Here is a 139,897-nt window from a genome sequence, read left to right on the forward strand (position 1 = left end):
GCTGGACTGTCTGGCTCCGGGACAGATGCTTCCCCGGAGACAGGGAAGTGGAAGCAGGGGCAGGTGCTACCAAGACAAAAAGGCTGGCAGACAGGCCAGCTGCCAGAGGGTGGAGGGGGCCCTGTGGGTGGGACCTGAGGTGGGGCGGGGGGAGGGGGCACATGACGAGCATCTGGGCCGCCACACCCTGCTCACGGCTGGCCTCCCAAAGCTAATGGCCCAGGCAGACCATGCTGAACGCACCCTTTATTCTCGAGGCCGGACTCCCTCACTCCTCCTCAAAAGTGGGCTTAACCCAGGCTGGTGAGCAGGTGGCCAACAGCTGCTCCCTCGACAGGGCAAGACTGTCTCCGTGGCTACAAAACAGGCCCAGATGCCACCCCTCTGCGTGAGAATGTTTCCTCCTGGCTGAGACAAATCCCTCGGCAGAGCTGCCTGAAAAGGGCCATTTGCCAGGGGGGAGGGGCTGAGTCCCACAGCTCCCCTTGGCTGCCCACAGGCACTATCTCCCCTCCTCTCCCGCAAGACCCCTTTCTCTTAGCAACTGCCAGCCCTGAGTCAGGAAAGCAAACCAATATATTCTCACGGGTAATTGCTGTCTATTCATCTCCCCAAGACTCAACTCCATGCAGGGAGAGGAAGTTTGCCCTATCAGCAGGTTACCGTCTGGGGGATTCTGTGATTTGAAGGTGATTATGATGCAGAAGGTCCTAGAAGCTCCCTTCCTAGCTCCTCACCCCTTCCTTGCCATTTCCCATGAGATGCTGCCAATCTAGGTCATGAACAGTTAGGGACTTAAATCATCCTCCGTATTGGTTACAACTGACCGGAGAAAGCACCTCCTGGAAAACCCTGACCATTTCATTTTTAAAACACAGGATCAAAATAATTCCCCTTGACATCCCAGCAGACACACACACCGCCTTTCTGTATTCGAGGCGGGCTCCATTCGATCTACTCCAGCACCACCTACTACCCCGCACCTTGACTGAGAACGTCCAACATCAGTTACATTTCACGTGTTTCTCCAAAGGCTACAAGTCAAAAGTCTAATCCTGGCTCCAGCATAAACTAGGTCAGAGCATACCAAAAGGGCCAAGCAGTTGATTTGGTTTTGCACGGCATGGGATTTTGTTTTTAGACTCTTCCAACTCAAAGTTCAGTTAATTTGTTTGCATTTTGTGTGTCTCATTGGAAAGCCTGCATGACAAGTGAGAGTGATCCGTATTCTATTTAGGTCATAGGGCATGTAAGGAGGGGTCCTAGTACCCTGGCTGGGGCAAGCCCCCTGTTGAATGAAAGGCACTTTGTTTTCTTTCTAGGGACAGAGGTCCTGTTTTTCAAATACAGCTTACATTCGACCTAATGTGATAAACTTGCCAACCGCCCCAGGACAGGCTCTGGGATGACTGCAAACCAAAGTTTGGATCTCCAATAGTTGTGGCTACTATTCTGGGGACACCTACACAGACCAGCTCCTGACCAGGTGCTCTGCCCATCTCATCTCCAAACCTCACATTGCCTGGAAACGTGGGTACTATTATCCCCTTTTTGCTAACAGGAAAACAGACTAGGAGAGGCCAAATTCCTTCCCCAGGGTCACACACCCAGAATAAGTAACAGTTTTAGGATTCAATCTCAGGCATCCAAATCCCCATATTCTTTCCTGCCACGTGTATTAAGAGGAGAGCCCCTGCCCATTTGGATGCCTGCAAGACGGGTCTTAATGTCTGGGGGGACGGGGCTCTTTGTCCCTTGGGGGGAAGACCTGGGAGCCCGAACCCCAAGAACATGCTCTCCCGCCCCTTCCTCCCGCAGCTGTGAGAGACAAAGACCATGCTTGTCTGGGGGTTGGGGGTGGGGCTGTGACTCAGCCTCCCCCTGGAAGAAGGTGCCCTGTGAGATGGCAGTGAACTGATCGCCCTCCTAATGGAGAGAGATTACAAAGAGCAGGGCAGAAACAAAACAAACTAGCCCAGCTGCACCTGAACGTGCAGCTCGGGAACAGCTCGGGCAGATAATTGGCTAATCCAATTTCCAGCTGGCTTGGCGGTGCATGTCAGCCACCATCACTTTCCACCAGGCCTTCAGCTCCTCCAGGAGCCCAGATTTTTGAACAAGCAAAAGATAAGGAACTGACCCTCGTTTTCACGTCTCCCCGCACCTCTCCCTCGGCCTGCGCTGACATTGACATGCATCCTTCCCACCCCGGGGGGAAACTCAGCTCCGGCACCTGTTCCTCTCCCCTGCACCTGTGCACCCCACCCCGGCCCTGCATTCCCCTCTACAAAGCAGGACCTGTCCTGGATTCGAGGGAGCTGGGATTCTAACTCCGATTCTGACACCTGCAGGTCGCATGACCTTGCCTTTGGCACTTGAGCTCTCCTGCTTCAGTTTCTGCATCTGTATATGGGGATAATAACCCCCAAGAGTATCTACCTGTTATGGGCTGAACTGTGTCTCCCCTGATTCGTATGTTGATGCCATAACCTCCCCCCAATATTTCAGAATATGACTCAATTTGGAGATGGGCCTTCAGAGAGATGATTAAATGAAAATGAGGCTGTTGGGGTCAGCCCGAATCCAACCTGACAGGTGTTTTTACAAGAAGAAGAGACCAAGGGGTAAGGTCTCCAGGGAAAGGCCATGTGAGGCACAGCAAGAAGGTGGCCTTCTACAAGCAAAGGAGAGAGGCCTCAGAAGAACTTAATCTTGCCTGCACCTTGATCTTGGACTGCAGAATGGGGAGGGAACACCTTTCTGTTGTTTAAGCTGCTCAGTCTGTGGTATTGTGTGATAGGAAGCCTAGCAAATCCACACCCTACCTCAAAGCACTGTTGTGGGCTTCTGACTAGATGGAGCATCTAAATTGCTCTGCAAAGTTCCTGGCTCCTAAGGGTCTTCTATTAGTATGGCCACTTCTGTTAGTACTGCCTCGCTTTCTGTAGCCCCCATTTGGTAAGCCTTATGCCTATGTTGTGAAGGGGTAAGTTCCTGGGAGAGCTAAGGAAGTTCTCTGAGGGTCCTGGGGGTACATTTCTGGTCTCTGCCTCCAGCCTACCCAAGGGCCTAATTTATAAGGGCAGCTCAAAAACATTTGTAGATATAATATTCTAGAAATATTGTAGATATGTAGATATGTAAATGTAGATATGTAAATGTAGATATGTAGATATAATATTCTAGAAATAGCTAGGGACTGGAGTAAGGAACAAGGCAGACCATCTTCAGGACATTGATGATTTAGCAGGGAAGGAGGAGACACTGGTCGTATACCATCACTTGCTTTGAGTAGTATCCTTTTGCTTCCACCAAAAAGCAGGTGAGCTCTGAATGAAGGTGCTGGCTTGAGTCCCTGTGAGCCCGGGGAGAGAGAAGACAGCAGCTAGCACCTGCCAAGTGCCTACTACGTACATTGTCTGCACAACAGCCCCAACTGGTTGACTCTGTTCTTAGTTTAGTTTTTCAGATGAGGAAGTGGAGGCACAGGGAAATAACTTTCCTAGGCTCCAACCACGTGTAAGAGTTAACAGCTGGGATTCCAACTCAAGCAGTCTAGCGTCAGAGCCCAAATGAGCAGGAAGAGTGTGCTGATGGAACGCCGGTCAAAGATAATTCTCGCAGGCTTGTGGTTTTCTGTTTCCATGGCCGGACACGCAGCCACTGTGATGTGGGATGGGGACTTGGGCCTCCGCTCTGTGCTCTAGAATCAGTCATGGACAGGGGAGGCAGCACCCATGACGGGTCCCCACACTTTTCTTCTAGCCTTTGGAATGGCTTTGTCCCATAACAACTGGACAGGAGACAAGGACAGACCTCAACAAAGAAATGCAACCACAGGAGGGAGTTACATCAATGAGTACTCTTTTGTTTTCCTCTGGCCACTTTGTTGATGTGGACAATAGGACCAGAAGGGATTGGGCTTGTTTTCCCCACATTTACTGCGCTTAATGAGATGCTCAGCATAGTGTTAAGTGTTTTCCTCTGAAAAAGGCTCTGTCAAGGCCTCGAGACAGATCTCAGATCCAAAGGGTTCCAGACCAAGCAAACACTGCAGGGAGGGAGTAGAAAACCAGCGAGGGGCCTATAAAACCTGTCCCACAGAGGAAAAGGTCAGGGGCTAGAGAGAATTTGTGAAGGTTTTTGGAAAGAGCTTTTAGCACAGGGTGAGTCTAGCTCCCCCTCCCATGGGGCTAATGGCCTGCCTCTCACCTAACCCCCAGGGAGAGTGGTACAGTGGGTCCCTCAGAGAGGGAGGCTTGGAAACCTGATCCCAGCTTGAAAAATCAAAAACATGAGCTATATGGGCTGGCTGGGGGGCCCTGACTGCAGAGGAAAAACAGAGCAGCTGTGGCCTTGTAATTCTGGGGACAAGGAGGCCCCAGATGCTTCCAATGGACCAGCTGTGGCGCTCTGAGAGGAGACTGGCATGGGGTCATCTGAGGAGCTCTCCAAAACAGACGGCAGCAGAGAGAAGGTAGGGCACTTCCCAGGATGGGCGGGGCAAGCCACCAGCCAGAGTAGGAAAGAGTTCAGCCTGTTTGGGGGAGCTGGGGACAAGAGGGGAAGGACTCCTCAGAGACAGGGTCTCCAGTGAACCCAGGAAGGACCCAACAGAGTTCTCTTAGGCCCGGAGAGCCTGAGGCCTATTCCAAAAGGCACATGCATCAGGGAGGGCCCCCTTGCTCCCTTCCCTCTCCTTCTTCCCTGCTCTTCTCAGTCCTGGAGGAGTCAGAAACCCAAGTGGCAATAGGGGTGGGGGGCACCAAAGGGGAACGCTGGAAAGAGAGGAACCAGTCCCACGCCCACCCCACCGGCAGCCTCCTGTCTGCACCAGCCCGGGCTGCTACCATTCATGCATAGCCCAGTCCACCAAACTGGAATCTGGAAGCCAACATTTGAGTTGCAAGGGGCTTTATCATTTAACCCAAAGCATTCACCTTTGAAGAAACATCACAGGGGCGCCTGGGTGACTCAGTGGGTTAAGTCTTTGCCTTTGGCTCGGGTCATGGTCTCAGGGTCCTGGGATCGAGCCCAGCATTGGGCTCTCTGCTCAGCGGGGAGCCTACTTCCCCCTCTCTCTCTGCCTACTTGTGATCTCTCTCTGTCAAATAAATAAATGCTTTGAAAAAAACAAAAACAAAAAAGAATCATCGGCTTTCCTTTATAGATAGACCTTCTCTGGTGCATTTTACTTATTTGGATCACTAAGATTTGATGCATGTCCACGTTATCCCCACACCTGACAGATGAGTCTGACAAGCAGACACTACACCTCATTCTCCTCCAGTCCTCTCCACGGGACCCGATCACCAGAGACACGCAAAGGCTTGATGACTAAAGCACACTCCTCGGGGACACGCTGATGTAGAAAGCCAAGTGCCGTTAGAAGCAAGAGCAGCCCACTCCGCTTTCAGACGGCTCCAGATGAACAAACACATAAACCATCCCTCCGCCTTTTCTCTCCCTGCATGTCAAGCAGTAGGTGGTGCTAATAAAAACACCATCTCGTGTTTGCACGGCACTTTACCGTTCCAGGGCCCGCCTCGTGGGCCCCAAGTCACCCTCCACCCCCCCACGACCCCAAACCATTGCCACCCTAGTTCCACCCAGGCGGCTGCTTTCCCCGCCGGGCAGCCCCATGCCGGCCGCCACCCCCACCCCCCAACCCCGGCGGGGAGTCCACGTGTCAGGTGGATTGTCTCGTCACAAAGAACCAGCGGGCCAGAAGTGTGGGCAGAGAGCGGAGGGCCGCGTGTTCAGGCTCTCTGTTTATTATGTTCTCACAGCCTGGTGTATAGTCAAGGTGAATGACAGGATTCCACTTTGCACAGGAATGAAACAACTCAATGAGGACTCCATCAGCCAAGCGGTTCATACGGCAGGCGAGCTGCCACGCATCTCCCGTGCACGCCGTGTGACCCGGCCACGCGGCCGCCTCTCCCTGCACGCGGCAGAGGGACGGCAGCAGAAGGGTCCAAAGGGAGGAACCACCAACAAGGGCACGGTGCACTGAGTCGGCCTGGACCTCACGCCCGGGAAGGCTGGCGGCCCCGTCCTGCAGTCTCCCATCCCGGCCCGCAGCATCCTGTGGGGTCCCGAGAGGCCAGGGGGACCGGAAGACATGGCTGCTCTCGGCTGCTTCCTCCACAATCTCATGCCAAGTGGCACAGGTTCTCAGAGGCAGGGGTGGCTCTCTGCCTCCCTTGCTTCTAACCCGGAGAGACACCTACTTAAAGAGAGTGACCCTCGGCCAACTGCAGGACAGCGTCAGATGGAACGTGGAATTCCTCTGCTTGGCTTGGGAGTAGGCACACACAGGGTCAGGAGAGCTCTGGGCACTCATGTCGATGGGGGCCGTCTTGCCCTTGAACGTGCCGCTTTTCACTGTCCCTTCTGCTTCGTGGAGAAGCGGACGCCACGTCAGCTGCTTGTCTTTCCCATCCTGTTCCTTCCTCTTCAGTCTTCCCCACTCCTACCCTCTTGACACAATGGGTTCATGTCTTTCCCTCACAGTCCAGGGCCCCGGGGGATGGGGCCACCCTGGCCCTGCCAAGGAAAAGAACCCAGGCCCTCTCCCTACCCAGAGGCTGGGCCAGCTGCCTGGGCAGAACACCATTTCACAGCTTTGGTTTGCTCAGAGCAGCAAGTTCTGGGGCGAGCACCAAAGAAGAAAATCCACTGGGAACCTTCCAGCTGCCCATCCAGCCTGAGACCGAAGAGGGAATCGTGAGGGCTTAGAGCACGTGGCCTTGGAAAAGAAAGCCCCAAAGGGCATGACAGTCCCAGGATGGGACACACCCTTCGCCCACTGCCTGAGTTCCAACTACCCTGTCGCATGGCCTTGGACACAGAGGCACAACCTAAGGCTAGTGACCAGAGGGCATGAACACTCACGAAGGATGGAGAGGCCCAGGAGGCGAGCTTGGAGGAAGCACTACGAATGAGAGACTCGGCTGGCTGCGTGGCAAAACCTCTCTGAATCAGACACCCTCCAGACACCCTCCAGAGCTCCCTGTCATCAGCCGACCGGCTCGCTGCCTCACGCCCCATGCAGCTGGGGCAGAAACATTTTTATCTCAAAGGAGCACGTCGGACTGAGACAGCACAGGGTGCAGCCCCCCAGAGTCTGACTCAAGGCTGGCAGGTTCCCCGTTATTGTGCCTGTTTGCCTCTGCGTGCGCTCTACCCTCTAGGCCTAGCCCCCCGTTAATCTCAGCCATGCTCCTCCTCACTCCCCAGGCCAGTGCTTCCTGACCTCATCCACACGGAATCACCCGAGTCGCTTTAAACAAACAACTGTTGCCTTGGGTCCCATCCCCAAGCTGTTCTGGGGTGGGACCTGGACATTTAGGTCTGAAAAGTCGCCAGGGGATTCCAAGGAGCAGCCAGGGCTGTGAGCCACTGTCTTAGACCATCTTTTTCCCAAGCCTACTGCGTGGGAACTTACTAAAACTGCAGTTTTCTGGGTGCCCCCCCGAGTCTTTCGGATCAGCATCTCTGGGTGTGTGTCCTGAGAATTAGCACTTGTAACAGGCTTTCCCAGTAAGCCCTGGGCACACTCCGAGGATGCTGGGCGTCCTTACCCCACAGGCACCCTGGGACTACGAAGGGGTCATAGATTAGGTTCTATTTGGTTTGCCCAAGGCAACAGGTAATCTCACACTAGCTTAAAAACAGGCTGACACTCAAGTGGGGCCGAAAAGCCACTTGTGGGGTGGAGAGCAGTCCTAAAATCCACCACTCTGCCTGGCCTCCTGCCCTGGCTTGCCCTGGGTCTTCAAAGTGCCCAGGCCCAGAGCACACCTTGAGCCCAGAAGGTAGTCCACAGCATGAGCCCGGCATGAGGACCAAAGGAAGACCTTACACAGAAGGGGCCCCTGCAAATGCCCACCTAGTGGGGCAGACGAGGGCCCATGGAAGAGGAACTAGGAGAGAGGGCAGGACGGGGAGACATGGAAGGTCAGGGATGAGGTATGCTTTGATATTGCTCTAGATGTTGTAAACATTTTTCTTTGTTTCATCACAGACCAAAATCTGGGTTGGCATGACCTAAGTGCCTGAACTTAGACATCGGAGCAGAGAGCTCCGTGCCTTTTGTGGAAAGCAGGACAGAAAGGGTGTGAGGACAGCTCCACCGCATGGGAAGACCATCTCTGGGGGTACTGGACTCACGCTCACAGTGGTCACATAAGCACGCACGCACGCAGACACTCCACGGGAGTACCATAAATAGAGCTATCGCGTTCCTCTACACACAGACACACGCCCACATACCCTCCCATAGCGGCAAAATCAGGACACCCTAGCTTGGTCCTTCACGCCTCCCCATCGTTGGGGGGGAGTCACCGGGCGCCATGACATCACCATCTGCAGCCTTCATTCCATTGGCCAGAACTCCAGGCCTCAGGGGAGGCCACGGCCCAACACTCTTGTGCAGACTTCTGGGGACAGTGGAAGCGGTAAAAAGGCCCCTCTTAGACATTCCATTTTTCGGGAACTCTGTGCTGTTCTGACTTACGTGCAGCTCATATTCAACAGTAGAGTTGGCAGAAGTTGCACATTTCATGTGTAAACAATGTTTAAAATACCCTGTTCAAGAATTCGATCATTAAATTAATTCTGGCAGCTTTAGCTAAGAATGTTTTTTTACCAGTGGGGGCAGGGGGACACTACCTGACCTAACTAGGAACACCCGTTCGAGGCTTCAGAGTTCTGGAACATGAGATTTCACAGGATGCTTCAGTGTGAGGGCCAGGTGGCATGTGTTCTTGCTCTCCTTGGTGGTTCAGACAGACTCGCCAACCCTCGCTTACAGATATAATGTGTCATGGCAGGGCAATGGACCCTAAAACCAGGGCAACTCAAGAGCCTCCTTGGCCTTGTCTAGCTGCAGCCAAAGAAGAAAGAGTTTCACAGAGTGTCTGGAAAGGAATGCAAATGCTGGAATCTGCTGCATCTAAAGAGGCCCATGCCCCACACGGAGAGAATGCTTCAGCCCAGTTCTCAGTCACTGGAACTCCAGAGCTTGTGCCTAATCATAGTTCTTTCATTTAGTCAAGCTGAAAGTTTTGGAGATCTGCAATGAATCCAAATCCATTGGCTGTGAATTATCCCAATAGTACCTCCACCATATTCTCCGTGATTTGGTCCAGCTGGAGACTGACCTCTTCTAGACTCCTCTTCTACTTTCTGGTCTCTCTGCTAAGGAGTCACATCTTGGGCGTTACAGACTTGTGCCAAAGTCCACTTTTTCTCAGTCAGCTAGAGCTTTATGCTCATCCTCCAAGGAAGAGTTTCCTGACACAGTTCCAAAAGAAGCCTCAGGGTACCGTGAAAGCATTTTAGGAAGATTCTCCACAGCCAGATGTTCACAGTGATCTTAACCTCACCTCCTGTTCCATGTTCAATCCCAAAAGGTCAGAGATCAAGAAGGAAGTTGCTGATTAGCCAAGGTGGCCCTCATGAGAGAGACCTTTCTAAGAAAGCATGCTCCCAGGAAGCAAGCTGGAGAGTTACAGCCTAAATTCCCATTCTCCCCCATCATAATTACATGACCTGCATGGAAGGGGGGACAGGGAGAGACAAGGAAAGTATTAGGCACCATGAGAGCTGTCCATGCTATGGGAATTCACCTCCCTTTGTCAAGCTGTCAGTCTAAGAGATCATGATGTGTGATGCTTCAGGGAGGTGAGGGCAGAGAATACAGTAAGCAACGGAAAGGATATATGGTGCCCCATTGCACAAAAGTCTACTGGTGCTATGTTCCCTGGTCATTTGACTTCTGGAATACTTCTTGGTAGAATTGAAGAAGATTTGCAAGCTGTATCCTTCTTAAAAGCAGCTCCACACCAGAACTCATGAAAAACATCTCCCAAGACCCTCCCTGGAATTACGAGGGTGAAAAAGTCTTGTGAATTTCCTAGGCTAAGATGGGCAGTGATCACAGCTTCTCATACTGGTCCAATGGAAATGGAAGAAATAGCCATGGAGTTTGCCTCTTCTCCCAAGGCCACCTGTTAATGACAGTGCTAGAAACCTGGGATTCCCCAGAGACCTCTCTCCATTGTGAGGTCCCAGCACCCAGGACTGGCCATTACATTGTGACAACAAATCACAAACATGAGCCAGAGTCTTTAAGCTCTTCCTCACAGGGGTATGGTATAAGTTAGAGTCAGGAATCCTAACTGAGGAGGGTGTGGAAGTGGTGAAAATTGCATTTGCATTATTTACACATAGCCCAGCATAGCAAATCTGCCTTCTCAGCGGCAATGACCCAAGGCATTATGGAGGGCAATTTGCTGACCCAATAAAAAGGTAACAGCAGCAAGGTGCTACCACTAACCGAAACACAAACATGGGTAAATGGAATAGAGTCCAAGCTCTGGTGACTGGATCTTACTTTGGAATGGCCTTTCATCCATTTCTCATCCCCAGGCTCCCAACCTAAGTGCCATTGCTTTTTGAACACCTATGACATTTCATGTTAGAATATGGTCTTGGCAGCAAAGGGAGGGGAAAAGCCAGTGATCTCCAAGAGTCCCCATCTGAGGTCTAACTGAGCCTCCTCTGGCTTTGGGACAGCAAATCTAAGTACATTTTGGACCTCAGGAACCTGGGATAAGAGTCTTTCTCCATGAGGCTGTGTACTTTTCCCTGGGCTTGATCAAAGCAAGTCAGGGATGGCTCTTGCATGTTCTTCCTCGTGGCTTCTCGGGTCTGGAAGTCTATGTTTACCTGGAGACACAAACAGAAAGCATGGTCACAGGCCCTCAAGGGCCAAGATGCCTGGCAGCTGCTCCTAGCTGTGCAATAATTATTAATGACAGTGTCTTACACATGTAAGCTTATTCATTCTTTTCAAACTCTTTTCTTAGAGGTCATCCCCTTCGATCCCAGCAAGAATCCTGAGAGGTCTGAAGACCCAATATTCCTCATCCCAATTTACAGATAAGGACACTGAAGAAAGGAGATACTGAAAAGCTGGTTAAAGTACTATAGAGAGTTGGTAACAGAGTCAAGGCAAAACCCCAAATCACTTAATTCCTAAGCCAGGAGTCTTCACCATGCCAGGCAAAGGGTAACACTGAAGGTAAGTATTAATGTGGATTCCCTAAAGTAAGCTTGCCCTCTTGTTCTTTCTTAACTACTAAGGAAACAATGCCCCGAGAGGAGAGACTATGGTTATAATGGACATCTCTGTTCCAAGCAGTATTATAAGGAGCCTACAATGTCCTGGCCACTGGCCAAAGTCCTCCTACATCTCAAGTCAAAGGATAATTGAAGAGTTTCAGGGATATAATGCACCGAAACTCATAGATAGCAAATATTTTTCTTCTATAAAACCTTCCCAAGTAAAATTCTGTTTTATAACTCAGCGCAGCCATACATAGAAATTCATTTTATTATTATAATAAGTTATCATAAGATAATAGAAATGACTGTAATTACTCATTAAGGAGCAGTGACAAATGTTGACTAGGTGCTTTATCCCTAATACTCAGAGTAGTCTTGAATGATACGGGGTATTATACACTTCTACACTGGGGAAAATGTGATTCAGACAGACTAGCTAACTTGGCCAAGATCACACAGCTGGGAACAAGTGGTGCTCCTCCCACTAAGGCTTGCTGCCTTCCACTAGGAAACTAACATGGATTCAACGGCATCTATCCTTGCAGAATCCCTATAGAAACACAGGTCCTACAGGGGCGTGCTTGACAGCTGAAACACTCCCTTGCAGAACTATTTTTTAGAAGTCCCAGGCTTTGCACCTTTAAAGTGATCCTTTTTTTTCCCCTCCATTAAGAGCCATCAGAGAGGTAAGGCTCAGTTTAGAAGACAGTACTCATCAAGACTGGCTCAAACCCACACAAGGAGCACAATGGATGGCCAGGAGCCATGGATAGAAGACTCTTGCCACCACCAACACACCTCCCTCGGAGCCTGCACATCCACAAACTCCTCAAAGATCCTATGGGCCTTGGAGACCAGCTTTGCAGTTGACCTGGTCTTCTTGAACTCCTCACAGGCCAGCCAGAATTCCAGGTTCTCCTCGCTGAACTCTGTCTTCAAGAAGGCGCGGAACGCAGCCACCCCATCTGTGGATGTGGAGGGAGGGGGAAAGGAAGACAGATAGGAAGGGGCTTAAGCTCATGAACTGCAGAAGCAAGAGAGAAAGGCAGCCATAATGTGAGACCAGCCCTGACTGTCCAAGCCCCACTGCCCCACATCTGCTTGAAGACCCTACCTCTTAAACACACAGCTACCCTTGGAGACAAGCTCTACTTGGGGCTCAAGGATTGCAGTGATAGGAGGGAGAAATGTTGAGGAAGCCATAGTAATAATGACTATAGGAGGCCCCGGTCACTCTTCATCAACCTTTGGTGGTCACGGCCTGTCCTTTAATGCAGAGTCCTCTGTCCCCTGAGTCCACTGGTGAACCTGTGTTTCTAATTAGGCCAAAGTAATATTTGTAATGCATTCCCTACCCTAATCCACGTTAACCACCCTGAAAAAAAACAACCTGTTATAAGACAAACTACAGGAGGGGGTGAATGCCTCAGGACAAATCCTTCACTACTACCAGAAGAAGGCCTGAAAGTACACACTGAAATTCAGTCACTAAAGCCATTCTGTTACCTTCACAGGGTTTGTAGCCTCTTCTAAAAAACTTTTGAGGTGCTGTGTTTTAATGGTTTAGCCTCTGGATACTTTGTTTTAAAAGATCTTGCTTATCAAATTACATGTTTTAATTTAGATTAATTATAATTTTCCTCCCAAATGATTTAACAATGAACACATCTTTTTCATTTTTTTTTTAAATCCATGTCTTGCATATTGCCAAGAGAGTTTCCAATCAGAATAAGGTGAGCAGGGTTACCACGTAGATTTGGAAAACAACATCCATTGATAGCCTATAACTTCAGCTAATGTTTTTAATATTAAAATATAGGTTTTAAATTGTCTTAACCCTCAACACATTCTCCTCTACTCAAATAAGAGCTATTTCTTTCTACAGACTGTCCTCAGGGGATGGGCAGACACAGCCTAGAAGGAAGTTACTGCATTGGTTAAAAATGACTCTGTCGGGGCGCCTGGGTGGCTCAGTGGGTTAAGCCGCTGCCTTCGGCTCAGGTCATGATCTCAGGGTCCTGGGATCGAGCCCCGCATCGGGCTCTCTGCTCAGCAGGGAGCCTGCTTCCTCCTCTCTCTCTGCCTGCCTCTCTGCCTGCTTGTGATCTCTGTCAAATAAATAAATAAAATCTTAAAAAAAAAATGACTCTGTCAAGAATGTTGTTGTTTTGTTTTGTTTTTTCTTTTCTGAAACTTGTTAAGAGGACACTATGTCAACAGTTCTAAATTCTGAGTGAGGGGATCACCTGGGCATCCGAGGCCCACAGGTGTGACCCAGGACAACGAGCTGCCCAGGATCGACCCAGGGATTCGTGGTGCCTCCCGCTATCAACATATTTAAATGTTTGTCTTTACCTTTGTGAACCAGTTTCATTTCTCATTAGAAAGTCATGGGGAGGGGGGCACCTGGGTGGCTCAGTCATTAAGTGTCTGCCTTCAGCTCAGGTCATGATCCCAGAGTCCTGGGATCGAGCCCCCCATTAAGCCCCTCATTGCATCGGGCTCCCTGCTGGGCAGGAAGCCTGCTTCCCCCCCTCCCACTCTCTCCTGCTTGTGTTCCCTCTCTCGCTGTGTCTCTCTCTGTCAAATAAATAAGTAAAATCTTAAAAAAAAAAAAAAAAGTCATTGGGTATCTTTGTCTTTCAAAATGGATGTGGTAGTACCCTACTCTGGAACAATCGTCACAAAAAACCAAGACTCTTAGTTGCAAGAGCCAGGAACTTGAGAGAAAAGGGTTTTGATGGAATTCCCAAAGTTAAACTTTAAATTGAAAAGAAATCTCAGTTTGGAGGCCTGAGTTTAAAGTCTTTAACATAAGTAGGGTAGCCATGATGTTTACCCTCCAAGCCAGTACATTGTTGAGAGTGAAGGGGGGCATGCCTATTAATTACACAGAGACAAGGAGCATAAACCATGCTCACCACAGACAAAAACAAGGACATATGATCACTTTGAGACAAGACATATAGTTCTCTAAGATAAGGAGTATGGAGAAAGCAGAACATGATGTGAGGTTGTTTCCCATCAGGCAGGATGGAAATAAAATCTCTCCTGTGCCAGGGAAGGAAGAGGAGAGTAGCACAGGTCGGACCCATAGGAGAGGTTGGCTCAGGACCCCACGTACCCTCATTCCAACCTTGGGTTTAAAACCCTGAGAGGAGGGAGTAGAAACCCAAGATAAAATGGGAATCGAAGAGAGCGTGAGACACTAACATGGCAATGATTAGGCAGAGAGACGACCGGAGAATCATTCACTCAGTTTTAACAATTTCTTTTTTTTTTAACTGCTAATATACAAATACATCAGAAAACAGGTCATAAAAATCTGCCCATAAAAATGCCCTGTGGGGGACGCCTGGGTGGCTCAGTTGGTTGGACGACTGCCTTCGGCTCAGGTCATGATCCTGGAGTCCTGGGATCGAGTCCCACATCGGGCTCCCAGCTCCATGGGGAGTCTGCTTCTCTCTCTGACCTTCTCCTCGCTCATGCTCTCTCTCACTGTCTCTCTCTCAAATAAATAAATAAAATCTTAAAAAAGAAAATGCCCTGTGGATGCTCTTTTTTGCCACACCTCTCTCCTCCAAGTTCTTATAGATGGACTCCAGAAGTTTCCACAGGCTCTGAGGAACTCAGATCTGAGAGCTCGCCTGCCCGCCAGGAGGTTGCCATTGCCTGCAGAAGGGGCCCCTGCAGCAGAGGCCACAGGGCAGAGGCTGGACGGAACACCACCCAAAGCTGTGCAAGCTCCAAGGAGACTCGTGCCACGAGAACCAATGCGGAGCTGGTCCAGCAAGGCAGTCTCTGAGCAGTGACCGGTTCACACATGACAAGAGCCGGGGATACGATCAGTGAATGCAGGGAGGACATGAGGACCACAGGCCAAGTGCCTTCTCCTGTGGGAAGGGCAGGGGGAGAACCCGAAAACACTCTGCATTTATCGAAAAGAGTAAATTCAAAGTGGCTTGGAAGAGTAACTTGGCAGGACGTCCTCTCTCCCGAAGAAAGCAAATACTCCGAATGGCAAAGCTGAAGTTTGTTGCTTGTGTCAGATTTTTGTGTTGTTTTCATCGAGCAGAAACAGGCACTTTGTGAGCAACCTGACTCCAGTTACAGATCAAGAAAACTACCTTTCTGCCTCCCCTGGTGGTGCTGGTGACGATAACACCGCTAGGGCAACTCTCCAACCCCACGTAAAACAAGAGACAGACATGATCTCCCATCATCGAAGTCTCCGCTTTGTTGGGCCTTTGTGAGGATTGAAAAAGAGAGAACACCTGCTAGCACTCTCAGGAATGTCGCTGTACTTCTCCCAGTCTTGCAGGGGAAGAAGCGGATGCTTGGAGAACAGGCTTGACAGAGTTCGCACAGGTAAGACTGTGTAGCATTAAAAATACAACGTACACAAACTCCCAACCCAACATAGCCATGACGCCACCTCCGTTCATTCATTCACTCATTCACACACCCATTAGGGGACCCAGGCATTCTGGGAGATGTGCTAGAAACAGGCACAATGAAGCCCTCAGAACTTGCAGTGAAAGGGCCATTTGAGCCAAGAAAATATAATTTGGTAGTTATGGTGTACGTGATAAGTGGGACGGCAGGGGAAGCACCGGTTGCTGTGAAAGCACCCAGCGGGGAAGCCTGAGCCAGATCTAAGGATGGGAGGGAAGACTTGCAGGAGGGAGAGAAGCTTCTCAGCTGGGAGGTAAAGTGGAGCAGCAGGAAGGTTTGTGAAAGAAGGGACGGGGGGCGGGGGGGGGGGGACGGGACAGAGAAGAGAATCACGGGAAGGGAGAGCCACACCGGGAAGGCCGGTCATTAAGAATGTCTGAGTCGTTAGGAAGACTTCAGGAAGACTAGTGTAAACAATGATCGAGCCTACTTACAAGACACATTAAGAGGTCCGTGAAAGAGCCAGAGAGACAGAAGGATAACACAGGACTGCAAAAGGCCAGGGAAGCGAAGGTTTCAGGAAGGAGGAAACAGCCGTGTGTCCAGTGCTGCCCAGAGGTCAAGCGAGCTATGGTCTGAGACACAGTTGTTGGATTTGGTGATAAGGTTCAGCAACCATGGGCAGCTGAGGCTCTAGTGGTGTGATGGGGGCCCTGGGCACGGGGGTGCACGTGGGGGTGAACAAGAGGAAAGGAAGCAGAAACAGTCCATTTAGATGTTTCTGGCAACATGGGGAGGAGACAGATCAGACAGCATAACTGGAAGGAAACAGGAAGTCAGGAAAGAAGGTTTTGGGGTTTTCTGGTTTTGTTGTTGTTGTTGTTGTTGTGTGTGTTTGTGTTTTGTTTTGTTCTTTTGTAAGATGATCTTGAGTGTGTTTGAAAGCTGATCTAATCAGGAAAGACTGGTCGACTAGAAGGAGTTGAAATTAAAGGAAAGAAAGAGTTTAATTGATCAAATGTTGCCCCTCAGAAAGTCCAGAAATAAGTCTGAGAAGAGAATTATGACGGAGAGGAAGAGAAAGGGCTACATGTTGATACAGGGAAGTTTCTAGTTTGGGTGCAGGAAAATGAAGGAGTTCCTGCTTGGTTTTAGCTGGAGAAGGTGGTGGGACCTAGGAATGGAGGGTTTTACTTTTATGTATTTATTTAGGATTTGGGGCAGGAAATTTTATTTATTTACTATATGCCATACTTTTTGCTGGGGATTTTGCAAACACCAGCTCAATTTATCTTCACAAGAATGCTGATCCATAGATAGTAGCACTCTGGTTTTCCAAATGAAGACATTAAGTCTTACCTACAGAAGTTGAAGACGTGTCCCAGTTCCACAGCTGGCAAGAGGAGCCAAGTTTTACTACCAGGTCCATATGACGCCAAAGCAAGATCTTTTCAGACGTATTTGCAGGCAGAAGGAAAAGAGCAAGGGAAGAGAAAGATGAAGGAATCAAAAGAATATATCTGAGGAGGGCAAATCCTAGACAAGGAGGGGACCAAGAAGAGGGAGGAGAACTTGTCTTCTTTAAAGTCAAAAGTAGAAAAAAAGAAAGTGGGGTGGATGAAGATAGAAAGAACTGTTCAGGGAAGGGGCATCTCTGAGATGTATAAAGCTGAACAGCCTCGACCTTCATTAATTTGGGGTGAAGTCCCTGTGAAGACAGTCTACCTCCATGCGCTAGGCTTGAGGATATGGCATGAGTAAATCAGATGACGTCACCACCTCATAGAACTCAAAAGCTAGTCTACTGTCACAGACATTGAGCAACAATTTAAAAATATTTAGTTGGCTATTTTAAGTCCAGAGTGTGCCAGAGAGGTTTGGGAAGGGTGCAGAACAGCTACTCTGGAAGAACGAGCAGGAATAGGGTGAGAAACAGGCAAAGACTGGTGAAGTCTTAGGTTCCAGCTCCTGGACAAGGCTACGATGCACCAGGAAGGGAGCAAGACATTTTACTCTGGGGATGTGCCCAATGTTCAAAGAAAGGACCATCAGCTTCAGGCTGGCAAATGAAGCTTGAACCCAGAGACAGCAGGGATTTAGGATCTAAAAGTTGGAACATGGGAAAAGGGGAGAAGGATAACAGGAGGCTGGAAAAAAAAAAACAAACGGTTGACATTAGAGAAGGAATTTTGGAAACAACCACTGCGGGCCTTGACTGCATACTTTGGGCCACACATCACACTAAATGCTCTGTGAGCCACAGGCATCTGCTCCAGATAGCAAAGTTATACAATAGGCCCTGAATTATTGCCATTTTGAAGAAGATAAAGGAAGCTTAGAGAAGTGAGATCAGTTGCTCGAGGTCACATGGTTAGTAAGTGGCGTGGATACCAAACTACAAAGCCAACGTTCTTACAGAAGTCGGTGGTCCAGTCCTTGGCTGGGCCTGATGGCAGGGCCTAAAGGATGCTTACACCAGCAACGGCTGGAGGCGGAGGGCAGGGGGTGCTATCTCAGCCCAAGACCAGGGGGCCATGAGTAACTCCACGGATGGAGATGTTTCCAGGAATGATGACAACAGATGAGGTGGGGAGAAATCGAAAGTCACTATGGAAGGCAGAGGAGTATCTTGAGGTAGCAGAACAATCTAGAGACAAAGATGGACATGGGCAACAGAATTCAACTGAATGACCGTGGAGGCAGTGGAGACTGACTCAGGCGGGGGTGGGGCTTTGAAGTAAAATGTGTGGCAAACTCATACCCAGCTCATGATCACCTGTTGGCTTCACTGAGGCAACCTATGGAACCCTGCTGGTCCACCTGGTACAGAAGCACCACTGTCCCAGTTAGGAGCATCCGTTCTGATCAGAGTCAGACCCACAATTAGCTCAATGACCTTGGACAACACATTCAACTTCCCTGGGTCTCAGCCTCCTCAACTGCAAAGTGAGGGGGGTGGATCTGATTAAGTCTCCCTGAGGACATTAGTGCTCTGCTCTGCACTCCCTTTGCAACTCATGCCTGCGTCAGACACAGCTCTCAGCCAACTGCTTCCCACCCTCCCCACCAGCTGCATCATCACCGCCACACATGGAGGACTTACCCCGGGCCAAGTTCTCTATTGTCCAATCTACGTTTATCAACTCCTTCCATCCTCACACCCACCTAATGTCAAGGCAGAGGTCCTGGCGTCAGACAGCCTGGGTCTGAATATGCGTGACCTCAGAAAAGGGTCCTAATGTCTTGAAGCCTGCCTCATCTCATCTGGAAAATGGGAATTATACTGGGACTTACTCCCCCAGATTGTTATGAGGACGAAATGAAGTGGTCCACATTTAAGTGCCCTGTGGCTCACTATGAGAAGTCAACGCATGTTAGCTCTCACAGAAATTTGCTTCACTACGAGGGAAAGTGACTTGGAGAGCTCAAGTTCAATGTGTGGGGTCACTCAGCCAGTAAGAGGTGGACAGTGGATTTGCACACACATCCGGATGACTTCAGAGCCCACTGCCTGTGTCTCCCCTCGTGATCACTGGAGAGCCCCACCTTAGCTCTCCCTCCAAAGGAAGGATGGACGAAAACCCCAAATCAAGCAATCACACTGAAAACCCATCACAGTAGGGCAAATGTGACGTCTGGCTTACAGAGCTGGAGATTCTCCTGCAAGAGGACACTTGCCATCACCTCATCTGCGGTGACAACTGAGGCCACTAGGTGCTACCAACAACCTGGATTCTGCCGAAAACTCTCCTCTCTCCCACGGCAGGGCCACCTCCCTGAGGCACAGGGGTGTTACACAAAGCAGACTGGCACATTCCCCAATGGTGGCCTGGGGACATTCTAATCAAGCATGGCTGAGTGACCCTGTAAAGACCTTGAGCTCTCTCAGGCGCCTCAACTCAAGATGTGGTCACCTGCATTTCCACGGCTGGCCTAAGAAAATGTGTCCGGGATTTCAAAAGAAGGGCTTGAGGAGAGATGGGGAAGTGGGTGGGAGAAGGCCTGGGAAGGTCCTGACCTGAAAAGCCGCAGCATCTCGAGGGTAGATTGTAGCAAAGAAAAAGCTCACAAAAGCCCCACACAGACCGTGCCCGTCCACAGCCCTCTCCTCTGTTCACCCCGCCCTCTAGTCCCCCTGGCTCCCCCCCATTCCCAGGCCTGCAGCGGAACAGGGTCGGGAGGGCCACCCTGCAAAGAAAAACTTCACCTGAGAACGTGGAAGTGAGAAGCGGGTGGAGCCCCCTGCCCCCAGGCTGCAGGAGCCCCTCCCTTCCCAGAGCAGGTGGCGGCAGCTGCCTTTGTAGGCAGACCACCTGGCCCAGACCCAGCCCCCCCTTTCCTGCTTAGGGGACCCAGCAAAGGAATCGCAGGGGACCAGAACCACAGGCATTTCTTCTCGGCTAGATCCTTTCCTCCTCCTCCTAACCCCTCCCACCTCTTCCCAGGGAACTTTCTGTCTGGTTCTCTCTGACTGTCAGCATCTCTCTCAGCCTTCATCCTTGTCTTCGGTCCTCCGTCCCTTTTGGCCCCTGCTTCCCTCTTCCCCCTTCCTTCTCTCCACCAGGACCCTCTCTTTCCCTTCTGCTTGTCCATAAACTGAGGCTGGTTAAAAATGAAGGATGCTCATTTATTTCTGAAAGGCTCGTGAGCACTCGCTGGCCTCTCTCCCTGTGACCTGCTTCGCTCTTCTGCCTGTGTAAGGGCCTATTCAGCCAGAGCAGCCCCAACCCGGTTGAACTGCCATTTTGTTGTAAAACTTAAATTGACCCTGCCCACCCACCCAGGGGAACTTACTTAAAAACAAGTCCGGGAAACCAGCCCCAGGTAACAAAGCCCAGACACAAGGGTGGGTCAGGCCAGGTGGAGACATCCGATCAGTGGGGGGGGTTGCATACTGTCTCCTAGCTACCAAGGAGTATGGGCCCTGCCCTTTGGGAGCCTTTTGGGTGCCAATTCTAACCAAGGTGTGATAGGCTGGGTCAAATGTCTACTATAGGGTAAATTGTAATTCAATTGGTCACCTAGCATCACTGTGCAGCTTTCTCTGTGTGTTACAATCTCATTGGTCACCTGTGCGTGGCCAGGCCCGACCGCATGGCCTTTGCCCTTAAAAGCTAGTCTATGAAACAGAGAAGGGTCACTCTCTCTTGTAAGAGGCGCAGCCCTGAACCTTCGGTTAGATTCTTGATGTTTGGTGCGAAATAAAGCTTTGCTTGACCTTCGCTTTGCACCAGTCTCGCTCCTTTAATCAAGGACCCATTTTGGGGGGCTTAACACCTGGGCCCCTGGGTGCCCCAGAACCTGCTCCTTCCCAGATACCTAGGGGACTAGAGGCCCCCCTTAGCACCTCCACAGATTCCAAGAAGCTGGGAAGAGTCACCTGTCTCTGATCCCTGATGCTATTCTGCCTGGGGTTCTGTCCTGAAGCTCTTCTGTCCTGGCTTGGACCCATAACTAGCTCGGTGTCACCTTGGGCACCATGCTTAACCTCTCCATGCCTCAGTTCTGTCATCTGTGAAATGCAAATCCCAGCAGCTCCGGGGGTGGGGGGGGCTTTGGGGGTGAGATGAGTTAATACATGCAGGGCCCAACCCTCAGGGAGCGCTCTGTGCATGTTTGGGACTTCGGTGGCTTACGGAGTCATCGTTCAGAGTAAACATGCCTAATTCCCTGAAACAACCCTGGTCACTTAAAGGTAGTAGGTGAAGGGTTCTTGGGAGATGGGAGAGACAGAAGGATCTGCCTTTTTTTTCTTTTTCTTTTTTTTTTTTTAGTTTCATTCTTTCAGTTCACTTTGGTTTTCTTTGTACGGCATGCTAAGAAGTCAAGGCTCTATGAACATTACATATTTTTTTAAATTAGTGTCGATCTAGTCACGGGAAGGGAAAGGCTTGTGTCCAGAATTCCTGAAACACTCGGCAGAATCCTGGCATCCCCCTGAGCGTGCACACAATCTCCAAGAACATCCCCGTGGCCACACATGCTGCCTGCCGCCGGCATTCTCCCTCTCGGTTCTGGGATGCAGGGTGCTTACATAAGAGAAGAAACTGGGTCACTATGAATGAGCAGTGCAGCTGGTGCAGCAGGGAGGGTGGCTTAGGTAAACAGTTCAAGGTCCGGGAGCCCTGATTCAGCTGGCATGGGAGTGGGCTTGAGTCTCACTCAATTCCCAGACTTGGAAAAATACCAGATCCCAGGAAAGATTTGGGTGGGGGGTAAACCTCTCTGTTTACTAAAGTGCTACCCAAAAGACCAGAGTCCTCTTGCATCCCTGATCGATAGGAAAAAAATAAACTGGTTCCAAGGTCAGACAGAGGATAGGAAAGGAAAATATATTTATGAAACCCAGGTTACATATACTGATGGTGAAGCCAAAAATCTCTTTCATTCAGAACTGAGTTCACCACTTTGAAATTTGTGATGAGAACAGCATTAGGATCAAAGTCTTTTTTTGTGTGTGTTATCAATAAAATAAAGGTTTTTAAACACATCACAGGGGCTTAGCAAGGTTTAGGTAAGGAGGTTATTTAGAGAATAAACTATTTGCAGTTAAAAGCAACTGCCATGCTAATTATACTTCAGTCTTATGATTAACATAATTTTCTTCAATGATCTTCACTTTGCTAGCGTACATACAGCAAGATGGTATGTTACAATAGTTGTAGGACCTGACAGCTGTTAGGCTCTTTGAGCTGGAAGGGACATGAGAGACCCTAGGATCAAGCCCTACACGGGACACAAGGCTCTAAGTTTGGGTGACTTCTTATTCCTAGGACATGGTAGCAGCAGACAGGGGACAGCGTGGGTCTTACAACCCCTCTTCCAATGTTCATTTCTATTTTGTCAAGCAGAAGATGTTATCATACTACAACCACAAAAAGTCAAACTAGAATCTGTATCTGCAGCTATCGTGAGAAATTAGCAAGGAGTTTTCTATTGAAGGGGAGACAAAAGAGAAGGGGTCCCTAGCAGGGTAAAAGCATTCACAAATGACTCCTTCAATACAAGAGAAGTATTATAAAACTCCAGGTGCACTAGTCCATCACCTAAAAGATTCTAAAAAGTCCAGGAATATTTGTTGAATTGGTCTGACACAGGAACATGGCAGGGAGGTTCAAAGAGGGATCATACCAGATTTGCCTGCAGGGCTTTTGAAAACCGAATCCCCAGAGGGAGTCTCTCACATAGCCTGAGGGGCAATGGGAAAGGGATGAGGGAGGGAGGACAAAAGCTCCTGAGGCAAAGTGGGGTGAGGTATTATGGAATTTGAATAAGCCCCCCTGTGATTCTGACACAGTCCCCACAACATCCAGCTGCCTGGGGAAAAGAAGCTGATGCCCTCTCCAGCAAACAGGAATCCATGTTTTCTCAGTGAATTTAATGTTGGATTATAACCAGAATCATCAAAACCGGTCTCCTTTATGGAGCGCCCCCCCCCCCCCCCCGTTACGTTATCATGCTTCGCATTTCACAACCACAATCACATTTAATCCTCAAAACAACTGTGCAAGGCAAGTCTTATCATGCCCCTTTTACAGAGGAGGAAAGCAAGGTTTAGAGAGGCGATGTTGTTGGCTGGAGGTCACATGGCTGGTAAGCGACAGAATGGGTGCTGGAGGCCCATCCAGTTGCTTTCCATTCAATTTTGCAGCAGGCTTGGAAGAGTTACTGTCATCAATTCCAGGCATTCTTCTAAAAGGCTAGATGCACCCACATTCCTGGGGGCAAGTAAAAATTCTAGCACTGCAGACAGGTTGGCAAGGAGGAAGAGAAGCTTCTTCCGACCTGGGTAGACCTCCCATCTCTCTAACCCTTAGCCTCCATTTATCCAGAAAACACACTTGCTCTATTTGTTTCTTTACTGTGACCCCCGTCCACCATACCTGCTACGTAGCCGGCATTGGCGATACACGGACGACATGCCATCGAAGGGACGTGCCGCCTCAGGACTTTGGAACGCTGTAATCCAGAGCTCAGTGGGTTTCTTGGAAAGCACAGGCCACCTGCCTCACCAAGATGTTCCAGATTCATTGCGTTACTCCCTTAGGTTTTAGAGCAGTGCTTCTCAAGCTTCAGTGGGCATTAATATTACTGGAGGGCTTGAGAAAAATTTACTGTGCCCCTAGGCCACGGAGATGCTGACCCAGCAGGTCTGAGAGAGAACTCCAGAATTTTCATCTCTTACAAGCTCCCAGCAGCTGCTGCCTTCTTTGGATCACATTTGCACTAACACTGTTCTAGGATTTGGGGGGCTTGGCGAAGGATGTGGGGAGGGCTATGCAGTGAGTGGGAACTAGATAGTTAAACTCTACATTTTAAAGCTAACGACCATTTGGATGAATAATTAAGGAATTTCATTTGCTCGTAACTTGCATGTTTTTGCTTGCTTGAGGTCTTCTGCTTGGTTGCTGTGTGACCAGATCAAGCTATTATATTTTTCTATATCTCAATCATTATCCCAAAGGGGCTAATTTTAAAAAACTAAAAGCTTCCTTATTGGACTCCTTTTCGCAGAGATGGATACTAGTTCTGTGAATGCAAAAGAGCTTTCAGTTGTACTAGTCCACTAATCTGGAGTCCCTGGGCCTGGTGGGGACAGGTGAGCATAGACCCTCCATGCTCTGTGCAAACAATGAAACAAAGCCAAGGACCAAATGGAGGCCCAGGGGAAAGTGCTCTGTCACCCAGGTGTGGGATCAGGCTGAAAGAAGGGAGAGGAAGGGGAAGGAACCCTGTCTACAGCTTCCTCTTCAAACTGGAATAATCTAACTTTTATGTTAAAAAAAAAAAAATCCCACAAAGGAAGGAGGGAGGAAGGACAGAAGGAGGGAGATTCAGAGTTTGAACTGGATCAGAGTTCAGGACTGAATGTCCCACTAAAAGCAGGACAAATAACAAGCATATGCCTGAGCCTCATGAGGAAATCGAAGCAGAAGACAGACAATTTTGTGCCCACTCACCCGCAACCCGTCAGAAAACACATCTCCCGTAAGCTGGAGCCTTCCTTCTCCTGGGTATAAACTACAGACACAGGAAGGCCTCTCGGTGAGTGCGCACGCGCGCACACACACGCGCGCGCACACACACACGCACGCACGCACCCACCCGGGAGCGGCCTAAGTGCACAGCTCAGACACCAAGTCTAACTGTCCCTGGGTGAGCAGGAGAAAGATGCCAACTTAACCCACATTAGAAATCCTCTGCTAGCTAATAAAGTCATCAGCAATTTCAATTTTATTTTTCATTTCTGAGTTTAAAAAGAAAAAAAAAAAAAAGCCCTCAGCAAGTGGCTATCCCCCAGACCTCCATGCATGCCTCTTCAGCTTTATAAGCAAATGTGACTGGAAACCAAACTGCTCTGAATATTTGCTTTCCAGATTTCTTTTCACTCTCAAGTTTAAAAAACAAGGTTGTTTTCTTCTTTTCCTGAGGCTGGAGCCTGAGAAGTGTTCCCCACACAGCAGGACCCTGTCAAGGAGAGAAAGCTTCCCAACACAGGTGCTTTCGCCCCTCATTTGGTTGCTTGAACCATCTCAGCTTTGAAGGGGTTTTACATAACCCGGCTGGCAGCGCTGACTCAAACCACCTGCCTGGGTGTCTGCTAATGGCCCCGCCTCAGCATCCTAGAACAGGAGGGTAGGACTGGATCCAGTGCCTGAGACATCCTCTTCCAGATCCTTCATTGCATAGATGAAGAACCAGATTTTCCAGAAGACTGAGGGATTCCGTCAAGGCGACCCAGCTATCTGGGAACAGAGACGGGTTAGCATCGCTCGTGCGCGCAGGTCTGACAACCAGCTAATGTTCGTAACTTAATTGTACAGAAGCATCTCCTCCAATTAAGTAGAAACCAGGCTCTACACCGAAAGCAACCCTGCTGCTGTCAGGTCGGTGAGGACTTCTAATACCCACAGAACGGGACCGAAGAGGAGCACCGAATGTCGGGCTTCTATTTGAAATCCTGAAGCTCCCTCGTCTGTAGGCAACACACTGGGTTATTTTTTATGTTATTTGTATGCATGTCCGCGTCTCCGAAGGCTGCATTCTCCACCAGGGAGGTGCTGTCCTGTTCCTCTCCGTGCCCCGCCCCCAGCCAGCTGCTTCGCACAGACCTCGGACATAATAAACACTTAATACACCTTTCTTTAAATAAATGGGGGCCCAAAATAGCCAGGCAGTGCAGGGAGGGTAAAAATGCTCTATAAATTGAGAATGGGAACAAAAATAATGATCTGAATTATCTGAAATGGAAAACTCAGAGAGGACAGTTGCCTAGGTATAAAGGATTACCAGGGGGTTGGTTTCTAGACTAATGCACGTTTTTGTGTTTTTTTTTTTTTTTTTCCTCTGAAAGCTCATTCAGTGATTCTCCTTTTTTTACTTTTTAGGACATTTTGCTATCTTAATTGAAAGCCTTGCACACCTCTGACAACCACTGTCCCTCCTAAGGGACCAGCACACATGCAATCCCTTTGGAAAAGCTTAATCAGCCCTAATTGAGTCACAATATTAGCCCAAATTAATTAGACTTTAAGTTGTCAACACCCTTCAAGGTAACCTGGCTCTGACTCCTCCCTTAGCCTTCACAGGGAGAGAGCGGTCAAGCTCTAAAACCTTGAAATTCTGCCAGTGACCCATGAATACAGGTCTCTTTCTTCTCAAACACATGCACTCCATTGGCTTTTTATTTCCGTACGAAACAGAAATCAAAACAGAACATCAGACTCCAAGACGGATCACAGAACCTCACAGTTCAAAAAACCTATTTCTGCAGCGGTCTGGGACAAAGAAGCAATCTGGCGTCAGCTTGTAACCCCTTAGTGGAATCCCCGTCTCAGAAGAGGTCCTGGAAACCGAAGCCATCCCCCACAGAAGCAGAAGCAGGCCTCTTCAGGTCACAAGTCACTGAATCACATAACATGGAAGCCCTTAGATCTCCAGGTCTTGCCAAAGCAGCACTCCAAATATACCCCAAGATTGCATCTGTTGATTGACCCACCGTAAACTCTGTCTATAATGGCTCAGCATTAATAATTGGCGAAATTTGCAAACCTATTCTTTTTTTTTTTTAAAGACTTTATTTATTTGTCAGAGAGAGAGAGTGAGCACAGGCAGACAGAGTGGCAAGCAGAGGCAGAGGGAGAAGCAGGCTCTCTGCTAAGCAAGGAGCCCGATGTGGGACTCGATCCCAGGATGCTGGGATCACGACCTGAGCCGAAGGCAAAACGCTTAACCAACTGAGCCACCCAGGCGTCCCCGCAAACCTATTCCTCAGGCATGTTTATTTTGCATTTTATAAATAAAACCATCATTTAAATACCGCCATATTCTTATAAAACACCTTTAAGTGGAGAACCCCAAATCATCTGAAGGTGACCTCTTATGAAGATTCCCTGACCCCGGTGACAGGTAGCACACAGGTATTTCTATCACCATTTCAGAATGAGGAAACAGCCTCGGGGACTTGAACTAAGTGAGTCAGTCACGAGGTTGAAATAAAAACAAACTCCAAGATGACCTTGAAGCAAATGCAGCCAGAAAAGAAGGCTTAAGTTAATAGCGACACTTGTTTAGCCTACCGGGACTCCAGAAAAGAAGTCAAAAATGGCCCCATAAAGAACAAGCCTTACTGGGAAACCCTAACTATCATTGTACATATGCCATTACCTTGGCAAAGTCACCACATAAGCTTGCTGTTTGTGACATAAGCCATATGTCACACGCGCTGTATTTCTGCTGCCTTGTTTTCCTTCCTAAGCGTAATCCGCAGAACACTAAAAGGACTATTTGTCTCGCAAAACTACATGCTGCAAATATATGCTTATTCTTAGATCTTGTATTGCATTTTAAAATGTATTCAAGAGCATTTGGTAACCGGTATTAGGATCAGGGGCCTAGCCAGAGGGAAATGCTGATCCAGCGGAAAGCAAAATCACTTCTGAGGACATCTGAAGATTGGGAGTCTCCATCAAGGCCACTCAATTATCTAGTAGCCAAGCTGGGTCCAAATCAAGAACATAGGTCTGACTACCAGCCAATGCCCTTAACCTCATTGTACAGAATCATGTCCCCAGTTAAGGAGAAATGAGACTCCAAGCTAAAAGCAACCCTTCAGCTCCCAGATCAATCAGGATTTCTAGTATTGACAGGGAGAATTTAAAAGGAGGACTGAAGGTCTGCGTGAAAACTTTACTCTGCAAAAGACCCTCTCTCTTCCTTGCCCCAGCTCTCCCTCTCCCATGTATTTCATGGCACTAGGATTTTAAAGCCCGATGAATTCGGACTTGCTTGTTATGAGAAAAAAGAACTAAAAAGTTTGGCCAGTGTCAAAGTGTCCTTCCCACAGGAAAATACACATGATTATTTCTGCAATTTGGCGGGGGAGGGTATTGGGAAAACAGAAGAGGAGAGACAGCAGAAATGCATTCTAGTAAAACCCATAGCCAGCCCAGAAACAGAGGAGTGAGCTACAGCCAGGGTAGTAAACGCCCAAAGTAAGAAGCAACAAACAAACACAAAACTATACCAACTCAAGTGACTAACAAAATGCACAGAATATTATTCATTTGATGGATGAGTAAACCAAGACTTTCCAGAGACATGTGGTGGTGGTGGGGGGGAGTCATTTAATTTTATAAACAAGATCTAGGATGGGCACTGGACCATCATTTCCACTGAGCCCATCACTCCAACTCCCCAAACTAAATTCTTTCCTGCTGAAACTGATGAAAACATGAAGGCTTCTTGGGACCATCCTTTCAACCCAGAACACAGAAAAGAAGGCCCTCTTCCCACTACATTTAAATTACGTCTTGTTACCTATATACTGCCCTAAGCAGGAAGCTCTGTGAGCGCAGACACTGGAGCTGTCTGGGGACCCAGACATGAACCTGGATAGAACCTGGATCATGGTGGGTATTTGGTGCCTCTTTGGCTAAACGGATGATTTGCTGTGGCACGACAAAGCCTAAATTCTACTTACACTTATGGGACAGAAGCACATCAAAGGAATCTGCCCACCTCGTGGCTTCTTCTGTGGATAGTCTCCTAGGAAAGAAGAAACATCTCTCTTAAATATTTCTGAAATGCCCCTCCCTCTCCATCAGCAGACCCCTGGGATTTGCTCCGGAAAACAAATCTCAACCATGATGGGCGGGGGGCAGGGTGCCAATGAAAACCACCCGCATTCCTGCAAGTCTGTTGCCGGAAACGTGTACACTCAAGGAAATGATGGCAGACCTCAGCACTGGAGCTCTGGGTATTTGTGTATTGGCTTTCAGTCTAAAACACCAAGCTGAAAAACCACAGGCTATAGACACGTCAGGGTAACAACGGAAAGAAGCTGGCCTTAGGGTCAGAAAAGGTGGGCTGAGCTCCCGACTCCGAATCCTACCGTGACCTTAATCTCTTCACCTTTGCAATGGGGATCGAGGTGCCCCCATCCCCCAACCCTGTGAGGGTTAAATAAGGTGCATCTATGACATCATCGAACCCAGTCCTCGCCCAGTATAGGCACTGAACCCAGATTCTCTGAACCTAAGCAGAGTTGTAGAATGTATTTGAGTGTTTGTTTCCAAACAGAGAGCTCAGACTGACAACTAAGCAGAACCAAGAAGCGTCGTTCACCACAGCTTTGTAAGAGTGGTGGATAATACGGTTTTCTTAAAAGGAAAAAAGAGGGTTCCTGTTCTGAAAAGGAAAATTCTCATCCATGCAATTGGGGATATAAAAGGAGCCGCAGAGGGGCAGGGGGTTACTGTCACTCGGCGCATCTGGCCAACATCTCACTAGAGAAGAACAGGTCCTCAGCCCAGCGGTGGGCGCCCCACGGGGAGCGCCCTGGCAGTGCCGTGTGGCCAAACTACTCACTTTAGAGCACGGTTGGGTTTGTCAGGAAGAATAGCTGTGAAATCGCTACAGGAGTCTGACTTGTGAGACAGGCATCCCAGGCGGGTCCTCATCCCTTTGTTCCTGCAACAAGCACAGGGGCAGAAGGACGGGGAACTGTCATGATCGTGGCTGTCAGCTCTATAAAGGGCCCCAGGAGCTGCTGCTGCAGGGGCCTGCGCCGCCTCCCCTGACCCGCCCCCCATCCTTCCCCAGGGGGGTCCCTAAAGGTTTCATGAACAAGAGGAGAAATACCTAGAAGATCAAGGGATGTATCCTCACTCCCTAACTCGACTCCTGGAATAGTAATAGGTACCCTGCCCCTAGAGGCCTCATGCTCTTTCAAAGCTCACATTCAAGTTGATAGTAAGTCAATGAAGGTCGTTAGCTTGGAAGAATTTCTAAATTAGGATTCTCTGTAGGGAAAGGAAATACAGTGAAGACAAAATAACAATCCACATTTCGCTCTCCCATCAGGAGGGCAGAGTAGCAGCAGCAGCTCCTAATTGCAAAGCCCCAGAAGTGGCGCCCGCACGGAGAGTAGAGGGTTGCCTGCGTAATACAGGGGTGCGTATCACAGAACCTCTCTCAGCACAAATGAAGTTTTCAGGCAAACTGATTGTGGCTCAGGTGCTCCCTACTCATCCCCCAAACCTGGGGATAAAGATGCATGAACGGCTACAGAGCACCTGTAGGTGAGGACCCGAGCAGCTGATACAATCAGCAGTTAAGAACTGGGCCCCTTGGGGCACCTGGGTGGCTCAGTGGGTTAAAGCCTCTGCATTCAGCTCAGGTCATGATCCTAGGGTCCTGGGATCTAGCCCCACATCGGGCTCTCTGCTCCACAGGGAGCCTGCTTCCTCCTCTCTCTTTCTCTGCCTGCCTCTCTGCCTACTTGTGATCTCTGTCAAATAAATAAATAAAATCTTTAAAAAAAAAAAAAAGAACTGGGCCCCTTTCTCCATTCTTTTATTTACTTAACGAAGCTCTCATATTCCTATTTCTATTTTGGCTTCTCTCAATCAGCATGTTTAAAACTCTAACATATATGTTTATAAAATTCTCATATTTTCTTATTTTCCTAAAGACCAGACATTTACATGTTACCTCTTACGGAAGGTCCGATGAGGAATTACACTGTCTCTTTCTGACTTCCAACATTAGCCCCTTTTTGCCTTTAACCAGAGATCAGCAAACTATGGCCATGCGAGATGCCCGTTTGTGTAAATAAAGTTTTACTGGAACACAACAACACCCATTTATTTACATACTGTCTAAAGCTGCTTTCCAGCATGAGGGTAGAGTTGGGTGGTTGCAACACAGACTGTATGGCCCATAGAACTCAAAATATTTACTCTCTGGCCCCTGTTAGAGTAAGTTTACTGACCCCCGACCTTTAACCATGGCAGCTCCTCGCATGGAGAGCAAAGGTAAGTGGGAAGAGTTGGGTGTAATCAAACCAGGACTGAAGTGTGACTTATAAAAGGGCACTGCCACGTGCACACTGGGAACAATGTGCCACGGAAATAGTCCCAGAGATGTTATTCTCCGTGTGGAAAGGAAGTCCTTCCAGCCTGACTTTCCCCTCCCCTGGTTTGTGAATCCTGGGCCTGGGCAGAGACGCTAGAGGCCGCCCAATTAAATATCTTCCTCTCACTCCAAGTGGGTTTTCATCCCCGACCCAAGCTAGTTATTTACAGAAATCTTATCCAAGAAATGTCTACTGGGATGGTATTATATTTGGCAAGGATGGACAACATTTGTATTCCACAGCCCATCTCTGAGCGCCTTTTAAAGCTGGAACATCCAAGTTCCCAGAAATATCCGCTCTCCTGCAGAAAACCGGGCCTGCACGTCCTGTGCTCCCACCTCTTATCTCAGCCAGGCGCATGATGAAGCCATCGATTTTGTGACATTTCCAAACATTGGTGATAGCCATTCTCTCTCCTGCGATGGTGAGCATCCTGGCCACTCACTCTTATAAATCACAGGGTGCTCGCTCCGCCACCAGGCCTTGTGAGCAACTGATTAAGGGCCCTTGAGTCACCACATTCCGTGAATTCAAGTCAAGGTCTTGCTTGGGCTGTACCAAGGCCAAAACCCAACTTCCAGTAAGCCAGTTCACTCCTTGGTGCCCCAGGATCATCAATAACATAATAGTCAGGTTGAGGCCCCCAAGAACAATTAAGAGGACTTCAAAAAAACAGCAAATCCACACACGCCATCTAACAACATTCAGCGGGGGCCAGTGTAAAGGGTATACTCGTTACCGAGACAACGGTGGTTCTCCCCAGTAGTTTGAAAAAACCTTCCACAAAATATTCTTTGGGGCCCAATGGTTTTGATTTTCCATCTTGTGTAGCTGAGATCTGAATTATAACCTTGTTAGTTAGGTTTGAAATAACGGGAGCAGAAGTTGAGAGTCAAAGGTTAAGGTTACTTCAAAAGGAGGGAAGGAAGGAAGGAAGGAGGGAGGGAGGGAGGGAGGAAGGGAAAGCAAAAAGAAGTAAGCTTGCCCTCATCTTTCTTCCCTGTTCCAGGACCCTACAGCCATCCCTAAATGGTTCAATGCAAGCTCACACACAGGGCCACCCCCTGAGTCCCGCGGTCAATGGGAGGGTTTGGCCCTGACATAGGTTCTGCTTGCAAGGCCACAACCTTGCAAGAAGGGCACCAGGAAGGAGAGCACCGGCCACACCGGTGGCCTGGGGGGACGGACTACCCAAGGGAGTGGAAGGCTGGGGCAGGCTCACACAGCAAGGGGGTGGGAAGGGGCGGGGAGGGGGAAGGGCAGGGGCGGGGAGACAGGTGAGCATCATTACCTGCGTGGCATCAGTAAAGCGGCCATACAGGCACGCGCTTACGGTTAACCCTCTGGCCGATGTGCAGGGACGTCAGGGCGGGAGATAGGACTGCGGGGCAGGGATTTACCCTTTCGCGGCCTCTCACCTAAAATCAAAGAATCTGCTGTAAGAGGCGGGGCGGCCCTCTCTGGCCTGACTGTGCTACAGATCCTCTCAGACGGCTGGCTGCTGGCAGAATGCCTCCCCCGACACAGCCCCTCCCCACACGGGCCTGCTTGTCCTAAGGGAGGGTGACTGGCTAAGGGTGAGCCCGGAGGACCTGCTGGCTGGACTCTCATTGCCGCCTGTGGGGCAGGAGCATCTAGTTCCCCAAGAACTGGCCATGGACAGTGAAATGGAGCATGTGCCCCAGGAGAGGAAGGTTGGGGCCCGGCAAGCCAAAAATTACTGTTCTCTTTGTCTCATTCCATCGGGGCCCAAGTGACCAGCCAGCCACAGATGGGGGAGGGGGGTTAGCACTTGCTCCAGAATTACGTGATTGGCTGCTCTTCTGATTCTCACCTCCCTCTCAGGGAACCCATCCTGGAGCGTTGGGAGGGTGTGAGTAGGGGGGAAGGGTAGAGTAACTCCTAAGGAGACTTGTCAGGCCCCCTGGCCACTGCACAGGCCTGCTCCTTTGCAGGATCCCAGGCCCAGGCTGGAAAAATGAATATGCAAGCTACTCTCTCCTGCCCAGATGGAGGCCACCGACCTTCCTTCCGCAGCTTGGGGACTAGCCCATTCCTGATCTGAAGCGAGGAGAACAGCAGGAAAGGGGATACTGAGGTTGAGGGCTTGGTGACTGATCATCTGTCTCTCCTGAGGGTCCCCTTTCTCAGTGCTTCAAACCTTTTGTTCCACAGAAATGATAGGAAGAAACACATGAAGAGAGCAGCCTATCCGTAAAGGGCTCCCCCGGGGAACCCTGACACCAAACATAGAATCCATTTTAAAAGAAACCTAATTTAGATAGATAAGGCCCCTACTCGATCTACTCTGTTTAAATTATTTTGCTATTACACATTTTTGTTTCACAAAAACTTTTTTTTAAAATACCTTCTCTAATAATACCAAAATTCATAAAATTAAAAGATTGCTTTGTTAAAACTAAAATCAATAAACAAATACATAAAAATAGTTAGACTTTGTGTCAAAGCTCATCCTCAAGGAGACTGAGCTCAGACTGACATTCCCTTAACCTTTGTCCTAACGGGGCATCCACCTGCCTGCCCAGGAGTCAGGAAATCGAAGCTTTTCCCAGCTTTAAGGTTCTCTTCCAGCTACAAGAAATCACTGTTTGGGTCACCTATGCCTCATTTTCTCTTGCTTGTGGTCTATCACCCGAAGGAGGGGAAGCCCGTGCCAGGGACCTTTGTCACCCTGGTGCTGAACAGAACCACGGATGACTCCCCACAGACACAGCAGGCAAGGTCATTTGGGGCAGGCATTACCAGGCCTGCAGTCACTGCCTTGTCGCTCTTCCCGTTCCCACTGCTAGCTCATCCTGGCTTGCCGGGACTGCTTGCACGCCCGCCTCTCTCCCTCCCAAATCCCGTGCTGCCCACCACCGCCCCCCAGACCGTTCCCCATCCCTTCACTTAGCTCAGCCTTGACTTCAATTCAATCAGAATCTGCAGGAGACTGTGGCCCCAGCTTCCTCATTCATCCCAGCACCTTGGGGCTCTAATTCCATCTGGCCCTTGACTTTTGGTGGGGATGGAGTTTGGGGGTCCCCAGAACCCGGGAAGGCCCATGGCAATGTGCCCTGTTAGGTGGACATCAAGTGACAGGTGACTCTGGGGCAGACAGGATGGGACATAAATGGAAAGCGGGTACTCAAGGAAAAAAACAAAAACAAAAAACAAAGGTTAAAAGCAAAGAGCAAAGATTTTTAAAGAGGGGAAGAGAAACTAAGAGTCTCAGCGGGGAGAAAGCAATCAATATGCATGGAGAGGCAGGTTAATTAAATATGGATAATGCAATCAGCCCACATGGGCACCTTGAAGAGCAAAGAGAAAAACAAATGCAGTACTCACTGTCTTTGACCAGTCCTCATGGCCTGCGGGTCTTTGCCAACTGGGTGGTCAGAGAGGCTGCGGGTTAAGGAGTTCTGGGGAAAGAGTAGATCTATCTTTTAGCAGTCAGATCCTTGCTGGGTGAAGAACACGCGTGCACGAATGCACGGGCACACTCGTGCGTGCACACACACATACACACACGCATGCATGCACAACACACCTCCCACCACTTGAGCTGGGCAGCAAGCGGCCCCGCGGAAAGCTCTTCTCTCTGCTTGTCACATCCAGTAAATACTGAGGCAGCCTACAGCCAGCGGGCGGCGGCTCAGCTCCCGGGCACAGTCTGCACGCCCGTGCTCATTGGCAGGATGCAGGAGGTGCCCCCGAGCAGAGCTCGCCTGGCACTCCTCCCGTACCTTCCTCTTCACTAACCTGCTTCCTTGCTCTCGGGCTGCAGCTCAGGGAGAAGTCTCCACAGCCCAAAGCTGCCTCTCTCTGCACCCAGAGGCTATGCAGGGGGCTGCGAAGCCGTAGGTATTAACTCTTTCCGGCCACCGATGAGCTGAAAATCAAGTGTCCAGGGGGCCCTCTTCTAATGAGCTCTGCTGCTGGCTGAAGGCTGGTTGCTGCTCAGGGAGCAGGGAGCATAAAGATCTTGCCCCAGACAGCTGCTGACAGCAGGAGCCAAGCCGAATCAAATCTCCTAATGAGCCAGGAGGAGGGGGGCTGTCTTGCTGGGTGTGATGTGATGTGATAAATGCAGAGAGCAAGAAAGCTACGGGGCAGGTCACACATCTAAATTCCACCCCCTTTCTCCCAATTTCTATTGTGCTTCACTACCAAGCCAAACCACACAGCCCTGCGATTACCCCCTCTGCCACATCTCAGCTGTCCCCCTGACTCCACCGAGGCATTTCTCCCCCAGTCTGTCTATACTCCCACCCCCCAGCACCAAACACACCACTCCTCACTTCTTAATGAGAAATTTCCACCTCCTCTGCCTCCTCAAAGCATGTATATTTCCAACTCTGTGCTCCTGGCTTTTCCTCCAGTGGAAATTCACCTCTCTCCCTCATCCATCACCTAGCAACTTCCCCCTTCTTGCATTCGTGATGGAGTGAGACTTTTCCCTTTGTTCTGCCCAATCGGCACATTATCCCTAATTTTTCTGTCTTCTGCAATTTTTTCTTCCAAACCACCTTACCCACATGGATCTTGACACTGCCTGTTTCAGTTCCAGAAGGAGGACTGTCTCTTCCTGCTTGCCCTAGTATGGTAGTTCTCTGAGTATGGTCCCTGGACCAGCAGCGTCAGCATCACCTGGGAATGTGTTAGAAATGCAAATTCTCGGGCCCCACCCCCAGACCTAGAGAATCTGAAACTCAGGGGACATAGCTCAGCCTCCCAGGTGATTCTGATGCGTCTGAAGTTTGCAAATCCCTGCCCTGGGACAAAGCTTCCCTTCTCCCCATTCCACTCCAGTCTCCTGCTCCCACTCAGGAACTAGCTCCAAATGCATCTAATCTTTACCACAAGTCATTTTGGATACCCAGAAGGTGGCATTTTCTGGAGGCATCAGAAATCTCCAGGGAAAGGGATGGCTTGATACTAAAAATATTAGATTGCATTTGTTTAACCTCCTATAACGTAGAAAGCATATTTGTGTATTGTTATCAACTACTCTATTCCAGAGCCAGAGAGGTTACTATTATCCCTGAGTTACAGATGAGAAAATTGAGGCAACTCAAGGACCAGACTTGTTTTCTCAGAACTCTTACAGCGGAGCTCTTCCCACCACGTCATGCCGGGACCCAGAATTCCTGGCAGATCTACTGGTGGCATAACCTGTATTCCCGCAGTGACATGAGTCTGCCGCAACCCCACATTGCGTGATGAGGGGATGAAATAAAAAGTCTGATGCTGCCTCCTCAGTGACTCATTGTCTCTCTTGCAAAGTGTCCACAATGTGCCTCTGTTAGGTAAAGGGAACTTAGCATTATGAAATGAGACGCCAAAGAAATGTTTCCCATTCTTCGGAACCCCTGCTTTGCATGCTGATGTTAGCGAATCCTTTGCTTCTGGATATTTTATTCATACACTGCGCTGTACAAAACGGGTTCAGAGTTAAACGGGGAATAAAAGCCCACTGACAAGCACTTCCCTAATCCAAGATTAGGTTCTACGGTAAGGTGGAGCCTCTCCAATTCATGCACAGAGCCACTGTCCAACAAGCCCTCGTTATGTGCCAGGCACTGGGCTAAACGTTGCACTGCTGTTTACTTAACTCTCACAACAAACTTCCAAGACTGACATCTTTATCAACCCCATTTTACAGATGGAGAAACAGAGGCAAGCCAGTTACAGTGGCAGAGCGGGTGCCTGCTACCAAGCTTCCTGTTCCCAACGCTTGCTCTGCCCTTTGCTTTAACACAAAGGTGGTACCCTCACGGGACTTCTTGTCCGGTGCTGAAATGGTGAGATAAAGGGCCCCTCCGAGTCTCATGCTGGCCCATCTGACAACCAGGATTGAAAGGCGCTGAGGAGATAGGGCAGGGCTGCAGAGGGACCCAAGTCTCAGGTGGAGGCTGACTAATATTAAGGTATTGGAATCTTCGATTAGCTTTTGGAGAAATAATATGGTCATAGGAAGTCAATAAACCAACCCGAATGTTTAAGGAAAGATAAAATCATTAACAAAGTTTTAAGAAAGAGCAGGAATATGAAGAGCAGAGGGACAAGAGTATGTGGACGTGCGTCCGGCACGAGTAGAAAGAAAAAATTAAGACTTTTTTTAAACCAAAATGTTCCTGAGCACCAAAGCGTAACCACACAGCACCCTAGTTTGAGAAGCACAGACCTAGGACTGGCCCCCTCTCAGGGGAGGCCTCTAAGTTAAATCTTCCTTTCCATAGAGGCAGGTGCATAAGGAATTCGAGGGGCTGGGCAGGGGCGGGGTGGGGAGGCTGGGATGAAGCAGAACGGAGAGGGTAAGCATTCTGGCATGGTCTCCTTTCCCGAAGGAGAGAGATACGCAAAGGCAAGCAGGCTGGAATGCTAGTGAGAAACACACTCGTCTCCTTGGATTCTGTGTCCCCAGGCTTCTAGCCCTGGCCCAGGAATACAGAGCTCTAGATTCTTTTCTCATTACTACTCCTGAGTTTCTGGCTGGAGACTAGGCACGGGACATCTCCACCAGAGGTGATACATGGTTTTTCCCAGCCAAACAGGCATTAAGAGCCCTGCTCTGGCTTCCCAGGCTGCCCCACACACCTCAGCCCTTCCCGTTCTTGGTTTGCTCCTCCTGGGAAACCCACCCTTCCCAGGCCTGGGCTGCTGCATCTCTCTGGCACTGATGCTCACTCCTGCCTCTCATGAGCTCCGGACTGGCTTTTCCAGAGGACAGCTAGACAATTCCATCCTTCTCAGACTCTGCAGATGCAACTATGTCGGAAACACCCACTTTTCCCTCCAAGTCCTCCCTTCCTGCCAGGCTCCCTCTGCTTGCTCATGAAATGACTGTCCTAGTCCCTCGGGGTAATGAGTATAGGTATTTCTGGTTTCTTTTTCTCTATTGCCCTGTTGAATTGATTTTTAAAACTTTTCATTATATTTCTTAAACACTTCTCAATTTTATCCACCCCCCTCCAATCCATTGACAAGGCCCCTCAGAGGTTACCGGGCACCTCCCATGGTGTATGTCTCGTCCACCCCCTCCTAAGTAGCTGATTTTCCTGCCCCTATGTCATCGCCTCCCCATCCCCATTAACCTCCTGGCACACTACACTACTACCAGAGTTACCCACCGATCAGGTACCATAAATGGTCCATAGAGTAATTTTTGATGGACTTCTTGGTAACGATTTGTCCTGCCTGACATTCTAACAATTTGGTCCCATTTAGCTATCCAGTCTTGTATCCCATTATGCATACATACATGCACACACACACCTGATTCTCCATTGCCCCCCCTGCCCAAAATGTTCCCCCTGCCCCCCGATCTGCCTCTTAACTCCCAATTCCTTCTCTAAACCTAATACCTTCGAGATAAAAATTCTCCTTTCCAAAGCTTTTCAGAACGGTCTCAATCAGAAGGAATCCCTCCATCCTAATACCACCACGTTGCTGCGTGACTCTCTGACAGCCCGTGACATAGTGTGTAGGTTATCCTTATGATTTATGTTTTCTGATCCTCCCAAATGACTACGTGTTCCACAAAGACTCTATGACTTACTCCCTTGCTATCAATTCTCATTGCCTTGTATGAAGCAGGTGTTTAATAAATGTCAGCGGCATTTGATTTTGAGTTCATGAAAAAAATCTGAAAAATCACTGAGGATTTCTTATGGAACAAACATGTTAGACTTCCGCGGTCTCTGGGTCAAGTCTGAAATCAGTCTAATGCTAATGACTCTCAGGAGCAGCAGCATGGGTACCTAAGGCATTTGGAAACTATTGTTCCCCACAGCCCGGTCAGGGCAGGCTAGAATTAATCAAGAGCAAAAGGAGCACCTGGCATTGTCACACAGGCCACAAAAATGTAATTAAATTGAAGATAAAGGGAATTAAAGTCTGCAATATAATATTTTTAAAAGCCATGTTAGTAGAGGTGGAGGTTTATTGCCAAACGCCCCCTGTGTGTTTATTTAATCAACACACCACCTAGGACAGTACCATATTAAAAGCTTTTAATAAAACAGTCATTCAGATATTAGATTTGAATTCTGGTCAGCATGCTAAAGCTCTTCCACAAATCTTTTAAAAGCAATTTCCACTTTGTAGCTTCCTAGTGACAGCAGAAACATGAATCAACATATGCTGCATTGATTTGGGGTTTCCATGGAGACTGGAAGGACACAGGGAAAGGAAGGACAGAAAGAGGCCACTTGGCCCAAAATTCTACTAAAAAAAAAAAAAAGTCTCGATTTCATTCCTCTGAGTATTAACAGCCTCATTTCCTGCTCATCAGTTCGAGCATCCGGATATTTAATTTGTAATAAGTCTGCTCAACTTCTCACAAGGAACATCAGAGAGGTAGTGGAAAGAAGTCAGCAGTCAAAGGTGTCGGCCCATGAGGTTTGCAAAGAGAACTGAACAAGCACAGGAACTGGAATGGGAAGAAAGGGCCTCTGGTCCTAACTCCGCCATTATCTAGCTCTGTGATGCTAACTACCTTAACTAGCTCTGTGACACTAACTACCTTAACTAGCTCTGTGACACTAATTACCTTAACTAGCTCTGTGACACTACCTTAACTAGATAGCTATGCAATCACTAACATAATGAAGAGCTTTGAATTTCAATTTCCTCTTCTGTAAAACCTACAATTACCTGCCTATTTCTCAGAATGGTTATAAGAAAGTAATGAAAGTGTCTCTGGGAAGGAAAATGCCTTGCAAATTCTAGTCCACTCTGTACCCTACCACGGTCGGTCCACCTATCAGGGTTCCCTTATGACTGTCTGACTTTACCATGGTGAGAAAGTGATACACATTAAGTGGAAACTACACTCTGAATTTCGCCTTTTGCTCTTTTTCCCAGGCTGGTGATATGTGGCGATCTCAGGACGCTCTCTTGTGATACTGCTCCGTGGCAGCGAGCCCCAGCTCCAATCAGCCACCTGATCACCAGAGTCAACAACTGATACCCTTACAACCACCCTGTACACTTACAACCCTGCTGTTTCCCACTTTCAGTGCAATACTCAATAAATTACAGGAGATATGCAACACTTTATTTTAAAATGGCCTTTTCTGTTAGCTGATTTTACCCATTGATAGCTAATGTAAGTTTTCTGAGCAAGTTTCAGGTAGGCTAGGCTGAGCTATGATGTTTGGTAGGTTAGGTGCATTAAACACATTTTCAACTTATGATATTTCAACTTAGGATATTCAACTTATGATGAGTTCTTCGGGACATAACCCCATTCTAAATGGAGGAATATCTGTGTTACGTTTTGTGATGCTCTGAGCTTCTCTTTAAAGGGAATTTTGCCGACAAGCAAGTATATGCAAAAAAAATTTTAAAAAGAGAAAGAGAGAGATTGCTGAGTTAGTGGTAAGTAGACTGACCTGGAAAAAAGAAGAGTGAGTGACTAGGCTGAGTTTCAATCCCCACTCTGTAATCTTCCAGATCTGTGACTATGGCATGTTACTCTGCTTGAGTCATTTTCATCACAGGTAAGAGGAAGATTATAGTACCACTGCCGTAGGCTTGTTAAAGGATTGTTATACAGCTTAACTGAGGGATTCAAGCAATGCTTGGCAAATGGCAAATGAGTGTTTAGTGTGAGCTTTAGTGTGAGTTTAGCTATCTCATCAGCTTCATCATCTGTAAATTGGGAATTAGAATTCCTGCTCCTTCCCTACTTCCCATAGAAGATTATTTGGATGACACCTGCTCAACTAGTTGATAAACTGCTTTGGAAAATGTACTAAATAAATACAATGTTATTATTTAAAGATTCATGTTTACTGTCTGCTAGCGGAGGTGAAACAAAAGTGAAACACGTTTGGGAGGATTTTCAAATGTCTAGGCATCTAGGCGTAGAGGGGGTGACATGTGTCTCTGATACCTTCTTCATTGTCTTTTGTTCCTTTCAATCCATCATTTATCTCCTTACTACTCACTGCAGCCTTTTCTTTTTTCTCCCTCTTTTCTCTCTTTACTATCTTTATGCTTCTCCTTTTAAGTGTGTCTAGAAGGAATTTTAAAATTAAACTTCAGAGACTTTGGATTCTAAACTGAAATTGTTCCTTAGGCCTCCTAAATTAAATGGCACACGAAGATGGGGCAAAACGACACAAAATCAGGAGACATTATAGGATTATAGGAATTACAGGACTGTCTCTCCGACAGTGGTCAGCAGTGTTAGATATATATCTATGTATTTAAAGAAACACATCAACCAAATGTAGTATGTGGAATATATTTTGGATCCTGATTCGAATTTAAAACCATAAAAAATATCATGAGATAATTTGGGGAAATTTGAGCACTGATTAGATATTGCTATTAGTAGGATATTGACATTGAGGTTATTTTTTTTCTTAAGCAACTTTTTACTTAGAGATACATTCTGAAATATTTAGAGTTGAAATGCTATGCTGTCTGCAAATTGCTTCAAAATCATCTAGGCTGGGAAGCAGGAGGTAGTACACAGATGCTCATTGTTCTATTTTCTTGACTTGTGTATTTTGAAATTATGCATAAAAATGTTATAAATAGTGTGACCACTGACAATATGTGCTTCAGTAAAATGAGCCTACAAAGTGTAAACTTTTAGTGTAAGGAAACTGAAATATAGAAAGAGGCAATTTGAATGGGTATTTATTTCCTGTATTGTAAGTTTTCTTCCCCATGAATATATCCATTTTCAGAAAAGCCTTTTATTTGACTTCTAGGAAGCAGGTGCCAAAATCCGTAGAGGCTTAGAATGGGTATGACTCTTAGATATCACCTACAGAAATTAAATTTTAAAGAATTTGCCCAAGATCACATTTCTTAAGGCATGGCCAGGACTCCAGCCCAGAGCTCCAGGGATGGAATCCCACTACATCCTTTCTTCCCACTCCTGAGTTGCCCACCCGCACATCTGGAATCTAGGTCAGTAAGTCAACCCCAGACGAGGCTGCAAATGATGATCTGTTTGTTTACCTCCCCAAAACTTTTCCATTCCTGTTGTAATCGAGCCTTAAACAGCAAACTTGGTTTTTATGAACTAGCTGAAGGGCAGGAAGCCACAGTACAGGGAAAGAGAGGGCAACAAGCACAATCCTTCACACACCCCCAGCCGGATCTGTTTCACCAAGATAATCAAGCCCTCAAGTATGAAATATTTCAACCTCTCTCCCTGTCTCCTCTCCTGCGAGTCTATCCAAATTTACACACAAGCTTACTTTCTACCCACCACTCACAGATGTGTCTACTCCAGGTAGATCCTTTCTCCTCTGGACTTGAGCCCCTCTTCCCACCTGCCTGGCTTCACCAACCCTTTATCTTTACTCTGTCCTTCCCCCATGTTATTCTACACTTAGAAATAAAAATACTTTCATTTAAAAAAAATTCTCCCTGGGTGTAGGGGAGGGGTCCTCATATTGTCAGCAAAACTACCGAAAAACATTTCCTGTTTCCCTACTTCCTACCCTTTCATCAGACCTTTACACTTTGATTTCCATCCCTACCATTTTGCTGAAAGAGTGACCTCTATATTGTGAGGCTCAGTGGTCCAATGGTCCTTACCCTTATGGACCTCTTAGCTTCATTTGTCATGGTGACCGTTCAGTCCAGGCACCTCCATCCCCTTGACCTCCTTAGCCTTACACTCTCCTAACTGGTCTTCCCGTTGGTCTCTTTTGCTGGTCCCTCCTCTGCTCCCCCATAATGCTGATATTCTCCTGCCCTCCAGCCTTGGTTTCCTGCACTTTTCTCCTTAAATGCTCCTGGGCAATCTCATCCTTGCTCAGAGTCCCAACTGTATCAGGTATACTGATCATTTCTGAATATTTTCCACTAATTCCAGACCGTCTTCTAATTATATAAATTGTTATGGCCTGTGGATTGCTGAACATACCCCCTCAGGTATCCTACAGACACAACAAATACACATTCATCTAAAAATAGAGAACACAATCGTCCCTTCTTTTCCTGACCCATTATATCCCCCAGCCCCATGTCACCTCACACACACATACAAATCTTCTTCCTCTGGAATTCCTGGTCTCAGTTTCTGACACCACCATCCACTGAGTAACTCAAGCCAGAAATAGGGAAGTAATTAGACAGGACTCCTTTTCTCTCATCTCCTAGAGTCAGCCAATTAACCAAATCAGACTGATTAAATCTCCCTGGAAGTTCTCACATCTGTCCCCTCCTCTCCATCCTTACTAGTACTGCTCTGCTCCATGTTCTGCTCCAAGGTCCCTGGTTCCTACTTTCATTGTCTTTGGTCTCTGTGATCCAGACATGCTTCTCTACATCAGAACATGCCATGATTAGGTGCCCACAACTCTCTTCTCCTAACTGGACTCTTAACCCCACCAAGGGCAAGAAAGTGGATTCATTCATTCATTCGCTCATGCATTCATTCATTCAAACATTTATTCAGCTAACATTTAGGTATCTCCTAAGTGCCAAGCAGCATACCAGGCATAGTACATTATCTATGCACACTGCATACATGAAAGCTGTATTTTTTATCTCTGCATCTCCAACATCTAGCACAGTGCCTGGCACCAAGAAGATGCTCCATAAATGTTTGCTGAACATAACTGAGCCGGCCAGTGGACAGGTGAGTGAGACCAGGTTTACAGCAGGATGCTGGCAGGGAGAGGCAGCCAGTGGACAGGTGAGTGAGATCATGTTTACAGCAGGATGCTGGCAGGAAGAGGCAACTTAAAGTCATAGACACGGCATAGGCTCCAGTGTCTGGTGACAAGGGTTCAAGTTCCAACTCTGCCCATTCAGGGCTGGGTCATCTTGGCTGAAGACCTTGCTTTCTTATCTATGAAATCAGAATTCCTAAGGCCATGCCAACCTCCTGTTGCATAAGCAAACATGGATTGTGCATTATTCAGCGTCACGAAAACATGAAGTCATATTGACAGCATCGAAGTCATAGAAAGCAGGGGCCCAACACCAAATGGGGGCGGGGCTGGAGGCTGCAGAGGAAGGGGCAGTAGGCCCGACAATCAGAAGCAGCAGGACCTAGTTCTCAAAGCCCTGGGGCTGCGATGTCAGTACGAGGGGTCGCCATAATTGCAATGTGGCTCTTTCCTATCTCACAGTGCCAGGGCACTGGCTATCAATCTCTTCCCCTCCTGAGGCAGGGACAAAAGCTTTACCACTTGCCATCAGGGTCTATAGCTGTGGGCAGAAAGCAGCTCCAGCCCTCTCCCCTCCTCTGAATATAAAACAAGCTCTTGCTAATCCTCCATTTTCAACGACTTTAGCCTTCCTCCCAGCTCCATTCTGGCCAGCCACTTAGAGTCACACAAAAAAGGAAACTCTGCAGCCATCAGACCAGGGATGGGCTCCGGCCCTGGAGCAGCAGGATAGTGGTGGGAAATAGTGGAGTGGAGTCTGGGCCACCTTCAAGGACAGATCTCGCTCTGGGATCTGCTCCTCCCTGCACAGAGCCCTCAGGGAGAGGAGGTGACTCGCTTTGGTGCCTGTGTGGGGTGCACATTAATGTCTGCACTGGGGGCAGGGGGAGGGGCCGGGGCTGTGTGGGTGCGCTCTGATGCACACAGATGCTGAGCAAATTCTGACATGTTTCCTTGGGAGACAAGGCCTAGTAGAAAGGTAGGAATCTACCTTAAGCCATTCAGCTTTTCTGAGGCCTTCTTCCTTCTAGGACCTTTTGTTGAAAACCTCAAAAGCCTTTTGGAAATTCCATACACAGCACACTAATAAAGGCCCTGATGGGAAGGCTGATGCTGCCAGACAGTGAAAAATTTCCTGATCCCTGAGGCAGAGACAGAAGCAAGGAGCATTTCTAGCATTTCTGGAGATGGAGGTGTTTGGACAAAGAGGAAATTAAAAAGCACAAAACAGAGAGCTTGGGATCAGAAGGGCAGCACAAAAACGCTAAGCCGTAAAGTTATTACGCACAACAAAACTCAGGTTCACACGGCGCAGTCACAACCTACAAATAGCTTTCACTTCTCTGGCTGAATTTGACCAAGTTTCTTAGCCTCCACGAGCCTCAGTTTGCTCTGGGAAGTTGAGAAGATGAAACAGCATAGTGCAGGGAAAATACCTAGCTCTGGTAATGGAGCTACCACTATTCCTTTTAGTTTATCTCACAAACACCTTTGGAGGTAAGCTGAGTGCTTATACCTGTGCCCATTTTACAAACCACAAAAGCAAAGCTGTCCAATAGCCCTGAGTGAAGGTAATAGCCCTAGGGAGACTTGAAACCAGGACCCCCAGGGTTTTCCCTATTTTACACACATTTCAGCAGACTCAGTATGCTGCTGCATACCCATCACTGAAATCCGCATTTCGAGGATTTTTTTTTTTTTTAATGGAAATATGATGGGTTTCGGTCAGCCATCCATCCACATTCTTACTCAATCCCCTGGGAGTACCTCGCGTTTGGGAAATGGTTATCATTAACCAAGCAACCATGATCTATAGGTCAGAGTTAACCGACCCATGAAAGAAAGATGTTGACCTCAGTAACAGATTTAATTCAGTTAGACAACGATTATGAGAAAGTTTTCAGGGGCATCTGGGTGGCTCAGTCGGTTAAGTGTCTGCCTTCAGCTCAGGTCATGATCCCAGGGTCCTGGGACTGAACAGTGCATCGGGCTCCCTGCTCACCTCAGGCAGGGGTGGAGGGGGCCTTCTCCCTCTCCCTCTGCCCGCCCCTCCCCCTGTTTGTACTCTCTCACTCTTTGTCAAATAAACAACATTTTAAAAAGGGGGGGTGGGAGGAAGAAAAGAAAGTTTTCAGATTCTTTGTGTGTTTGGCACTGGGTGAAATTAAAGAAAAAAAGTGCCTGTCAGACCAGGTTCCTTGGGGCAGCTTACCAATGCCTGGCCACGGTGGGCTACAGGGCTCTCTACAGACTCCAATCCCTGCTTACCCCAGACCTATCAACCTTCTCCAGGAAACCTACTCTGAAGATTGAGCAGAGAGCAAATGGTTAATAAAAGCTAGTTTACTGGATTGATTGGGTGCTCATGGGGCTATCATTCCCAAAATAATAAGAGCCATCAATAGCATCATAAATATCACATTGTGCGTTCACAGTGTTGAGATTTCCCCAAACATGTATAGGCCGTCAGGATAACAGCTGTCTCGCTGCCCCACTTTCTAGCACCCCCCCCCATCTTCCAAGAAAACCCTCAAGGTTTCCAAATCTGTAGGAACAAATAATCCAAAAACAGCCCCGGTTGCAGGCTGGGGTAGGCCTTCCTTACTTCACTAGGTTGAAAGCACTCCAAGATCAAGACTTACAAGAACCTGAAAGCCCATGTGTGTGAAACAATGCATTGAGAGTGAGTGGCTCTATCACAGAAAGAGAAAAGCCGCTGTTCTCCTCCACGCCTCCCAAAAGTCACTACCAACACAGCCCTCAGAAGGACCCATTTAGCTGATGCCAGGGACTTGTCACCTCCTGTAAGTGGCAAATGTGCCCTCAACTCACGGCTTAGCAATTGGTGACCTGCCCCCCCCCCCAAATAAATAAATGGTAGCTACATATGGGGATGGATGTTAACCACATTTGTTGCAGTGATCACTTTGCAATACATACGTACATCAAATCATTATGTCATACATCTGAAACTAATATAATGTTACATATCAATTATATTTATATTAAAAAAAAACACTTGCCCCAGAAAGTCTAGTGTTAAGAATATGTCTAAGAAAACAATCCAGAAGGTAAGCTAAATTTTAACTATGATGTTATTTCAGCATTGTATATAATAATAGAAAAAATCTTTTTAGTTAAAATAAAAGAAATCAGTGACCTGCCGATGGTTGTTAGTTAACTTGATGGTGGGGAGCCTTTCACAATGTCTCTGTGTATCAGATCGTCACATGGTACCCTTGAAACATCTCCCAATTTTGTCAATTATACTTCCATAAAGCTGGGAGCTGGGGAGACACAGAAGAAACTGGTGACCTCAGATGTACTTTAAATCTCCCTCCACTCATTGGCATGGTGAGTCCTTCTGCATCGGCATTTGTCACCAGGGTTAGTCACCAGCAACGCTGGAGACCTGCACGCTGAAAAAACGAAACAGATGCCGTGGGCAGCCAGACTGCTGTGCAGGCGATCCACTGAAAACAGCAGCAGAAAAGACATGAATGGAACGAAAAGAGACAGTGTCACAGTCCAGATAGCAAACTACAATATTCTCAGAGCCTGCAGGGATGTGAGGGAAGAAACCGCATCTCTCCAGGGCCAGAAAACAGGTTTCAGGGGACCTGGGGAGTTAGGACTGAGGAGAAGGGAGAACAAAAAAAGAGAACCTTTGCAGCTTGGCACCCACTGAGTGGGAAGAATGGCAAAGTCCTGCACTCATGCTCTTGGCAGGGGTGACAGGCTTGCCCCCCTCTGCAGAGCTCTGTTAGAGAATGAACGAGGAGGACTGATGGGAGGACAGTGCCTTTTCTGGCCCGAGGTGCCCTGTCCGTCTCACAAGACTGTGGCTGGGGATGGCCAGTCCGGGGAGCCCTCCAGGCCCTGCTGGAAGGAGCAGCTCTCTCTTACCTGTCTGGCAGTGGGCAGTGCAGCAGGGAAGGTGTGGCTGGCCCCGGCCCCAGCCGGGCATGGCTCGGTGAGGCCCTGAGTGATGGAGTCAGCCACCTCCCTGTACAGGGGAGAAGGTGGCAGAGGGCAGCCCCCCTCACCTCAGCGCCCCTAGGAGAGCTGCCGCACCATGCCGCTCGCTAGGCTCCCGGCTCCTGCTGGCTCTGCTCGCCTGGGGCTTTGCATCTCATGAACAGGGAAAGAGCGAGCAGAGCAGCGAGGGAAGGGGGTGGGGAAGCGGGGGGAGGGAGAGGGGCACTCTGACAGATGATGCGCAGAGTCGGGGGAGGACCGAAGCCTCGAGCAGGATGGCACTGCCTTGTGTGGCTCTCCCGCTGACAGCTCGTCACTGAGGGGCCGGCTGCTCTGGAAAATTCAGGGAGAGGCAGAGAGCAGAGGGGGCGGCAGAGCCGGCAGGTGGGGAGGGAGGAGGTCCCCATATTGTGCAGGGGGGAAGGAGGTGACGTGGGGTAACTGGCACAGGAGAGAGAGGATGACCTGCTTTGGCTCAAAAACAGACCAGTTTGGAAACATCACTTCATGAGGCAGTGTGGGGGAGATACCGGAGCACCATATTCCTGGCCTGCCTTCAAGGTGGTCTCTATCCCCTTCCAGAGCCAACCAGCAAGGCCACTCTGCCTTGGGAATTTGGAATGGCTAGACACTTTAGATCAAGCACAGCTCCAACTTTCTCAAAGAGAAGAAAAAAGAATTGGCATGAAAGAGTGTAATGCGTGAAATATTTGGTGTCATATGTCACTCTACCCTGCAGGCAAGTCTAAGTGCCCCCTCTGTCATCTGTCCAACTTCTGACCAGGAGGTTGCAGTGTTAAGAACAGGAGAAAGAGGCAGCACCCCCCACCCCAGGAGGGTATGGAGTGTGTCATGGGATGCTTCTGTCTGTGAAGTTCTATTTGGATGGTCAGGAGCAAAATCTGCTGGGCAGCTTGGGCCAGTGCCTGGGGAAGCTTCTGAGCCTGAGGGATACCCCATAGCATCTGATGCTAGTCTACTTGACCTGTCACGGATGCGTAGCGGGGTTCACTGCTCAGGCCCCAGAGCTGACAGTCATCTGCTCTATTTACAACCACAGCAGAGGAAGAGGCTGACAGGGAAGAAAATAAACAAACAGTGGAAGCCAGAGAAGACCAAAGGAAGCTGCAGCTGGGATAACACACAAGCTTGGCTAATGAGGGGAAGAGAAATCTCAGAGAAGGGCTTCTCTGGAGGGAGCGGACAGGAGGCAGAGGGGGTAGAGAACCGGTGTGCTGTGACTTTCTAGGGAGCTGTCCACCCCTGGTGCTCTTCTTCTGGCCTGTCTCCAGAGTCCTGACAAGCGCTGCCCCAGATGACCCCTCGGGGGTGCTGGACCTTGCCTCTGCAGATGGTCACAGTCACCAGCTCACTGATGCATTAAGCATCACAGCAGTTCAACAAAATCAGGTCAATGCAGCAGGCCATCGTCGGAGCCTACTGCGTGTTGCGGGGGAAGCAAAGGTAATGAAGAGAACTGACTTAGGTCTCCCATGATCCAGAGAGAGAGAGACTTACCTAAGTGACTCTAACGCATGGATAAGTAAGCGGAAGACTCAGTGCCACCACCACACCAGGGGGAAATAGAGACAGCCACCTGAGCCATCACATTTGTCCTCCCAGAGGTCTCATCTGACCTGCACCTTGAAGGTGACCTGTGGATTTTGACAAGTCTGAGTTTAATGGGGGGAAGTCAAGACAGAGGAACAGCCTGGGCAAAGGGATGGAGTCTAGAGGTGCCTGGTATGGTGTGAAGAGTAGTGAATGTTCTTTCTAGAGAGGCTGGAGCAGGACGTGAAGTGGGATAGGAGGAGGCCACGGTGGAAGATGTGATTGAAGGGGCACGTTGTGACCAGGTAGGAAAAAACTTCAAATAAAAAAATGATGGTCAAGTCATTTTCATGATCAGACCTGTGCTTTGACAAGACACTGAGTGGAGAAGGACTGGGGCGGGGGGTAGGAATCCAGTCAAAGTTATGTTGTAAATCCCCAAGTGAGTAGACAAGCACCAACATGAAACAGTATACCCAAGAGGAAAAAACAAGGTACAGAGATTTGGGGCAGCTAGATCAGCTAGACTTGATCTGATGTGAGGGATGGGGGAGAGTCCAGAACAGGGAAGGGTAGGAAGGAATTGAGAATGGCCCTACAATCTCTCATTTGAAAACCGGCTTCAAAGGCCAGGGGACCTCAGTCCTGCCCTGCAAGGAACCTGATGAGTCTAAAGAACCCAAGTAAGCAAGGAAACACACCCTTCCCTAGAGCCTCCAGAAGGAACAGAGCCCTGTGAACACCTTGCTTTTATCCCAGTGAGACTCGTGTCAGACTTCCAGCCTACAGAACGGTTGGCATGGGACCATTTGTTACAGCAGCTGTAGAAAATAATATAGAGGAGCTGTCCTTGGTCAGAGTTAGGACATGTCTTGCTCAGTGTAGACATACAGAAACCACGGAAGAACCAACATCAGAAATTAGATAACCTCCTCATTTTAGTGAGGTGCAAAGTCTAAATATCTCCCTTAGAGTATGTCATTCTCACACACATGCGCAAATGTAAGCACACGTGTGCATGCACACACATACATGTGCGCACACACACACACACACACACCCCACAAGTGAATGCCTGAGCTCAGTCTTAAGTGATTCATTAGGCTCCCTCCCCTTCCCAGGCATATTCTACTTCTGGCAAAAGTGGCTACCTCTCTCTAATTAGCCATTGTTGAGGAAGGCTTTCTTTGCTCTCCCATATAGTATCACCTGTCAAAGGAAACACAGTTAATGCTTAAGGCTTAAGAGAAGAAAAGTAGAGAGGGGGGTACCTCCTTTAGCAGAAGAGAGCCTCTGACAATGAGAAAGCAGAGACTGCCAACTTGAAAAAAGAAAGTAAACAAACAGAAACAAAATCAAAATAACTCTGTCCCAGGGTAGGAGAAGTAGATTCTGAATAGGAAGGAAACAGAATAGAAGAATGGATAGATACGGTTAGTCAAAGGGGCCAAGAGAGCTGCTGAACCTCACCCTGTGGGCCAATCTATATATAGGTCTGCTAGAGTTCAACCCTCCTTATACTTGGATGCATAAGGGCACAGGCCTGCACATATTCACGTGCAAACACACACATGCGCATCACTCACAGAGTTTGAAATGTGCACGTATCTGGAGGTTATTTATAGAGAATAGGATTTATATCTATCCAGGAATTCTGTTCTTGACCAGATCATTCTGTAGGAGGTCTGAATGATCCTTCAACCATACACACTTCTCCCCTATCCCCATTTCCACAGGCAGCAGATAGAAATGATAAAGAACATGGATTCTGGTACATCAAGAGCAGGTACTCTGTATACAAATTCCACTTCTGCCACTTACCAGTTTTGTGACCTCGAGCACTTCACTTAACCTTTCTGTGCTACAATTTCTTTTCCTTTAAATTGGGATATTCATAGCACCTGCCTCATAGGGATGTTATGAAAACTGATGGGTTTATATGTAAGCAGTTTATTTTTTTTTAAGATTTTATTTATTTATTTGACAGACAGAGATCACAAGTAGGCAGAGAGAGAGGAGGAAGCAGGTTCCCTGCCGAAGAGAGAGCCTGATGCAGGGCTCAATCCCAGGACCCTGGGATCATGACCTGAGCCTAAGGCAGAGGCTTTAACCCAGTGAGCCACCCGGGCGTCCCCCTATATGTAAGCAGTTTAGACTATGGATAATGGACATCCCATCTGCTCCCTCAGGATTCACGATCCCCCTTGATTGCTCATAACATCCTATACTTATCCAAATGTGTACGTGTGTGTGTACAATTTTAATTATCTGGTTTCTTGTCTGCGTATTCCCACTAGACTAAAAGCCCCACAAAAGCAGAAACTATACCTTGTTTCACTTTGCTTTTTTCACTTCATCTCATGTGTTCAAAAAATCAAAGATGAAATAGAGTTTTCTTTCTTACCCAAGATTTAATTCCCAGAGTATAGGCATAGATGGTCTAAAACTTTTATCTGTACTAGCTCTCTGTGGGCAAGCCATCCAACTTCTTTGAGTCTCTATTTCCTCTTCTATTATATGACAGTGCTAAGCTAGGTTATCTATACATTTTCTTCAATTTCCATAATTCTACAATCCTGTACTATATTTCTCTTGCTCATCTGGAATAAATCCTTGGAAGACTTTGGACAAAGGATGCTTAGTAATTTGATAAGACCACTACTCAGTTATTATCTATCACCAGGAGTGTAGACTGTGGAAGCGATGGCCCTTGGTTTGTTCACAGCTCTCTGCACCCATGCCCTTGGATACTCTCTCCTGCGCTGATTCTAGATGCGGCCATGTACCTTGCTTTAACCAATCAGACAAGAGCAAATATGATACAAGTAGAGGTTTGAGAAGCACTTGTGAACTGGAGTTTTCTGTCTCTTGCTACCTTGGAATCCCGTAGCCACCATGTAAAGAAATCCACACTAGATTACTGGATGAATAGAAACATGTGATCTAGTCACCACTGTCCTACCAACCAATAGCCAGGCAACTGCTAGACATGTGAAGTCATAGATAATCCAGTCACCAGCCAATATACCAGCTGACTGTGGACACATGAACAAGATCAGCTAAGCCAGCCCAACCAAGATTGCCCAAATGACCTACATCATTATGACCTCAATAAATGATTGTTGTTTTTTTTTTTTTAAAGATTTTATTTATTTATTTGACAGAGATCACAAGTAGACAGAGAGGCAGGCAGAGAGAGAGAGAGGGAAGCAGGCTCCCTGCTGAGCAGAGAGCCCGATGCGGGACTCGATCCCAGGACCCTGAGATCATGACCCGAGCCGAAGGCAGCGGCTCAACCCACTGAGCCACCCAGGCGCCCAATGATTGTTGTTTTAAGCCAAGAAGTTTTTAGGATGTTTTGTTACACAGCAAAAGCTCACTGATACATCATAGAGTAGCCCATATTTCGAAGCCCATTCTGGGTACTTCTAGCTCCATTCCCTGAACATCAGTCTTTTTTATTGTACCCCCCCAACTTTATTAAAAAGCAAAAAGTGACATAGGCAACTAAATGAAATCCAGGCTTTATGAGAGATTCAATTTGTGTTTGTTTCTTCTGAAACCTTGGAAAATCTTTCTATGCCTCAGGGTGATTATATAATATATTAATAGATATACAAATTTATTCACCTATCAGGGCAGAAGCCACTTATCAAACACAGCTTTGGAAGTAAACTTTGTGCAGGTGATTTTGCCAAAGTGTCTAATTTTTCCACCAGAATTGCTTACTCTTAGAGAGCAAACAGTCATCCTTCTTGCCCATCACAGTCCCTAGGGTAGCTTTTTGGTGATTTCCAGACCTATAAATCATGGCCCAGTTACATTTATAAAATTCCCAAATGGCAACTGCAAGGCCATTATTTTTCCAAATAAGAACATTAAATATTTATCTACCATTGCCATCATTTTATAAAACAAAGATAATTTTGATGCCAACACATACAGGACATAATCTCTGAATGAAAGATAATTCTTCCCATGAAAGTACAATTGGCAACCCAGCACCCACATTTAGGTACATAAATATTAATATAAGGAAATATTTAAACACAGACACATGCATATGCCCATGTACACACATGCAAACAAAGACACACACAGTACACTGTGCTATTTTTTTTTCTTTCATTTTTCTCTGACCACTGATTTGCCTTTGGCACCTATGGATGGACTTGACTTGTGAACCACTAGCCTACTACACTGCATATACAAAACAATTGCGTGGTAGAACACCTAGGGGATATTTTAACATTCATAACCTCTACTAAAGGGGTTAGTTTGTTTCCGGACTGACCTGGAAGCCTACACTAGAGCAGATTCTGACCCTTCCCCCCACTGCAGCTGATACAAGTGAGATAAATTTGTGGCACCATAAAAGTGGACACGTTATAACAGACAGCTGTTCTGTTCCCAGAACACAGTTGAGGGAAAATGATCTTCCTTTATTCCAGCACACTCAGAAGGGTACAGCTAATGGAGATCAGGAATCTTACCGAGGGGACTCTGTGGATCAAGTCTGAATTTTGAGAAACTGCAACACGGCTTACAATCACTCTTAAATAGGCATTTAGGAAAGCATTCCCTCTGAGACTAATATCGAACATGAATGGCCCAGTACACAGAAGTGGTCACTAGACAATGCAGAAGCAAATGAAAGAATAAGAGAGTTACTACCTGAACACAAGAGAGATTTCCCAGCCTGCACCCTGCCCTTAGATATAAGACCTTGGACACAAAGAGCAAAACACACTCCAGTTCAGGGTACGTGTTGTGCACATGCTTAAGATACATGTTTAGGGGGCACCTGGGTGGCTCAGTGGGCTAAGCCTCTGCCTTCGGCTCAGATCATGATCCCGGGGTCCTGGGACCAAGCCCCGCATCAGGCTCTCTGCTCAGCGGGGAGCCTGCTTCCCTTCCTCTCTCTCTGCCTGCCTCTCTGCCTGCTTGTGATTCTCTCTCTGTCAAATAAATAAATAAAAATCTTAAAAAAAAAAAAAGATACATGTTTAGTAAACCACTTATATACATCCTGTGTTTGGTAGATGTGGAATTTCAAAACTTCCATAGGATCAGGCACCTTTATCTACCCACTTATGAGCATCTATACCATATATACTCAATATAAAATGTGTTGAATGGATGAATGAATGAACAAATGAACCTCTACATGAGATATGGGTTATTTATTAATTCAATCAACATATGTTTATTTAGCACACTGTACTATGGGTCAGGCACTGTGACAAGGATGCCATTGCTAGGAATACCCCCATGAACAAAATAATCTTGATTTCTTCTCTAGTTTTTATTTTCCCCTACTCTGCCTTCATCCCTTCATCCCTTTGTCAAAACCCACCTAATTTCAGAATCCACCAGCTAGTCCTGAAGATAATTCATAGATATCCCAAGGTCTTTCTCAAAGATGACCTAATAAGCCTATCTTTTGTTTTTCAATGGTTGTTTCTCTAAACCTAGTCTCTTATTCTAAACCCTTAGGTCTGAATTTATTTCTAGAGTTCGAATTTCTCTACTTGCCCAGGTGATCTCAAACCTGCCTCACCTCTCTTGACTTTTCCAAACCTTCTGCCTTAGGTAGGCATCTCCACTCAATTTCAATTTCCAGCCCATTAAGGGGCAACCCTGGAAGCTAGCCCCTTCCTAACAGGAAGGAAGCTCTGACCCTTCCATGAGTCAGTTCCCTTATTCTTAAATAATCTTTCTCTTGTCTGGAAAAAGAGCAACCCTTCAGCTATTGTTAAAAATAGATATCCTAACCAGGCTGAACTCCAGCTGACTACTGTAATCAAAATTTTGATACGCAGAGAGGGCAGACCATGTAAGAGGAACCCTTTCAAAATACTACCTTAATGAGGCTTATTCCTTATTTGAAAGATGGAAATAAATACATTTTCTCAATTACAAAACACATTTTTCCTCACATTTTAACATTTCTGTAGCAAGATGTTTTATAATCAGCATATACTTATAATGTGGTAAGGTTGGTGACCCCCATCCGTGTCAGTGCCCCTCAAATAATAAAGCTGTATTAAAAACATAACTCATCTTTCAATTGATGGAATCTTATAACTGAGAAAATGTCGTGGGCCATGACTCTTCATTGCCAAAGGCCAAGTGAGTGCTTATTAAAATGATTCAAATTGAAGTAGGAGAAAAGAAAAGCCACAAGAAAGGGTAGGGCTTCCAAAATCTTTAATGCATTAATAATGCCTCTAATTCAGGGAACCAGAGGTAACACTGGGAAGGATGGCATAAATAATCATTTTCCCCACTTGACAGTTTCTATAAGGGCTGATGATCATTGGAAGTGAATGGATTTGAGTTCTCTTGTCTCTTCCTTCCCCTGCTACCCTCTGGCACAGGAGCTACTGGATAACAGAATGAAGAACAACATAAAATCAGGGAGAAGGAAGAAGCCAAAGGCATGCAGATTCTAGAAACTAGCTGATAGGCTTTGAATAAGGAGCTGACACCATCTGAGTCATTGTAGGGTCTGTTTCTTTGTTTATATTTTTGTTTTATTATATCCATCGTAGGACTAAAGAGGGATGGTCCTGGAACCACACCGTCTTCATCTGAATCCCCACTCTACTGCTTAAAAGCTATGTGACTTTAGGCACATGATTCAACCCAGCTGTGTCTCAGTTTTCCTATCTGTAAAATGGGGATCATATATGAGTTGATATCTTTACACTTACAGAAATGTCTGCCACATAGAAGCACTCAATAGGTCATTTCTTATTACTTCCTACTTGAAATTTCCTTAAAAAAAAAAAACAATCCCTTCTCTCCGGAAAGCTGAAAAAGAATGCCATTAAGTCCTAGAAAAAACTTACATCCTTCCGTGATGGAGAATTATTTCGCCTCCAAGATTAAAGTCACATATACCTTTCCCCAGGACTTTTCCTTTTTGTGGGAGAAAAAAAAAACACCAATATTATTCAGGTGAAGGTGAATTTGCTACGGGGCTAAGTCCTTTTTCAGTGTTCAAAATTTCACCAGTCCTGAATGAGAAAAGGGCAAGTGGTCCCAGCCAGAGTCAGATGCTCATCATTATTTCATTTAACCCTGAAGTAAGTCTTATTTCCTACACACAGAATTTACTGAGGAAATTGGAACAGGAGGAATTAGCAACTGTGTGCACACATCTTCATAACGAATGTGTAGTTCCTTATAGTCAGCATGTCTATGTAAGTGCTCAGAGACATACTGTATGTCTGCAAAAACATAAGAAAACAAAACACTCAGAGAAACATTAACTATTTATTTGGATGAAATTGGACTTTTTTTTTTTTTTTTTTACAATCCTGCAGAAGATGGTTTATTGAATAGACAGAGCCAGGACTCGTGCATTCTGATTCATTCTTTCATATTAAAAGCAGCCTCTCCATTTTTGCAAATGACATATCTGAGAAAGAGCATCCAAAATATATAAAGAACTTATACAACTTAACACCTCAGAAACAAATAACCCAATTAAAAATGGGCACAAGACATGAACAGACATTTCTCCAAAGAAGACAAACAGATGGCCAAAAGACACATGAAAAGACGCTCAACATCACTTATCATTAGAGAAATGCAACTCAAAACCACAATGAGCTATCACCTCACACCTGTCAGAATGACTAAAATCAAAAACACAAGAAAACAGCAAGTACTGTCAAGGATGTTTGGAGAAAAAGAACCCTTGTGCACCATGAGTAGGAATGCAAACTGGTGCAGCCACTGTGGAAAACAACATGGAGGGTCCTCCGAAAATTAAAAATAGAGCTACCCTATGATCCAGTAATTTCCCTACTGGGTATTTACATGAAGAATACAAAAACACCCTACGTTATTGCAGCATTATTTATAATAGCCAAATTATGGAAGCAGCCCAAGTGTCTGTCGACAGATGAATGGATAAAGAAGATCTGAGATCGAGCGACAGCAATCTATCTTTCTATCTTTACAATGGAATATTATTTGGCCATAAAAAATGAAATCTTACCATTTACAACAACATGGATGGAATTAGAGGGTATTATGCTAAGTAAAAGAAGTCAGAGAAGGACAAATACCATATGATTTCACTCATACGTGGAATTTAAGAAATGGAATAAATGTACAAAGGGAAATAAAAAGAAACAAACCAAGAAACAGACTCTTAGTTACAGAGAACAAACGGGTGGTTACCACAGGGGAGGTGGGTGGGGCGATGGGAGAAATAGGTGACATAGGTGACGGGGATTAGGAGTGCACTTGTCATGATGAGCACTGGGTGTTGTGTGGAAGGGTTGAATCACTACATTGTACCCCTGAAACTAATATAACACTATGTTAACTACACTGGAATTAAGGGGCACCAGGGTGGCTCAGCCGGCTAAGTGTCTGCCTTCAGCTCAGGTCATGATCTCCGGGTCCTGGGATCGACCCCTGCAACAGGTTCCCTGTTCAGTGGGGAATCTGCTTCTCACACACTTGTGCACTCCCTCTCTCAATCTCAAATAAATAAATAAAATCTTTTAAACACACACACACACACACACACACACACACACACACACACACACACACGGCAGTTTCCCCTCCTGCTCTATGTTTATCGCCCCGAGCTCCTCCATCCCTGGGCCAGAGGGTTTTCCACATCATGATAGAAACAGGCCCTCATTCATTTCATCTATTCCATCTGACATTAAAGATATTGAAAAGGGAGCTATGGCCAAGTGGGAGTTTTTATCAGCAAGGCCCAGTGTTTGGAAATCAGAGAAGTTCACTCCAGTGTGTGTGGAGGAAGTGCAGAGGAGAGGGAGGAGGCAGGCTTCTGCAGACCCCAGCTGCTCCAGACACCTCCCAGGGAGCAAAGACTAGTGTAGAGACCCAACCCTCCATGGCAGGAGGACAAGGGAAGCAGGCCTGAGAGCTCTCCCCACTCCAGCCTCTGGAGATTGGCGCTTGCCACAGGGAGCATGGAAAGGACTTTACAGGAGGGGCTAGCCACGCGCCATATGGCTGTGTCCTCAGAAAACCCCCATGTATGTCCCTGTTGGAAGCTTGATTGCTGCGGGGATGTTAGGAATCCGAGGGGATTAGTAGCACCATGGGGACTACAGGGAGGATGCAGGGAAAGAGGATCTCCTGAGTGGCCTGCAGAGCGGGGGCCTTCCCGGCAGGACGGATATCTCTATTCCAGAAGCTGAAGGTCTGAAATCTGGAGAAAGGGATCCCTCGGGGCCTGTAATGAATGCTATGCTCCAGCCGCCAGCATGGTTCAGCTGTTTGATTAATGCCACATGAAAAGGCAAATTTAATAGGAGAGCAAACCCTTCCAGGGTGCGTGCCCTGGATAAGATCCGACACCTCACACCCCCATGAAGAGGACCGCAGAGGGCTTGGTGAGACTCCTTCCGGAGCTCTGGGCCGAGGGCAGAAGTGTGGAAGAGTGTGCCTTGGTCTCAGCTTCTGAGTCCTGAATGCATAACAATGTGCCCTGAGAGCCAGCCAAGGGGAGAAGGGCCTCCATCTGCTCCTTCCCCATTCTCTGCTCCAGCAAAGGGGAGGGGGCGCCCTTCAGCTGTCAGGCTGGTCCTGTCTGGCTATTGGCTGACACATTTTGAAAGCTATTCTCAAAGGCTTTGATGAACCGGCTTGTTGCTGGGTAGCGGCTGAAGCCATTTGCCCTGGAAAATGGAAGGAAGCAGGTGTAACCACTCACCCCAACCTGACCCCCCAAAATGTCCCCCCTCCGCCCCACGTATACTCTACAACTGAGTTACTTTGTCCATGTACATTTTAATAAGCGTGCCAATTTCTGACCCCTTCGCATCCCTTCCCTAAAATGAAACCGAGGGCAACCCTGTTCTTGACCTCTCTTACAAGAGAAAGGAAACGCCAGCCCAGGGTAGTATCCTGGATGAGACTCCAGGTTCTCCTCAGGCGGACTCTGTCTGCAGAAGATGTGGGATTGCTCTCCAGATGTCAAATTTCCATAGCCTTCATGGAATAGCAGAGAGAGAGACTGGAAGTCATAGGTGTCTCAGGAAGACTGAATACTTTTTATTAGATTCTCATTTTATTAAGTAAAAAAAAAAAAAAAAAACCTGAAACAACACTTTACTTAAGAATTAATGCAATATCTGGGCACCTGGGTGGCTCAGTGGGTTAAGCTGCTGCCTTCAGCTCAGGTCATGATCTCAGGGTCCTGGGATCGAGTCCCGCATTGGGCTCTCTGCTCAGCCAGGAGCCTGCTTCCCTCTCTTTCTCTCTCTCTCTGCCTGCCTCTCCATCTACTTGTGATCTCTCTCTGTCAAATAAATAAATAAAATCTTCAAAAAAAAAGAATTAATGCAATCTCCAATTTTTATTAACTGATGGGATTTTATATCTGAAACTGCTTTGAATTTAATATTTAACATTTGAAAGGACTCTTTGGCAATCAACTAATTTGATCGCCACCACAGTCCAGTAGGCTAAGTGCCTTTGAGGAAATTGAGACACCAGAAAAAAACGAAATTATCGAAGGATTTATTATAGTAATATAGCAGAGCTGGGATTCATATTCGAGTTGTCCTAATCCCAGCTGAATATCCTCTTCAAGTTTCCAATTTTAATAAATAAATTACATAGTTCATAATCATTATTTAAAAAACTGTCATATAAATTTACCTACCACGTGTGTCATGTTTTCTTGCAAACCTCTTAAATGGTGCCCACATGGCACTTAGGCCCCCTCTTCCTCTATCTGCAGCTCTATCTCAAATGAAGCAAAAAACTGAAAGTGGTGGCAGAGAGTAGAAGAGTGGGAGTTTGAGCTGATGGACAACAGACAGCCCATGGATGTCCTTGAGCAGAACTGTGACCTTGTAACAGCATTATTTTAGGAAACTCTATCTGGGAGCAAGGCACTAGATGCTGAAGAAAAGGCAGATCACAGTTATCACTTCTCTTGGGCCATATTCATGCCCAATCTTGCTATGGGACAAATGCAACCTTTTGCTCCTCAAAGCATACCACGAATGAGGTTCCTGCAGCTGCTCCTAGGATGAGCTACAATTTCAGGATTGACCTCAAGATTAGTCTTTAGAAGCATCTGTCACATCCAGCAGCCTGAAAAACTGAATGCTATTCACAAAGGATCTTGATTTCCACCTGGTGATGGGGCACAGCCTGGCTGAAACTGGGAAGCAGGTTCTTCTATCTAAGTAAACAGAGTCAAAAGTCCAGTCAATCCTTGAGCTGAAATCCTTGATTTGTCACCTGTCCTCTGATCTTTCCTCCACCACCGATGGCTTCTCTGCTTTTAAAGCGCTTGCCCTGTATATCATGTACTTGTTAACAAAGGAATCAACCGGCTAACCTGGGAGAGGGGTAAGGGTCCAGTCCTAAGTAAAATATTTCCATTATCTGTGATGTCCTAAGAAAGCACATATTCCATTTTTCTGTGACTTCCTAAAGAAATTCAATTCTTTAACTTTGTTATCTAACCCCTAAGTGATAACAGTGATAGGAGTTTTAGACCAGGTTAAAGGCATGGGGATGACCCAATATTTTCAAAGAGATAAAAGCTTCTGTCTCGTGATATCTAGCTTACTTATATCACAGTTGTCTGCTCAAGCACATGGCCCAGTAAGTCACCTCCTCTAAATGGGAGTGCAGTAGATCACTGGCTAAGTAGGCAGATGACAAAAGGGCAGGAGCACTTTGGTTGTTTCCAGCAAGTTCATTCATGAGCTCATCCACTCATTCATCAGAGAACCTGCTATGTGCCCTGCACTCTGCAATGCTGGACAAGATAGAGGGGTCCAGAATGCTCCAGACTCAGCATTCAATTCCGAGTCAGAGCCCTGACATAACTTTTTCAAACATCCCTACCTCTAGGGAGGCCTGAATGTCTCAGTCAGTTAAGCGTCTGCCTTCGGCTCAAGTCACAATTCCAGGGTCTCGGAATCGAGCCCCATGTCAGGCTCTCTCTGCTCAGCAGGGAGTCTGCTTCTCCCTCTCCCTCTACCTGCTTCCCCCCTGCTTGTGCTCTCTCTTTCTCTCTCTCTCTGTCAAATAAATAAATAAAATCTTAAAAAACAAAACAAAACAAAAAAACAGATCCTTACCCCTAGGCTTCAACTTCTACAAACTCCCAGCTCCTTCCCTCCGAAGGGGAAGGACACTTTTTCCTGCCACCCAAATTTCTGGAGAAAATGCTTGCTTAGTAGCAGAAGCTATAAACCAGAACTGTCCTCTGAGGGCTGGGAAAGTTATGGCATCTAGTCTGAGTGACAAACTGCTCTGGTCTCTCGGATCCTACCTATCCCCCGCGCTCCATCCCCCACTTTGAACAACCTGGAGAGAAAGCAAATAGAAATCATCCAGGGGTGGCCTAATAGTAAATCTGTACAGACTTCAGCTAAGAAAAATACTACCCTTTTATCTGGGATCTTCAACTCACCACAACTCCCAGGTTTCTATAACTTTATTTTCTCCTAATCCATGCTTACAGCATCCTCCCATTTTTTCCCCTCTGTTCTAAAGTAGAAATGCAGAAACAATATCAACTATAACCTGATTATCTGTAAAAATTGGGTCAGCACAGGTCATGGATAATAACCACAAACAATTCTGAAGAATAATTTCAATTTGGCTTTGGCCCACATTTGTTTATATGTGTCCATTTCAAAGTAGATTTACCTTCCTAATTAGGTTTTGTTGGCCTTCCCTCAACACGCATTGACTGAGAAGTCAGAAAGGGGCCCATGGAGTGGGCTGAGTGTTCAGAAAAGCTGGTTTGAGATAAAAATTTATAGGCATGAAACCTCCAATTGCATCATTCACTTAACAAATATCTATTGAACAGTAACAAATGGGATAGTATGGCACTTGGCTTTGCAGGAGATGCACAGTGGGAATGAGATAGTCTCTGCCCTAAAGAAGTTTCCACCTTCTTAACAAGAGTGTGTAAAGACTCTGCATTTCTACAATTGAGATTTCACTATAGTTTTAAATACGAGCCTAAATGGTTTTGGTTTTTGGGTTTTTTTAAAGATTTTATTTTTTTTATTTGAGAGAGAACGGGCAGGGGAAAGAGCAGAGGGAGAAGCGGGGAGATACAGGGGTGGGGCTCGATCCCAGGACCCTGAGATCATGACCTGAGCCAAAGGCAGATGCTTAGCTTACTAAGCCACCCTGGTGCCCATAGAGAGCACTGTTTTTAACCCAAATATCCAGAGGGTCCAGGTGATCTAGTGGGATGCAGATAAATAGTAATTCCTCCAGCAACCACACAGATTTCCAGGCTTCTCTGCTTGTATAAAATGCAAGTATTTCAGCTTATATGAAATAGCACAGGAATCACTTCCCAAAGTACATGAGCGTTCACGATAATGGGTTGGAGAGCTTTCCCCTTGAGACTCGACGTCTGAATTCACTGACAAGTTAATCACTGAGGAAGCAAATACTTGATGTCTCACGTTGTCCTCAGTTTAACGATTTCCAGGCAAGCCCCACCACAGATTTCCTTCTGGTTTATATCCCTGTGTCTGGAATCAGTTACACTCTCCCCTCAAAGGGCAGAGGTCTTCCGCCTTCCCCAATTCAGTCATTCACAGATGTAAAACAGGCCAATTTGGGAAAAGCAAGTAAGGGAGCAGGGCTGTCTTGGACCCACAGGGAAAGTGGCACAAACGTGTAGAACCATGAATTAAACCTTCACCCCGGTTCTCCCCACTAAAACTGGTTCCTTCCCACTCCCTCTCTGCCATTTCCACTACACCAAAGGGAAATGGCTATGTGAGTTATGTGCATGTCTCTTGTTAGCTGTGAATCCCAGACCCACTCTTCCTGCCCCCATTTCTAGGAACCCATCGCAGACTCAAGACATCCTTGGTAGATTGCATGGAAAGTGTCCTCATGCAATGAATGAGTGAAGAATTCACGAAAGGCACCTCCAGCCAGGATTACCAAGGACCAACATTTTTAGCATCATTGTCAGAGGCCCTCACTATACCCATGACCATTGATGCTCATGCAAACCAGGTACAAAAGTAAGTCCTGGCCTCCTAACAGCAAGGGACCTCTGAACTCCATTTCACACCTTCACTGTCTGTGAAAAATGTTGTTTGACCTCTGAAGTGGAGTTCAGAGGTCAAACAACAATTTTCTCACAGACAGTGAATGTAACTATTATTATGTGAAATGACAAATATTATGGGTATTCTTACTCTGTATCATTTTTTTTAAAAGCAACTCTATCTATGGTATGCACCATTAGTATAGGTGAGCGTTGAAGCAGAAAGCCTTAGAAATGATCCCATAATATTCACTGAATCAATGCTACAGTAAGAGTAAATATTTGAACATGTAAAAGCAAATGACAACATAAATAAAAGGACAAGGGATGGGGAGGGTGAGGTTTCTTTTAAAACAAGTCTGTATAGGAGAAATGTTGGCCCTTTCCAATTCTTGGAAAACATTCAAGTTCCAGAAATGCCTCTCGTTCCCCTGACTCAGCAAGGAAAAAGCAGCCCTTGACTTTATTAGGTTCTCCTATAACTGAAGAGTTTTAGGAACAAGTCAGGGAATGAGAGGGTGAGATCCAGTGCCTTAGAATCCCCAAGAAACGGGGCACCTGGGTGGCTCAGTGGGTTAAGCCGCTGCCTTCGGCTCAGGTCATGATCCCAGGTCCTGGGTTCGAGCCCCACATCGGGCTTTCTGCTCAGCAGGGAGCCTGCTTCCTCCTCTCTCTCTGCCTGCCTCTCTGCCTACTTGTGATTTCTCTCTGTCAAATAAATAAATAAAATCTTTAAAAAAAAAAAAAAAAGAATCCCCAAGAAACTTTTTGGAAATAGATCCTATAAATCAGGTTAATAATTTGGGTCTCCTGTTCAACCAGTGCTAATCATGCCACCCATGAAAGCTGAGCCACACAGCAGAGATTTGAGGACCAAGATAAAGCAGGTAATTAACCACCTAAGTAGGAGGACCTTATGTCCCCAGAATGCCTTCCAGTCTCTTAAAATTAATAGGAGAGAAATTCCCCTGAAGAAGTAACACTTTAAATTGTCAGTCATTTACATCTCAGTGTGAATTTGTTTCAGGTCATCTTCTAAAATAAGGTTCTGATAGGAACTAGAAAGGATCATGAAGACCCCACATGCCTTGGAGGATAACACTATAGTAAACGGGGCCTTGACAAAGATGGCAGGAGAGGCAAAGTCAGCCTTTCTACTTTGCTTTGCTTGGAGCTGGTCCAGCTGAGGAAGATGGCCTCCTGCCCACTAAAAACACTGGAGCAACTATGAACATTGGCCATTTGAGCTTGGCTTTGAACCTAGAAGTCCAGCTTTCTAAGAATATTGGTCATTTGAGTTTGGTTTTGACCTAGAAGTCCAAATCCAAGAATGAAGCAGGGTAAGATGTGGCCAGAAATGTGAAGAATTTGATTTCAGTATTTGTCAAACCATCTTTATTCCTTTTCCTATTCCTACTTCTACCTACCATCAGGATAATCATTCCAATAACCCCCTAATGTGGAACCAAAATGATCTTCATGCTGTGGCCAGAAAAAGTTCAAGGGGCAGAGGCACCTAATACAACTCTCTGGTCATCATCATCAATAAGTAGCAGGTATTAGACACTTGCTATTTGTCAGCATGGTGCTACATTTCTTATGTGGATCATTTCTTATGATCATCACAACAACATGTGAGCTAAGTTTATCATTGCCCAGTGATAACAATGAAGATTAGAGAGGCTAAGCCAAGGTCTCACGACTTATAAGTATTGCAGCTGGAATTGAACCAAGGCAGTCCAACTCCAAATTTATAACCAGTAGGTGAGGCAGCAGCAACTCTTGGGAAGCAGTGCTAGTTAGTTGAAGGTCAACCAGGAAAAGTCTGCTTCCTGCTGTGTGTCTTCTACCCAGTGACCTCATCTCTTCACAATGTGACCTGCCAAAAGAATTTTTGCTCATAGTATGTCCCAGGCTGTAGTAGAGAGGAAAGCCTGGCCTGGGCCCTATGGTGTCCTTCAAGGAGATGCATGAAGGAGAGACGAGACCTGGCTCACAGCCACGGTTAGCCCTGTGCTGAAAAGCAGTCCTCTTTACAGAGGCGTGCCTGAGCTCCCCCACCGCTGAGATGAAATCATGGCTCAGACAAGGGGTTTGAAGCCATCAATGGACTGACAGCATAATACCCATGACTTCACAGCATGTGTCTTCCAGCTGCAGAAATAAGGGCGGATAATTTTAGCTCTGCGTGTCTTAACACGGCTCCATCTCTCCTGCCACCAGGTTGGCTCCAGACAGAGGCCAATTATGTCATTCTGCTCTGAGGCTCTTGGACCCTGCTGAGAACCACTGACTGCAAAGTCTGGGGAGTAAGTTTGGGCCTCAGTGCAGAAGAGGGCTCAGGGCTACCACGAGCTCTCACCCTAAGGGATAGAGCCATGTATGGGCAGGAAACCGCTTCCTGTCTGACCACAGGCCTGAGGCGGTGACCTCTGAAAGCATATCCAGGGAGACGCTGTTGCCCTAACATCTGCTCACTGACACACAGCCCCCCTCAGCAGCTCTCCACAGGAAGAGGACGGGGAAGGGAATAATCACCTGTGCGGAATGCCGCGACAGCCGACGTCCTTTGACCTAGAAAGAGTAACCTAACTGAAATGCCTTTTCTCGTTTTCCACATACCTCCTTCTCCTAATTTCTTTTTTGGTTTTAGTGGCTCATCCTTTTCCTGCTTTTCCTCCTCCTTTTGCATATGTGCTTTTATGTACATGTAGAGTTGTGTTGTGTTTTTTATATATATATATATATACTTTATAGGAATCATACACCTCTCTTACGAAATCCCCATTTTATGGGTCTATGTCTTAGTGGGGAAACCTGGGGTCTCATCATTTACAATGTTGCTCTCCTCAGCCCATCTCTCTTTGCTCACAAAAGCCCAGGCATGGTGCTTAACTAAGGGAAAAGAGACAAGAATCCCTGAGCTATGCACACATGTGCTCTTCCCACTCAGCCACAATATGTTTGGCTCAAACTCACCAGAGCCCTTTGAAAGGATGACATTTCTCTTTTATGGTCTGATGATGGTCTCCACATCAGTATGGTGCCTCTCACCTAATTGCCTTTAGAACCCAGGCACTCAGCTTCCTCAGCTCTTAGTGAACTGTAGGGCCAAAGGCTGGCTGGGTACCTACAATGGTGGGGTGAGAAGGTACCAGACATTGCCACTGAATGACACCATATCTCACTGGCACTTCCTTACCTAGTTAGAATTTTGGTTCTGACAAGCTCTCCCTATTCTCCGTCTTTAAGAAGAGGGTACCAAGTTGCAAACTACTGTCAAGTTAATTCTTTTTTTCAAGCCTCACTTCTGCCCTTTCCTTGCTTTGTGAACTCCGGAAGTCCTAAAAATGTCTTTGCTTCAGTCCCTTCATCTTTAAAACAGGGATAACAAAAACCACTATCCTTTAGGACTACTGTGACAAATAAATGTGAAACATTACAGTTCTTGGTTGCAAGCTATAGAATCCAACTCTGGACAACTTAACCAATGAGAAAGCTCCCAAACTCAAGAGGAAAAACTGGAATGCTCAGGTCCCAGAAAAAGCACAGTCTAGGAAAACACCAAGATTCTTGGTTCCAGAAATGAACAATTTCCCCAGGGCAGCCCTATCTGGACTAATCAACCCTACTCATCTTTACCATCTTGTTTCATTGAACTCAAGTTTCGTATTTCCATGGGAGAGACCCTGATTGGTCCAGAATAGGTCACACATCCACCCTCATTACCAGGGGAAGGCATAGAACTTGGATTCACAGGTGTGGTATAAAATTAAGATCCAATATTACCTGTGCCTTGACATCTGGGGAAAACATGGAGGACCTCAAGTGGCCTAACCACAAATTCATTCTCCACCCCTCCATACCTGCAAATAATGAACTAGTCAAATGAACCTTTGTATCAAACAGACACTATGTAGTGCAATTCCTGTTTATCCCTGAGTAGCTGGCTTCAGTTCCCTGCCAACTCATGGAATTACTCAAACAACCCAATCCATCTTCATGTGAGAACCAAGGGCCACCCTGTCCTCTTGATACTATGAAGTTTGCCTCCCACAGCCCTTGCTGGTTTACTCTACTCCCAAGCGTAACCCCCTTGTGGCTCTGTGTGACATGCGGTCTTCTCCTCCCGCCGAGTATATATGACTAAGAAACTGCTGTCAATCCCATACATATATACATACAATCCCATGACACATACCAGGTGTCATGTGTCCAGCCATTCCCATAACCATCACCAATGGGGTGAAGAAGAGGTGAATAAAACAGGTGCCCAAAGATCACATACACTGGAGGATGGGTGAGTTCCAAGAGAAAAATCCAGGTGGTTTTACCAGAAGATGAGGAGGAATGCAGGAAAAGCACAAACAACAGGAGTTCAGTAGTACATCATGAAAAGTGTTCAACACAGAGCCTGAAAACCAGAAAGTGATCCCAAAAAATGTAGGTAGTAGTAATATTATTTCCACATTGTCCTAGAAATCAACAGTCCCTGAGAAGACTCTCCCACTGTAGTATTTTCGTGTTTATAGAGTCCTTTTTGCCCACTTCCCTGGCACCTCTCCCCAGCACCTTCCCAGCAGAGCAGAGCAACAGGCGTCAAGAAGTCAGAGGGAACACCCCCTTACATGACACCCCCTTGCGTGGGATTCCTGACTTGAGCAGATGGATGAGGCACCCGGAGTACATCACATAAGCACCTTGCTCTGCGATTAAAGTCACTGTCAGCGCAAAATGCATGAGGCTGGAAGGGAACAGGTGATGAACCCGTACCTCCCTGCACTGAAGCCTTCCCCTGATTATTTCCATCCTCCTGGTGAGAGTTAAAAACACTACTTCTGGCAACCAGTGGCCTTCTGAGCTGAAAGTTTGGCCACGGCATCATGATATGTTCTAATCACAAGTGCTAGACAGAGCCCCTGGGTGTCAAACGTCAACCTGTTGCCTATTGTTCTGCCATGAATATGTAATTCTTTTGGTTTCTGAGAGTTCTTTTCCAAATAACACAGGTCCCACCTTATCAGCAAATACCTTTGCAGAGGTTTGCTCTCTTTAAGCTGAGAATCAAAATAGGACACAGACCGGGTACCTGACTGGAAGCAGAACACCTGACTAGGGCAAGACCCAGGAGGAAGGAAAGGAGGACTGAGAAGTGTCTGGGGACACACACCAATGACAAATATCAAGACGGCTGCTCAGAGGACTGGGGGCAATCAGCACTGGGCCCACATTCAGCGGTGGGACCCCCCGACTTAGGGATGTGGCTGCAGGCAGGCATCATCCTCACGCCCCTGCCTGCCAAGCACTTGGCATCTGCATTGACAGCCAGGAACATGCTGGCTCCAGAGATGTCTAAGTTCCCTGAGTTTTCAGATACTGCACATAGCCTGAGATCTCAGCTCCTTGAGCACCAAGAAACCCTAACTCTGGCTTCCCACAATGTCAGCCCCCATTTTCCTCCTTGGCTTTCCACTACTCTGGCACTTCATATCTATGTTATGTTTAGAAATAAAAATTCTAGTAGTAGCAGGGCACCTGGGTGGCTCAGTCAGTTAAGCATCTGACTCACTCTCTCTCGCTCGCTCTCTCTCTTTTTAAAAGATTTATTTATTGGGGCGCCTGGGTGGCTCAGTGGTTTAGGGCCTCTGCCTTCAGCTCGGGTCATGATCCCAGGGTCCTGGGATGGAGCCCCACATCGGGCTCTGTGCTCAGCGGGGAGCCTGCTTTCCCCCCACCCCCTTTCTCTTTGCCTGCCTCTCTGCCTACTTGTGATCTCTGTCTGTCAAATAAAAAAAAATCTTAAAAAAAAAAAAAAAAAGATTTATTTATTTATTTATTTGACAGACAGAGATCACAAGTAGGCAGAGAGGCAGGCAGAGAGAGAGAAGGAAGCAGGCTCCCCGCTGAGCAAAGAGCCCGATGTAGGGCTCAATCCCAGGACCCTGGGATCATGACCTGAGCCGAAGGCCGAGGCTTTAACCCACTGAGCCACCCAGGCACCCCGCTTTCTCTCTTTTTAAAGATTTTATTTATTTATTTGACACAGAGGGGGAGCAAGAGAGAGAGACAGAGAGCCAGCACAAGGAGGGGGAATGGCAGGCAGGGGAGAAGCAGACTCCCCACTGAGCAAGGAGCCTGATGCAGGGCCCGATCCCAGGACCCTGAGATCATGACTAAAGCTGAAGGCAGCCACTTAACCAACTGAGCCACACAGGCGCCCCTACATCTGATTCTTGATCTCAGCTCAGATCTTGAACTCGGGGTTGTGAGTTCAAGCCCCACAGGGGGGCTTGGAGCCCAGTGTGGAGCCTACTTACAAAAAAAAATTTCTTGAGTAGCTGCACGCATAGCTCTCTGTGGCTTAAAAGTGCACATAATGATAGCAGTAAAAGCAACAATTAAATTAAAGATTTTCTTAAATGCCTGAGACTTTATAAATATCATTTATTTCCCTACAATAATCCTGAAGGTGGGCTTTGTTACTCCTGTTTAACAAGTCAGGAAATTTAAGCCTAGATGTACAGGGACATGTCCAAGTTCACACAGATAATAAGCAGCTTAGCTAGGACCCAGATCTAACTGCAAAACCTCTCACACACTCATTGCCTCTTGGAAAAAAAGGTGCTGACTTATCATCATGTCCTAAACATGCTGGGAAGACTAGCTATACACCCATGAAGGACACATGAAAACATGACAGTTCCTCCTGGAGTTCTTGTTCAGGTGTTCAGAATGTAAACTCATACCATTACTTGGACATCAATCCACAGCCACATTTGACCTTATTACCCAAGTCTCAAAGAGCCCCAGACTCTGCCTTTGAAGCTCAGTAAATAAACATATCTTGCTGCATCTGAATTCTACCACGAATCCTCGAGTCTGTTTCTAGAGTCTTTATTGATATACCCTCCCAATGTGTTCACATATCACCCACGACTAGCACATAAAAATGGGTCCCTGGCTTGGAACACCATATGAACAGCATTTACACCTTTTAAAATGTGGGCATCCTCTAAAATATCCACATTTTACAATAAACAATGTCATTTAGGATGTTCCAAGACAGAAGTATTCTTTTCCTTCTGTTCTTCTATTGTAGTCATGGAGACCTCAGATTTGGTTGAAATGAACAGACAAAATTAAAACCTGCACAGAAAGTTGGCATCAGAGAAAATAATGATGACTGTTTATTATTTCCATGGTATTTGTGTATGAGGAAGTCAATCATTCTACAGACATGACCTTATTCTGATCTCTCACTAAGGTAGGGTTCTTGATTCTTCTAAGATCCACACAGGACAAATTGCACCCACCCAGTTTTTGGCATCAGACTGGTCTTGCATTTTGTTTTTTTTTTTAATGATTTATTTATTTATTTGAGAAAGAGAGCAGGTAGAGGGGCAGAGGGAGAAGGAGAGAAGCAGACTCCCCACTGGGCAGGGAGCTAGATGCAGGGCTCGATCTCCCAACCAACCCTGAGATCATGACCTGAGCTGGAATCAAAAGTTGGATGTTTAATCTGAGCCACCCAGATGCCCCATCAAAGTGGTCCTAAATGAACCATCTGAAGCTAATGTTTTAATTACTCAACTCGTCCGCATTGGTCCATACAAACAAGAATCTCCAAATTTGCCAAAAAGCCGTGAAGAGCAGCTGAGGTTCCTCTGTTGAATGTGCCACTTAAAAAAAAAACAACAACGTCCCCCTGACCTGCCCTTTGTTACTCAGCCTGCTGACTACCATTGTACCCTGTAATCTCTCCACCGTCACCAGGGGTGTGTCTCTAAAACACAGATCTGATCACCTTATTCCACGTTGACCTGAAACTCTTCCTGACCACAAAGGTCCTTCCTGACCTGGCCTTTTGCCTACTTTCCTGTTCCATCTCTCACCCCCATCCCCACTGCCACGCTGTAGTCATTAAAAAGACATTCAAGTAATGAGCAGTTATTTAAACATTGCAGGCTGTTGCCTGGTAAAACACCCCCCCCCCACCCCTGCCTGGCCAGAGACACGTACACCTAAACCATGACCCCATTGTTGCCTATTTGAAAACACCCTTTTTCCCTCCCCTTCTCTTTAGGATTACTTTTTTAAAGTAAGTTTATTATTATCATTATTATTAGAAAATATACCAAAAATACAGGAAATAAAAACAGAAAGAAGAAAACTGTAAGTAGCACAATCCCATTACCCAGAGATGGAACCCTGTTAGCATTTTAGTATATGCCTTACAGTCTTCTCTATGTTCACAGACAGAGGCATTTTGTACCACACCAGTTTGACTTTGGAGACTCCACTCCAGTGCCACTTCCTGTAAGAAGATGCTTCTAACCTTTCCTCCCCCGCCTCCCCCAGACTTAATCATGTTCACTCCCACTCACCCTTCAGGTCTTCACTTAAATGTCACATCCTCAGACAGTCCTCTCCTGAACACCCAAAGCAAAATGCATCACCCCAATTACTCTCTCTGATAGCACAGTACTTTCCCTTCATCCCATTATCTGAATTTATAATGGTGTATTTGTGTGTTTATGTATTTGTGTCTTTCCCATTAGACGGTAAGCTTCATGAGAGACCAGAGATTATAAGGCTTATCACTGTACCCCCAAAGCCTAAAACAGCATCTTTGTCATTAAACAACAATAAGTATGTGTTGAATAATGATATGAATGGTGGCTCCCCTCTCCACACCCCAACAAACACCTTACCAATCTCTACCGTGTCAATTGATTTCATTATACCAGTGGTTCACCGCTAAACTATGTGCTCCTGGAAGACAAAGACTGTCTATGAAGTAATATTTACATATGAAGTCATAACTACCCCCCCATAACACAGTATCCTGAACATGGCAGATTTCAGTTCTTTTGAATGACTGAAAACATGAAGTAATTGCTGGACAGCAGCGTGCCTTGCCACTGATGCTCTAGGGTGATCCTGTTTCTTGCGTAAGTCCCTTATTCCTGGCTCTTTTTAATAATGGTCTCAAGACAATACCAAGATCTAGCTGAAAAGTGAAAACATTGCTTCATGCTCCTGATGTTTTCATTTTCAGAAGGCAAACATCCGGATTATTAGACACATGGGAAGAACTAAGTGTCTCTTCATCGAGCTGTCTGACATCTTCTTGGCTCATCCAGAGTCCAATGAAAAAGCAAAATGAATGCTTTGCCCCTCCACCACCAATAAAATCAAATAAATAGGAATAATTTTTAAGAAAACTAAAATAAATAATAACTGTGATTAAAGCCCACATTCTCCACGCACCATAATCTTTGCATGTTTCAGAGAATGCTGGTTTACAAAGAGACAACTGTTATGTAGGAATATCAGACAGTTTGTTTTCAACTGCAGATAAGAAAACCAACTAAAATTAGCTTACATATCAATAATGTTATCATAGCACATAAGGGGAAGTCCAGAGTTTGGCTAATTCAGCAGCTCAGGAGTGTTAACAAAGATCCAATTCTTTCTACCTTTCTCTTCTGCCTTTTTCTTTTTTTAAAAAAAGATTTTATTTATTTATTTGACAGACAGAGATCACAAGTAGGCAGAGAAGCAGGCAGAGAGAGAGGAGGAAAGAGGCTCCTCACTGTGCAGAGAGCCCGATGCAGGGCTCGATCCCAGGACCCTGAGATCATGTCCTGAGCCAAAGGCAGAGGCTTTAACCCACTGAGCCACCCAGGTGCCCCTCCTCTGCCTTTCTTAAGAAACATCTTTCTCATAGTCTCAAAGGAGCAGGAATAATTCCAGGTGTTCCATACACTGCAAATAGCATCCTGCAAAGGAGAATGCACCTCTTTAAATGCGCAAAGAAAACTTAAGCACACTCCCTCCCCAGTTGACTCCTCAGGTCCTATAGACCAAGACTGGGTCATATGGCCATGCTTACCCCAACTACTGGAAAGGGGAATAAGATTATTGCGAATGCTTTAGATCAATGGTTTTTAAACTTTAACAGAGTCACCTAGAGGGTTTGTGAAAGCACAGATTGCTAGGCTCTACTCCCAGAGTTTTTTTGATTCAGTAGATCTTGGGTGGAACCTGAACGTGTCAATTTTTATAAAGATTTTATTTACTTATTTGAGAGAAAGAAAGCACAGCAGAGGGAGCAGCAGAGGAAGAGGGAAGAGCAGGCTTTCCCCCAAGCCAGAGTCTCAATCCCAGGACCCTAGGATCATGACCTGAGCCAAAGACAGACGCTTAACCAACTGAGCCACGAAACGTGGGCATTTTTAACAAGTCCCCAGGTGATACTGATACTGCTCATCCTCGGACCACATTTTGAGAAATTCTGACTTAGACCCATCATGATCTACCTACCAGGGATGGGGAGAGGGTCAAGCCTATTGGGTATTGTGGTTGCTTGAGAGCTACAGAGAATTGTGGTTTCCTTTGCAGGGAAGTTGGTGGTTGGCTGTGGACTGGCAATAGTAGGTCCTGTCACAGTGAAATAGAATGATAATGGCTAGGAAGTACTGAGAAACTCATAGGCACCAAAAATTGCTCTAAAAACAGAATATGCATTATTTAATTCTCCCAAATAATCCTTTGAGATAAGTGTTTCTTATGCCCATTTATAAATCAGAAAACTGAAAATCAGACAGGCTACATAAATTGCCCACAGTCACACTGCTAGTAAGTTCTGCAGGCTAGATTTCAATTGAGATCTATGTGACCCCCACCACGACCTATGGTCTTAGATACGATGCAATCTAAGGACTTGAGTTTGAATTCTCGACCTGCTATTCTTCCTTGACTCAAATCACGGTGGTTCTGGGGTCATCTACAAATGCCTAATTTCACCTTCAGAAAGATCATCGTTTGGTGGAAAGTGAATGGTGTCTCGGAATCAGGCACAAAATTATACTCAGTACTTGTGTGACTCCGACAGTCTTTTCATCTCTCCAACCTCAACTTCCTTCAACATACAATGAGCACACTAAGGTTTGTCTCCTAGAAAAATTGGAGTGAGTATGTGGTAAAAATACTTTCACTGTCCCTGGCACAAGGCAGGTCGTCACTCTGAGTAGCTGTCATTACTATTACTAGCTCTGTGACCTAAGACACTCACCTGTACAAAATAGTTGGAAGAACTGTATAAGCGTTGAGAAAATGCCGTGTGCATTTGTTTATTTGAACAACCTGCTGCATTATAGTTATATACAGTTAAATGAGGGCCACACTCTGTCCTGGTGTAAGAAGGTAAAAATTGAGATTGGGAGGTGGGGGGTGAAGGAGGGGCAGAAGAGGCTACTGGAAACACCAATAACTTCAAACCCATTTTTCTTCCTGAAACCAACAGTGTCAGTGTCCCCTTCCTTTTATATTCTGATGACTCTGAGCCGAAATTACTGAAAGAGGCTGATAACTGTGACCTCAGCACACAGGTATAATCACCTCCTCAGCTCATTTCACGATGACACCTAGAGGGACTACTGCAAGTAAAAGGACTAAGAGTTTGATGTTTCAGAGACTCTGAGAGGCCTGTCCTGAGGGATCACCCCATCTCAAAGAGTGTCCCCCCACACCTGTGCCCACTGTCACTCTTGATTCCCTTTCTGGTTGTAGTTCCTCGAGAAGGTTGCAGTTCCTAGAGAACTTTGTGCTGTCTGAAATCACTATGTTGGTTTACTTGTTGTCTGCCCATGGAAAGGTGAACTCCAACAAGGGAAAAATTTTGTCTGTCTTTGTCACTGGTATGTCCTCAATCCCAGAACAGTCCCTGGGGTACAGTAGTTACTAATTAAATATGTGTTGAATGAACCAACAAATAAATACATGAATGGATATTTAAATAACAGAGACAAGGACATCTCCCTTTCAATACTGGAATTTTTATTGGGTATGAGACAGAAACCAATCATCTTAATGATATACACACTAATATTTCTCCAAGAAGCAAATACAAATGGAAGGACTATGAATACTATCATCCACATAGCTGACGTGAGGGCCTGAACTTCATGCTGAGACTAAAATGAGTCTAAATATCACCAAGAGTGTGAGGAGCCTCATGTGATGGGCCAAAGCACCTCTAAAGACAGAACATGGCCTCAGGTAAAAGAGCACTGAGACCTATAAGAAAGATTCCAGAACAAGCCAGGGAGTATATTTGAGGCTAGCCTGGTTTTGCTTCCCAGCACGTCCTCTCACCATGCTCTCATATCTGCGTTGTAGAGAGAGGGGATAAAAGTAAAAACAAGAAAACAGAATGGATTCCACAGCTGGAGTAGTGGACAACCAGTGGACAACATCTGGAATTGGAAACGCCAGAGATGGGATGATATCAAATATAGGCAGTACCCTGGTGCCTTTAAAGGCATCTCCTTCATAAGGTAGTGCTGGCAAAACCTTTGGTTGACTTTGGCAGCATTGTCAAGTCAACCACACCTTGGTGGTTATCAGCAGTGGCGACTTGAGTGGACATCTGTGACATGATGGTGGCCATGATATCAAGGACATCACCTAAGCTGACCAGAAAAGAAAAAATTGGTGGAACCAGATGGTAGCTGAGACGATTAGTGCATGAATACACATCAAGTAGCACAGAATCTGGAACCTTAAAACGATGTAAGAAATTTGAGAAGGACTAAAGAAGAAAAATACTGTTTTATAGCTGTTGTCATGACCCTCTTTTACAGAAAGTCTTCTTTTTATAGCTTTAATCACCATTGAATGGTATATTCTTTTTTTTTTTTTAAAAAGTAACCCAAATAAAACTGGGCCATCTTCTCCTCTCACCTTGAATCCAATCTCAACATACTGGTAAATTAGAAAAATACTTGCATGTTCACAAATCTGATTGTAAGAGCAAAAAATAGAAATGGGATGCTTTTATGGGAATTTTGAAGGGATTCGGTGATAGGTGTGACACTTTTTATCCCCAATTAAAACTTGCTTAAAATTGCTTATAAAAATATTTTTCCCCATCCGCAATTCCCTCCAGCAGTCACTGAAATCCTCCCATACTCTTCTAGGTTCTTTCTTGTCTCAACAGCTCCTCAGACCCCCATTAATCCCATATGTTTCATTATTATACCCAGCTCTCTGTCCTTGCCATGTCTATCACTTACTATGCTCATCACCACATGGCCCAGAAGCTGAGCAGCACTAAGTAACCTTACCTTAGGAAGGGAGTGACGACACTTAGGATCATTTTTTCCTCTATCACAGAAACCAAAACCAGAAAGTATAATTTTAAGTTAGAAGAGAGTAAAAAATTAAACTCATCCTAATAATGTACTTACAAATAATAAGATTGATGGGGGTCTGAGGAGCTGTTGAGACAAGAAAGAACCTAGAGGAGTATGGGAGGATTTCAGTGACTGCTGGAGGGAATTGGGGGTGGGGAAGAGAGATCAGGAAAAGAAGAAGAAAATCAGTGTAAATGCAAGAGAAATAACAGGTTACCTTGAAACCAGAAATATAAAATATCTGAAATCTATATCAAAAGGAAAATGCTTTTTTTATTTATATAGATGGGGGAAAGAAGAAACAACATGTTGCAGAGTAATCAAAATAAATGCAACACATTTACATAATTTCAGTCCTTTTGTTAGCTAAGGGTATAAAATATGTTACATACTCTAACTGGATTGCTCACAAAATTGTTTTTTTCCTCCATGTTCTTTGTGGAATTTGACCACACCCTACTTTTTCCAGTCCAGTTTATATCACTTACCCTAGGTTCCAATCAGAGTATGCTTAATTGGTCTTCGTTTCTGGGCTATTCATGCAATTTCTGCTTCTTCAGATGTTTCACTTTTAAATCATCCGATGGTTTTATCATTGCTGAAAACTTATCTTAAATAGTTTATTCATCGTTTTGAATTTTTCCAAAAGATAAAATGAACATGAAGAGAAAAAAGCATTTTCTTCATTTTTCATTTTTTTTTTTTTCCTTTATCTCCTTTCAGGTCTTTGTGCTTCTACTTCAGGGTACTAAAAGCTGCAACTAGGTTTTTGTGAGATGACTGAACTTAACCCCAGATTATCACAGGAAAATAGTCATAAGACAGCAGTGGCCTACATGGTATAATTTGAGACTATCAAAAGTTCTTTGAGGGACGCCTGGGTGGCTCAGGCATTAAGCATCTACCTTTGGCTCACGTCATGATTCCAGAGTCCTGGGATTGAGCCCAACATTGGGATCCCTGCTCCACGGGAAGCCTGCATCTCCCTCTCCCACTCTGCCTGCTTGGGCTCCCTCTCTCGCTGTGTCTTGCTCTGTCAAATAAATAAATAAAATCTTTTTAAAAAAGAAAGAAAGAAAGTTCTCTCACAAAAATCTTCACTAACCTGCTTTTTTGGCTTTAAATTCCTACTATGTAAAAGTAAACCCTTTTAGGCAGAAGCTTTGGATTTTCTGTAAAAATGAAAATATCCATGTTAGAGATAATATCTCACTTCTCCACTCAAAAATCACCCATTGACTCCCCATTGGCTACCAAACAAATGCCAAGTTCTTTAGCTAGTCATCCAAATCTCTCAGTGGTGAGCTACCTACCTTCTCAACATCATCCCCACAACCTCCAGAAACTCACTCCCCAACAGGATCACTGCACGCACGTACTCTGAGCATGCCCAGTATGTTCCTTTCTCTAGGCCTTAGCTTTTTAAATTTTCTTTTCTTTTTTTTTTTTTTTTTAGGCCTTAGCTTTTAATGTGTTTAACTACGTATACTTACCAATAGCCTACCTTTAGCACATGGTTATAGCACTTAAATTCTACCTTGATTATAATCAAATTTTTAAAATCCTCCTAATTTAGTAAGGCCTTCTGTGCATTAAAGAACTCCAGTTTAGGGGCACCTGGGTGGCTCAGTCAGTTAAGCATCTGCCTTCAGCTCAGGTCATGATCCCAGAGTCCTGGGATCAAGCTCCACATCAGACTCCCTGCTCAGTGGGGAGCCTGCTTCTCCCTCTCCCTCTCGCTGCCACTCCCCCTGCTTATGCTCTCTTTGTGTCAAATAAATAAATAAAATATTTTTTAAAAAATTCAATTTATTCACTCATTCAATAAATATTTATTTAGTGCCTATCATGTGCCAAATTCTAAAAGCTGAAGATGGAATAGTGAAAAAAGAAGGAAAAGACAAACTGTTCAAGCTCGGTTAAGCAGAAATAGGGGAGTCTAGAATATCTTGGCTCATGTATTTAAAACACTATATTTGGTTTTAACCACAACTGGATCTAGGGATGTCATCAGAAATAAATCTCTCTTTCTTTCTGTCTCTATCTCCCTACCTCTCCCAACCCCTACCCTTATCTTAATTCTGCTTTGCTTAGATACGCTTCACTCTCTGGCAGGATTTCTTCACAGAGAGATAGAAATGGCCACTGGCAGTATTATGCTTGTATCACCCTACAGGCAATAATGCCAAAGAAAAGAGAGTGCTTCTTTCCCAGGGAAAGGGTATTTTGGGGATCTCCTAAAAGGAAGTTGAGCCAGAGATACATTTAGCTTGAGCTTTTCTGTATCTATCAGTCACTTTCATGTATATTTCAAGTCATTTCTGGCCACCCTGGGATAGGAATGGTTTTCCAGGAGGACTCCTATTACCCTCTGTGCTAACTCATTCCACTTTACAACACAAAGATGCCCCGGCCAGAGGTCATATCATGACATGAAAGTGAGTAATACTGGAGGTACGTAGGTAGTAGAAAAGCCATGTCCGAAGCTTTTGGAGTCATACTTAGTCTATGGAAAATACTTCCAATTGTATATATGTAAAATTGTAAGCAGAAAATTTGGTTTTGTTGATGTCTAGTCAAAATATGCACTTCCTAACACAGTGCATGTAATTATAAAATATCTTCCCCTGGAGACAGGCAAAACCAAATGTATCAGAATTGTTATGTGTCAGGGCCCAAACCTATAGCCACACCATAGGTTTTGTGTTTGAAGTTACACAGCTTATGCATCCCAGGGGGTCATATCTTAACACATCCGACCCCTCTTGCCGTGATGAAGAAGGTGGTTCCAGGTAAAATTTTGCAAAATTGCCAAAAACACAGAAAAATGGCCCAAAGAAACAAGTGTCTTATCCAGATACTTATTCATTGAAAAGTCAATGAATACAGTTTAACAGTAACTTGGTTACATAATTGTCTCTGCTTTCCATTGCTGCCTCACAGATTAGCCTGTATTAGTTTGCTAGGGCTGCCATAACAAATTACCACAGACTAGGTGGGTTAGAACAATAAAGAATGTATTCTCTCACAGCCCTGGAGGGCCTTAGGCCTCGGTTCCTCAACACAGGGGCTTGGTTCCATAGGCTGCCTGAGTTTCTTCATGACATAGAAGCTGGCTTCCCCCACAGTAGCAATTTAGAGAGAGAGAGAGAGAGAGATTGAGAATATGAGCAAGGGAGTAAGAGGGGACCCAAGGCAGAAACTGCAATCTTTCATAACCTAATGTCAAAAGTGACACACCATTACTTATGTTGCTATGGGTCCCACAGACCAACTCTGGCACAGTGTGGGAGGAGACTACACAAGCACGTGAAAACCAGGGGGTTGGGGTCTTTGGGGGCCATCTTGGAGGCTGCACAGTAACAATGCAACTCAGTATACCATGAGAGCCATTTTTAACTGTTTCTAACAATTGTTTCATTGTATGCCTTAATTTCAGGTTAATTTTGCATTTGATCCAGAATTATTAACGATTCTGAATTGTCAAAGTATTATAGAAGTGTGTCATAAAGTTAATTGCTAAAACAGACCTAAAAAATGTAGGAGACGCTCACCATACTCCCCAGCAGAACTGCTGCTAAGTTCTTTGGACCCAGACTGGATGTCTCTTAACACTTCTTTGCATAGTTCTTAGACCAAGAAGAGCATCTGAACCTTTCCAGTCAAAACCAGGGAGACCAACTGGTCATGCAGCAGAGAGACAAGAGGGAACACACGCAAGGGGGACATGGCGATGGCAATTCAGGGCAGTGGTAGGACAAGATCCAAGACCACCTCACAAGAGGAGGAGCAGTAAGAAGTGGTGGGGTAGCTATGGGATCCCTGGAACCGTAAGAGTGGGGGAGAAGGACCTAAAGATGAAATTTGGTAATGTGCCACCATTTCATAGGGTTGACTTTGTGAAGCTGGTATTCTTGGTATTCTAGAGGTAGCGGGTTTTCTACTAGATTCTCTGTCTTGACATCTGGTAGACTCAGCCACTCAGAGGGGCCTGAGGTTAATGTGACATAATTTAGCCAGACTTTCCCTAGTCACAGGCAAAAGAAAGACCCATTCATTGAGGTTTAAAATAAAGTATAACCCCACCAAAGTCACAAAGCATGAATGTTAACAATTCACGAGTACCATTTGCACACATTTTAAAGAATACAGTTAATACATTATGAACACTCAGGCACAAGTGAAACAGCTTTCTCAGCTTCCCCAACTGCTCTTAGCCCTGCTTCAATTTCCTCTGGATCTTTAACATCTGGGCCCCAAACTCCTACTCACTGGCTTCTCAGTGGCTTGCAGTTTGCAGTTCTTAGTTAATTACAGTAAACTGGCAGTGATTGCCCTTAGGAAAGAATTTCATTTGTGCCTACGTAGGGCTAATCCCAGAAAAATCCATAGTTTCTAAACCTTCTCTGTTCTAAAGAAAACAGCTTTGGGTTTTACTAAGCTATCTCTGTAGAACTGCTTACAACTATCTTCTAAGCAACCCTAGGTAACCTTACTTCTTTTCAACTCGGGGAAGAGCTAGTTCTACGAAGCCCCGCGAACCCAGCGCTGTGATGACATACCACTCCACTGAAATGTCCAACCCGCCACAATCCTCCTCAGCAGATCTAGACAGTAACACACCCAATGTTAAAGAAACTGTAATGTTGCAGCCATTTCCATGGTTACTCTTACAAAGTGAGAAGGAAGCTGGTGGCAGAGCCCAGCCATTGGAGCTTGTGGGCACCAGCTGGTGCCTGGCCTCCTGGAGCCCCACAGCCAGACTTGAGGCTTTCAATGGAAGCTTTTGTTATCTTACACCCTCCTGGCTAAAGATGACTTCTTGGATCCCTGGGGCCATGCGTGCCCCCTCACCTCTCACCCCCCCAGCCCCTCCCCCAAAAGCTGGGAGATTAAAAAGTAAACAACCTATCAGCTCCTCCCCCTCTCTCATTCCAGCATTCCCCACCATGCAAGCAACTAATGATAAGAGCTAACTTTTTCTGGATGCTTGTTTTGTGCCAGGAACCCCATCTAAGTATTTTTCAGGTATCTCTTACTTAACAGATGACACCCTGGGAAAGAGCACAGATTTGAATCAGGTTGCCTGAGTTCAAGTCCTGCTGTGTGACCTTGGATAAATTGCTTAATCTCTCCGTCTTAGTTTTCTTCATCTCTAGAATGAATTAATAATACCCACACCTCAAGGGCCCACTGGGAACGTTAGGTGAGATTGTAGAGAGAACCTGTAGAACAGTAAAATTTAAGTATTGGCTACTAATACTATGACTGGATTGAAGACAGTTATGATGAATTTTGATTTTCATGATTTGGAGTTTTTCTCTTCATGACATTTCAGGAAGTAAAACTGACATTCTGCCTTTTACTTATTCTCATAAAATGTGAAGAATTCTCAGATAGAACCTTTTCTTGAAAGACTCATGACCTAAACCAAATTAAATAACTAAAATAAATATAGTTTTTACAGGCTATTTTGATTAATGTTACGGATTTTAGAATACCAAATAATTCTACAAGATTAGAATTCTGAAATTGTCTATTCTGTATTTCTCTACCTTGTGTTATAACTAATTTAATGTTAAAAATATTTATCGGTTCAGAAAGCATATAGTTTTCTCTAAAGTAATCTGGCTCATGTATTCTCTTATTATGTATATTAACTGACATTCTTTCCCTAGTTATTCACCTGAAATTTCTAAGTAATTTTGTTGAAGTTTTAGCTAAATGTCTTTATATGTTCTCATGATCATATTAATTATTGCAGAGTTTTACTCTTGCAAAAATAACATGTTTATATTTCCTTTGACTAAGAGATTTAATTAAATAAAGCACAAAAAGGGATTTTTCACTCGAATTGCATCTAGAATCAAACTTACCCATATCTGAATGTTCCAATATCCTAGTGTGTCAATATTAACAATAAATCCAAATAACACGATGTGTTCATCTTACAGGTATTGTTACACTGATATTTTATGACAGTGAATAATCAATTACACAACCACTGCTCACACTTAAGTTCAGAGATGTCAAAAATGATATTGAGGGCGCCTGGGTGGCTCAGTGGGTTAAGCCTCTGCCTTTGGCTCAGGTCATGATCTCAGGGTTCTGGGATCGAGTCCCGCATCGGGCTCTCTGCTCAGCAGGGAGCCTGTTTCCCTTCCTCTCTCTCTGCCTGCCTCTCTGCCTACTTGTGATCTCTGTCTGTCAAATAAATAAATAAAATCTTTAAAAAAAAAAAATTTAAAAAAAATTTAAAAAAAATTAAAAAATGATATTGAAGTAGATATTCATCTAGTAGGGCTTCAAAGATTAAGCCCAGACCAAAGTTGAATAGCATGTGCTATTCAATGCTACTCAGTGCTAAATAACAAAGCCAACGCCAAGCTTCAGTGTATCTAACATTTTAGAATAGCCTACAGCCATGAAGAATGATAGTTTAAAAAATGAAAATGCTCATGATCGCATTAAGTACATAAGAAAACAGGACATACAGTTACATAAATACCATGATCTAAATCATTTCTATATGGACTTTTCAGATCCCGAAGAATAGAGACCCACTCTAGCCGGCACAGGTAAGAGAAGTTTGGCCACAGGATAACCATTGAACGATATGAATAATGGCCATGATATCCAAAACTCAATGGAACTAACAAAGAGGAAGAAAAAATAGAGGAAGGGTAAATGTGCTCAATTCATCAAACATACAGGGCTATTCATTACTAAAGTTGATTGAACGAGAAAAGGAGACTTGAAAAACATTTTTTTAAAGACTGAAAACAGGAAACCAACAGAACTACCAAAGGCATTAAAAATTAGAAGGAGGAGAGTAGTGTAATACTCATGTCTGATAGGGGGTAATCAATACATATATCTTAAAATAATCCATCAAAAATTGTGTAGGACAAGTGTACTACTTAGAAATAGAAAGGTAACTACCAAAAACACTAAAAACAAAGTCACTTGAAGATAGTTGCCTCCAGTGAGTGGAAATGGGGTAAGACAGACACTGTTCCTCCTTTTAAAGGCTTTCTACATGATCTTTTTTTAATCCAAGGTTCATGTATTACCTAAACATTTTTAATGACATGGCTGGTTGTATTAGAGACATTATTTCTCTAGGACCCATATACCTGCCTGGATGTTAAAGCTGCGGGCTTCTACTCAACTTCCTCTTTGTCCACCCCCAGAAAACCCTGAGCTGAGAGGGAGCAGCCTGGGCTGGTGACATCCTGACTTGAGATTTCTTCCACATCCTGAGCAGCACTTCTGCCCACATCCATTCCCTGTGCTCCCTTCTACTTGCTGTGTTAGTTCTGATCATTGGCAAAAGTGGGAAACCTCCATTTGTATTCAAAAATCACATCCTTTCCTTTCCCCGAAGACAGTACAGTGAAATTGTTTCTCATTTACATTTTGAAACTCCCTCACATAATAATTCATTATTCTAGGAAAATGTGCATTATTTTATAAATGTGAATGGCTTCAAAAAGCAAAGCATTAGTAAAAAAATATAATGTCCTTCCACGCCACATAAGTCAAATTCTGAGAAAGCTGCATTAACATACTGATTAGTAACTTTTGCATATTAAAAATTTTATATAGATTTAATACCATTTTCAGCTTTTGTTTAATGAATATTTAATTCAGAAAGCTAGGAAATAATAGGTAATTATAGCTCTACAAGAACACATATTGACATGTAGTTTAAAAGACTGTGAAAGGTGCCTTGTGCTTGCAGTGAGTTTATAATTAAAACACAAAGAAAACTTTTGAGGTTGCCAATCAAATATTCATCAGAAGAAAGAATGCATGGAGGATCTCACTTCCTCAGGGCACGTATGCAAAGGAGATACTAAAGATAACACAGGAGCAGGTTTGCCTAAGACCTTGTTTAGGCAAAATTCCAAATACATCCAGTAAAGAGCTGATGAAGGGAAATGTTTCCCTAGCTTGAAAAAAGGCAACAGCATATAAGGGTCAGGGTTGGAAAAGATGGTGGAGGTAATAAGCAAAGGGCCTTGGAAGTAGAACCAAATGGGCAAGCCCAAGAATTTTATTTCCCTGCCATTTCTTTTCATTTTTTTCTTAACGTGAACTGTCCTCTAACATTTTCAACCCTGATTCACAATGGAGCCCAGATCCCTCTTGCTGTCTTTAAGAAATGTGGTGATTCTAATGTGTAGGGATTCTTTCTCCTGGGGGTGCTTACATTTTAAAAGCCCACATAGGTTTAAAATATGTATGCTCTATCACTCCAATAGGTGATCACCTTTTCTTGTAAAGAGTTTGGTCGGGTTTCAAAAAGAAAATTTAAGAGTCTTTCCAGCAACTCTGTCCCCTACCTTGTAGAGAAAGTCCCTAGGCCAGTAGACCTCAAATTCTAGCATGCTTAAGAATTTTGTGGAACTAAAACTGACCAGTCCCATTCCCTGGTATTCTGAGATTCTGAGTCAGCCCCAGAAAGCTGTATTTTTAACCAGCATTATAAGGAATTCTGATATAAACTATCCCCTAGCCCACAGTTAAAAGGCCTGCATTGCACTGAAAGACTGAAGGGTTAGAGAAAACTTTGTTTTCCTCCATTGCAAGGAAATCCACCAGGGCAGGTTTTCTGAAGGTTTTCTGGGACCCACATTCTATCTTCTTGTTCTCACCCATGATTTGCTTCTAAAAATTCTCAAGATTCTTCCATTGTCCTTTCCTTCCCAAATGCAGACATGGAACATAAGCACTAACCCACCTGCCACCTGGTAGCTCTTTCAGCACTCACTCAGAAACATCTGCAGACCCTGGAAATTTAGGTAGAAATGAGCCCAGAAAGCCTGCATCTTCAGCCCTCACAAGCCTAGCTGTGCAGGGAGCCATGGCTCCCCTCTAGTATTTTCAATTTCTCCAATTTACTGCCTGTTGGTTGACTGACTGGCAGTTGGATTCTTTCCTATTTCTTATGTAGCTGATATTATAAAATAATTCCTCTTTGCCTATTCCCCAAGACTGGTGTCACCCATGTGTGTCCATCCTGCCCCAAAGGAAATAGGAAAACCCTCTAGCTATAGTTAAAACATTTCCACAGAGCTAGAAAAGATGGAAAAGTCTTCTTCCAAATCAAGATTCTTGAAATACTGCTGAAAAAAATTTCACAATCTGCTTTTTTCTCAAAAGCCAATCCCAATTAAAGCAACATGTCTTGCCTCAACGTGACAATGAGCACAAACACAACTGAAAGTGTGTTGTGGTCCTCAGCAAGGATGGGGTTAACCCTTTGGGAGGTCTAGCTCTAGCTCAAGGTTAAGGGCTTATGGTTTAAATAAAAAAGTTTACAGAGTACTTGGCAATGTCCTTGACTTCCAGTATTCTACAGATCACAGTTCTAAAAACACCAGTATAATAGAATTCTTGTTACGGCCACTTGTTACCTATGTGATCTTGTTAGCAGCGTCTAATCTCTGAGCGACGCCTACAGCTAAAGATTGCTCAGTATAAGCCTGCTAGTAACAGTACAGTATGGAGGATGAATTGCATTGGGAGACACTAAAGTCTTGAAGACCAGATGGAAAGTTACTGCAATGGCCCAGTATGGCACATAATGAATTGGACTAAACTACCGGCAGTGGGAATGAAAACAGGTATAAACTATATATAAACTAGAAAGGCTAGTTTATGAAGAATCAACGTCAGTGACCAACTGGGTGTCTCCCCCAGCTATACTCTGCAGATGCTGTTTGGTGTTCTGTGATACTATGATTCCATCTTCCCAAACCATGTGGGAATCTCTGCTATAAGGTAAGAACAATCTTCACATATCTTATTCCAGAATAATACTTGCTAGATCTACAATTAGTAACCCAAATGAAATGAGAAGTGAAAGTCTATTTAATTCTTTCTCTCTTTCCCTCGCCCTCTCTTTCTTCCTCCCTCTTTCTTTCCTTCTCTGTCCATTCCCCCATCCCCCCACCACCACCACCACACACACACACACACACTTACTCAGCACTATAGCAGTACTTTGGTTATCTAATGCTCTGAATCTTCTTCTGGGCTGCTACATTCCCAGTGGCTGAGTTAGGACCTATCCAAAAGCAGGTATTAAGTAAATATTTCTTGAATGAATAAATGAATAATGAGTGAATAATTAAGCCACTAGATGGTAGAATTAAAGAGCCCGGAAAGTACACATATCATCACTCCAAATTTCTTCTCTTGATGGCTGTTAAAATTTCATCAATAGAATTTAAATCCTTTGGCCAAAATCTCTCAGGAGTTTGCACCTGGCTTGCTCAGTTGGTAGAGCATACAACTCTTGGTCTTTGGGTTGTAAGCTCAAGCCCCATATTAGGTGGGAGCCTACTTTTTAAAAAAGAAAAAAAAAACTCTCAAAAGATATGGCTTTAGCAAAAGATTTCTCAGAAAGATGGCAGAGAACTTAATGGTAGTGATGGTCATTGTGAAGCACCTAAGAAATAATAATAATTTAAATAATTATTACATTAGTAATATAATAATCTCATAATTATTATTTTAGTTATAAATAATTTTATTATTAGGAACTGAATGTTGTATGTTGGTAATGATTGACAAATAGGAACATGCTGTTATAGAACAAGGAATGGTTAATTCAGTAGAAGTTCCTGGAAGAATTTTTCAAGACAAAAATAAGTTGGCAGCCACAGTAAAAAGAATCAAGATTCCTTCACCCTGGCAACTTCAAAGATGATTTCTTGTGGCACATGCCTCAGGCAGAGTCCTGGCTAGAAAGCCAAATGTTATGGTGGCTTCCAGAAATCACAAAGTGAAGTCATCACAGCTTAATACAACTAAGTTGAAAGGTCACTTTGGGAAATTAAATATCCAATGTACGAGACATAGAGGAAACCTGAACATGGAAGCAAGTGTATCTCATGGTTCCATAGCCTTCTCTGAAAAAGGATTTCGTCAAAAGTATGAGTGCAGTGGACGGATTTCAAAACAGTGGACACAAAGATACCCGAATGCTGTATTTGTAGGCAAGGATTCCTCATATTCTCTGATACACGTGTTATACAGGGTTTTCTGTTCATTAAATCTCAACACAATTTTGTGGCATGATTATTTGTCCTTTGTTTCAGGTATTTCCAAGTGTGTTAGGTAAGAAGTGATACACAATCGTCAAGGGGCACCTGGATGGCCTGGTCGGTAGAGCATTCAACTCTTGATCTCAGGGTTTGTGAGCTCAAGCCCCATGTTGGGTGCAGAGATTAGTTAAAAAAAATAATGAAATCTCTTAAAAAATAAGGAAAGAAAAAGTGATGCACCATGTTCAATATTCCAGGAAATTAATTACCTAGGGGAATTCATGAAAGATTGCAGAATTTTGATGCTGCATTTTAATATCCATTTGCTATACGTTCACTGACTGATGACTGCTAGAACTTGTTAGCTGACACAGGGCATCAGGTATCAAAAGGCTACGGAATTTTGACAGGGTAAGAGAAATACAGGCAGCAGGTAGGAGCTGAGCTAGGACTGGGATTTGGGCCCAGATATAAGTTTGGCTAGGACAGGACTGGGACAGTACATTGGAGTGACACACCCGTTTCTCAACTCTGAAGCCAAACTGGAGCACAGGGAGACCAGAGACAGCTTGAGGATTGAGGAAGCAAAGCAAATAGAAATAAGGATGATGTCAAGGACCACCCAGGGCTCAAGGTGAAAAGAAGAATAATGAAGAAAGACCCAGGCGGGGGCACCTGGGTGGCTCAGTGGGTTAAGCCTCTGCCTTAGGCTCAGGTCATGGTCTCAGGGTCCTGGGATCCAACTCTGCATCGGGCTCTCTGCTCAGCAGGGAGCCTGCTTTCCCCTCTCTCTCTGCCTGCCTCTCTGCCTATTCGTAATCTCTCTCTCTCAAATAAATAAATAAATAATCTTTAAAAAAAAAAAAAAGGACAGACCCAGGCAGATCCACCTCCAGTACCACGTGTTGATCTACAGTGTCTAATAAAATTAGGAATATATCCAGACACAACATCAACAGAGACTCCTGAAGCCAATGGTATTCGGTTTAATGGTATGGCCAAAAAAAAAAAAAAAAAAAAAAGATACAGCTTGGATGGCAAAATTATTTATCTTGGCTTCAGATTTGGGTAAACAAAAAGGTCAGTCACATTATGATCTAATATCCTATACTCATGGATGGGTACCGATTGACTGGAAGCTGAAAAACTCAATTATAATGTCTAGTGTTACGATACCTGCATCAAAAAGACCTTTATGAAGCCTAAACACTCTACTTGAGAAGAGAGTAATACTTGCCAGACTAAAAAAAAAAAAAAAAAAAAAAAAAATTAGAAGATTCTCATCAATAAGCCAAAGGAAAAAATAACGGAAGGAATCTTGGACTTGTTACAGACATATTTTCAATATCCTGATACTCCATTTTTCTTTGACTTTGTAGTTGATCCAAATACTTTTTTTACATATTTGTCTTATTATAAGGTATGGTTTTATAAGAATTAGGCTTGACCAAGATGATATTTCTGTAATAGAATCTACTAATATTAACAAAGGAGGTAAGGGAATTGACCTAAATACCCAAGTTAGGAACCAAAGAGCCATAACTTTGCACTGTCAGCACTCAGAGGATGTTGGGAAATTCAGAGCCCATGACCATTTAGCGTCAAGTCAGTAAAAGGCTGGCATTTATTGCAAGTTGAACTCAGTATTTTCTAAGGCAATGGTATCCATGGAAATATGTGAGCTGCTAATACACTAATATGAACCACATATGTACATTTAAATTTTCTAGTAGTCACATTAAAACAGGTAAAAAGAAACAGGTGAAATTAATTTGTATAGTATATTTTAACACAATATAGCCAAAAATATTTTCATTTCAACACATACTCAATATTTAAAAGTTATTAACAGTATATTTTACATTCTCTTTTGTTATACTAAGCTGTTGAAATTCGGTGTATATTTTACACTAACAATGTATCTCAATTCAGACTATCCCCATTTCAAGTGCTCCATAGCCCAGTATGGCTAGTGGCTGCTATATAGGACAGCACAGTCCTAAGACCTCAAACGGGTAGTGAAACTCAAATAGGCGTCCCTGAAATAGTTTTCTTCATCTCCAAGAAAATATATTCATTAGCTAATTTTTGTGCTAAAATGCTTCAACTCAATAGAATTTGAAAACCAATGCTTTGGGATAATATGGATCACTGAGAGCAAGATATGATGAGGTCACCGTGGGAGAGAAGGAAGAGGATAAGAGAAAGAAGGAGAGGACAGCATAGCGCCATGCCCCTGACAGAGAGAGGACCCAGTGAGGGGTAGGTGGGAGGGTGCTTTACTGCCATTGCATTTTTACCCAAGACCCAGTATTGAATAAATTCATGCCTCTGTACAGCTCTGTTGCACCAGCTTGCAACTACTTCTTACTCTGGCTCTGTCATTTCTATATTCACAAGAGACACCTTGCGAAGGGATGGCTCATCTATTTATTCTGACCAGCTTCGTGATGGATATTGATCACCAGGGCCTGCCCCACATAAAAGCATTGGCAGTGACCTACAAAGGGCCCTTCTGCCCCCAAAATGCCTCCTCCAGTTCCCACTGTGATGCCTGAAATCTACAAAGAGTTTTTCTTTTGGATTAAGAGAGTGTTTTCCAAACATCAACCATTTGTTTATGTCTGTCATTGTTTCTGCCAGATCTGCATACCACCTACATATTGCTTATTTAATATATTTTCTTTAAATTAACTCTTTTTTATAAAAATAAATTCATTTAAAAAAAAACTCTGTATATCACTCCTGAAAAGTAAACCCTATACAATTTGCCATAAATACTAAAGATATAAAAACAATGAAAAGCATTTTAAATGGTCACACATGTCACCCCTTAAATCCCTCTGTCTACCACCAGTGGCAAAATGATCACTAATTAGGAAATGCTGGGTTAAGTATTTCCAAATACTTAAGAAGGCGACTGACTACGAAAACATAAATATAATAGAGCAGATAGGTAGACATTTATGAAAAATGCTTGAGCAGATAATAGGGTTTAGGTTAGTGTTCTCATCTTTGTTGTGCATTAAGAATCACCTGGGAAGCTTATTTAAAATATAGGTTTCTGGGTCCCACACCAGATTTCATAGATTTAGCAAAACTGGGTTGGGTCTAAGTATCTCCATTTTTTATCAAGCTCTTCAGGTGATTAGGACTTAGTTGATCAGCAAATCATGCTCCCAGAACCCTAGGACACAGCACTACAACCCAGAAAGAGACCAAAAAAAAAACAAAAAAACAAAAACAAAACCTATGCCATGAAATTCAACACCCTGGGATAGTGGCAGGACTCCAAAATAGAAGAGATGTATGGGGAGAGAAGAGGGACCAAAACATCAGTTCCATCAATTCCACTATTTTGGACCTTCCCAGATACGTAGAGCTTAATGCAACAATCTATTTGTTTCAACAGAAAGCCAGCAACAAAATTACTTTGATAATTATGAATGAACTGGTTATATCAGCCCTAGATGGAATCTTTCTGTCTTGTTCTTGTTCTTCCTCCTCCTTCAGAACAGATAAAGGTCACGAGTTTATGATGTCTAGGGTATTGGGAATCTATACTAAACTTCCACTTGATATGGAAAGTCTACATGAAAGATGTGAGATTTAGGTTGGTGTGAAAAAGAGGGATCGAGATTATGTGGTCAACCTTTTCCAGCGAAGTAGGAAAAATCAAAATGGATTCTTGGCATGATTATGTCAGTTATGTCATTCCTAACAAGATCCCTCTGGGTAAAGTCTGCCTCAGCAAATGAATCAAGCGAGAAGGAGAAAAACACTCAGCAGAGTCCAGTCTGCAATCTGAGATGCATTCTGGTTTCCCTTTACCTCACACCGAATACTACAGGTTGGGGTGCAGGAAGCTTCTAAGACAGGTCTCCAGTGACCCCTGCCTCCTCAAGGATCAAGCCCTCACATAGTCCCATCCCTTGCTGTGTGGGCTGAATCTTAGGGATTTGCTTCTAATCTGTAAAATACAGTGGAAGTGATGGGACGTTATATCTTCGATTAGGTCCTACAGCCGTGACTTCCATCTTGCACACATTCTCTCTGGCTCTCCTTGCTTGCTGTGTCTAATAAAACAAAGTGCCATGTTGTAAGATGTCATGGGAAGAGGCCCATACGGCAAGGGGCTCAGGGCAGTCTATGAGAACCCAGGGCTGCTGGAAAATATTACTACAAAGTTGGTGGCTTAAAATAACAGAAATTATTCTCTCTGTTTTAGAAGCCAGAAGTCTTTAATCAGTTTCCGTGGGATATGATCAAGGTAACAATGGGGTGTGGTACCTCTGGAGGCTCTACGGGAGAATCTGTTCCTTGCCTCTTCCAACTTCTGGTGGCTGCTGGCATCCATTGGCTTGTACCCTCATCATTCCAGTCTCTGGCTCTGTGGTCATACTGCCTCCTCCTCTTCTATGTCTAATCTCCGTCTGTGTCTCCCTAATAGGGACATTTCTGATGGCATTCAGGGTCCACCCAGATAGTCTAGGATCATCTCCTCATCTCAAAAGCCTTAATCTCATCAACTGAAGCTTTACCATTTGGTAAATTTTATGTTATGGATTTGTTTTGTTTTGTTTTTGCCACAATTGAAAACTGCTTTCTAATTTTTTTTAAAGATTTTATTTATTTATTTGACAGAGAGAGATCACAAGTAGGCAGAGTGGCAAGCAGAGAGAGAGAGAGGAGGAAGCAGGCTCCCTGCCGAGCAGAGAGCCCGATGTGGCACTCGATCCCAGGACCCTGAGATCATGACCTGAGCCGAAGGCAGAGGCTTAACCCACTGAGTCACCCAGGCACCCTGCTTTTTAATTTTTTTAAGTATTGTTCACAGATTCCAAAGATTAGGACCTCATTTCTTTGGGGGCCACCACTCAGCCCACCAAAGGTGGTCCCTAGTCACCAACCAGAAGGGAAGTGAGTTCAAGCCAGTCCTTTCCCAGGGGAGCCTTGAGATGACTGCAGCCCAGGGGAAACCCTGAGTGAAGTCGCTGAGAGACCTTGAGCCAAAGAACCCAGCCATGCATAGATTCCTGACCGAACTGTGAGGTAGTAAATATTTTCGTAAGCAACTAGGTTTGAAGGTTATTTGTTACCCAGCAGCAGAGCTTTGTCAAGGCTCATAAAATGCCAATTTAGGGGGCACCTGGTTGGTCAGGTCATGATCTCAGGGTCCTGGGATGGAGCCTACTGACAGGCTCCCTGTTCAGTGGGGAGTCTCTTGTCTCTCTGCCCCTCCTCCCTACTCACGTGCATGCTCGCTCTCTCAAATAAATAAAATCTTTTTTAGAAAGGCCAACTTATTACACTGTATTCACACCTACCTAAGATGATAAGCCTACTTTATTAATGGAAGTGACCTGATACTGTCACAAGAGCACAAGCCATAGAATTAGAAAAAGCCCACTCACTGCATTACCTTGACAAGCCACTTAACTTCCCTGGAATTTGTCTTCATTTGTGTTAGATGGCAATAACCGTCTCTCATAATAGTGTTGTTGATAATATTTAATGACACATATAAAGCAGCTATTTCAGAACCTGGCATATAGTAAATACTCAATAAATAGTAGCTTACACTGTAAAGACCTATTTAGCCAGAGACTTCCATCCAGGTTAAACAATAACCTTGTTGTTTAACCCTTAAACTGTCCCTGCTCCCCTTCCCCCAGGGGACTTACTTAAAAACAAGTCCCGGAAACCAGCCCCTGGTAACAAAGCCCAGATACAAGGATGGGTCAGGTCCGGTGGAGACATCCAATCAGTGGGGGGTTGCATACTGTCTTCCTAGCTACCAAGGAGTATGGGCCCCGCCCTTTGGGAGCCTTTTGGGTGCCAATTCTAACCAAGGTGATAGGCTAGGTCAGATGTCTACTATAGGGTAAATTGTAATTCAATTGATCACCTAGCATCACTGTGCAGCTTTCTCTGTGTGTTACAATCTCATTGGCCACCTGTGCGTGGCCAGGCCCAACCGCATGGCCTTTGCCCTTAAAAACTAGTCTGTGAAACAGAGAAAGGTCGCTCTCTCTTGTAAGAGGTGCAGCCCCGAACGTTTGGTTTGATTCTTGATGCTTGGCGCTTTGCTTGATCCTTGGTCAAGCTTTGGTTGACCTTCACTTTCTATCAGTCTCATTCCTTTAATCACGGACCCATTATTGGGGGACCTAACAATACTATTTCTATATGCCTTAAGAAAATATATATTAAAAATAGAAATTAAATATATTTTAAACCTCTCATCTTAAGATTTTTAAGTGAAATTATAGGTTCTCCAAAGACAACTTTTTGGTATTATTAAAAAAAAAGCGGTGGGGGGGGAGGTCACATAGGTGGCTCAGTGAGTTAAGCATCCAATTCTCAATTTCGGTTCAGGTCACTAACTCAGGGTCCTGGTTTAGAGCCCCATGGCGAGCTCCCTGCTCAGCAGGGAGTCTGCTTCTCGAACTCTCTCTGCCCCTCCCCCTGCTTACATGCACACACTCTCTCTAGAATAAATAAATCTTAAAAAAGATAAATAAAAGACTCTAACATCTCCTGTAATAGATTCTCCCATCACCATGGGTCATGGGTCAGCTATACTCTGGCAACATTTCTACGGTCAATCCTTCTGGAAACATTAAACATAGTTAGTATAAAACATAGAATCAGGAAATGAGAGAATAGATAAATCAAGACCCAATTCCCTGGCTAGAGTCAGTGAACATTTATTGATGGGGAGGAGAGAGATGAGGCAAACACTTCAGAGTAAACTAATAAAAGACCTCGAGACCAAGTACGAGTCTGGGAAATAGTCCAGAGATGGATTGCAGGTCCATTTAGGTGGCTGGGGCAGAATTAAGTGGCTGTGCTTTCATTGGAGAGCCAGGCAGACCGTATTAGAAGCATTTGGGGGACAAGAGGCTGGAAGTTCATGGCAAGGACACTGAAAGATGTGAAGGCTAGAGAATTAAGACGGCGTGCTCACTCTTTCATGGAAGGTTTGCTCTGGAGTCTCAACCCTGAACGTGATAAGCACTTAACCTCTGGTCTTTCCTCATCCCCAAAAGAAGGCATCACACCGGATCATCTCCCGGGTGCCTTCTACCTGACACTCACGGCTTCTGCCCCCATGAAAATGGATCGTTCTGCCGCCTGTGTGTTGGGAGGTACTCAGCTTTCAGGTGAACAATGAAATATGCAGGTTCGTCAGGTGCTGTTTTGCTTCTCGGCTCTTTCTCTAGTGTCAGCACGTTATTCCTCTTTAGGAAGAGAATCAGTGCTTAACACAGGAGAGAAAAAGCACCTGAAAGATGGCTTTCCAAGGGGCTTCTGCTCAGCGCAGTAAGACAACGTACTTCTCCCTCTGCTGATGGTAACAGACACTGGAGCCCCTGACCTTGAGTACTGAGATGAAGGAACGGACATGCTTTGGATGGGGCTGTTAAGGCACTGGAAGTCACATACATACACATTCTCTGGAATTTACAAGGAATTAGGTTTCTTTCTATTTTTTTAGTTTTTTGGTTTGTGTTTTTTTTTAAGATTTTATTATTTGACAGAGAAAGAGATCACAAGTAGGCAGAGAGGCAGGCAGGCGGGGGGTGGGGTGAGGAAGCAGGTTCCCTGCTGAGCAGAGGGCCTGATGTGGGGCTCAATCCCAGAACCCTGAGATCATGACCTGAGCCGAAGGCAGAGGCTTAACCCACTGAGCCACCCAGGCGCCCCTAGGTTTCTTTTTTTTTTTTTTTTTTTTTTTTTAAGATTTTATTTATTTATTTGACAGAGAGAGATCACAAGCAGGCAGAGAGGCAGGCAGAGAGACAGGAGGAAGCAGGCTCCCTGCTGAGCAGAGAGCCCGATGCGGGACTCGATCCCAGGACTCCGAGATCATGACCTGAGCCGAAGGCAGAGGCTTAACCCACTGAGCCACCCAGGCGCCCCTAGGTTTCTTTTTAAAAGGAAAAGAAAGAACAAGCCTAACCGTTCCTTTTCCAAGGCTAATTTTATATTTACTGGCTTTTTACTGTGCCAGAGACTATTATGAATGGGAAAACGAAGTGCTGAGGATTTCCTTATGATTTCTGTGTTTTCAGGCCTCCCCTTCTTCCATAAGCCTGTTGGGAATCTCAGCAGCCCTGGTATATGTCAAGGCCCCTTTTGGCCTTGACCTCTGACTCCCTGTACCTCCCTCCCTGCCAGCGAGCAGCCAAGCACAGGCACTCCTCCAGAAGCCCCTGCAGGTGCCAGCCAGTTACCCGGCAACAGTGACAATCCTGCTGACAGAGGAGACAAAACGGCAGTGAAGACCAGAGACAGCAGCTTCTCCCAGAATCTAAGAGACGGAAAAGGAAGGGAAGCAAGTGGTTCTTTTTATCAATGGCTTTTCATCCCTGCCCACATTGTTATCCTGAGTCTCTAACCCTCAATTTCCATCACCACCTGGTAAGAGTAGCCTCCAACTGGAGCGTTCAAGGACGGCGACAGAACTCATATGAAACAGTGTACTTGGGGAGACTCAATGATCACCATCCCCTTCACCGCAGCTCAGGAGCTAATCAACCCTAATTTCCACTTGTTCACACATTGTGTTCAATCCAAGGATGTATCCTGACCACCTAACTGTCCCTTTCATAATAGTATCCTAAATACTGTGTGCTGAGAAGCACTGACAAGCAATTATCTTACTTCTTGCCTCCCTGGCCATAGTTCTACAGTGAGAGGGGGGCGGAAGCATACCAGCTACTAATAGCTGACACTGACTCAATGTTTCCTCTGTTCCAGGCACTGCACTGGGCACTGCGCAGACACATTTATCTTTCAAAAAAGCCCTATGAAATCAACAGTATTATTATCTCCATTTTACGGATGAGAAAACTGAGAGTCAGAGGGACCAGTAGTCAAAGACCATACATCAATTAAGAACAGGGTCAACATTTGAACACTTATGTTCTCAACCACTTTGTTATACAGAGGGTGTGAGATGGTTGGTTTTGCTAAGAGGGAGCCTGTCGAGTAAGGCAGAAATGAAAATTGCCAAACTGTAAGAGTCAGCAGATAAAAATGAATTATGCTAACGTCACCTGACTATGCTAAGAAAACCATACTCCCTGGGTTAAAGCAGGATTGTGTAATGAGAGTCAGATCACCATTCCTTTTAGCAGAGTCCTGGAAAACTACATATACACCCATAGGCTGGGGAGGATGTAAATGTCAATTTTTTGGGAAGAAGACCCCTGAAGAGCCTGTCATCCTCATCATCCTGTGATTGGAAGAGAAAAGCAATATGGCCCACCTGAGTCAATGCACACAGAATGGGATCTGGAGTGAGAGGACCAGAATGTAAGTTCTAGCTCGGCAGTCCACTCACTTTGTGACCTCAAAGAAGTCAAGTCCATAAATATTTATTGTTCCTATGTCTTAAACCAAGTGCTGACTTAGGAGATGGGGATAGAAGAATTACCAGACATAGGCCATGTTCTGAGGTGAGATCATGAGGGAGAATTATGGACCATGTCCCACATTTTCCCTTGTTTTAAAATTTTTTGAAGTTATTATTTAAATTCCAGTTAGTTAACATACAATTAATATTAATTTCAGGTGTGCAATTTAGTGATTCAACATTTCCATACAACAGCTGGTGCTCATCACAAGTCCCACATTTTTCTTTTCCATAGACTGAGATGACTAATTGCAACTTCTATTGGGAGCATCCAACAAGGCAATGACTGTGGGAAGCACTTACGGATGGTGTACCGTGTCATGCAAAGTTAATGGTGATTTTTAGTGCTAAGATTGAGCTACTGAAGGAATTCACAGATATTGCCATGATTATTACCTATAATAATAGGCTGCCAGCCTCTCCAGCTTGATTTCTGACTAGCTCCTTGTCCCCTCTTCTCCACGGCGATACAGATAATACCCCTGCCTTAGGGTCTTTGCACTGCCAGACATGAACTTATCTCACTTATCTGGATGGCTCATATTTTCATTTCATTCGGATCTCTGCTCAAAGTTATATTCCCCAGAAATGGTCCCCCAATTCACCCTGTCTAAAATAGAAAGCATATGTGCATATATATACACACACACACACATAGATATACAGATATGCACAACACACATTGTAACACATGCACATAATAACCACATGCATACAGATATGCTACACTCAGACACACACACACACACACACGTCCGAACACAAATCACTATTACCTCATCCTGCTTTATTTTAATCCATAGTGCTATTTCTTCCTGAAATTATGTTTTTATGTGTTTGCTTACATGTTTATAGCCTGACGTCCCCACTGGAATGCAAGCTCCATGAGGGCAGGGACTTTGTCTTGTTTAAGATTCTATTTCGAGTGCCCAGAGCACTAGCTCATAGCACAGCTCCATTATTATCCAGATATAATTTATAAGCCATACAATTCCCCTATTTAAACCATAAAATTCAATGATTTTTAGTATATTCACAGAGTTGTACAATCACCACCATCCATATCAGAACATTTTCAGCACCTCAGAAAGAGATGCAATACCCATTAACAGCCACTTGCCATTCCCCTTCCAAAGTCCCCCCCACCAGGCCTACTAATCTACTTTCTGTTTCGATAAGATCTGTCCATTCTGGACATTTCATATAAATACAATCATATAATATGTGGTATTTCAAACATTAAATTTTGATGAATGAATGAAAAAAAAGTCCAATTTCTTGCCACACCCTGTAGATATTAATACACCCTCAGAAAATTTCCCTTCATGAGTTTCAAGCAATCTATTATCCAATGTAAAAAATGAAGAATTCGTTTGGCAAAAATACCTCAACAATCTTATTTATTCATGGTGCATTTCTGTTTTTTTTATTGTGACATTTTGACAGGAGTTGATCAAGAGCTTCCCTCTGCATTATCAACAGGAAAAAGGAAGGGCTGACAGCAAGTACTTAAAACGAAATTCTGAGGGGTCTCTTTATTTCCTTAAGAGACGAACTGTTTTCAAACACTGAATTACAAATGATTTACTTCTGGTCTAGGTAGAGGCCAACAAGCCTGGTGCTCTGATATGCTGATTACAAATCATTCTCTAGTCATTAAAGCAGAACCTTGATCAGGCAACATTGGTAGACATAACTCCATGTATCCATGGACTTGAAAGTCATAAAATGGCCTTTTATTATTTACAAGCATTTCATAATTGACTTCATCAACCTAACTGGCTTTCCCCTTCAATTATTTTACCTCAGTGAGGTTTTATTGCATAAATATGCTCTTCCCCAACCTACCTTGGTTTTTTTTTTTTTTTTAAGATTTTATTTATTTATATGACAGAGATCGCAAGTAGACAGAGAGGAAAGCAGAGAGAAGAGGAAGCAAGCTCCCTGCCAAGCAGAGAGACTGATGTGGGACTCGATCCCAGGACTCTGAGGTTGTGACCTAAGTCTAAGGCAGAGGCTTAACCTACTGAGCCACCCAGGCACCACCAACCTACCTTGTTAAACCAGTACTCGTATTTGAATCACGTAATAGCAAATGACATCAGCATCTAAGTCAAACCACGAGCTAGGTTCTTAGAATTGGAATGGAACCTAAGGTCATCAGGTATAACCTCTCCCCCAGTGTTGGCAACCATGCCATGGCTTGGTACATCATTGCTCAAGGCATTCCACCATCATTCCAAACAACCTCAAGTGTTGTTCCTTACAGTAAACTTCCCAAGTATCCTAATTTAAAGATTTTTCCCATATATACATGACTATCTCCCTGCATCTACCTTCCTTTAGTCCAAGTTCTACGCCCTAGGGTAATAGAAGGGCAGCCTATTTCTTTCTGCCCTGGGCAAGAGAGTCCCTCAAACATCTGAAGACAGCTTGCCTCCGTGGGGATTCTTCCTTGAGCTGAACACCCCCCCCAGCCCATCTCACAACTTGGTTTGCAGACCCTCTTGCCGCTGCACCCCCACACTACTGCCATCCACCCATCCACCTTTCTGATCACCCACCATTGATGCAATTCCCTGCTGTCCTTCAAGACAAATCCGCCATGTGGCCATTTAAATTGCAAAGCTGCCTGATGGAAAGGGGGCCACACGTGCCTCCGGTCATTTGCTAAAATAACCTGTTAAATGCAAACACAATAATATGAATTGTTGAGACTATCAATGAAATCATCCATATTCAGGGACTTCTGTGGGCTTTTCAGGTTCATTTGTGGGCCAAGGACTGCTTTGAGCTAAAATGAGCAGATTCCCTTTGAACAAAGTACAATATCCATTCAGGAGGTCTGACCCGTACGTCCTACCTTCAGACACATGTAATTTCAACTGAAGTTATGAACTGAACCAGAAGAACCAGGAGAGCCAAAGCTATTTCAGTAACTGTGAAAACAAAAGCAGTAATACCAAGCTCCTTGTCTCCCTTTAATTTGGGAGTTTCCCAAGCAGGAAATAAGTAAATTTCGGTGTGCTTCCCATTTAAAGATACCATACAGAGAATGCTGTGTGATTTCACAAGTCCTTCCAGTGCTAATCAGTGCCAGCCTATTTTTGTCGGGGCCACAGAGACCCTGACTCAGTGGGAACATGGCACCTCCTACCACAACAGAGTCTGGGGGGACATTCTCGAGGGATTACCTTTCCTCCTGGGCCACCACAGGAGTCAGCGCATCCATCAGGCCTGCTCAGGGATGGCCACGGATTCCACGCCTTGACACGGACTATCCACAGGTGGTTCCTCTCGGGAATAGAGGTAGGCAGCCTGTAGCCTCTGGGGCTGTTTGGTCAGATGGGACAGGGGCAGCTCGGTGTCCTTCACTAGAACTTCCTCTCATCGTGCATCTCCAGCAGGGGCACTGACTGTGCTGTGGCGACTGTGGAATGACGCTAACGTCGGACCTGGGGATAATCCAAGTTGGCTGCCGCTGACTCATGAGGAGACTCTGGGCTGCCGCTGTTCTTCCATCAAGAGCCAGTGAGTGACTCAGTTGTTTAACTCTTGTGGCAAGACACCTGGAAGCTATTTATCTTTTTTACTAAGGACTCATTCACAGCGTAAAAATGTAATAATGTTCATTTACCATCACTCCATTACCCTGAGCACCAGATTGCTGCTAATTCAATGTGGTGCTGATTCACTCATCACATCACAGAGGCAACATTCTCCCAAAGTAGCTATTTATGTCCTAGCACCATCTGAGATACCCGTCAGATCCTTTCCGAAATGCTGAAGTCCCAGAAAGGCAGCCTGGTCTGACAAGAACGGCGTTGGATGCGGGTCCAGGACAAGCGCGTCTGGAGGTCAGTCAGCCCTCCCAGGGCCAAGCTTGCCGGCTCCAGTGACATGTCCCCCTTGACCTCGAGATTCTGTCAGGATAAACTTCCTCAGATTGAGAGTCACAGCCCAACTCGGCTCTGGAGCAGTCCCTTGCTCACTGCAGTCAGGAATAAGGTGGAGAGACACATTCGTAGCTGAACATTTGGTAACATTTGCTTCAGACTCACCAGTGGCCTGGTAGGAGAACTTGGTCATCCTGCATGGCTCCCCTGTGTCTCAAATTCCCCATCTAAAAATGAGGATATCGGCCCCACATTGAGGGAAGGCAAGTAAGGGATGGAATGAGGATAATTACATAGTAGTGGATGCATGGACCCCTGATATGAAGCCATTAGAGGGGCAAGAGTTGGGCCTATTTATACAATGAGAGAGTCTTTGGGTTTGCTTTCCCTCCCTCTCTTGCAGAGGGCCTGACTGAGGTCTGGGCTCAAAGAGTGATCACAAGAAGAAAACAAGCCAAATGCTGTCCTTGCTTTCCACACCCTTTCAGGCACCCAGGTGAGAGCAGTTGATAAAATGCTTGTGGAGGACTTCGAACTCCCCAGAGGCCAATGCTGTAAAAATAGAAAATGCTATTATGCCACAAAACACCGGAGAATGGGGGCACGTGGGTGGCTCAGTGGGTTAAGCCTCTGCCTTCGGCTCAGGTCATGATCTCAGAGTTCTGGGATCGAGCCCCGCATCGGGCTCTCTGCTCAGCAGTGAGCCTGCTTCCTCCTCTCTCTGCCTGCCTCTCTGCCTACTTGTGATCTCTCTCTCTCTCTCTATCAAATAAAAAAAAAAAAAAACCAAAAAAAAAACCACCGGAGAATGGCTTCCCCGGAAGTCATCACAAACCAGACAAAGAACAGGTGGAATAATTTCTTTTCCTTTCTTCTGATCTCTGGCTAACACTTTCTTAGCCATTTAAGGAGGACTTAATCCACTAGTGGACTGTCCCCATTTGAGGACAGCAGGGCTAAAGTTAGTACTGACCTGAACACGACAACCACAAGGGGGAAGAGACCACAGTTTCTCTCTCTATTGCTGCAAACGAGTCACCTGCCAGTTTGCACAACTATTCCTTCCCCAGAGTTTGGGAGACAAGGTCTTCCAACAGGATCTCTCCTTTGAAATACCGTCAAGCCAGGGCAGGTTGAAAAAAAACACCCCTCTGGCCTTTCTCTCATCCCTGATATTCACTGCTTTCTTCAAGGGACCTCTTCTTACTGGCTGGCACCGGGCCTTGTTCTCAGCTGCTAACCATTACTTTAGTTACACTGTAGCCCCTTTAAAGACTCTCCTGCAACCACCACCAATATTAAAGCTCTGAGGAAGAGTCTTTTCAAGAAGAAATTCTGAGATGGAGGCCCACTCTTTGCTCTTCCAATTGCTTCACAAAAGTAGCTTCCAATTCCAGCTTTCTACTGGTTCATTTCTAAAGGCTCCAACGGTATGGTCCAGAGAGAAAGGACCAAGAGAGGGAGTGGACACATGGCATGAAGATGAACAGGGAGGATGGAGGTGTTTCACTTAGAAAAGGGGCATCTCAAGGAGAGGCATAGGTGTTTTCAAATATATGAATGTGTGTCATTGTAGTTTGTTTTTATAACAATAATCTACAAAAATCCATTCAAGCTATCTCAAGTAAAATGGGATAGTTACAGTGCTTGTAAGGGGACTCCCTGGGAAATCCAAGAGAGGGAGCCATAATGGGCCTGGGTCTTCTGGAGAAATGGATGGGAATAGATTTGAACTTAAGGTGGTCTAAACACTACAGTAGCAGAAGTTCAAGTGCCTTTTTATGGAAAAGTCACCTTTCACATGACTCATCTACAGGCCACCCATCTGCTTCTTCCTCTAACAACCAGCAAATTCTTTTCAAGTTTCTTCATTTAAATATCATTGAGAATCCTAGAGGGCTGGCTTAATTTTTTTTAAGAATTTATTTATTCATTGTTTTTAGAGCAGTTGTAGGTTCACAGCAAAATTGAGAGAAAGGTACAGAAACTCTCCACATAACCCTGACCCCACACATACATAGGCTCTGCCATTGTCAACATCCCCCAGCAGAGTGGTACATTTGCTTCAACCGATGAACCTACCCTGACACGGCATAATCACCCAAAGTCCATAGTTTTCGTTAGGGTTCACTCTTGGGGTTGTGTAAATATACAATGACATGTAACCATCATTACAGTAACATACAAACTAGTTTTGCTGCCGTAAGAATCCTCTGTGCTCTGCCTATTCACCTCTTTTCCCTCACCTCCAATCCCTGGAAACCACTGACTTTTTTACTGTCTCCATAGTTTTGGCTTTTGCAGAATATTGTATCATACAATATGTGGCCTTTTCAGATTGACTTCTTTCTCTTATGAATATGCTTTTTAAATTTTTTAAATTTAATTAGTTAACATGCAGTGCATTATTAGTTTCAGAGGTAGAGTTTAGTGATTCATCAGCTGCATGTAACACTCAATATTCATCATATCACATGCCCTCCTCAGTGCCCATCACCCAGTTACCCCATCTCCCCACCCACCTCCCCTCGAGCAACCCTGTTTGTTTCCTATAGTTAAGAGTCTCTTATAGTTTATCTGCCTCTCTGATTTTGTCTTATTTTCCCCTCCCTTCCCCTATGATCCTGTTTTGTTTCTTAAATTTCCACATATGAGTGAAATCATGTGACAATTGTCTTTCTCTGATTGACTTATTTCACTTAATACTTTCTAGTTCCATCCACATCATTGCAAATGGTAAGATTTCATTTTTTTGATGGCTGAATAATAGTCCATTGTGTATATATTCCACATCTTCTTTCCCTTTCATCTGTCAGGGGATATCTGGGCTCTTTCCATATTTTAGCTATTGTGGACATTGCTGTTAATAAACACTGGGGTGCAGGTGCCCCTTCGGATCACTATGTTTGTAGCCTTTGGATAAATACCTAGTACTGCAATTGCTGGGTCATAGAGGAGTTCTATTTTTAACTTTTTGAGGAACCTCCATACTGTTTTCCAGAGTGGGTGTACCAGCTTGCATTCCCACCAACAGTGTAAGAGAGTTCCACTTTCTCCACATCCTCACCCACATCTGTCTTTTCCTGAGTTGTTAATTTTAGCTGTTTCGACTAGTGTGAGGTGGTATCTCATTGTGGTTTTGATTTGTATTGCCCTGATGATGAGTGAAATTAAGCATTTTTTCATGTTTCTGTTGGCCATTTGTATGTCTTTGGAGAAATGTCTGTTCATGTCTTTTGCCCACTTCTTGACGGGATTTTTTTATTTTGGGGTGTTGAGTTTGATTTTAAAATAATAATAATATGCTTTTAAGGTTCCTCGTTGTCTTTTCATGACTCAAAAGCTCATTTCCTTTTAGCACTGAATAATATTCCATTTCTGGATGTACCAATTTATTTATTCATTCACCTACTGAAGGATATCATGGTTGCTTCCCAGTTCTGGCAGTTATGAATAAAGCTGCTATAAGCATCCATGTGCAGGTTTTTGTGTGGACATAAGTTTTCAATGTCTTTGAATAAATACCAGGAAGCAACGTTGCTGAATCACATGGTAAGAGTATATTTAGGTTTGTAAGAAGCCACCAAATGGTCTTCCAATGTGGCTGTGCCATTTGCCATTCCTAGCAGCATTGAATGAGCATTCCTGTTGCTTCACATTCTCACCAGCATTTGGTGTTGTCAATGTTCCAGATTTTGGCCATTCTAATAGGTGTACTTCATTGTTGTTTTAATTTGCATGTCTGTAATGACATATGATGTGGAGCATCTTTTCATATGCTTATTTGCTATCTGTGTATCTTCTTTTTTTTTTTTAAAGATTTTATTTATTTATTTGACAGAGAGAGATCACAAGTAGACAGAGAGGCAGGCAGAGAGAGAGAGAGAGAGAGAGAGAGAGGGAAGCAGGCTCCCTGCCGAGCAGAGAGCCCGATGCGGGACTCGATCCCAGGACCCTGAGATCATGACCTGAGCTGAAGGCAGCGGCTTAACCCACTGAGCCACCCAGGCGCCCCTGTGTATCTTCTTTGATGGGGTATCTGTTAATGTCTTTAGCCCATTTTGTTTATCAAGATGTTTTCTCATTATTGAGTTTTTTAATTCTTTGTATATTTTGGAAGCAGTATTTATCAGATGTGTTTATTGCAAATATTTTTTCCCAGTCTGTGGCTTCTCTTCTCATTCACTTAACATTGTCTTCCCAGAGCAGAAGTTTTTAATTTTAATGAAGTCCGCTTACCAAACACTTTTTAGCAGATCACCCAAATGATAAGTTGTAGTACAGCTGCGGATGGCCTAGCATGGATCAGGGATCCACCTCTCTTCCACTCAGCTATAGTAAGAGGGTGGAGTTAAGTGGTATAAAATTTTTTTAAAAAATTGCTTCTGCCCTGGCAATCTGGTCTGTGAGCAAGGCAGCAGGAACTTCTCAAAAGAAGCATGTAACGATGAGCAAAGTAGCATGGAGGGACAGGGCATAGATCATGGAGTCATACTGCCTGGTTTGGTTTTGTGCACACTGGATAAACTTGAGCAAGTTGCTCACCTTCTCTGTGCCTCAATTTGCTCAACTGTGAGATGGGAAAAATAAATAAGATTGTTGAAAAGATGAATTAAGAAATCCATACAAGGCACTCAAAATAGTGCACACATGAAGTAGTGCTCAATAAATATCTGCTATTGTTATTCTGTCCAGACTGTCCAGCTTCTTCAGCTTTAATGTGAATATGAATACTTGAGGAGCTTTTAAAGTTCAGATTCCCACTGAGTAGATACAGGATGAGACCTGAGATTCTGCATGTCTAATTAGCCTCCAGGTGATGTCAAGGCTTTTGGTGTATGGTTCACCCTTTGAATAGCCAGGCTTTAGTACAAAGCACCTGGGGAAGAGGGACTAGACTATTGTTAGGGAAAAGAACTACTATAAAAGTCTTTAAATTAAAAAAAATTTTTTTCAACTCAAAATAAGAAAGAAACTTCTATCAAATAAAATCACTCTTAAATAGAATATCTGAGCTGCTTTGTAAGACAGTGAGGTCCCCCTCCGGAAGTTCGACCAATGTCTCCATTAAGTATAGGAGGCAAGTGGCTAGGATCCATGATTTCTTTAGGGACCCACAAAATGTTTTAATTTTAATTTCTTTTAAAATCAGAAGGAAAATGAATACATAATCATGAATTAAGCCTGGATTATAGTCAGTAGTATCAATAGAGTCATAAAATAGAATTTTAGACATTTTTTATGGAATAAGAGACCTACAAAAGCAAATATGTCTAGAATGTACAAAGTTCATAATGTGGCCCTGATAGGATGTCTTCACAGGGATTCCAGCTTGAGATAAAACATGGACATGAAGGAACGCTAAGGTTCCTTCCATCTTCAACAGTCAATGTCTCTTTTAAGATTCTATGACTTTGCTCTAGATCTGCTACCACAAACCTCACATCTGCAAATTCACTTTCTGCAAATATGCGGAGTGGCTGGCAGAGGGAGAGGGAGAAGCAGGCTTCCCTCTAAGCAGGAAGCCCAATGCTGAACTCGATCCCAGGACCCTGGGATCATGACCTGAGCCGAAGGCAGGCGCTTAACTGAGCCACCCACCTGGGTGTCCCTTAAATAAAGTATGATTTTTATTCTTACAAAATACATTTGATTCCAGAAGCATTTTGCAAACATTTCCTCATTAATATAAATTGCTCTATTGAAGAAGGTGTTTTATTTTGTCTTCGCTTTTAAAGTGAAAAATGAAGCCAAGAAAAGATTGAGAGGTATGCTTTAAAACTCAGTGAATGAGAAAAAAAAATGCCTACAATGATGGCTTTACCATTATTATTATTATTATTATTATTATTATTATTATTATTACAGTTGTGGGTGTAAAGCATACATATATACATTAAGCACTCATAAATCACTTAGGAAGTGATTCTCAACCATTGGAACAAATTGAAATTACTTATGTAGATTGGAGCCGACCACAAACCTCCCTCAGACCCAGAGGGGGGAAAAAAAACAGCCTTGTGTTTTGAAAACATTCCTTATGTGAGTCTACCATTGTGAGAATTTAAAAGTCACTGTGTCATGGCCATAGAGAAGGATACTGCAGAAGCCGACGAGGGATAAAGTTCCAAGGAAGGAGTGGTCTGGTGTCTGAGCATGCGCAAAGATGGAGAATACGGAGATGGAAAAAGATGCTTTGAATTTGGGGGAACATGGGGACATTGGTGAGAACAGTGACCCTGGGCCACGGGGGTAAAAACCAGATTATAAAAGTTTTCTTACCCTAATACCCACCCAACAGAAATCTGAGGAATCCTAAACCAGAGACTGAATGGAACATAAGAAAGTGGGCAGGGAATACCAACTTTAAAACAGGGCTTCAGCCTGGGGTTCATATTCTCCCCCTCCTCCAAGGGGTCCATGAATAGAATTTAGGGAATGAATGAACTTGGGAGTGGAAAAAAGATTGCATCTTGATTTTCACTCACCTTTGAAATGTGGCCTTTCCTCCTATTCTAGTCGTAGGCATCACTCTTCCCTAATAGAAGCAGCACCTGTGACTCTGCCATCGGTGAAAATCACGGCTATTTTAATTTTTTATTGAAGTATAGCTGACACACAATGTTACATTAATTTCAGGTGTACAACATGGGGATTCAACGACTCTACTCTTCATGCTGTGCTTCCCAAGCGTAGCCACCATCTGTCACCATAGAACCCTATTATAGTATCATTGACTATATTCCTTATGCTGTATCTTTCATCCCTGTGAATTATTCATTCCATAACTGGAAGCACGTACCTCCCACTCTCCTTGACTCATTTTGCCCATCCTCCCAACCCCCTCCATTCTGGCAACCATCAGTTTATTCTCTATTTATGGGTCTATTTCTGTGGGGTTTGTTTGCTCATTCATTTTCTTCTTAGACTTCACATACAAATGAAATCACATGGTATTTGTCTTCCTATGACTTATTTCATTTAGCATAATATCTTCTAGGTCCATCTATGTTGTCACAAATAGCAAGATCTCATTCTTTTTGTGACTGAGTAATATTTCATTGTGTGAAAATTTTTACTTAAATTTTAGTTAAACATACATTGCAATACAGTCTTTCAGAAGTGGAATTCAGCAATTCATCAATTACATACAATACCTGATGCTCATCACAAGTGCCCTCCTTGATACCCATCATCCATCTAGACCAACCCCCACTCACCTTCCCCCATCAACCCTCAGTTTTTTCTCTATTGTGAAGAGTCTCTCATGGTTTGTTTCCCGCTTTCCTTTTCCCCACCTCCCATATGTTCATCCGTTTTGTTTCTTAAATTCCACATATGAGTAAAATATGGTATTTGTCTTTCTCGGACTCATTTCACTTAGCATAATACAGTCTAGCTCCAATCACATCACTGCAAATGGCAAGATTTTATTCTTCTTGATGGCTGAGTAATATTTGTGTGTGTGTGTGTGTGTGTGTGTGTGTGTGTGTGTGTGTGTTCATATATCACATCTTCTTTATCCATTCATCAATCGGTGGACATTTAGACTCTTTCCATAGTTTGGCTATTGCTGATAATGCTATTATAAACATTGGGGTCTATGTACCCCTTCAAATCTGTATTTTTGTATCCTTTGGGTAAATACCTAGTAGTGCAATTGCTGGTAGTTCTATTTTTAACTTTTTGAGGAACCTCCATACTGTTCTCCAGAGTGGCCGTACCAGTTTGCATTCTTACCAGCAGTGCAAGAGGATTCCCCTTTCTCCACATCCTTGTCAACATCTGTTGTTCCTTGTGTTGTTAATTCTAGCCATTCTGACAGGTCATAGTGGTTTTGATTTGTATATCCCTGATAGTGAGTGATGTTGAGCATCTTTTCATGTGTCTGTTAGCTATCTGGATATCTTCTTTAGAAAAATGTCTAGTCATGTCTTCTGTGCATTTCTTAACTGGATTATTTGTTTCGGGGGGGGTGAGTTTGATAAGTTCTTTATAGATTTTGGATACTAACCCTTTGTCAGAGATGGTGCTTGCAAATATCTTCTCCCATTCCATAGGCTGCCTTTTAATTTTTGTTGATTATTTCCTTCACTATGCAGAAGTTTTTTTTTATCTTGATGAAGTCCCAATGGTTCATTTTTGGTTTTGTTTCCCTTGCTTCCAGCAATGTGTTTAGTAAGAAGTTGTTATGGCTGAGGTCGAAGAGGTTGCTGCCTGTGGTCTCCTCTAGGATTTTGATGGATTCCTGTCTCACATTTAGGTCTTTCATCTGTTTTGAGTTTATTTTTTTATACCACATCTTCTTTATCCACTCATCAAATGATGGACTCTTGAGTTACTTCCATGTCTTGTCTATTGTAAATAATGCTGCAATAAACACACGGGTGCATACATCCTTTTGAATTAGTGTTTTCATTTGCTTTGGAAAAATACCCAGTAGTGGAATTACTGGATCATATGGTAATTCTATTTTTAACTTTTTGAGGACCTTCCCTAGTGTTTTCTACAGTGGCTACACCAATTTATACTTCTACCAAAAGTGTGAAAGGGGTTTTTTTTTCCCCACATCCTCGCCAGCACTTGTTATTTCCTGTCTTTTTGATATTAGCCATTTTGATAGATGTAAGGTGGTATCTCATTGTGGTTTTGATTTGCATTTCCCGGATGAATAGTGATGTTTTCATGTGTCTGTTGGTCACCTACATGTCTTCTTTGGAAAAATGTCTATTCAGGTTCTCTGCCCATATATTTTTTTTATTTTAATTCCAGTATAATTAACATGCAGTGTTGTATTAGATTCAGGTGTAAATATAGTGATTCAGCTATTCTATACATTACTCAGTGCTCATCAGGATAAGTGTACTCTTAATCCCCTTACCTATTTTATATAGCCCCTATACACCTCCCCTCTGATAACCATCCATTTGTTTTCTATAGTTAACAGTCTGTTTTTTTAGTTTATCTCTTTTTTCTTTGTTCATTTGTTTTGTTTCTTAAATTACACGTGTGAGTGAAATCATATAGTATTTGTCTTTCTCTGGTTGACTTATTTCACTTAGCATTGTACTCTCTGGATCCATCCAAGTTGTTGCAAATGGCAAGATTTCTTTCTTCTTTATGGCTGAGTCATATTCCATAACACACACACATACACACACACACACACCCCACATTTTCTTTAGCCATTCATCTATCAGTGGGCTCTGGGTTGTTCCATATCTTGGCTATTGCAAATGATGCTACAAGAAACAGAGGAGTGTTTTTTATTTTTTATTTTTGGGTAAATACCCAGTAGTGGAATTACTGAGTCATATGGTGGTTCTATTTTTAATTTTTTGAGGACTCTCCATACTATCTTCCACAGTGGCTATACCAGTTTGCATTCCCACCAGCATTGCACAAAATTTTTCTCCATATCCTAACACTTGTTGTTTCTTGTGTTTTTTATTTTAGCCATTCTGACAGCTGTGAGGTGATATCTCACTGTGGTTTGGATTTGCATCTCCCTGATGATGAGTGATGCTGAGCATCTTTTCATGTGTCTGTTGGTCATCTGGATGTCCTCTTCGAAGAAATGTGTGTTCATCTTCTGCCCATTTTTCCAATTTTTTAATTGGAACTTTTGGGTTTTTTGATGTTGAACTGTATAAATTCTTTATATATATATATTATATATTATATAGGATTATATATATACTAATCCTTTATCAGGTATGTCATTTGCAAATATCGTCTCCCATTCAGTAGGTTATCTTTTAGTTTTAATACTTCCTTTGCTGTGCAGAAGCTTTTTATTTTGATGGAGTGCCAATACTTTATCTTTAATTCATTTTAAGTTTATTTTTTTAAAAAGATTTTATTTATTTATTTGACAGACAGAAATCACAAATAGGCAGATAGGCAGGCAGAGAGAGAGTGGGGTTAAACAGGTTCCCTCCTAAGCAGGGAGCCCGATGCGGGGCTCGATCCCAGGACCCTGGGATCATGACCTGAGCTAAAGGCAGAGGCTTTAACCCAATGAGCCACCCAGGCATCCATTAAGTTTATTTTTTTGTATGGTATAAGAAAGTGGTCCAGTTTTCCCAACACCATTTATTGAAGAGACTGCCTTTTTCCCCCAAGTATATTGCCGAATCCTTTGTCATAGATTAACTGTTGCAGAGCAAGAGTGAGTTTATTACTGGGTTGCCTATTCTGTTCTATGGATCTATGGATCTATTTTTGTGTTAGTCCCATATTGTTTTGATTATTATAGCTTTGTAATATATCTAAAAATCTGGGATTGTGATACCTCCAGTTTTATTCTTTTTCAAGATTCTTTGGCTATTCAGGATCTTTGTGGTTCCATACAACTTTTAGTGTTGTTTATTCTAGTCCTGTGAAAAATTCTATTGGAATTTTGATAGGGCTTGCTTTGGGTCATATGTTGCTTTGGTAGATTTGCTTTGGGTGTAGATTGCTTTAGGTGTTATGAAAATTTTAAGAATATAAATTCTTCCAATCCATGATCATAGTACATCTTTCCATTTGTTTGTGTCATCTTCAATTTCTTTCATCAAAGTTTTATAGTTTTCAGAGCACAGATCTTTCACCTCCTTGAATAAGTTTATTCCTAGGTATTTCATTATTTGTGGTGTAATTGTAAATGAAATTGTTTTCTTAATTTCTCTTTCTGGCACTTTGTTATTACTGTATAGAAATTCACAAATTTCTATAAATCATGGCCATTTATTTTTTTAAAGATTTTATTTATTTATTTGACAGATAGAGATCACAAGTAGGCAGAGAGGCAGGCAGAGAGAGAGGAAGGGAAGGGAGGCTCCCTGCCAGGCAGAGAGCCCGATGTGGGGCTCAATCCCAGGACCCCAGTATCATGACCTGAGCTGAAGGCAGAGGCTTTAACCCACTGAGCCACCCAGGCACCCCTATCATGGCCATTTAAATGTCACATTTCAGTCGATATAATGTTGCAAAACATTATTTACAATCATCCCTATTTTTGACATTACAGGAGTTATTAGACCCACTTCAAGAACTGGTTATTTAATGCTTTGGTAAAAGACACACAAATAGTAAAATAAATACACTCTGTGCCAGGATGGTTATCTAACTTAACTCACAGAACCTTTTGCTGGAACCTTCTATCCTGACCCTTCAGACACAAAACAGGTGGCATTCCATTCCTACATTACCCAAATGATAACGTTGTATTTAGTTTCCTGTCAACTCTTCCATACCCCTTAAAAGCGAGGGCTTAGGAACAGAGGAGCAAAAGTAGAGGAACTAGGAAGGGGTTTAAAAAAAAAAAAAGGACAATAGTGGTAAATACAGGACAAAAAGTAGTAAGTAAGTAAGAAGAAGAATCAAAGGCAAACCAAAAATCCTAAGAGCTGATAACATACACCCTCCTCACTATTGTAATCCTCCCCACTCTCCTCCAACCTTGTTCTATCTCCTTGTGCACTATTCCCTTCCCTGCCCATATAGTTTTCTCAGGTAGAATAAAGCCACTGGACAGCAGAGGAAAAAGACACTATCATACAGTACTCTCCAAATGCCAGGCCCCAAATGGGGGCTGTTCTGCACAGAGCTTTTACAAGACCCCAGTGAACTGGGGAAAGTAAGACAAGGTACTAAGTATGCTACAAACTAATATATCCAATTTGGAAGAATGTTTTTTTATTCTGAAATTATGGCATTTTTATATTTTTTAAGTTGAAATATCCTTTTATCAAATAGTACTGATATTAGATTGGTTTTGTATTTTAATATTCTTACTTGGAAGCATAAAGTATTCTAAGCCCTGTGCATATTCCCTAATTTTTAAAACTATTTTTATTGCTCTATGAAATAAAGATGGCTGGGAAGTGTTACCTTATACATTTTATTTACTCCTCTCTTTTTAGAGATGAATTCCAAACAAGGCAACATGACTTCCACTCCAGAATGTGGGGTTAGAAGCACAAGCATCAAAGTCTGGTTTTAAGACCTGGGTTTGACCCCTGGTTCTGCCTTTCTCCACTTTGTGACCTTGGGCAAGGAACCTGATCTCCCCAAGCCTGTTTCCTCATCCGTAAAGTAAGACTCATTTTTACCTTATGAGATAAAGGATAAAAAGAGATAATGAACATAAAACCACTTTATATATTACCAAATAAAGTCATTATTATTTCTATCATCACCATCATCATTTTTACTATTATAACTAAATATCCCATGGTTAAGTGGCAGAAGTTAGCTTCCACATTTGGGCTGACTCCCTGTCCAGTGATCTTCAAACTATCACTTAGTGAATCTATGTTGGATTGTGTTTTCAAATTAGCTCAAGAAACATTAACCACTTATTTAATATTCCTGCCCAAACTGTACAATCTGACTCTAATCATGAGGGAACATCAGACAAATCCTATTTGAGAGACATTCTAAAAAATAAGTGGCCTAAATTCTTCAAAATTATCAGTCATGAAAATCAAAGAAGGGCCAGAAAACCATTCCAGATGTATGATTCTGGATTGGATCCTGGACCAGGGAAAAACAAAACAAAACAAAACAAAACAAAACAAAACATTGCTATTAAAAAAAAAAAACAGTATGGGAACAATCAGCAAAATGTAAGATCTATAATTACATAATAGTACATCATTGTTAAATATCCTAAGTGAATATTCTTCTTAGAAAATATATACTGAAGCATTTAGGAACAAAGGGGCATGATTTCTGAAACTTGTTAAATAGTTCAGAAAAACTTATATATACATATTATTATATGTAATATATGCTTGGCATAATTTCTAGGTAATTCCCTACTTGGGACTCTCTTCTATGAAAAACCTGTAATTTCTTATTGTCTTTTATTAAACGAGACCTAGCAGAGAAACTGGTAATTTTTTGTATTCTTCTCACACACCATTAAGAATACAATGCTCATTATACGTGTTGCAAATGAATTTTCACAACTTAAACAGAAGATTTTACAATTATTCTTAGTGAGTTTATCCCTATGAAATTTTATGTTTTTATATATATGGAGAGAGAGAGAGAGAGAGACAATGATAGAACAAATTTTGCAAAATGGTAAATGCACCCATTCCATGTAAGGCACGATGTCTGCTAGTAACACCTGACATTAGGTAGGACTTTACAGTTTACAACATACTTTCACATGACTTCCCATTTGATTGGGTTCCCATTGAATTCTAAGTGAAGTACAATGAAGCCATGGTTTATGGGTGTAGGGTGGAGAAGAGGGGCCTCAAATTTTAACCAGGAAGGCAAGAACTCATAAACAGTTTTAAAATACTGTCCTCCTTGAATGCTCTTCATGTTTACCATTTTATCTTGTAAATACAAAGGATCTGGTCTGGGGCCAGACGTGACAATGATACGATTCTTCGATCACTGCTCACTTTGATTCAGAGAATACAGATGGCGCACAGCAAGGTTGTCTGACTGTGCGAGGTACACCGAGGAGACAGAGAGCCCATGTCTCTGCTCAGGTACCAGATCTGAGGTTCTCTCCTGGAGTCAAGTGTTCAACACAATTGCTTACTGTGTTTATTTTTTTTTTTTAGATTTTTTTTTTTTATTTATTCATTTGACAGAGAGAAATCACAAGTAGGCAGAGAGGCAGGCAGAGAGAGAGAGGAAGCAGGCTCCCCGCTGAGCAGAAAGCCCGATGCGGGGCTCAAACCCAGGACCTGGGATCATGACCTGAGCCGAAGGCAGCAGCTTAACCCACTGAGCCACCCAGGCGCCCCTGCTCACTGTGTTTAAATCTCTCTCTCCCCCTCAATGAACTGGTTTGGTTCTGCTGAGTGCACACGGTTGAACTGGACAGTTTGACGGGACTCAAGTAGGGCAGTGTGCAGGATTTTGATTAATTGTGGCTCCAAATCTGTTTTCACTTATTTGCAAGTGCTTTCCAATGTGACAGAGGCCAGAAGCAAAAAGATACATTTTCCAGATTCTACTTAGCAGGTTGTAAGCCATCTTCCTGCTCCTTTTTCTGTTTTCTGCAGACAGAGATTTCTTTCCGTGTTGTCAGCACCCAGTCCCCAACTTTGTGGATGCTGAGAGATGTTTAAAGGGGCCACCGAGATCACAGACTCCACATTCCACTGTGATTCCCCAGAACACCAGCAGTAGCTCCCACTTACTGCCGTCTGTCTGATCTCTAGGTCCGTGTCATTATGTTGTGAAAGTCAACGGTTGTAGCCTCTGGCTGCCCGTCCCAACAGGAGCAGAGGTCCTCATTTCTCTTGTTGGTCAGTTCTGTAATGTCCTGGGGGTCATTCTGGAGGCTTAGCCTAGAACACACTCCTTCTACCTCTTCCAATAATTTTGGAAGCACCAAATCTCCTGTATTAATCCCACTTCTGTTTAAAATACCTAGAGTAGTTTCTACTTCCTGAACTGAACCCTGACTGGTGTTTCCCTGTCTCCCAGATATGAGACAGACTACAAGAGGTTACAGCGACACAGCGCTTGAATGAAACTCTCATACAATTACATACAATAGCCGGGATTTAGTGCACTTGGTCCATGGACCCAATGCTGACTTTGGGCCTCTAGACTCTTTCTCTCTTAGATTACATGGTCTTCAAAGAGACGGCACCTCTGCACAAACTACATAAGGGTTCCTAACAGTAACAAGGTTCAAAAAATAGTAAATTTTCAATTATTATTCCACTGCTTTTTTTTCAGGAAATTAAAGCAAACTTCCCTTCATTATCAGTTCATTGTTTTACTTCCTAAGGCCAAAAAAAAAAAAAAAAAAAAAAAAAAGAGGGCGTTTCTTCAGACAGAAGTGAATACAGGTAATGTTAACTCTCCAGATTCAATAACGATGAGTAGGGGTAGAAAAGACTCCGCAGGAAATTTAACCAGAAGCAGGGGCTCAAAACCCAAGTATCCATAAACAAATACGGTCACTATTTTACCTCTGAAAAGATAAAAGGAGGGGCGCCTGGGTGGCTCAGTGGGTTAAAGCCTCTGCCTTAGGCTCAGGTCATGATCCCAGAGTCCTAGGATGGAGCCCCACATCGGGCTCTCTGCTCCGCAGGGAGCCTGCTTCCTCCTCTCTCTCTCTCTGCCTGCCTCTCTGCCTGCTTGTGATCTCTGTCTGTCAAATAAAAAAAAAAAAAAAGATAAAAGGAGAAAAGATAGGTAGATAATGGAGATAGTTAATATTTATCGGACATAAATGGCTCTTACTCAATTTTCACAGCAAACGCAAGAGGCAAGTATGTTATTATCACTATTTCCTGGGCGAGGAGACCTAGGCTCAGCTGAAGTCATTACTCAAGGCCATGCAGCTACTAAATATCCTGACTCAGCCAGAGGCACAAGTATCCTAGCTCAGGCTTCTGGAATGCCAAAGTCTATCCCTTCAACCACTCGCAAAATAATGCAGCTCTCCACAAGGTGAACGATTGCCAATATTTTTTCCACTCCCCAAAATAGTGTTTTCTAAGCTGAAATAGACAACCATTGATTAAACCCAGCAGCCCTCATTAATCAGTCTCTTGAGTGAAAATAAAACAGCAGGTTCCAGCATTTTTATTCTTAGCTCCCTTATGAGGAAGAAGGAGAGGAAAAAGGAAGGAAATAAGCATCAAGACCCAAGATGACAGATTCAGATCCATCCTCCTGCCACCCTAGCCAGCAGCCCCTAGATTTCCTCCCACGCACCCTTCCTCCAGCTCTACAGCACCAGAACTCCTGTGCCTTGTCCCTGAACCCCTGCAGGATCTCCATTCTCTACAACCATGTATTCCTCCACCGTGAGAAGAGACCATACAATTTCATTTCCCTCATCTTGACAATGAGTTTTCCCACAAGAGCAACTGGCTAAAATTCTCGGGTTAGAAGGACAATGGATCTGCCACGAGAGCCCTCTTACCACCTCACCTGCCCTTGCTGTCCAGGTGGCGCCTGCTACTCTTGATTACAGTGCCAAGGTTCAGACACTCCTCTCGCCACCACACACATGGCCAGTGATTCATTCATAACTGTCAGCCAAGCCTTCACTGCTCCCTGTTGCAAGAAGAATTTGTGAGTCTCTGGGAGTTGTAACCTTCCCCATTTTTCTCTTTTGCTGATAAATTCTGGAGAGCAGTACGGATAGCAGCAAGACATTCATCATCTTGTGGGGTTTGCAAGCAGCTGGTGTGACATTCTCAGCCAATATAACTGCAAGCTGACTTTAATCATGGTCTGTTGATCTCACCTTCCAGGAATATTGCCTTGATACATCATTCTCTTCCTTCTCTAAATGCTCTGAGGAAGGCTTTCTGAGTTTCACCATCTAAACCCCAGGGAGGAAGGAGGAGGGAATTCGAAGAACTGTTATTCCCTTTACAACGGTAACTGGAAAAGAGTTGGATCTTAAAAGTCCACAGACCTTGAAAGAAGACAATTTAAGCTAAAATCTGAGCACACGGAAGTATTTGCAAATGTTAGGAAAATCTGTGCCAAACAAATGTTCCATCTTGCTGAATTTCACTGATTTCTTCCAATAATGTTCACTGAGTATTTTCCACATTTTCTAAGAGGATCCTTGGATTACCAATAAGGCTAGTTCCTTTTTATATAATTAATGGCAATCTGAATTCAAGCCTTCCTCAAAATTTTACTTTCTACAAAACTAGAACTCAGCTGATTTAAACATCACTCCATGATAATTATGACTTTTGATTAAGTAGGGGGATGGCTCAGAAATGGTAAATTGTTGTCCCCTGCATCTGACAGGCTACTAAGACCCCCTGACATTTGCATTTGGCCATGTGTTGAGACCAGTGGCTCCAAATATCTTACAGGTGCACCTCAATAAAAAAAAAAAGTTACACATGCTCCCTGTATGCTAAGCAGAAATAATAGGGACCAAGGCATGTCTAATGGCTCAAATACACAAAAGTTTATTTCTTGGGCCTGTAATAGCCTGAGGTGGATGTTCTTGTAAGTGAGTGGGTCTCCCCCAGCAATATTTCAGGATGCAAGCTCCTTCCATCTCCCACCTCTATCATCCATACCCACCCCGGCCCCGCCCTGGGTCATTTTCTGCATCTAAGCCAGCCAAAGAGCTAAGATTACAAAGGAGGCATGCCTGCTTCTCAAAAGCTTTGGTCCAGAACTGACATATATCACTTCTGCTCACCTCCCACTGGGGAGAACTGGTAACAGCTACATCCAAGGGGTGGGAGAAAGTTGTCTCTGGCTGAGCAGCAGCTAGAGCTACAGCTACTCCCAGCTGCAACCGTATGATCTGGAATGAAGGACAGATTTCAGTGAACAATCGGCTATCTGCTACAATTCACAGTTTCTTCTTTCTTTCATTTAGTCATTCTTATTTATCTCTAAGTGGTATGCCAATGTGTATATATAAAACACATGGCACTAATATGCAGATTATAAAGCATCCGTGGGGGTGTCTGGGTGGCTCCGTGGGTTAAGCCACTGCCTTCAGTTCAGGTCATGATCTCCGGGTTCTGGTATCAAGTCCCACATGGGGCTTTCTGCTCGGCAGGGAGCCTGCTTCCCTCTATCTCTCTCTCTCTGCCTGCCTCTCTGCCTCTGTCTGTCAAATAAATAAATTTTAAAAATCTGAAAAAAAAAAGCATCCGTGGAAATAGATGTTTAAGAGGATGAGAAGAGAAAGCAAGTTTAAATGACAATTTTAAATGTTCTTTCTGCAGCCCATTGGATCATCCTGTGCATCTCCTGGTCAAGAGTCACACCCAAAATTCATGGTTCAAGACAGTAGAAGGTTCTGAGAGTTAGCAAGTGTTCTTCTAGCAGAGTTCTAAGAAAGAAGGGCATCACCCTCCCCCTAGTCTTTCCTATCTTTAGATGGCAACTCATACCCAGCTACTCAAGACCCAAACCTAGAAATCATCTTCTTCACTGCCCTTTACTTCCATATCCAGTCCCCAGCTGGTCCTGTCTACTTACCTTCCCAACCAGATCCAGAATCCCCACTTATCTCCACCACCATGACTCCCACCCAATCCTAGACACTGTCATCTCTTATCTGGACCTCTATAATAGTGTACTGTCTTGCAAACCCACCCTCCATGGAATAGCTGGTATCATCTTTAATACATGTAGAAAAGGTTCAGTGACTACCCTATGGATTCCCCAGTGGGCTGACACAACAAATAAAACGTAACATCCTCATACAAGCTTCCAAGGCAGAGCGAGAACTCAAATATTTCTTAAATACTGTTAAAAGTTATATGTATAGTAAAAAGAGAGCTGAAGAAATATATACCAAACTGTAGTTTAGTGTTCATTTGCTCAATGGCATTTTTTATCATTGAAAACAAAGTTATTTGCATTTTGTAAAGAAGAAGAAAGGGAAGGAAACAGGAGGAAAAGAAAAAGAAATGAAGGCTATCTGCTTCCATGTAAATGACCAGATCCAATTATTTTTATTACTATTTTTCCCTCCTAATTCAAGCAGATTCTAGCCTACATACCTCACAGGAGATTAGCAGCAAGAACAAACAGAAAAGATACTTCACTTCCCAGCTTGCTTATCCCCCCCTCGCAAAAAGCAAAAGCCATAGAGGAGAATCAGAATCTCATCAGAAAAGAAGGGCGTTAGAGGGAAAATGGGGAGGGATTTCCCTGAAAAAAAGGACTGGCCTGCGTTAGGGAGAAGAGAGAGACAGGTCAAAGGGATCTCAGTGGAAAAGGCCTCCTACCACCTTGGGGAAGCTGAGAGATTGGGATTCACCCTGGGCTCCCAGATTCCCCACAGGTTTCCGCGTTCCAAGTGCCAAAGGGTTTCCGCGTTCCAAGTGCCAAAGGGATCCAACAGTGTTGGTCCTGCATAAGACCCCAGAATCTTGACACGAGCTCATGGGAAATAAGAGAGGTTAGCTCAAAATGGCAGAGGCTAAATTTCCCGTCAGTCCAAGGGGCTGAGTGTCCAGAGCCAAAAATAAGTTGATGTACAGAAACAAAGGAAATGGATACTTTCATTTGTGCCCTGAGATTTATATCTACTCTCTTCCTGTATGAAACTATGCAAAGGATTTATCATCTTCATAAATTAGTTCTGATTCAATGTCATTACTGTAATAATGTCACTCTTACTCATGTGCATTCTAATACGCTTTCCTGAGGCAGGAGGGTGGGGTAAAAGGGAAAGGGACTGGAATTATGCACAAGGCTGGTATTGTCCCAAGAAAGTGTCTCCTACATGGCTATCAGCTGGCATCCGTTTTGGTGGGCAAAAGACTGAGAACCAGTGTTCTATGCCTGTCTCGTTCTGACTTGATTAGAGTTTGTTGTTTGCATCCCTGACCATGGCTGCTATGGAACCTTGGACATAAGGCAATGACATAGCACAGCAGGTGCCGGACAAGACGATCTGCCAGGGAAAGCTCTGCCAGCTCAATAAGCTATGTCATACGGAGCAAGTTTCCTAATCCTTCCATCTTCTCCTCTGGGGGTCATACCATTCTTACTCCATGGGGCTACTGGGAAGATCCAATGTGATCACTTTAAGGTACTCAGCACAGTGCCCGTCACGTGGTAAGCTCTATTAACAGTAATTGTTATTACTAGCCTGTATTGCAGTGGGCATTTGAAGACGCTGACTGAATGAATAAACAAATGACTTATCTCAGGGTATTGAGAGCAGAAAATTCCTGAAGAAATATGGACTTGGCCCCTTAGGTGTTGCTCTGAGCCAATGTGACCACACTTTGTTTTTGCTACTAAAGGACATACTTCTGGGCACACACCGCATGTCCCGAGGATGTGGTAAGGTACTGGACGGAGTACACTGTCTCACTCGGTGATCAGTCACTGACATTGGCAAGAACTTTGGCCACGACCAAGAATACACTTTGTCATATATTTTCTTCCAGAAAACGCTAACTGCCTTCTGTGGGGATCCATTTGCAATTTTGGCCTCAAGTAGCATTAGAGTTAATCAATTTCAGGAATAATGGGAAATCAAGTAACGTGTATCCTTCTAGGGATGTATTTAAAACAGCCCTCACCCAACAACTTAGCAGAACGAACAGTGGGACAGTGGCCATTTTAAAATGCTCAGATTTTAAGAAATGGTGTTGATAAATTCCTTTCCAAATATTCTCTAGGAAAGCTTCTGCAATGAAAGAAAAATGACGCATGTATGTTGAATGGCTTTGTGTGGCCTTCCCACCAAAATTCAAAGCAAGAATCACAAACGTCCTATTTTCTCAGATCTTTGGGCCTTTGTTTGTGCTCTTTCCTCAGCCTAGAATGTCCTCCATGCCCCAGCTCAAGCTATCCCAACCACGCCCCTAATCCTAGCAAATCACAAAAATATAGCACAGAGGTTAATAGCACATTTCAAATCCCATCTCCACGTTTCCCCAGCGAGGTGACCTTGGGCAAGTTATTTAAGTTCTCTATGAGTCAGGTTCCTGTGGGGATGATAAGTGAACCTAACCTAAGAGGGTTGTTGGATAATTAAATAGGTAAATATATGGAAAATGCTTAGAACAGAACAGATCATGGATCATAATCAGCACTACATAATTGGTGTCATTCTTAACCTTCAAATCCTAGCTCCAGCTTTAAACCCTTGGGAAGGTTGATTCCCCCTGGGCAGAGGGCAGAGGAGAAAGAGACACTTTCTCCTGCATGCTTGCCCTAGTCTCTACTGTAGTGCACATCACATTCGATTACAACCACCAGTGTGTGTATGCCTGCCTTGCCACTACGCACAAATAGGAGGAATGCAACCACCAACACTTTACTTTGAGTCTCTGGGCCTTCCAACAAAGCCATGAACATCACAGCATCACAGATGCACGATAGATATAAGGTTAACATACAAATGCATTAACTAAATGTTACTGAAGCTTTTTGAGTTTCTCACGCAGTCAGTGTATTCCCGTCCTTGCGTGAAACTGCTGAGTGATTGCTGTTGTTGTGTGTTGTGCTGTTGTGTGTGTTGTTGTGTGTGTCTAAAGCCAAATGAAGTAAGGTTCTGAGGTGCCTGAGAGTTTGTACACTAATCACTGGCATCATAAAAATTCATCATTAGCACCATTAACAGAGGGGACTGATGTGATCACGGAGTCAGCGGAAGGACTTTGCCCAGCACATGGCATCTCTCGAGATAAGCTTTAACATTTCCCCCGGCTGCTTTCCGGCACTGCATTCCTCCAGTGCTGCTGGGACACGGGACAGGTCACAGTTCTGAGGGGTGATGCAGGAGTGCTTAGTCACAGTCTATCTGCCAGTGGGAAAAGACTTTGGCAGGAATAGGATCCAAGAAGACGCTGAAAATAGCAAGTCCGTTGAAGGCCAAGGGAACTTCCTCTTGTGAAAGTGGGAAAAAGGGATGGATGAAAGAATCAGCTTCCTGGCAGAGGAAGAACAACATCCTGTCTGAGCTGGACCGAGAGAGAGGAACCAAGGAAAGTTCTGGCTGCCTGGGGAGGGCAGGGAAAGCACCAGATTTGGAATCAAAACAATCAAGGCTTAATCCTTCCATCTGGTAAGATTTCTCCTCTTCAAAATGGAGAATGAAATGAAGAAAACTGTAAAGCACCATAAAAACGTTTAAGGTAACGATTCGATACAGCTGGAAAAGGCTCCTTCCTATACTGATTCCTAGAAGGGGCTCCTGCCTGAACAGAGGCCTGTGCATTTTCACGTTAGGGTAGAAAGAGAGGTCTCTGGCTCCTGGTCATTTACATTACAAAGTATTAAAGAAGTCTAGAAGGATAATACATTTCAAATCTTCCTTGGAATAAAACTTTTTATTAGGAATCTGCTTTTGCTTCCTTGTTGTTTTGGGGTTTTGACCAGTATAGCTTTGAGATGTATGAAACTAAACAGTGTGATTTATGGCCTACATGGAGTTTTCTTACCTTAAGAGCAAACACTTACAATGCAAACAGTGGCATGTTTGGGAGCTGGCTGCCTCTAGCTAGCTAGAACTGATTTTGCACAAGTCCTCCCAACCCCATGTTTTGTGACATCACATTGGTAGCTTGAAATTAGCTACGGTGGGAGTATTTCACCCTGGTAACTGACAAATGCTATAAATTAGAGGGGATTTTTTCCTCTCCAAAAGCTGGCTTGCCAGCACACCACTCACTGAGCCCAAAAGGCCTGAAGAGTCCCCCAGCCATCACTTTCCATGCCAAATGTCACAAAAAGATGGCTGCCAACACACACACACACACACACACACACACACACACACACACACACACACACATTAGAGATACAGTACTATGCAGATAGAAACACAAGGTGAAAAACCTTGGTAAATTGTACATTCCTACCACACAAAGTTCGGACAATGAGGTGTCAAGTTGTTTTTTTTTTTTTAAACCGAGAGTAACTGTAATATGCCAGGGAATTTTGAATCAGCCTTCTCTGGAGCCACAGATGGATATATTCAAAAAGACATATTATAGCTGGAATTCAAACATCTCAATTGCACACTAATATTATGATGGAATAACCCACTTGTCAAAATAGGTGATCTGTCATTTGTCCCAGCTGAGCGAATGTAGTGTTGCATTTATAATCCTGTAATGGTCAATGAATAATAATGGTCAAGTGAATGAACAGTCTTTGTTTCCTCCTACCTGTTTTATGTATTCTCTTAACGTTTAAATGGATTGCTCCTTCTCTTCTGGAACTTTAAACATTATGCTATGTTCCTAAGGCTGGCAGTTGTGATAGGTGAAGTACAGATTAAGGGCTTGGTGGTTCCAGAGGCCTTTTTCAGAGCATATCCTGATGAATGCTTACACACACCCTCTAAAGTAAGGCACACCCATTTCCAGAGAAGGAAAAAGATATTCATCCTGCAGTGGAGAGCTGTGATAAGAGCTGTGGACTTAGCACCTTATTGTCATCATTGCTACTAAACATTGGAAGCGGAACATCATAGCCATCCACTCCACCGCCACTAGAATGATAACCAAACTGCCCCTGCTTCCTTCTGTCACTCTTACTGTTGGACATCTCAGGACAAGAGCTTGTCTCCTGTCCATATACTAAGTCTCATGTCAAGATTTCAAGTGAAACAGCATCTGGTCTTCTTTTGGCTTCTGCTATAGGATTAAGATCCATCCCCTAGCAAGACTCTCAAAGTGGTGGTTCCCCAAACAGAATAGAGTTGATTCTGGACAGCAGATATTATTATTACTATTACTATTACTGTTACTGTTACTGTTACTGTTATGGGCATCTATCCTATTCATGGCAGCATATTATCTTTTTTGAGTCTCCTTCCTGTATTTGGGGGAAAAGTCAAATCATGAGTCATCACCACTGCAACATACAAGTCAGAATGCAATCTACAATCTTAGGATTCAGGCACACGGATTAGTTCCTGCCCTTCAGGGACACCACCATAAGCTACTGATTCAGAAGTAAGCAACAAACAGAAAGAGGCTCTACATGGACCTTCCATCATTGTGTCTTTGCTGGTGAGGGCGAGGCAGAGGTGTCCAGTTTTTTTGTGGTGACTGTTCCAGAGGGATTGCGATAGTATCTTTCTGACGTAGAAGCAGCAGCCGTGGAGCAGCAGGAGTTTCCTATCAGATCCTTGGCTTGGTTCGGGGTCTTGTACCCCAAGAGTTGGCCTCAAACCCAGTTTTCCAGTGTACTCAACAGTGCTGGGATCCACCTGATACTTTTTAAATAAAATGCTTTTCCATTTATTCAGCAAGAGTCAGCCTCTGTTGCTGCGAGAACTCTAACACAGGAACTCTAATGCGATTATTTTTGCTATTTCTCCGGTAAGGAAACTGAGCTTCAGGAGGTTAAACTGCTGACAATCACAAAACTGGTCAATGAGAGAGCAAGGCTCTGAACCAGGACAATCCCACCTCTAAATCGGAAAGATTTAAATCCCAAAGCCCACCTCTAAATCAGAAAGATTATACCACAAGACCATAAAACTAGTGATCAGAGTTGAGTTGTTGCTGGGGTTTTTTTGAGGTTAAAATGATAGAAATATATAGTCTTACCTGAAATTCTGAAAAATAAAGTGTTATAGCAGAGGCCACAACCCCAATCTTCTGACCTGATGTGCTTACCTCTCATCTTCATAACCCTCCCAGATTTTTGCTTTCTATATTTTGAGATGAGTTTTTAAGCGTCATTGAGTTTAAGAATATTATACAGGGAGGAGGTTACCAATTGTTTCTTGTATCCCACACTTTCCTTGTGTAGTCAACGTCCATCTTACAAAAATATATTCTTTTGTAGCTCTTTCAGCAAGCGTCTATTTATAAATCATTTATCAGAAAACGCCTTTATTTTTTCCTCATTCTTGAATGACAGTTCAGTTGGATACAGATTCCTTTGAAGATACTATTTGTTTTCTAGTGTCTGTTGAGGCTGATAAAGTTTACTCTCAATCTACTTGGCCTTCGTTTGTGATTAATCTATTTTTTTCTAGTGGTTAATCTTTTTATTTTTCTTTAATAGTCAGCAATAGCAGTCCATGGTGAGATTTGTTCTTAGTTACCTTGCTTGGGTACTTGGGTACTTGGGTACCTTGCTTTTTACTCTTAGGACCCTTATCTTTCATCAATTCTGGAAAACTCCACCTCATGACTTCTAGCGTTGCCTTACCCTCTGCAGGGTGAACTCCTAGCTGTCCTCTCATATCCACTCTTCCCTATTTCCTTTGGGAGAACTACCACTTTTTTTTTTTCTTTTCTGGGAACATAGAACCTCTCCCTGCCTCCCTAATGGGTCTGTATTAGTTAAAGTGTTATGTGCATCTTCTTGATAGTCCTTTTAAAAGACATAGGCAAGGGCTGCCTGGGTGGCTCAGTGGGTTGGGCCTCTGCCTTCAGCTCAGGTCATGATCTCGGGGTCCTGGGATCGAGTCCCACATCGGGCTCTCTGCTGGGCGGGGAGCCTGCTTCCTCCTCTCTCCCTCTCTACTTGTGATCTCTCTGTCAAATAAATAAAATCTTTAAAAAAAAAAAAAAAGACACAGGCAAGACATGACTCTTTTCCCTTCCCTGCAATACCCCGCCACCCCACCGCCTCCACCCCTGTTTAGGATGCAGACCCAAGGACCAGAGCTAAAGAAACCATGTGGGATCCTAAAATAGAAGCCACAGATTAAAATAACGGAGCTGCTCACCAGCATCTAGACTGTTATATGGGAAATAAATCTCTATCTTCTTTAGGCCTCTATATTTTAGAGTCTTTTTGTTTAAAGCAATTTCTATTATATCTTAGCAATTGTACGTCTGTTCTCTCTACTCCCCCTTTCCTTATGCGTTCCTTCATGTGTGTGTATGTGTATGTAGGTGGGTGTGTGTACACGCACACATATGCACACGTGACCTCATTTTAACCTCCATTTCTCTTATTCATGTTCCTATTTTTCTCCCTCATTATTTCTACATGCTGCATTCTAGATGAATGTCTTAGTTCTTTTTTATAGTTCACTTGTTCACTTCAGAAGTCTAATGCGGCACTGAATGGGTCCCTTCGAATTTCTAATGTCAGCAAATACATTTTTAATTCTATACTTTCGATTTGGTTCTTTTTCAAATAAACCTGCTCTTTTTTCATAATAAGCTGCTCTTTCAGTCCATTCCTTCATGTCTTTGACATTCAAAAGACACTTATATCATAACCTCTTTCAGATTTTTTAGGTTAGCTCAGTTTTGGGGTAACGAACTTTTCCTGTTTATCTCCAGGTTCCCCATCAGGGTGATTCGTTTCTTCATTTGGTTTGTAATTTTTTATTAACACTTCATCTTCAGCAGGACTAGTTATCCCAATGAATATCTGTGCGGTAAGGGTAGAAATACCCCGAACACAGCAGTTTGTCTCTGGTGAAATTCTAAGGTTTCCAAGGTCCTAGACCAGTTTTTTATGGTAATTTCTCAGGCTGAGATTTCTATATCCCATAGCTTACATAAATTTGAATCCTACAATTAACTCATGGTAAGGCCTGGGGGACACTTCATTTTCCCACCAACAGCCCCAGATCAATGAAAGCTTCCTTTCTGCTTCTCTACAACAGTTGTGAATGTTTCCAGAAGGTATTTATAGTCAGGTAGTTACCCAATCCCTTCATGGATGAGGCACACCCTCACCCCTACCCTGGGCCTCCAGGTTTATGGAGAGAACTCTGCCAGGGAGTTGTCAGATAAAATACGGAACACCTGGTTACATAGGCATGTCAGACAAACATTTTTTTAGTACACGTATGTCCCATTCAACTTTTGGAACATACTTATATATTTTCTTAAGAGTGTTCATTGATTACCTGTACTTTTATTTATTTTATCTTTTTAGAGAGAGAGTGCATATGGGGGTGGGATGGGGACAGAGAGAATCTCCAGCAAGCAGGGCTGGATCTCAAAACCCTGAGATCATGACCTGAGTCAAAGTCAAAAGTCTGACGCTTAACCAACTGAGCCATCCAGGCACCCCTGCATCCTGTACTTTTAAATGCTAAATCTGACAACCCTAGTCACTGCCTAAACTTGGCCTTGGGGCCACATATCCTGTCCCTACATGGCCTCAATATCTGAACCTGCAGATTCTAGGACTTACATGTAGTTCTAGCCACATTAGGTACAGTTAACACACTGGCTCTGAGTTTCTTTTTCCTGCTAAGAATGAGACTATTACCCTTACTTTTTTCAAGAGTGGCTGTATATAAATATTTGACATTCTGCCACATTTTATCTAGGCTTTCTATGCGGCAGTAGAGGGAGGGAAGTCTTGTCCATGTCACCTCAGGCTGCTGCTAGTTGTCACAAATATTTCAGAAGAGCACTGTACTATGCCATCCAATGGAAAGCCTGGAGCACGGAGGGATTAATTCATCCAAATTAACTGAAAGACAAGGGAATGTGCAGGAACTTGAGTTCTGGGGATACAGCCCATTTTGGCAAAAGGAAATTTTCCTACAGCATGGATTCTCCAAGAGAAGCAAACATGTCCCATTTTTAGCTAAGGTTTGGCTTCCCAAGAACCTGAGTATCCAAGGATTTCCCTTCTATTTGGGGGGCATAGGAAAGGCGGTGAAATTCTTACTTTATTGCACTTTATTTTCACTGGGCCAACTACAAGATGAAAAGCTAGATGGGAAGGTAAAAATAGAAAATTATTAACTAAAAGGGGTTGAAACATGTATATTTTAAGACCTTAAATTAGTCAAAATCTAGAAAATGGAAGACACCAAGTCATGGGATGAGAAAATACAGTGCTTTTGTACTGAAATCTTTCAAAGAAAGGCCCCTTTCAACACAGTTCTAAATAAAGTTCTCAGAATAGAAAGAGAAGATTTTGTCTTCACTTTAGACACCGGAAAATCCCCTGGACCAAAAATTCCAAAATCCTTCCCAGATATTTTCCGATGTTTTTCAACAATTCCACATCCCCCACATGGTTTCCAGGCAGGGCCTAATTTAGCCTGGGCCCAAGTATTCAAATCTGGGCTTTTAACATGTTCTCAAATGAAATTTAACTTCCTGTTTTTGTATTCTCTGGGTTAAAGGTACTGATTTGCTCAAGATAAGCATTTTTAGAGCACCACAATTTTTGAAACTCTGTTTTGGCACATCTAAACTTTTTTTTTTTAGTATTCTGATCCATGCCCTGAGCTTTCCGTCCCCTGACAGGCTCTGCTGCTAAAAATTCATGTCGTATAAGCCTTAAAGAGTATGCATACCTCTCATTATCTCCTAGTTTGATGTGAGTTCATGCAAATAAGGTATACAAGGAATTATTTATTATTTGTAGAAAAATGGAATAATGCTTCTGAAGCTTGTCTCTTGGCCCAGAAATTCTTTGCTGCATGGGATCTGCGGCCCTAACCTATCTCTACCTCTGCCTCTACCTCCGAGGTCTATAGGAACCCTCCCAGGACAGGTCTACCCCACTGTAAGGAAACTCAATGGTTGATGACAATCCAAATTATGACCCTCCAAACCTCCAAATCAAATCAGAGAACCACAGGATTTTAATACATGTTTTATTTCAGAGTAAACCATGTAGCTTGGAAAACATTTGGAAATTTCACAAAAGCATAAAGAAGAGGAAGTAATATATATCTTCACCACTGAGATATGTTTCTCTGCATAAAACATATGTTTCACCAAAATGGAATCATACTCTAGGAGTTGTGAAATTTTCTTTTTTCACTTATCTATATATTGTGAACATTTCCTACCACATTCAATGGTTTTGCATGGTAACACTGTAGTGACTACACATTCCATTTTTATAAATATGTTCATTTATGTCGTTAGTCCTCTTTTCGGGGGGCATTTAGATTCTCCCCAGTTTCTCTCAACTCTATGATAACAATCCTTGTAGAGGAGTTACTGCAGTCAGCCATGATTACTTCGTCAGGGTAAATTCCCAAAGTAAAACTGGTCGACTCAAGAATGGGCACATCTTCAAGGTCTGAGGTACCCACTGCCGAGTTACCTTCAAACGGTTTATCAGTCCACCACTAGTCTACCAGAGTATCTATCTACCTCCTTTAAGGAGTCTCGTATAAACTAGCGAGTGATTATGTGTCAGGCAGAAGTACTCTTCATGAACGAAAAGGATTTACAACATGATTTCTGTAAACACAGAACTCTCCTTGTCCAATGTAGAACATCATTCGATTTAAAATATGATTTGAAGTTTCTGTGGAAATTTTCTGTGACATAATTAATGGAGAAAATAAGATATTTCTCTATTTCATTTTTGTTTTAAAGGGTGAATGCCACCTCTCAAAGGATTCTCTCCCTTTCTGTCCTCATCCAGACTGAGAAGAGATACCACAGTACAGCACAGTTATGCTGCTGTTCATCCGTCCTCTATTTCATATTCAGCTTCCCGTCATGCACCAGATAAACACGGCAGCCCTGACATGATGAGAAGCCTTCCCTGAAGACTACAGCCCACACGCATCCATCCCTTCACTGAACTCCTATTATACTTATTGTCTGTACCACACAATTAGCACTTTATTATATACTGTCTTGTTCCCTAATTGTCTGTACCACACAATTTAGCACTTTATTACATTCTGTCAGATTCTGTAATTGTGTCACGTATTTTTGCCTTGTCTCTCCGCCTAGATTACAAGCACCAGGGTGGCAAGGGGCCCTGTCTGGTGCTGCTCTAGCATTCCAAACACTGCCCTAGGAACAACAAAGTGGGCTTTCGACAAATGCTGCGTGCTTCTCTGGTGGGTGGGTGGGCTGGGAGAGGGGTAGATTGACTTTGTGATGGGCTCTAAGTAGGCGGAGCTACAGAGAACTCATGAGAAGGAAGGCGCTGAGGGGCACGAGGCCCCGTGCTCTGGTCATTCCCACCACTCCCCTTCAGTACCACCAGCTCTACCACCTAGCCAGTCATTTAGTTTCCAAGGTTTTCTATGTACATTGAACAGGGAAAACCAAACCACGTGACCAGACAATACCGTTTTTCAAATCATATGAGAATCACATGTTTTTCATCTGAAGATTTTACACTGTCACATTCTCCAATGAGGGAGGTGCTGCTGTGCAGAGAAAGAGGTCATGCTTTAGAACGAGAGACTTCTTACCACCTGTGTGACCTTCTACACATTGTTTAATCCCTCTCCCTACAATTAAACCCTTGTTGCTCATCTCCGAAATGATTCCAATGACTGATTATTTGGGATACTGCCACCAAGTATCCATAAGCCTGTTGGAATATCCTTACTTTTTTCTAATTTCTGCAAATGCCACACCTTGAGGTAAGTGTTAAATATCATTATTATTACAATAAACATAATTAGTACCTCTGTTAGTCTCACACGCGAGTTGAAGAGTGTCTGCTTCAGCTATGATTCGTGGGTTTGCCTCTCAGAGACTAAAGTCAGGTAGTTACACAATTTCTTTATCTTTCTTGTGTCAAAGGGTCGTTTACACTTAGTAGTCTTTCACATGACATCAGACTTGCTTCTAGTAAATAATAAGAGAGGAAACACCCGATATCCAGCATTAGCAGATTCATGCCTCAGTCTGTCACTTTTACCTCTGCTGTGAACATTCAGGTGACTGGAACCCTGAGTTAACCACGTTTCTCTGAATTTGGGATGATACAAATAAAACATTCTGTCCCTGTATGTCATCTGCCTTTTCCCTTTCCAATCAATATGTTTTGCCATACTGTACCTCTCGTGTTTTTGTCCTTGTTTTTTCAATTGGCAGGTGCACAATACGATGTAACCAGTCAAGCAGTTGTTCAACATGCTATTCTCTCCAAACAAGACCAATGCAAGCCTCTCCCAGAAGTGCCGCCCCCCCCTGAGGACCTAAGGAGCCCAGAGAGCCCTGAAGGGCTATTTTGTAGGGTAGGGGATGTCCCTTTTAAGAATAGCTCCCCTCCCTTGTGTGTGTCGCCTGGTTGTCCCTCTGGTAAAGAGAAGAGGTTTTCTTTTGCATATCTTTGCAAAATGACTGTGTTTGATTGTTCTTCAAAAAATATTGATCAAGGTCTGCCACATGACAGGCAGGAACTGGGTGCTGGCCATACAGATGAATCCCACACAGTCAGGAGCTCATACCGGAGGAGCCAGCAGTCAAATGGGGAAGCAGACATGCCAATGGATAATTACCACACAGTGAGGTGAGTGTGAGTACAACACGTGTGACCAGGCTGCCAGCCTGAGTGAGCCCAGCGGTGCCCACCCCAAGGGATCAACTTTGTTTGATAAATCTAAGGGAACAGTTGACCTGACTAGGAGCTGATTAGACTCAAGGAAGCCACTGCTTAAACACAGTTTTGTGGCAGCCTTGGGTGGAAGAAGGAGGACAGGAAGGGTAGCTTTGGGATGGAAAGGAAAAAATGCCTTGTCTCTCTGTCTTTGGTTCCCTGCCTTGGCTCGATTGACTCATACCTGAGCCCTCTGGAGGCAGATCCTCCAGATGAAGAGGGAGGGGGCTCAGTGAGACACTGAACACACGTCATGCTGCTTTCGGGTGCCAGAATGTGGCAAGCCAGAAGAGAAAGGGCTCCTCTCCACACCTTAAGGCACCAGGAGAGAGCAACCTTGGGTGAGAGTGGCTGTGGCTGTGGCTGAGGCTGAGACCAGACACTGCCCCCCAGTGGCTTCACAGCAGAGGACACCAGCAAGGAGCTCAAAAGCAGAACAGGAGGGGATGGAAAGGGGCCCAGTGCAAGAACCACCCTGCCTCCCAGACAAACCCCCAGGGAAGACTTGGAGGCAGGGGCGGTTCTGCACAAGGCAGGTGGAGGCACAAACCAATGCAATGTGAGTTATTACCATGGTTACAATAACTATTACCATGCAGGCTGATACTGAGATAAAACGTAGGGAAATACAGGTTCTCCAGACACAAGAATTGTGTGGACACAAAAAAACACTTACTTTCTGGTCTCGAGAAAAAGCAGAGCAATGTCTGTGCTAGTTAGTAATGGAACTGAGGTCTGGTGAGGTAGAGAGACAAAGGTGCAGGGTAAGTAACAAAACGAGATTCAGACAGCAAAGCTGAGGACCTGCGGTGGGGACTGAGTGCTGGTGTAAGGGGGTCTGCCAGGGGAGCTGAGGGGTGTAGGCAAAGCTCTGGGTCAGGGAGCTTCCTGCAAGAAGGCATTAAAGAGAGCAGCCCTGAGTCTGTAGGCACACTGGAGTCGGATGACTAGACAGAAATGTCCAGATCCACATTCTAAAAATAAGACTTATCCCCTGAGCCAAACAAAATTAAATTCGATCTCCGAGTCCATGACTGAATAGAATTCAAACAACGACAACAATAACCAAACATTCCAAACCGTACTAAAGTGCACACTGAGATAGAAGTCTCTCCCACCCTTGATCCCCCCCCTCCACCACTCCCAGGAGAACAGGCTGAGAGCTGCCGTCATCCACTAGCAGAAGTGCACTTTGTTAACTGCTTAAAGACGCTCTAGATGGGCAAACAGCTGCTCCTGGAAGCCCCTTGAGCGCTGCCCCCCTCCAAGAATTTCAATCAGCCATTAAAGAGTTAAAGCTTAGATACTTGAGAATCTGCAGCATGCTTCCAGACCTAAAACCAGCAGCCATCCCTTTTCCCAGTACTGAATCCGTTGTTAAATATTTGAATATCACTGTTACCCTTCCAGATAAGAGACCTACAGATGCAGGTATGCCTTGACACAGACCTTTTTTTCCCCCCTTTAATACAAATGGAAGAATTGAATAAATACTGTTCTGTAGGGGCGCCTGGGTGGCTCAGTGGGTTAAAGCCTCTGCCTTCAGCTCAGGTCATGGTCCCCCACATCGGGCTGTCTGCTCAGCAGGGAGCCTGCTTCCCTTCTTCTCTCTCTGCCTGCCTCTCTGCCTACTTGTGATCTTTCTCTCTGTCAAATAAATAAATAAATAAAATCTGTAAAAAAAAAATACTGTTCTGTACTTTGCTTTTCTTTCTTCCTTTTTTTTTTTTTAAAACCTAGTTGGCCCACCTTTAAATGTATGGTCAAATATAGATTGTAGGCATTTCTTTTGGAGTTGACAGAATTTAGCTGTAACTAAGATACCTAACCTGAGAAACAGAGCACAGAACAACAAACTTTAGAATAACTAATGGGAACTTTCAGGGAGGCCCAGAAGAACCCGGTCGATGGGGACAGTAGAAATATCTTGGGAAGCGGAGTCTGCCAGTCCAAGATAGCAGCGCCCGGATGGCTCGGCAGAGGGAATGTGGAGGGGCAGGACCAACAGAATTTCCCCCAAGCCCCTGCAGAAGCCATCTGAGCTCCCGCCCCCTGCTACCAGCTGGCAGGAGGGGCCCAAACTTCCCTGAGCCCAGACTGTTAGTGCTTGAGCTCAGCTGTTACTGAGAACTGAGGCAGCCTTGGGTGGAAGCAAAGGAAATTGCAAGTTGCGCTTACCTCCCTGAACGCGCTCCAGGAGTCTTCCCTTTACTCAAAAAGGACATAAAATGAAAGTTCTTCAAAAATGAGCTTAAATATATTTCTCCTAAGAGCTCCATCTTCACTTCGAATGCTGAAAGGAAGCAGAGTTATATTCATGAGGGAGTAAGTACTTATAAACTAAACTGGAACCAGATTTAAGCATCCTCTACTTATCAAAAAGCCACACTCAGTGGAGTGTGCTCTTTTCATTGCCATATTTATTTCCAAAACCCAAGAACTGGTTTATGGGGGACTGAATTTTCTTTGTCTGATTTCTGTGTGATTTTCCATTCACCATTTTTTCATTATTTTAATACTGAGGCAGAGATTACGGAAGGATGTTTAAAAGATGTCAGCTCCATAGGTTTTTGGGAAAAGGAGGATAGGGAAATGGGGTCAGAAAAAGATTACCTAATATTTTTATTTTTATGGATATTCCCAGAAACTTCCAACTGGGAAAAAAATCTTTAAATGAGAAAGCAATTTCTGCTGACAGACTGTCACCTAGTGGTGAGTTTTCACCTAATTCATAACATGAGCAGCTCCTGAACTTTGGAAGTTCATGTTTTGGAAGACGTGTTTATTTCTCTGAGATCCCTGCGGAACCTTCCAGAGTGCTATTACAAGTAGAACAGACTCACTTGTGTGACTGCCAACAGCCTAACATGCCTCTAGGCAATAACTAATACAGGCTGAACATCCTTCAAAAGGAAGTTTTGCCTCTGTAATTATTTTAATATTTTCAAAGAAGCCCCGTCAAGCAAAATTAATATTAACTTCCTTTTCTGTTTTGTTTTTTTTTTCAAAGATTTTATCTATTTATTTGACAGAGATCACAAGTAGGCAGAGGCAGGTGGGGTGGGGGTGGGGAGAAGCAGACTCTCCGCCAAGCAGAGAGCCTGAGCTGGATCCCAGGACCCTGAGATCATGACCTGAGCTGAAAGCAGAGGCAGGCTTAGCTTACTGAGGCAGAGGCTTAACCCACTGAGCCACCCAGGCGCCCCTCCTTTTCTGTTTTCAAACTATGGTACCCTTATAATTCCTCCTTGCCAGTCATCAAACTAGGCCCAAATTTTCAAAGGGTTTTCCAATTATTAGGGGACAATAAATCAATGACATTGGCATATCAGTCCATAGATACAATTCAGAAAGAGGGTCTCAACATCATCAACAAGGCAATGTCCCCTAGATTTAATCCACGTCAGCAACCTTTCTTGCTCTCAGAGAGGATTATAGTCCTCTTCATCTGGCTCCTGTGTCCCTGACGCTCCCTAGTTCTCATTCGCTGTGTTGACACCATCCCTCTTGGCCAAAGGGGTCCTGACTCTTGTATTAACACCAGTCAACACCCATCAATAAGGAGGTACCCTCCTCCCATCAATTCAAAAGTCTATGTTCAGGCAACAGAGCTAGGATACTGCTCTCACTTATCAAGATTCATTCTGCACTGGGTACTACTTCAACGACTCACGGAGTGCCCACCATGTAGCAGGCACTCTATGTGTCCCAAGGAAGAGAACAGATCACTGTCCTCACGAAACTTAACCAACTAATGGAGAGCACTGAACACATTAATGAACTGTGATAGCAAGGGAAAGCACTGGGTGCTGTGAGGAGGACCTGCACCAGTTAACTTCTCAGGAAGGTTACATTTGGGCCAAGATCCGAAGATTGAGTAGCAATCAGCCTGCAGAAGAGCAGCCTGGGCACAGGTAAGAACCCTGATCTTGATAAGGACTTGGGGCTTTGGAAAAACTAAACAGAGGCCAAAATGCTATAAACTAACTCCACTGGAAAAAAGATACCACAATATTCCAGGAGGTCTAAAATCCATCATGACAATAGTAGCATTACCATAATAGTCATAAAACAGAAAGAACTCAAATGTTCAAAGAACTCAATGAATAAAATGTGGTATACCCATACAATGGAATATTATTTGGCTATAAATGAAGAAGTACTGATTCCTCTGCAATATGGATGAATCTTGAAAACTTGAAGCCAGACAAAAAGACTATACAATGTATACAATGTATACAAAAAGACTATACAATGTACTATACATATGTATATGTATATACATATACATGTATATGAAATGTCCAGAACAGGCAAATCTATAAAAACAAAAAGATTAGTGGTTGCTCAGAGCCAGGCAGGGGTCAGAAGGAGGAAGGGAACGAGGATTGACTATTAACTGTATGGATTGTTGGGGGGATCATGAAATTGCTCTAAAATTGATTACAGCAATGGTTGAGCAATTCTGTGACATCACAGTAGAGAATATTGAAATATGCTAAAAATAGGTGAATTGTACAGTATTGAATATTAACTCAATAAAAATTAGTATTATTAAAAGATTAAGATTATTGCTATTAAAAATAAAAATCTGGAGTCACGGATCCCAGGTTAAGAGTCCCACATGTCGGGACACCTGGGCGGCTCAGTTGGTTAAGGGGCTGCTTTTGGCTCAGGTCATGATCTCGGGGTCCTGGGATGGAGTCCTGCATCGGGCTCCTTGCTCGGCAGGGAGCCTGCTTCTCCCTCTGCCTCTGCCTGCCACTCTATCTGCCTGTGCTCACTCTCGCTCTCTCTATGACAAATAAATAAATAAAATCTTAAAAAAAAAAGAGTCCCTTGGGGCGCCTGGGTGGCTCAGTGGGTTAAAGCCTCTGCCTTTGGCTCAGGTCATGATCCCAGAGTCCTGGGATCAAGCCCCACATCAGGCTCTCTGCTCAGCAGGGAGCCTGCTTCCTCCTCTCTCTCTGCCTGCCTCTCTGCCTACTTGTGATCTCTGTCTGTCAAATAAATAAATAAAATCTTTAAAAAAAAAAAAAAAAAAAGAGTCCCACATGTGGAATTGCCTGCTCTGTCCATTTTTTCCTTTGTGCTGGAACCCCGCATGTGTTCGCCAAAGGGTGGGGCCAGGAGACAGTTGAAGTTGAGCATGACTGTTTTCAGAACTATCTTTTCCCCAAAGGGTTCTCTGAAGCCCAGTTTCTGCATAGGACTTTTCTCCCCTTAAGAGATGTCCCTCTACTAATTGGCATTCAGCCTCAGAAAGAAAACTCTGAAAGGGTCTTTGTCCTGGGGACCAACAATCTGTCCCACGTCTAGTCATGGCCTGTTGCCTGCTCTGAAGATCTCTGGACTTTGATGCAGAAAATAAACTTTGGGTTTTCCATCAACCACACCAACACACACACACAACAGAATTTCCAGGAGCAATTCTCATACCTGTGACTTGGTTACTTGTAAAGACAAGAAATGCAAACGACTCTTCTAGCTCACCTATGGACAGAACCCTTTCCGGCCCACAATGGATAGCAACACTTCCAAGATCCAAATTACATTCTCCTTCCTTCATGAAAGTTCCCTTATGCAGCAGTATTCTGGCTGTCTATAATCCATTTCCTCTCTTCTAGTAAGGACGACTGCGATATTGTGATTTATAATAAAAAATGTATATTTGGTCTTCCAGTTCCAGCACAGAGCTCCTAAACTCTTGGCATTTTCTAGGAGATGACAGCAATTAAAGTCTTTTGTTATGTTAATAAGATGACTTTGGGGAAAGAGCCTTAGGGTGGGGGCTGGTTGCCAGGAGAACCACCACGTGATTAGAAGGTTGAAACTTTCAGTTCCACTCAGCAACCTTCTCCAAAGTTGAATTAATCACCAATGGCCAGTGATTTAATCAATCATGCCTATGTGATGAAGCCCCCATAAAAATCCAAAAAGAAGGGCTTTCGGAGGGCTTCCAGTTGATGAACAGGGAGATTTTAGGAGAGTGGTGCCCTCCTACTCAGAGAAAACATGGAAACTATGAGCCCTTTCCCCCTCCCTTGCCCTAGGCATCTCTTTCACCTGGCTATTCCCAAGTTATATCCTTTTATAAAAGGTGATCCGTAAGTAAAATGTTTCCTTGAGTTCTGTGAGCTGCTGTAGCAAATTAATCAAAGAAAGGGACTGGTTTATAGTCAGTGGGTCAGAAGCATAGGTAAGAGCCTGGGTCTGATGTGTCTGAAGGGGGGTGTGGAGTGGGGAAGGCAGACTTGTAGGACTGAACCCTTAATCTGTGGAATCCGATACTATCTGAGTAGATAGTATCAGAATTGAGTTAAATTGTAGGACACCCAGCTGGTGTCAGAGAACTTTTTTTTCTTAGTGTGGGGAATACCCCCCACATACCGGAATTGGTACTAGAGCCTTTCAGTATCATTACAAGATGGTGAGGGGAAATCTTCTGGGAAACCACCCTTTCCCCACATCAGTTCAGGAGGCTGTGATAGGGCTCCTGTGTCCTCTCCAAGGATGGAACATGGGGCCAGTCTGATCAATTACAGTGCACTGTATCCCCCACCCCCCAAGCTCTTTCCTTCACGTCACTGAGTTTCAAACTTGAATTGTAGTGAATACAATATGATGTGGAACCCCAATATATAATTTTTTAAGACAAAGGAGAGTTGAAGGGAGTAAATGTCTCCAAATCCCTCCCTCTTGGCCTGCAGGTGGACAAGCACTGCACTTTGCATTGTGGGAAAAAAAACAAAGAAATAGGACACGGTAGCTGGCTTGAGCACTTCACAGTGGAGTTGGGGGACAAGAAATAAAAGCATGAAATGTAATGATGATTAAATAATACTGTATAATGGGGCACCTGGGTGGCTCAGTGGGTTAAGCCTCTGCCTTAGGCTAGGGTCATGATCTCTGGGTCCTGGGATTGAGCCCCGCATCAGGCTCTCTGCTCAGGGGGAGCTGCTTCCCCTTCTCTCTCTGCCTGCCTCTCTGCCTACTTGTAATCTGTCAAATAAATAAATAAAATCTTTAAATATAATAATAATACTGTATAACAACAGAAGAAAGGTCACAGAGTTCATGCCACTTATAAGATAAGTGTTAGAGGACTCCCAGCCAGTAGTGAGCCGTTTGCTGCCTCTTCCTTCTCCAAAGACCTATTCCTTTTCTAAGACAGCTCAGGTCTCCCCCGGAAAACTTTTCAGAAATACCGTCCTGGGGCGCCTGGGTGGCTCAGTGGGTTAAAGCCTCTGCCTTCAGCTCAGGTCATGATCCCAGGGTCCTGGGATCGAGCCCTGCATCGGGCTCTCTGCTCGGCGGGGAGCCTGCTTCCCTCTCTCTCTCTCTCTCTACCTGCTTCTCTGCCTGCTTGTGATCTCTGTCAAATAAATAAATAAAATCTTTTAAAAAAAAAAAAAAGAAATACTGTCCTGCTTCATCATACACGCACATATATACATACTCATACCCTCAACCCTCTGCCCAGATTAAGGTCTTCCCCTCCCTCAGTGTTTTGTATCTTTGCACAGGCATACATATTTTTAAAGATAAATGTCTTCCCCACAATTCACTGGAGAAACTGTGAGTTTCTTAAGGGCATGGAGTGGAGGTTATTATGTGCTCCCTCCCTCATTCCAGTGGGACTCTTCCTTCCCCATCCTCTTCTTTCCACAGCTTCTTCCACAGATGTCAGCCCTGAATGATAATCAAGGCTCTCCCTGCTTTCTCTGGGTCCCTCCCCTAATATATTTCCTACACATCAAATCCCATTTTAGCATGTGTTTCTTAGCAAACCCTAACACATTACTAGAAGGCATTGCTTTGTACTGCCATATTTATTTAAACAGTAATTTGTTCATTTAGCATACTAGTTTATTGGTTGACAATATTAAACCTAATGTACTACACATTTTGGGTACTGAAATATTTAATTTTGCATACATTAAAGTGTGACTTCGAAAAAAAAATTACTAACATTGTCCCATTAGGATATAATACTCTTGTCAACATTACCAGACGAACCTAGGATTTTCCCTTTCTTTTTTTTGCAGGATAACAAAGAGTAGTGATCAAAAGTATCACCTTCCAGACTACTTGAATCCAAATCATCTTTCAACTCCTCATGGGCAGACGGCCTTTGGCAAATCACTTAAACTCTTTACATCTCTGAATGGGATGATGCTTTTCTCAACTGTAAAATATGAACTTAAAAAAACAGTACCCACCACAAAGGATTGTTCTATTAATTGATTAATGAATTAATATCTAGAGTCGCGTGCAATGAAAGAACCTCTAGAACGGATTTAAAAGCATGGTGCAAACTAGAAAGCCCTTTGGGAAATTTATTTTCCCTAAATAAGATTCGGCCACTGCCTTTTATGGGAAATTGAGGTTAATTCACCTCTGCAAGAGGGAGCTGAGGACTCGTTTATGGCTGT

The 139,897-nt window shown here is 44.3% G+C and overlaps 1 protein-coding gene across 7 annotated transcripts; it reads right to left on the bottom strand.

Moving 5' to 3' along the window:
• Positions 1-5,731: 5,731 nt before the first annotated feature.
• RGS8 (regulator of G protein signaling 8) lies at positions 5,732-100,081 on the bottom strand. 7 transcript variants are annotated; one of them, XM_047705189.1, is made up of 7 exons: positions 100,062-100,081; positions 34,298-34,371; positions 32,241-32,367; positions 29,401-29,502; positions 28,514-28,578; positions 11,935-12,101; positions 5,732-10,737 (listed from the first exon to the last, which is right to left on the bottom strand). In XM_047705189.1, exons 3-7 carry the CDS (start codon positions 32,264-32,266, stop codon positions 10,555-10,557), a joined length of 543 nt encoding a protein of 180 aa, XP_047561145.1. In that variant the 5' UTR covers positions 32,267-32,367; positions 34,298-34,371; positions 100,062-100,081; the 3' UTR covers positions 5,732-10,554. The 7 variants fall into 7 exon arrangements, with proteins under 7 accessions (XP_047561145.1, XP_047561143.1, XP_047561144.1 ...); XM_047705187.1 differs by lacking the exon at positions 100,062-100,081 and adding an exon at positions 34,712-34,722; XM_047705188.1 differs by lacking the exon at positions 100,062-100,081 and adding an exon at positions 34,500-34,519.
• Between the last annotated feature and the right edge of the window lie 39,816 nt (positions 100,082-139,897).

This window comes from Lutra lutra, chromosome 15, assembly GCF_902655055.1.
Source record: "Lutra lutra chromosome 15, mLutLut1.2, whole genome shotgun sequence".
Classification (NCBI taxonomy): Eukaryota; Metazoa; Chordata; class Mammalia; order Carnivora; family Mustelidae; genus Lutra; species Lutra lutra.

Bases quoted from the DNA above. Each gene is read 5' to 3' on its own strand.
- RGS8 (XM_047705186.1), bottom strand. The intron at 29,503-34,297 runs GTGAGTACTGCA...TGCTTGTTGCAG, and splicing joins ATGAGGACTGGTCAAAGACA to GAACAAAGGGATGAGGACCC. The intron at 10,738-11,934 runs GTGTGTTGGTGG...TTGTGTCTCCAG, and splicing joins ATGTGCAGGCTCCGAGGGAG to GTAAACATAGACTTCCAGAC.